The 135,436-nt window shown below is 52.4% G+C and overlaps 11 protein-coding genes across 23 annotated transcripts in view; 6 read left to right on the forward strand and 5 right to left on the reverse strand.

Moving 5' to 3' along the window:
- The window catches only part of RRAGC (Ras related GTP binding C), an 11,369-nt gene extending 4,124 nt beyond the window's left edge, over positions 1-7,245 (reverse strand). Inside the window, exons 1-5 of one of the 2 annotated variants that reach the window (XM_057403552.1) lie at positions 6,987-7,245; positions 3,050-3,253; positions 2,149-2,348; positions 1,185-1,299; positions 215-357 (exon numbers count right to left, since the gene is read on the reverse strand). In XM_057403552.1, coding sequence (XP_057259535.1) covers positions 215-357; positions 1,185-1,299; positions 2,149-2,348; positions 3,050-3,238 — 647 coding nt within the window. In that variant the 5' untranslated portion in view covers positions 3,239-3,253; positions 6,987-7,245. Of the gene's footprint in view, positions 1-214; positions 358-1,184; positions 1,300-2,148; positions 2,349-3,049; positions 3,254-5,670; positions 5,825-6,986 lie in introns of those variants that run through there. The other variant, XM_057403551.1, reaches the window with a different exon arrangement.
- Positions 7,246-7,310: 65 nt separating this feature from the next.
- Positions 7,311-13,002, reverse strand: MYCBP (MYC binding protein). Its single transcript, XM_057403559.1, has 5 exons — positions 12,875-13,002; positions 12,613-12,685; positions 11,024-11,072; positions 9,602-9,731; positions 7,311-7,404 (listed from the first exon to the last, which is right to left on the reverse strand). The coding sequence occupies exons 1-5, from the start codon at positions 12,887-12,889 to the stop codon at positions 7,360-7,362; spliced, it is 312 nt and encodes a 103-aa protein (XP_057259542.1). The 5' UTR covers positions 12,890-13,002; the 3' UTR covers positions 7,311-7,359.
- Positions 13,003-15,879: 2,877 nt separating this feature from the next.
- Positions 15,880-17,659, reverse strand: GJA9 (gap junction protein alpha 9). Its single transcript, XM_057403541.1, has one exon. It carries the CDS (start codon positions 17,513-17,515, stop codon positions 15,953-15,955), a length of 1,563 nt encoding a protein of 520 aa, XP_057259524.1. The 5' UTR covers positions 17,516-17,659; the 3' UTR covers positions 15,880-15,952.
- A 4,922-nt stretch (positions 17,660-22,581) lies between these two features.
- On the forward strand, positions 22,582-32,793 carry CEP85 (centrosomal protein 85). 2 transcript variants are annotated; one of them, XM_057403530.1, is made up of 13 exons: positions 22,582-22,653; positions 23,248-23,400; positions 25,511-26,238; positions 26,861-26,994; positions 27,829-27,946; positions 28,310-28,495; positions 28,858-29,010; positions 29,257-29,411; positions 29,880-30,000; positions 30,425-30,475; positions 30,562-30,669; positions 31,507-31,735; positions 32,025-32,793. In XM_057403530.1, the coding sequence occupies exons 1-13, from the start codon at positions 22,599-22,601 to the stop codon at positions 32,186-32,188; spliced, it is 2,355 nt and encodes a 784-aa protein (XP_057259513.1). In that variant the 5' UTR covers positions 22,582-22,598; the 3' UTR covers positions 32,189-32,793. The 2 variants fall into 2 exon arrangements, with proteins under 2 accessions (XP_057259513.1, XP_057259515.1); XM_057403532.1 differs by lacking the exons at positions 22,582-22,653; positions 23,248-23,400 and adding an exon at positions 24,925-25,157.
- A 1,510-nt stretch (positions 32,794-34,303) lies between these two features.
- On the forward strand, positions 34,304-36,189 carry SH3BGRL3 (SH3 domain binding glutamate rich protein like 3). Its single transcript, XM_057403560.1, has 3 exons — positions 34,304-34,450; positions 34,743-34,910; positions 35,276-36,189. Exons 1-3 carry the CDS (start codon positions 34,403-34,405, stop codon positions 35,339-35,341), a joined length of 282 nt encoding a protein of 93 aa, XP_057259543.1. The 5' UTR covers positions 34,304-34,402; the 3' UTR covers positions 35,342-36,189.
- A 784-nt stretch (positions 36,190-36,973) lies between these two features.
- Positions 36,974-47,241, reverse strand: UBXN11 (UBX domain protein 11). The gene is given in 14 exon segments (XM_057403562.1): positions 36,974-37,877; positions 38,678-38,824; positions 39,530-39,603; positions 39,835-39,938; positions 40,733-40,853; positions 42,157-42,234; positions 42,568-42,785; positions 44,166-44,277; positions 44,756-44,832; positions 45,996-46,050; positions 46,781-46,875; positions 47,131-47,161; positions 47,163-47,192; positions 47,194-47,241. Coding segments are annotated over 14 exon segments (1,341 nt in total). The 5' UTR covers positions 47,227-47,241; the 3' UTR covers positions 36,974-37,711.
- Positions 47,242-52,951: 5,710 nt separating this feature from the next.
- CRYBG2 (crystallin beta-gamma domain containing 2) lies at positions 52,952-60,253 on the reverse strand. The gene is made up of 19 exons (XM_057403529.1): positions 58,289-60,253; positions 57,812-57,856; positions 57,593-57,711; positions 57,165-57,315; positions 56,924-57,063; positions 56,710-56,836; positions 56,363-56,398; positions 56,156-56,283; positions 55,862-55,988; positions 55,432-55,574; positions 55,226-55,352; positions 55,105-55,137; positions 54,879-54,991; positions 54,563-54,692; positions 54,258-54,397; positions 54,038-54,161; positions 53,731-53,889; positions 53,236-53,395; positions 52,952-53,099 (listed from the first exon to the last, which is right to left on the reverse strand). The coding sequence occupies exons 1-19, from the start codon at positions 60,251-60,253 to the stop codon at positions 53,011-53,013; spliced, it is 4,056 nt and encodes a 1,351-aa protein (XP_057259512.1). The 3' UTR covers positions 52,952-53,010.
- A 9,813-nt stretch (positions 60,254-70,066) lies between these two features.
- Positions 70,067-82,271, forward strand: LIN28A (lin-28 homolog A). The gene is made up of 4 exons (XM_057403558.1): positions 70,067-70,155; positions 70,972-71,150; positions 80,465-80,649; positions 81,778-82,271. Exons 1-4 carry the CDS (start codon positions 70,125-70,127, stop codon positions 81,989-81,991), a joined length of 609 nt encoding a protein of 202 aa, XP_057259541.1. The 5' UTR covers positions 70,067-70,124; the 3' UTR covers positions 81,992-82,271.
- A 3,802-nt stretch (positions 82,272-86,073) lies between these two features.
- DHDDS (dehydrodolichyl diphosphate synthase subunit) lies at positions 86,074-98,482 on the forward strand. 8 transcript variants are annotated; one of them, XR_008971485.1, is made up of 11 exons: positions 86,075-86,145; positions 87,435-87,518; positions 88,395-88,511; positions 89,104-89,246; positions 90,591-90,707; positions 90,887-90,988; positions 91,649-91,763; positions 93,522-93,629; positions 96,508-96,749; positions 98,036-98,218; positions 98,326-98,482. XR_008971485.1 is itself a non-coding variant. In XM_057403550.1 (10 exons), exons 2-9 carry the CDS (start codon positions 87,456-87,458, stop codon positions 98,190-98,192), a joined length of 810 nt encoding a protein of 269 aa, XP_057259533.1. In that variant the 5' UTR covers positions 86,074-86,145; positions 87,435-87,455; the 3' UTR covers positions 98,193-98,218; positions 98,326-98,482. The 8 variants fall into 8 exon arrangements, 6 of the variants coding, with proteins under 6 accessions (XP_057259533.1, XP_057259532.1, XP_057259528.1 ...); XR_008971486.1 differs by having other exon boundaries at positions 98,148-98,218; XM_057403550.1 differs by lacking the exon at positions 96,508-96,749 and having other exon boundaries at positions 86,074-86,145; positions 98,148-98,218.
- Positions 98,483-100,071: 1,589 nt separating this feature from the next.
- HMGN2 (high mobility group nucleosomal binding domain 2) lies at positions 100,072-103,385 on the forward strand. Its single transcript, XM_057403561.1, has 6 exons — positions 100,072-100,200; positions 100,853-100,897; positions 101,263-101,292; positions 101,613-101,663; positions 101,985-102,080; positions 102,483-103,385. The coding sequence occupies exons 1-6, from the start codon at positions 100,186-100,188 to the stop codon at positions 102,516-102,518; spliced, it is 273 nt and encodes a 90-aa protein (XP_057259544.1). The 5' UTR covers positions 100,072-100,185; the 3' UTR covers positions 102,519-103,385.
- A 15,807-nt stretch (positions 103,386-119,192) lies between these two features.
- The window catches only part of RPS6KA1 (ribosomal protein S6 kinase A1), a 36,705-nt gene continuing 20,461 nt past the window's right edge, over positions 119,193-135,436 (forward strand). For 2 of the 4 annotated variants that reach the window (XM_057403534.1, XM_057403537.1), the window contains exons 1-2: positions 119,193-119,323; positions 125,444-125,488. In XM_057403534.1, coding sequence (XP_057259517.1) covers positions 119,261-119,323; positions 125,444-125,488 — 108 coding nt within the window. In that variant the 5' untranslated portion in view covers positions 119,193-119,260. The remainder of the gene's footprint in view (positions 119,324-125,443; positions 125,489-135,436) is intronic. The other 2 variants (XM_057403536.1, XM_057403538.1) reach the window with 2 other exon arrangements.

The following is a 135,436-nucleotide window of genomic DNA, read 5'->3' on the forward strand; positions in this document are numbered from 1 at the left end:
CTGTCTAAAACCAGGAGTAGAGGGAAACAGAGTACAAATGTTGGATCCAGCTGCCAAATTATTTGGCTTTATTCTAGTTAGTTACAGAACGAGTATGCTGAACAGAGCACTCAATAGCATCTTTCTGGAGGACAAAGCCAGCACCACTTGTGCAGTGTGCAGCCTATTCTACAACTTTTAAGGACTTTTTTTCCAAGGAGTGTTCATCACTTACCCATATATACAGGAAACATCTATCACTACATCAATCATGTCACAGCACAACTCATATGACTGCATGTCCACAGGGGAACTGTCTGTTGCGATGTAGATTTTGCTGACTACATCGAAGAGAAAAGCCTTTTCAATGCCTGAATTCTTCAGAAAGAGAAAGGATTCAAATTAATTTTTTAAAATAACTACATTATTAACATCTCAAGTAGAATTCAAACACTTTCACATTCTTAAGAGCAGGAAATGGTTTAAACATAACTGAGAAGCTTAAGACAGAATCAATAATTAGAGCATATAGTTAATAAATACAGTACCCTTGTTGCTATATCACATATCAACATCACCTTCTAGTTGACAAAAATAAAACTGAGGACTCTGATAGAATTCTTTTTAGTTTATTATTAGGTTATTACAGACAGTCCTTTACCAATACAGGAAAAAAAAAGTAGTAATGTGGAGCAACACATCTGACCCGCACAGCTCCCCTTTATCACAACTGGGTTTTATCATGTTGTCCACATGCCTGCAACAGCCTCACAGACATAACTTAAATGAAATAGGCTACTGCAAGCCTTGTCTCTAGGGTGATGTTTTATTTGATTTAAAGTATACAGCAGCAAGTTTCTATGTCACAAATTCTATATGAAACGCAAAGATTAACAGAAAAGGGGCAAAAGTCTCATAGGCCACATGAAATAAAAAGTCTCTTGTCAAGAACATCTGCATTAGACTACTAAGTGCCTTAGCAGACTAATGAGTATACTGTGCTGGCAGAAAACTTCCAGACAACAGTTCTAAACAGCCAGACTGTTCTTTGGCAGTATTTAGAGAAACCCATGCAAAGCACAAACCAGTACAATTTAACTGCAGGAAGGAGCTTCTAATACAGGTAACTGTGATAACAGAGCACATAGGGGCTCACTTTACCATTCCCCATATTTCACTCCAAGTTCTGTTAGATTAACACTTACTGATATAAAGATATTTAGTAGATTTTCCAGTGTTGGCAGTTGTGGAATAAGCTTCTGTACCACTTTACTGAAGGCTTCAAATATTGAATGGTCATAGATACTGGTCAAATAAAAGCTAAGGGAGGGAAAAGGATTAAAAAAGAACAAAGATCCAAGAGTATTTCAGAACTGTAATAGAAATGTTAAAGCTATGTTTTCTAACATTCAGGCCTGATGATTTAGCTGGGATGCCTTTATCACAGATATAACTGGCCACTGCACCAAGAACCTCATTGCTGAGCAGCTACAGTAAACATCAGATTTCCCCTGTCCCTGGGAGAACGGAGTACAGACAGAAAGATTTGAATCTGCTTCACAATAGGCTTAACCTACAGAATGCTTATCACAAGGCAAATGATTGACTAGATTTCTTCAAGTCCTGTTCTGGTCTTCCGCTTTGTTCACCAATAGGTACTGGCAGTTCTTAAAAGCCCCAAGAGAATCAAAATAGCAGTAAAACCAAAGAACAGATAGCTCCTTTTAAAAGGTGCTGGTAGAAGACACCTTAAAAGTGAGCCAAACATCAAGTAAGGGACTAGGCTTTTAAACCCAAACAAAAGTCAGTGCCAGCCAGGATCAGAGGGCAGGCAGCTTCCCCTCTCCCTCCCCTGCCCCCTCCAGGCCACATGTACAAGTTCAGCCTGTTATGCTGAATTAAAAGTATGCAAAAGGCCCTTGAATTACTGTCGAGTTGATGAATAAATCCATTGATTGGAATGTGATCCAGTAGTCTGCATTATTTCGGTCAGCCCAACAGCTGAGGCTTGGCCAATAAATTCAGCAGTGTATTTTATAACAAGAGTTTGTGTAATATTAAGAAACTAATAGGCCTTGCTCCAGCCTATCCAGTAGTACATCTAAAAGACCTTCATCTGTATGCACATCAGCAGCAGTAGAATCACACATGCCAGAACTTTTAACTCACCTAAGGTGAAGCTTTTCAAGCCCAGCATCCGTAAGGTCATCATTTGCCCTCTGATGAATATCCCTCTGAGTTTCTATTTTATGGTCATCCGATAAACCATCAACTTTATGAATAAAAACTTCAAAGTTCATTTCTGGGTTGACCTTGTAGGCTTTTGAAACTGTAATGTGGAGTCTTGTTAAAGCTTCCATGTAGTCATCCTGTAAATCAGTTTTGGCAGGAATGAATGACAAGGCTTATCTCCAATAACTATTCCATTCTGCACAAGGACAAAATATTTCAGTGCAAGAAGTTCCCTTCTGTAACTAACAGAAGTATGGGAGAGTAGAATATTTTGGAGTGTCAGAAATCCGAGTAGCTTAGGTTCTGTTATGTACATTAAGTGGCATTAGCTATACAAAGCTCAGCTACACAAACAGGCTTCAGAGCAGAAGGGCAGGTTACACTTCAACTCCAGCAAAAGGTGATCCCCAAGATGGTCCTACCAACCAGGTAATCTCCCATGGTACAATGACCTAAGTTCATTAGAAGCTACCAGATACCAAATAGTACCAGGACTTGAAATTGAGGCCAGAAGCGTGCTGCTATTAAATGAACTCCACAGCAGTCAACAGCAGAGGGAAGGGCTAAGTCAGACCATCTAGCACAGCAGGTTCTCTTTATTACTGTAGAAGGGTAAGCTCAGAGCACTCGCCCCTTTCCACTCTCTCCACCAGCGGGTATGTTCCAGTCACTTCACAGAGATAAAACCACACACCCAAAGTCAGATTCCCAATGCATCCTTTCATACATAACAGATGTCTTAAACTTAGATAAAAATACAAATTACTGGCTTCTCCATTCCTCTCTCACACAAAGCAAAAAGGAAACTCCCTTGTGATTCTCAGCGATATGCATTTACCTGGGCATCAATAACATATATTAGAGCACCAGTTCCTCTGAAGATCATCTCATAATCAAATGTGGGATCAAAAAAGTCCATCTGTCCAGGAAAATCCCATATTTGGAAATTCACAAATGAACTGTTGGAAATATCATCTTTGTAGATCTTGTTGGTACTTTCCAAGAACAGAGTTTCATTTGGAGACATTTTGTGAAACACCACCTGGTAAAAGAACACAAATAATAGTCTTGACTTTAGAATGTTAGAAGAGACCCGTGAAAGTCCTATGACTTGAATCTTACAAAGAGGTTTATTCATTCTAAAGCGTACATTTGCCTTTTGGTAAAGAACTTTCTGCATCAGCTGAGGCAATAACTTCCCCTGGACCAGAACCAAGCAACCGGAATTAAACCTTTTCACAAGTCTAAATAACACTGCCACTCAGACACACACATCCCAGTTACTGTTTCATCCTTGCAGGTCTAACACAGGACTTTCCAATTCATCTGTATCAACCAAATTCAGATCTAATGCAAAGCCACCATGTTAATGCAGCAACTGTGAGCTTTAAGACTGGAGAGGAAAGGTAATTTCTAAAGGAACCTTTGCTTTTAGTCTGGTGTCAGGCGTTACAACACAATATAATCAGCCTGATCCTAAACTACAATATAAGTGTACAAAAATAACATCTCAGTTTTAGAGACCCAAATAGCTGGGTCTAGTAACAACTGAGTTGTGTTTGCTGACCCTCTCCTTTCAAGCACCCTAAAGAAAGGATGAAAGCTTGCACTCCAGTTGATGAACACTACAGCTGCACTGGTGAAAAACATACTCACTGCTACTACTCAAAAAGCCCTGCTGTGATTTTAGCCCTTCCCTGAACAAACACAACTAGTACGTATCCCCCCAGTCTGCTGCAGGGTCAACAGCAATCCTTGTGCTCAAGCAACTCAACTTTATATTATAACAGTTGCTACAAGTGTAAGGTGTTCAAATACCAGGGCTGCAAAAAGAAAGATGTTTCCTATATAGTGCTTGGTAACTTACTTATTTTAGTGTTTTCCACCGTTACAGAAGTCACCCGTTAAAGAGCTCTAGTGCGACAATTACTGTCAAAAAACTGCAAGACAAACCACTCCACCCCCAGCATAGCTAATGGATTGCTTGGTGAGATTCAAAGTAGGACGTCAGCCTACATTTTTAAGGTCAAGGGAAAAATATTCAGTTCCTCAAGGCTAATGTTTCATAGAATCCCAGACTGGTTTGGGTTAGAAAAGAGCGTAAAGTTCATCCAGCTCCCACCCCCTGCCTCGGGCAGGGACACCTTCCACTAGATCAGCTTGCTCCAAGCCCCTGTGTCCAACCTGGCCTTGAACACTGCCAGGGATGGGGCAGCTACAGCTTCTCTGGGCACCCTGTGCCAGAGCCTCAGCACCCTCACAGGGAAGAACTTGTGTCTAATGTCTTACCTCAATCTTCCTTCTCTCTCTCTCTCTATTTTAGGGTTCATTTTTTTCAACTGTGAATAATACAGGAAGATCTCTGCTTTTGCTGCTGGTCTACAATTGGTGCTGTTCACATAACTAAAGACTCAGAAAAATACTATCAGTGCAGCCACTGCATTTGCACATACAGTGCAGGCATTAGGCCTAAATTACAGGGAATAACTGGAAAGACTGAAGAGCAACAACAGCCCAGTCTGCTCCTGAGAAAAATACTCACAGATGCGGTACTTCTTGTAAACTTTGTCTGAAGACAGAAAAGCCCACAGCAGAAGATGCAGGTCTGCAGATCAGTTTAGAACCCATCAGTCTAGTACAGTCTATGGAGTGCCAAGTTGTCTGCATGAGACTGCTAAAAGCAGTAGTGTAGCAGACCCGCTACATTGCAACGTCCAAAACAGGCTCCTCTGCATAAAACGTGCAGAAATCTGAAGGTTCCACACTTGCATTTGAAGAAAGCTTGAGGCCCCTAAGCCTGCAGCTTGAGAACTACCTCAATGCACTAGTAACCCCTTCCCTAAAAAACAGGTCACCTTAAACCTTCATAATAGGGACTGCAAATCCAAAGCGCGCACTGAGGAGCAAGGATCATGCTCAGCACTACACCTGCCTTGCGCTACATCACAAGTGAAAACAGTCAGTTTTGTTTTCTTTTTATTAAGAAACACAACTTCACACAGCTACCGACAGATCTAAGGCACTGAAACTGTTTTATTTCCTCCTCTCTCAGTGACTCTCTGCTCAGTCTACCGTACTGAAGGAAACCAGAAGCTGCCTCTGATGCGAAAGCAGAAGTCTCTTTCAAAGGACCAAAAGGCAGAACAACAGCTCAAGTCTCCTAGAGCGCTAAACACGCACCTGAACCGCACACGGCGCTTTTATTTCTGAAGTGCTAAAAGTGAAGAACTACAAAGGCTACGACCTATGCTACATAACCCTTTTCTCTAGAGCTGCCGATCGGTGTCCGTCCTGGGAAACACGCGTCTTTAAGCCGGAGCCTCCCTCCGCTCCAACTTGGCCACATTCGCCCACGTTAAAAAGCAGAAATCGCCTCAACAGCAACGCAGAAAGGAGAAAGAGCTCGGCACCGGAGAGGCAGCGCGGCAGGCGGGGCGGGGAGCCGCCGGTGCCCCTCACCTTCTGGATGGAGGACTTCCCGCTGCGCCGCAGCCCCATCAGCAGGATCCGCGGCTTGGAGTCCGCCCCGCCCGCGCCGCCGCCAGGCCCTCCCGCGCCGCCACCGGGCCCGCCGGGCCCTGGGCCTCCCTCCAGCTCCGCCTCCTCCTCCTCCTCCCCGTAGCCGAAGTCCTTGGGGAAGGAGTCCAGGCACCATCTGTACGAGCAGGCAGCTGGACTGAGGCTGCAACAAGTATTTGTTAAGTCATTCCCGTCATAAGCCAAGGTTCACACGATTCAGCTGCTTCCAGAGAGAAGGGAAAGCAGCTATGAGCAGTGTAAACGTGTACTACAGCCCTCAGAATAGTCTCTGTCACCCCATGACAGCCTCACCGCAACACCTTACCCGCCTGCTGCTGTTTTGGCAGGACTTGTCCCATGCAGTGTTTGTTTTCCTCCGGTTGTGTTACTCACAGCACACATGCAGCTGCACAAAGCATTTGACAGCATCATCCTCTCCCTCTTTCCACATGCTACAACTTATTGTATTGTCCTAACTTACAGTGAGCTTTCTTCTCTCACTTGCTGTAGAAGGTGGGGTGTTTTTTTCCTGTTTGTTCAGGGCAGGGTTTTGGGGCACTGTCTTACAGATTTCACACAGTATTCCCCCCCCCCCTTTAGCTCTCTTCTGGTCTCTAAATCAATAATAGCAGCACTAGTAAGATAAACACCAATTACAGTTGTTAGCCCTTGATTTCAGTTCCTACACTGCCTTCAGAACACGTTCTGATCCATCCCACACACCTCTAGGACAAGCTGCAAAACCCATCCTAGAAACAAAGAAGTTAAACTAACAGCCAGTAGATCTGATACACAACACAGCTACTGCACCTCTCCCTCCTTGTGATTTTTCCTGCCATCAGTTGCCTTTAAAGTACCCAGTTTTAGGAGACAAATGCAGCTCTTCAAAAGGTACATTTTGATTTTCTTTTCCACATTAGATGCATCTGAAAAGAGAACTCCCCACATTGTATTTAACATGTGCCACTAATTACACAGGACATCCATTATGAGTAATAATGTTTTATTCTGTTCAGAACTGTCCAGGTATACCTGCATCAAATCCCCAGGGTTAGAGACATGAACTGCATGGAAACACATACACCTCATGCAAATTAAAGTGCAAGCTCAGTAGGTACTGCACCTCCAACATTGTGCTATATCCACCATGTAGCACAACTCCACTCACTCCTTTTCATGCTCCTATGAGTAGTTAGTTATTCTATCAGCTTCAGCAGAAGCCCACCCTCAGTGCTGAGCATCAACTTGGAACATACCTTGGAGGTCCTGCTTTAGTTCACAGCTGGTCCATCTGTGTCATGTCATCCCCTCCAGTTAAAAGAAAACCAAAGAGAGAGATCAGCAGTTTAAGAGGACCGTTGACCACGAAGCAGAGTTTGCACAAAGCTGGCAGGCTCAGTTATCTACGCATTCATCGCAACTACCACCTTCCCTGAAGCACAGAAAGCAAGAAAGTTGGCCAGTTTGCTTAAACTCATGCGTTGCTGCAGCTGCATGCTCACAATACTGCATCATTTCTTTAAGATGATGAGGTAACAAACTAGACATCAGAGTTCACACACACAAAAAAAAGACTGCAGTTCTCAGGAAGCCCTTTATTAAGTCAAGATATTAAAGGAGGAACTACTGCTATTCACCAGGCATCTCTTCTTCAGGTGGTTCATACTGAGCCAGCTGTGGATTTAAAGAGAGGAGTTCAGTTAGCTGCAACATTTCAGAGACACTTTCTACATTCAGAAACGTAGGAATACATCTGCTCTGGAAGCATTCCATTTACTTTGGGCCTTTTAATCCATCGCTGACGTTTATACAAGTCAGGCAACAAAGTATCCCATCCCTCAGAACATCAGCCTGTCACATTGTATAGTCATGAAGTTATAACAAGGAGGTTTAAATAGCCTTTCAAATATATAGGTTTTGTTCCCTATTCCTTGTTCTAGGTCTCGTTAAGTACTTTTCATCTCAAATAGCAGTTGATGATGATCAGTGCCCTCTAAGCGTTGATTTCACTGAAACAATCACTCATAGCAGCAGAACCCAAACCAACATTCCCTGTCATCATTCCAGCTTTCACTGTGCTTTCTGGAGACTATGGCCAGGGAATAATGCACTAAAGTATGACCTTTACTTGCAAAGTTATTCCCGAGTAATAATACATGAAGGTGTTTACTTGACCTCAGTTACGCTAAAGATAAAGCTTCAAAACCAGTTCAAGCATTAGGACTGAATCTCAGCCCAGTTTCCTCAATGAAGATTCTTCCCCTCTCCTGCAAATTGTGGAGTAGGTAAAATTAAACAAAGTACATAAATTCTAATACCCCCATGTTCCTCATGGCAACTCTAACTTAGAGCAATCCCTCTGTCCCCAACAAGAACCGATAAAATAGCATTCTCATAGATTTAACCACAGATGGCCAGTACACAATCCTGACTTTTCCTATCCACAGAGGGACTAACTATTGCCTTCCTGCCCCTACCCCACCTAAATACCTGACATTCTGACTAGTAGATGCAAGGAAAAGCACAGATCTGCACAGACCACCACCACGTATTTGGACACAAAATTACCACTAAATGCACAATTAAAGGCATGTATTTTGTGCTAGAGGACTGCTAAACTGTAATGTTCTCCCCACATTCTGTCCCTGGAAAGTTCTACAGTATGTCCCAATGACAGGCAGAAGGTGGTAAGGGAAAGAAAGGGAAAACCAAACACAAATACTGGAACACATACAGTAGGAGTTGTTATTTGAAGGCTGAAGAAGGTGAAAGCACAAGTAAACCCATGATTACAGAAAGAGACTTTCCTGCAACAAGTTCTGACTATGTTAAAAGATTCCTTTAAACAACAACCCAGGTTACTCTGGTTTCATGTGACTACTTACTATGGGTTGCTTTAAAGTCAGCTACACCAAGTGAACTACTGATCTATTGCTACTCCCCCTAAAATCCTGCTCTTTGCCATATTTCCTAGTAAGAAATAACAAATGGAGCTGTAAGGACTCACAGTGGGTAACAGAAGGAGAAGAATTACAAGGAGACAGCAAGAGGGCACTCCAGATGAGATACACAAAGAAGTAATGCCCAGTATTCCCTTCTCCCATAATTAAGCTCCCTAAACACATGTTTAGGGATGTTTACACGTAACAGCTATCCTCTGCCAACAAACACATGGAAACCTGCAGCAGCACATAAGCTACTAGCTTCAGGTTCTCAAAGGTCTCCTTCAGTGTTGTTAGGTTTACCATCAGTGCCCTCTCCTAAGGGGGAGTTGTTCAGAGCCCTTTCAGCCAGACTGGAGACCCATTACACAAGGGCTCTGCCTCAGGTAACACTTGAGAGCCAGTGTACTTGCAGCCAGAGGGCCACCAGGCTGGTTTAGCTGAAAAGTGGAAATGAGTGTTCCACATGGATACATGTGCCTCCACTGGTGACATCCTGACACAAGCAAGTCTGTGCAAGGCCATACAAACCAACATGGAATATTCCTCCTTCAGTTTGCCTTTTGAAAGCCTTTATGATAGATACATTAGCTTCTTTTTTTCACCACACTTGTCTGATATTATGTAGCTCATGCTGCCACAACTTAAACACATCCACACAGGACTGAATAAAGACATGGGATTAGCCTTAATATAGACTTCCACCAAGTAATAAAATTCCTAGTTTTGCAATACTGTTCTATGTTAGAGAATATAAGAAGCATCCCATAAAAAATAATCTGTACTACAACATTTATCAGCATCCCTCAGCCTATACAATGCAACAACACTCATCAGTTACTCTAATAGAAGGAAGTTAGTAGACATATTAAAGTACTCTTCTTGTGGCGTGATGTGGAACTACTGAGGGACACCAAGTAGACTTGTACCTTGGCTTTCAGGTTTTTATTTTCTTCCAACACAGCTTCATATTTCTCTTTCATCTCTGCCACTTCCAAGCGAAGTGCCTCTATTTCTGGATTCTCAGGAGCTAAAGCTCCCAGATGATGCTTCAGAAAGCTGTTATTTAGATGTTAAGTGTTTATTCAGTTAGATAACATAACCATATTTTAATTTTAATACTTATGAAGTTAATGCTGCAATACATATGACCAAAATTGCATTAAAACACTGAAAGTTACTACAGTGGTTTTCATCCTAGGGGATGAAGGTGCAAAAATAAGGAAGTCTGTCAAGTTCATTAGTATTATTCCTTAAAGAAAAAAAAAAACAAGACAACAAGACATCAGCATATACAGGGCAAATTCTCATGTTTTACTGCACCGGCCTCTTCCTCTCTGAAATGGAGACGTTCTGAACAGTTAGGAGGAATACTAAAAACCAGAAGCAACAGCCAAAACAGGGCAGCTGCTTAAAACCAGCAGGAAACCAAAAATATTACTTTCCCACACCCCCCTTGCATTAATTAAAAAACAAAGCAGCAGCCAACTTCAGAAGCCACAGATACTGTGATTACTCAAATCTAATGCTGCAGGTCTAAGATAGTCTGTAATGGTCTTGTCCTGGGTTCCGCTGTAGCAGTCATTTTCCTCCTTCTTAGTAGCTGGTGCAATGCTGTGTTTTTGACTTTAGTCTGGGAACAACACTGATAGCACTGATGTTTTCAGTTGTTGCTCAGTAATGTTTACCCCAATCAAGGACTTTTCGGTCTCATGCTCTGCCAGGGAAGAGGGGAAGCCAGGAGGAAGCAGAGACAGGACACCTGACCCAAACTGGCCAAAGGGATATTCCATACCACAGCACATCATGCACAGTATAGAAACTGCAGGAAGTTACCCAAAAGGCCCAGATCACTGCTCAGGTCAAGCTGGGTATCAATTGGCAGGTGCTGAGCAATTGTCTTCTCTCCCCTTGTTATTTCCCCTATCATTATTATTGGTGTCAGCAGTAGTGGTTTGTGTTATACCTTAGTTACTGGACTGGTCTTATCTCAATCTGTGGGAGTTACATTCTTTCCATTCTCCTCCCCATCCCTCCGGGAACAGGGGGAGGAAGGAAGGGAGTGAGCAAGCAGCTGCATGGTTCTGAGTTACCGGCTCGGCTTAAAGCACAACAGGTCTCTAACTTAGCTTTCTAGTTGCTGACACACTGATAGACACACTTCTCTTGCATCCTGTCAGACTTCCTGTTAGCTTGGAAGAATGCAGTTACCAGCTAAAATGCAGCCAGAAAAGCCACGTTCTCCATGTAAGTCTGTAAAGGAGCCTCTCCAGCTCACCTACGGGTCAGAAGCAGTACAGCTGTTGGGTCTGAAGCCTCTATGAACAGTTAGCAGAAGAGAAAAAGGATACTCCAGTGCACTATTTGGTTTCTCTGGCTCTTCATATAAGGCTACCAACACTGCAAATAGAAAATATTCAACAATTGCAACAATTCCATTCAACTCTAAGTTTTAAAACCATGTACCAACAGTCAGAAGGCACACAAGCTGCAATGTCACATTCACATTGCCCTAAGTAACAAGATTTTCACCTATATACTTTGATGTAAACACATCTGCTGTACAGGAGGGAACAGAGCATCCCACCCAGTGACAGCAGGACAGAAGCTGTATTGATTCCCTGACCACAGTTTTTGGCTATTCTAGCCTAAAACAGCCTGGGCAATTTTTATACAGTCCACATACAACCATAGTATTGGCTTTCATCAGCAATTTTAAGTCTTTAAATGTTTTGGGACTCTCCCAGTCATAAACCATTACTTCCACTTAAGCTTTGAAACACAGGACATCATCAGCACTTCCACAGCTTCCAGCATAAAAGCAAACCTCCATTGACCACCTACAGCTACAAAACTAAATGGCTGCTGTTGACGCTTGTGACACTGGATGTTTATGGACGGAGGTCAGACACCAGCAGCAGTACCCTAACGGTTTGACTGAGACCAGCACAGCCAGCCAGCCACCAACTCCATATCTGGAAAACTCAGTCCAAGTTCTGAACTTATATATCTTTGAATCTTTTGAGTATTCCTGAATACTCAAAGTCCCACACATAAACACTCCCTCCTCCCCACGGGGGCACACATGCGGCTATAGAAAACATCTGCTTTCATCAATACTTAGATGTCTCCTCCCAGTTTCAGATGTCCAAACTGCACAGCCAAGTTGGTTTTAAGCCAAGCACTTCAGTGAAAAACAAGATTAGGATGCCCCACTGCTTGGAAGACCTCATTTTGCCATCCCACAGGCTGTGCAGTATTGTGATAAATCAAATGGTACCCACATACCAGACCGAGAGTCTTAGTGTGGCACCTATTCACTTAAGATCCTAAATCTACTACTTTCTCTTTAAACAGTGTGATTTCCAAGAACATTAATACTTTTATCCACGTACTATTGTAAGGCTCTCAAAAAGGCTTCAGAAGGATTTAAAAGACACTAAGCCATACAGAAAGCCAAAACAGGCATCAAGTTTAGCACCACCGTTTCCCCATTGTGCTATGGGGTCACTCTCACAGGTTCAGTAGCTTCAGGAGAAGCACTAAACTCCAGCCAAGAATGGATCCTTTTAAACAAAGTGGTTTTAAGAGCGTATTTGCTGTTATTTCACCTCAAGTATTTCCTTTGTCTGGAGCTCTCTGGCTGAGTAACAGCCTCCAAGCAACGTCGCTGTGCCCGAAAGCGAGCACAGAAAAGCACCTCGGCCGGACAAGAAGTCTCCAACACACCCCGTAAGAAGGAAGGGGCCGCCTTCCCGTTCCACGTGCGGTTCTTAGCAACCGACTGACCCGCGCACCATGAACCCAGGTACCCCAGCAGGGGCCTCGGCTCCCCGGGCCGGACCCGGCGAGGGGGAAGCGCGACCGGAGCGGGGGCCGCCCCCCCCCCCCCACCGCCGCCGCGGGGAAGGGAACCGGCGGGCGCGGGCCGCGGACTTACCCTTGGTGAGCGCGTCCAGCACCCCCGCCTTCTCCAGGTACCGGCGGAACTGCTCCCGCTTGGAGTCCTCGGCCTGAGGGAGGACGCCCACACGGTCAGCGCGGCGGCGCTTCCCCCCGCACCTCAGCTAACGGAGGCGGCTCCTTAGGCCCGCCCGGCTCCCCCTTCACCGCCGCGGAGGGGACGCGGAGGGCCGGTGCCTTCCCCCGCGCTGGCGGCGGGACTGGGCCACACCATCCCCGAGGGCTCGCTCCGCTCCTACCTTGTAATGCGCCATCGACCCCCTCAACGCGCCTGCGCGCCCGCGCGACTGCGCCCTGTGGTTTTACGGCGCCAGGCGCGTCCCCGCCGTTACCATAGCGACCGAACGGCCGCAACGCCTCCGGGCGGGCCGGGACCGCACCGCGCCCGTTCCCCCGCCGGCCCCGCTTCTCGGGCCGCGTTCCTGGGCCCCGTTCCGGGTCTCGCCTCAGCCGGGCAGCGCCGGTGTTGTCCCGACACAGCGCCAAGGCGGTTCATCGTCTGCCAAGCGGCAGCTCCCCAAAGCCAGCGCGGCTGAGCCCTGCGCACATCGGGTTATATATGTTTCAGAGGACAAAAAACTGCCTTTCACTGGTCAGAAGTTATCACATATATCATTAATTCTCTACCTTCCAGTGGGTAAATTGTTCTTGCTTGCCATGTAAATTAGCACGTGAAGGTGCATGGTCCTGGGTTAAGTCAGTGGTTGCCATCTCCCCCAGACACCGTGCCCCTTAACCCAATCACCACTATGGCTTGTTGACTTCCTGCTTTTCTAGGCCTTGTTTTGTCTTCGGCACCTTCTACTGCAGATGTCCTCCTTTTATCAGGCCTTTAGCTCTTCTTCCAAGGTCAGGGCAAGTCAGTATTGCTCATACAAAGTCTTGTTTCTCCAGGTGATGGTGTTCATCAAGCCAGACACCGTTATCACCGTGGCAAAGCCCATTTGTGGTGTACATCACCACGGCAGCAGTCATCCAGACCACGGGGAGATGTGATGTCTGGGCATTCACCATGTCCCTGCGCAGTGAAGTACCACCCAGGATTGCAGCTTTCAGCTTTCAGGTCAGATAACTCGGGGCTTGGGTAGTAACTGGACCTCAATGAACAATGTCCAGAGTAGAAAGTTGCTGCAGCTGCAGAGTTGCCTTCCCAAGGGGCTCCTGAAAGTCTTATGTAGCAACACTCTGCATCAAAAAGAAAGTCTTTGACCTCCGCCTGTTATAAAAATGGAAGCGGTTTTACTGGTTTATTTTTGTGAAACACTGGTATTTACTGACTGGTCAAGTCTGTTTGCTATAAACATAGAAAGAAAAAGAACCAATGGAATGATCTTGTAATGTTAGGGTCCTTTCAGACTTTTTCTGCACACTGTTCCTGCAGTGTCTGCAGGAATTATGTCACTCTTTTCTGTTGGGAAGGTGCCATGATGATGAAATAAATTGACTGACCCATGTCCACAAAAAAAGCGAATAAAAATCCTCTGATTTGTAAAACAAATTCTTTTGTATCTTGTCTTGAAGCATCGGAAATGCAAATGTCATATCCCATAGGTGAGCATCTGAATGCTACTTCTTTATTATTAGACAGCAGGAGCAGAGTGCATTAAATACAAGGCTTTTTATTACAGAGACATTAAATGCCAAACATGCACTAGCACAGTTATCACCTGAAGAAACTTACACATTGAGAAGTGCAAGAATTAAAGCCACAGTAGTAGGATTAACTCAGCTAAATCACACTACACATATATATACGCATCGTATAATACATTGCTGTGTATTGTGCAATGTTAAATTTTACAGTGTAGCAGAATTACATAGGCTCTATTTATGATTACACATAGAGCAACACTAGAGGTGAGAATAGCTGCTGGAAAAAAACAGCAAATAATTTTAGTGGTATTAATGTGTATTTCTGTGTGGACAGAGCCAAATTAATGCTGCTGCAAGCAAGACTTTCAGGTTTCCTGGCTCCTTTTTTTCCCTAATACTGTAAAGCCTTTGGCCAATCTAAACCATGGCTGGCTCATAAGCTTAATGATAACACACATTAAGAATTTAATGATGCCATAATATCATGATGCTACATCTCACATATTATCTTTCCAGTACATGTACAGTAAGTCAAAAGCCACACAGGTACACGCTGCTGCATCCCAGATGTGCCACCTCGCTAAGGACTTGCAGCCTGTCAGTGCTGAGCCACTCAAGTAAACGTATTTCATTCATAGACCTATCGATTACAAATGTAACACAGTATTTTGTTTGTCTTTCCATCCATTCCATGGAACTTGCCTGGAGCAGCAAGTGGATGAATGTCCTTTATTCGTTCTATTACCCCCATAAAAAGCTCCTTCTAAACAATTACAAGCATTCTTCAATTTAAAAGCTTGCAGAATTTAGGGGACAGACAAAAAAGGAGTAATTCTACAGTTTGATAAAGCTTTTCTATATTTTTTTGACATAGTAACTGAAAGTAGCACGGTATTGCCATTTATTCCCCATAGTAAGTCTGGTTGGTGAAATCCAAAACTTCTCATTAATAAATTCCAATAACTTGTTTGCTGATTAAAGAAAAAGATAACTTACTAGTTGTATGCAAAATCTCACAATTAAAGCTTGTAACTCACCTGGAAATTACGGTGCTTGGAAACTGTAATAGTGTATTTAATGTTAACAGAGATTCACTCTGCTTTTTCTGCCGAGGAAGTCAATGGTGATACACTGAAAAAAGTATGCTGCGGTGTCCGCGAATTAGTGATACATGTATCAAATGCTTTGTTCTTTTTGTATTTAACGCAGTTCAAACAGGAATACATTTGACATTCTGCTTTCAGGCAGTGCTCAAATGCCTGTGTGAATTCTCAGAGAGATTAAGCAGAACTATATTTACTGATAATGAATTTCTCCTGAGAGCACCAGTGCTGTCTTTAGTCTCATTTCATTTATTGGTCTTTGTAAAATACATTATTAGACTGTAAATTTTGTCTTCTAGTTTTATTCAGTTTAAATAGTATTAGCTGTGATTTTATGTCTGACTTTTCCTAATATGTGGACTACATGATGTGTGTTTCCCTTTCGAGCTGGAAGGATAATGTGTAAGTTTATATGCTGAGGTCTAAGCCACCTTTTCATTACAAAGGAAGTAAAGAGCCTGTTTAAAAGTTACTTAGCTAAGATCCAAAGTGCTTTTCTAGCTATGTGGAACAACTGTTTCAAGCTCAGTAGTTTAGCTACTCTTACACATAGGTCCTGCTTGTGTCTCAGTGGTCAGTAATTATCCAGAACTGATCAGGGCGATTGAGGGTTAACTGGTGCTATATCTGCAAATCAGTGGGTGCTCGCCTGCTGCTGGCACTGCTTGACATGGACACTCGTCTAGACAGAGAGAAAGGCTTAGGGCTGTCACAGGTTCTACTTTGTTTAGACCCTGAGCTCACCTCGCCTGTAGAGTCAGGAGTGTCTGGTCGACTACACTTCTTTACATCAGCATTGCAAGGAGCTTGGGCTTTGTCTGCACTGAAAGTGCTCTGTCTTCTGTTGCTGGTCTTTGGAAGAGAGTTTGTAGAAGCTTCTGCACTCTCAGCCACTGCTGAGCAGTTCCAAGATGAACTGATTCCATGTTGTCTTCTGAAACCGGTAACGGGAAAAGTTGTGTGGGGTTGTACTGAAGTTTGAGATGCCGTTTCAGCACAGCTTCCCAAGCACATGCTTGAAGCTAGAGCTGCATTCTGAGTAACAACAAGGAAATGTTTCTTTTCAGCTTCTTTTTGCACATCATGTGCTTCTTTCCCAAGCTCTCCAAGCAAGCCTTCATTATTATTGGTGCTGGTATTTTGAGTCTGATTGCCTAAAGCATTTGTAGCTGGCCTCTTCTTTGGAGACTTGATGTCCTGATTGCAATGAGTGTAATTGCTGCTGCTTTCTGTACGGTTGTTTTGCACAGGCTGAAACATGGGAGGAGCATTTAGAAGTGGGTAGACAGCGGCCCCAGTTTGCTTTTCCATTAAGAAGGTATAGCCACTAAGCGCAGAAGGAAGAGTTTTTTGAGGGGTGGTGGATATTCCCAAAGAAGAGTGTGGTATCACAGAGTACTTCTTAGATTTGTTTATGCAGAAATTTTCAGGGTCATCCTTGGTTTTACTCTGCCCACAAAGTCCCATTTTGATCTTTCGGAATCCCAGATGGATAATTTCAAGGATATTTAGAAGCAATGATACGGTTGCTATTGATTGCATGAATAAGATGAACACTGTCTTTTCTGTTGGTCTAGACACAAAGCAGTCAACTGTGTTTGGACAAGGATCTCTCTTACATTTATAAAGGGGATCTAGATGAAAGCCATAAAGAAGATACTGCCCAATCATAAACCCGACTTCCACTGCAGATCTTGTGAAAATATGTATCACATAAGTGCAGAGCAAAGAGCCTCTCAGGGGTGCTTTGTTCAGCTTTCTTTGGTCCAGCTGTCGGAGTTCTCTCTCCAGCCTTTTCCTATTTTCAGTCATTTCTAGTTCAGTGCTTTCAAGTTCCACCCTTACCTGAGCTTTCTTTTTTTGCCTCTCTTTCTCCAAGGCTCTTAGTCTGTATAAGGCATGTCCCATATATACCAAGGAAGGGGAAGACACAAATATAACTTGCAAGACCCAATACCTTATGAGAGATATGGGAAAGGCCTCATCATAGCACACATTCCTGCAACCAGGTTGCTCAGTATTGCATATAAATTCAGATTGTTCATCATTCCAAACATCTTCAGTTGCCACTCCAAGGACAAGCATTCGAAATATGAAGAGGATCGTTAGCCAAATCTTTCCAATAATAGTGGAATGAATGTGGACCTCCTCTAAAATGCCACCAAGGAAATTCCAGTCTCCCATGGTTATTCTGCCATCTTAACACTAAAATATATGAGAGAAAAAAGTATCAAACATTGAAGCTGGAGTTCTTTCTTAACACAGTGCATGACCCACTGCTCACTGAGAATCTGGGTGGTATTGTCTCCCATCTACAAGACAGAGAAATGCATCATCCACCTCTGTCTAATGTATCAGTAAAAGACATCCTGATAAGCTCATCACTATGAAATATTAAGCACCCTCAGTCTATATCAGGATGCCTGACTTGTTGTAGGATTTTAAGAGCATTATGCAATATGTTTGAGCCAACAGCAGCATCAGAGCAGCATGTTTCTACTTAGGACACTTCTGAAGGTACAGGAGTATTTCCCAGTCCTCCTTTTCAGATGTTCCAAGCCCCACATCACAGCTGAAGTTACAGTGATGTCCAATGACTCTCCCCAGCAAAAACTGGTTATACAAAAGTACTCAAAAACCATCTTATCCACCAGAATTCGATAATACTAAAAATAGAATAATCTGATCTTTTAATTTATTTATTCTTTTTAGGATAAAGGTGTTTGAACACCACTAAACACAGTGTTTTCTGTTGAAATGGGACTCGTTTTCACCCTGTAGAACAGGAGTGTTAAGAAATGAAGTGGAATTTGCAGTTTACAGCTGCAATGCCGATGACTATAGAGGCAACTTTATGTTAAGGCAGCCTATCAAACCTGAAAATACTCTTGCAGATTGCTGTACAAATGGGCAGCAAGTCAGACAGGTTTGAAAGATAAAGAAATGAAACAGAAATGGCAAATTAAAATGAACACATACCTTTCTTTACAAAAACCTGTAAAATTACAGACCCTCAGCATCCAGTGACGCGTTACAGCCACCGTCATCTTCCACCCATGTGAAGAAACTTCACATTATAAGCAGTTTATTTTGCTCCAAGAGCCAGTGCTGGAGCACAAGCTTTGACACACAGAGGTTATATTTGCTAGGGATGGAGGGAGGAGAAAATCAATCAGTGTTCAGTCTGCTACTGCTCCAAGCCTAATTTAACTATGACCAATGAAAGAATCTCCTTTTAAAAAGCCAGAAATGAAAAATCTAATTTCCTTCAGATTATCTTCCCTTTCACCTCTCCAGCACCCTCCACGTTTTAAGAACAATCTCCACCTCAGACAAACAGAAGAAAAGAAAACTTTCTAAGTTTTTGTGTCCCTATCTCACAGAACCCCTCGGCTTGCCTGTGCAGAGGTGGAAAAGGTAAATTCTCCCAAATAGCATCACTGTAAATCCCTGCAGATAGTCTGTTCTCCTGGAGCTGCTTAGCACCACGCTTCTCGTGTAAAAACTCAGTGTAGCGCTTTCATTCCCTACATACTCATTTCCTCTTCGTGACAGCATCTCTCTTTCTGTTCTTCAATTTTGCATCTCTTGTTTGTTCTCCTTGTGCCCTCTCACTTGTCACATTGATGACTTTAAAACACCCCATTTTCGCCATCTGTATAATTCAAGTATTTCTTTTCAGGAGTAAGTCATTATCATTCCAGTTTAATTCCAGTGTTTGGGTTAGAAGGGACCTTAAAATACCACTCAGTCCAAATCCCTGCCACAGGCAAGGGCACCTTCCACTAGACCAGGTTGCTCAGATCCCCATCCAACCTGAGTTTGAGCACTTCCAATGATGGAGCATTCACAAGTTCTCTGCCAACGTGTGTCTCACCACCCTCATTCCTTTGCTTACATAAAGGTTTAAGAGTAAACACCATCTTGAAGAAGTCCACCTGGCACTGGGGGATAGATCCCAGTTTATAAGCAGAGCTGATGCACAGACAATTCTTCCAGAGAGCTTCAAATCTACATGAATTGATTTTTCAGCCTGTTGGACTGCTCTGGTGCATCTGGGGGACCAGTGATGAGCTGGGGAACCAACTTTCAAACATTCTAAACTTTAGGAAATGCCTGCAAAAAATGTTGGGGGAAAGGGAGGGAAAGAGACTTCATTTTAGAAAAGGAAAGTTGAGAGAAAGAAATATGCTTGTTTTGTGTTCAAAGACTGCCTTGGAGCCAGCATTAGCAGTGCAGCAGTGTGCCTGGTATTAATGTGTAACTCCCCCCACTAGGACTGATATGAGTGGAGTATATCTAATACTATAGAGCTCTTTCAGATGATTCTCCTTGGTGCCCTGCCAATGTATATTCCTTATCCAAGTGTCCTGCATGGGGTAAATAAACTTCCTCTGCTGAGAACTCTACAAAGCTAATCATTATCTTCTAATTTGGGTGCTGAGGATCAGTCAATAGGTCACGTCCGATTTCATAGTTAAATGACAGCCTGGAAGTATTCGATCATTTTGATAAGCTAGCAACCTACAGCAGCCTGTTTGGCGCTTCCAGCAGGTTTCTAACTGTCTTTTCTACAGAGTACTTAAAGTAGGTTTCTAAACATGTTTCTGCTGTTCCTGAAAATTCCAAGTCTGTTGAAGTGGTCCACAGGCTCTCCCACCCCACAAAGATGCTACAGCTTTGTTTGAACATCCAAAGTGTTTGCTGAGACTGAACTATGGTGGCTGGGGAGCTGCTTGTTCTGTGAAAGGTGCTAGGACAAACACTGAATGATCTGCACATAATGTTCTGGGCTCCATTAGCTCATTTATAGTAGTATTTCAGTCAAATGACAACTTGACAAGTTGTGGGGGGGAAATGAATTCAAGCACCAATGACAGTCTTATAGCACCAGTGTTGCTCTTTACCTAAGGCCAAGCATTTTGCACATGTGGCTATACAAACCGTCATACTGACATTCAGTGTTTAGCAACAGAATATTTAGTGATACAAGGTTTGCTGCAAAACATCCCCCAGACTTCAACAACTCAATTGTATTTTCTTAGCTCGGGGTCAGACACCACCGAAATCATTCAATCATGGAAATATTCTATGAATATCAACACCTTTTCATCCCTACTCATCAATAACGTGCATTTTATGTGTACAATTGATTTTTCTGTTCTACTGTACTTGTCTGACCCACAATGGCCAGCTAGAGGCACAAACAGCAGGGATGTGTCCTACAGGCTTTCAGGGTAATGTGGACACTCGCCCATGGTTTTCTTTCGGTAGTGACATTAGGATCACAAATGCTAAACTGCAATACTGAGAAATTTGGACCGTCGTAGTACCCAATATTGCCTTCAGGACCACCAGCAGCACTGTGTTTGAAGGCAGCCCAGAGAATGCCATGGGAGAGCTGAGGCACACACTCTTCACGTTTTCTGTGCTGGCTTATCGATTCATTTTTTCTACAAAGATACAGGTGAACCAGTAAGTGCAGATTTATGAAGATGTCCTCACATTTATCTAATTTTTAAGCTTAAATAAAAGTTTGTTGGGACTTCCCTTTTCCCCACTTTGTCAGCTTCAAGCCATTCCCCTTGGCCTGTCCCTACAGGCCCTCGTCCAAAGCCCTCTCCAGGTTCCCTGTAGCCCCTTAGGCACTGGAATGCCCTCGGGAAGCGCAGCACCAGGAAACCGCGGCACCGAGGGCCCCGGGTGAAGAGCTCAGAACGGGCTGAGCACGCTGCGGTGCCCGCGTCCGCACAGCACTGCCCGGACTGGGGACGAGCTGCGCAGGCGCGGAGGCAGGGAGGGGCGGGGTTCTGTCGCTTTTCCTCTGCCCCTCCTCTCGCCTCTCGCTTCCCGCCCCCTGGCTGTAACGGTCGCGGGCCGCGCGGCGGAGGCAGGTGAGGGGCTCGGAGCCGTCCCGCTACCGGCACCGCGGCGCGGGCCTCGGCCTGGGGCACAGCGCTCCCCCCCCCTCGGTGAAACCACCCCTTCTCTCTCCCCGCCCCGCAGGGACCGGCTCCGTTCCGCTCCCCGCGCCCCTCAGGAACCGGTGCCCCTCAGGGAGGGCCTTTCCCTCTCTCCACCCATATCACTGCCGGCGGGGCGAAGCGTTTCCCCTCACAGCCTCGCTTCACATCACTGCGCGTCCCCTCCAAGCTCTCCCCTTCCACCGGGTAAAGCGCTGCTCCCCCTCTTCGTGACCCACCTCTCTCTCCCTTCCTACCCCTTCTGCAGGGCCTGCTCCTGGGGTGGGTGCTGTGTCTGCGTGTGAGGGTGTGCGGGGTGAGGTGGGAGCACTTTGTTTTCTCTATATTATGTCAAAAGCCACGCTTGTATTTCCCTGCTGGCACTGTAGTGCTGGAGTCTGGGTTTCCAACTCAGGACTGTCAGAAACATACCTAAATTGAGCATAATAAGTGATATATTTAGCTAGAAGTGTTGTATTTCTTTGCTGAGCGAAATGCTGCTGCTGCTTCATTAGCCTGTTGTGTTCCCAGTGTCTGTCCCGTGTTGTAAAATCTGTGTCTGTTTCCTAAGAATTAATGGTTTCTGCGAGCTCTTTGAATCAGTTAAGCACAAATCCGTAGGAGCTGGCAATTGAGGATTTAGTATCTGGCTGGTGGAGTGGAGAGCAGCCCTGAATGTCCACAGCCTGAGAGCTGCAAATCATAACTTGCATCATCAGAGTTAGGAAATTCACTGTCTGAAGTACTTGGATAAGCAGATCAATTAAACCAAAGCTCTAGACTGATAATGACTGCCATTTATGGAGCAGCAATGCCAGGTTGTGAATGGCTGCATTTCTGCCTGTAGTTGCTCTGTGACCTCTACAGAGGGCAGAAATGAACTGGTTTGGAGTTAAGACTTGTGAAAGGAAATTTTTGGTCTCTGTAGACATAAAGGCAGCGTGTAGGTACCATGGTGACTGATGCTCTATAAATAACCACGATGGGGATAACACATGCCCCAGTTGAAAGGAGCTGCTGAAGTGCTGCAGACCTGGAGAATGTTGCAAACAGGAACTCTGCTCATTTCTCAGGCATGAAGAAAACCTACAGTAACTGCAGGGGCTTTTTTTTAAGGCCTCTGTGCTGCGGGGATGAAGTAGAGACATTCTTGGGAGGAGATGCTCATTAAATGCGAAATACTGTGTTAATCTGAATGGAGAGTAACTGTTGTGTGTGTACCCCTTGGTTAGTGGGAACAGGGTCTGGTTTATACTGACTTAGTGATTTTGATGTATTGCTCTGTAGTTCACTGGACAGATAAGATGGCTGCTCTGGAGAAACAGCCAGACCTGAGGCTCCAGCAGAACAATCCACCGGGTAAGAATAGTCCTTTCTTTAAAGCCCTGCTGCTGTCGGATCCTGTTTCAGCTCCCCTGAGGAGACAGATGGCCTTGAGAAGAGTTCATTACCAGAAGCTTTCTATTTGAAAATGATGTCTTATTCCTGCCATGTGTGCTTGAGGAGAGAGTTGTTTGATAACAAACCTATCTCTTGATTGCTAAGTGATACATCTGGAAAAGTTATTACCAGTTAATGCAAAAATGTGCCTTTAATTCAACCAGTTTTACTGTGGGCCAATGTTGCTGCTCCTCTGTTTCATCTGAGTACCAGAGCATCAGCTGGGTGTAATATCACCAAGCTCATCAATGGGAATGTAATTTACTGCTTTTGCAGTCTGACTTCCATAACTAGATTGATTTTTTTTTTTTCAGTCTCCTGTTAATATTATTTGATTTCCATGTGTTTGCTGCCATTTCCTTTTGCAAAAGAGATTTCTTTAGCAACAGTATGGGGAGTCAAGCAAGGATGGGTTTAGGTAGAACGGGTAATTAGATATGGCTTAATTAGGTGTATTAAAAGGCTTTTCAGTCTGTTAGCTGAAACATAAATATTCCTGCTTTTTCTCTCCAGATCCCAGCACCAGTCAAAAGAGTCATTTCCTGGAGACTGACTGGAAAACACCCATGTTGTCTGTGAAGTTCCAGAGCCGTGTCAGCCGCAGTTCAAGTGTGGCCGACAGCGGGGATGGGGGCATTGGGACCTCCTGTTCAGACAGCACAGAAGGTGATGGTCAGCATGAGGTCACACAGGAGGAGAGTTTAAAGCATTAAATAGCCTGATATTACCGAACCCTAGAATGTAAAACTTGGGAGAGAGCAGAATCTGAAATGATGTTTGGGGACTATTTCAGAACCTCAGCACACAGATATGCTGACTGAAATACAAACAAATGATTAAGGGACTTGCTGTTTCTCTAAGCTGGTGTCTTCTAACTGTAGTGAGCATTTTGAACTGACTAAAAGAGCCACCCTATTGACTTGCTGGTTCATTCTGACCAAGTGGTCTATCAGCAAGCGCGATGTGTGATTTAAGAAGTAATTTATAGGTGCCTCTAGAGGCTTCAGGTCAGTGTGCCTAAGTGTCCTCAGTGTTAGCTGTGTACTGCTCACTGAAGAAGGCTGCAGCCTGTCCCTCAGCTGAGGTGTGTTCTGTGAAATTGCTTGTCCCAGCAATCCTTTCCACTTGTATCTTCATCCACAAAAGTGACATAAACCACTATTGATTCACTGACCCTTCTTTCAGCAGTGAGGCAGTTTGCTGTTTTCTTGAAAATAATATACTTTGCACATTCATGTATTTCACAAGCTGCATTGGCAGCCATAGATCTCAATAATGTGCGAGTTAAAATGAAGGTGTTTTAGAAGGTCTGACTTGTGGAAATATTGCTGGAAATGTTACTAGAGCCCATGTTTAAGTGTCCGCTTTAGTGCCTCTCTGGATAATAAAACATCCAGCTGCACATTCAAGGCAGGGGAGATAATGATGGCCCTTTCAGAAATGGCCCTTTGGAATGTTTGCTATGTGGTAGCCTTGTTTGTAAGAGCTGAGGCTGAATTTCTGCCTGTCAGGTCCATGTGTTGTTGTGACAAGCCTCAGCACACTGAAGGAACCGATTGCAGCATCTGCATGTGATGTGTTGCTCAGAGGGCTCGAGTTCCTCACAGTGATACTGGGATACAAATCCAGGGGCTGTAAAAGGAAATTGTCCTGTCCCTGCTGTTTGCTGAGGTGAATGTTCTTGTGACTGTTTGGTAGCAGGGTGTTCTGTGGAGTTCCAGGCACAGGCAATGAATGTCTGAGGGATTTCCCCCCTTCTCATTTTTTGAGGAGAGTACCTTGTGCCTTTACTGTGATATTTACCTGTAGCTTGATGGTCTTTGCAGAATCTGGTTTTGGTCCCGTTCAACTTGGAACCTTTTATTCCTTCCTGTAGCAATGCTTTGAGGCTACAAACAGGTGGAGGGTTGATGTTGCAGTCTTGAGGGTGGATTAAAGAAACATCATGAGGCGTGGGCCTTTAGCCAAACACATGAAGAAAACAAGTTTGTGTAGCTGGGAGAAACCTGGAATTACCACAGTATGCAGCATGTGGTGACCAGGAGGAGAACAGGGACTTTGCTGTTTGCCTTTCTCAGTTCTTGCTGTTGCTGTATTGAAATCTGAGAGTTGCTAAGAATAGCCCTGCACTTCCCCGTAGCCAGGTTTGGTGCCCGTCTGCCAGGACAGGCTCACGTTGGGGTGCGTGTGCCCAACTCTGTCTCATTTCCTGTGGCAATAAGGCACAGCCATTACTCTAGGAAAAGCTCTTTTGCTGCAGTGTCCTGGAGGAGTTCGAAGGTCAACTGCTGGTGACCCAGTGTTCAGCTATGTTTGAAGCTCATCATGGGCTTAGTGAAGGCTCCCGTTAGCTTTGGTCACGGTTCAGAGCCGCTGAGCTGTGGGACGGGCAGAACAGAATCGAGGTCTCAGTGCTCAGCTGAGTAAGTTCCAGCCTTTTTATTCAATTTAAAGGACTTGATTTCTAAACCTATAGAAAGATAACCTTATTGATTTAAGATTATACTGGAGTAGCTTAATAACAGGGGATTAAAAATGTCTGCTGAATTAAACTTGGATTCTTCCTGTGATATGGTGGTAGGAAAATGTCAGCAGGCTCCTGAAACTTGTAATGAGGGGGAACATTGGTGTGCCTTGGTCTTGCTGCTGCTTAGGAGGACATGTTCAGGGGGAAAAGAGTCAGGTTTTTAATTTCTTCTGGAACGCTCCTCAAAGGAATGGCTGTTCATGTTGGAATGTTTCGGGTTTGTAATCAGTGTTGTTCTTCTTTCCTCAGACTTTTGCAATTCCAGTAACGGTTCCTCATTCCAGCCCATCAAAGCCCAAGTGACCATCCCAACAGCCCACGTTATGCCTTCTACTTTGGGTGCCTCACCCTCCAAGCTGTGTCCTGCAGGAGACCAGAGCTGTTTACAGAATCCATCAAAACCTGCTATGCCAGGATCTGCTGCTTCTGAACACGCAGGGCTCATGAGGAATGGAGATTTTAATTCTGGGAAGTCTTCTCAGGTGCCACCCAGGGATCTCCTGCACCTCTACAGGACTTCAGGGGAAAATGGTCTTGAGCAACCCTGGCATCCTGTTTCGGATCACATGAGAGCAGAAGACACTTGGAAGTTTGACACCCCTGCCATCGAGCGCACCCTTAACCAGTCTCTCTTTCTGGATAATTTGTGCCCTGACCCTCTCCACAGGTTCCAGAAGTTCAGTCCGAACTCTGGGGCAGCTGAGGCAGGAAAGGACCATTATAAGGTGCTGCCAGAGAGTAAGCAAGCGGCGGGGGCTAATGGAGTCTGTGAGCCCCAGGATGGAGCGTGGCCAAGCACAAACAGACTGATGCCAACGGGACTCCCGGCCAACAATTTCTATTCAAAGCCTGTAAGTCCTCCATCTCGAGCATGGATGCAGGACAGCTGCACACTACACCCACATGAGAGGGTCTGTGAGCTCAGTGCTTGGAAACAGCAGCTGGACAAAGTGCGATTGCAAGTAGAGCAAATGCAGGTAAGGAGCTGCTTGTGTGAATGTATGAGTTTGAAACACTTCCTGTGTAGTCATGAATTGTTATTCCAGACTTATAAAGCAAGAGGGGAAAAAGTCTGCTGCTTCTCCCTGTCTTACACTGAAAGTCTGTTAATGATCTGTTTTTACAGCATATGGTGTCACAGGTATCATTTGACGTGCTGCTTATGGAGAGCAGCTCTGTATTAAGTTACAGCACTGCACAATGGATCAGATCAAGAGGGAAACATCCTGTCTGCTAGAAACTGAGGAAAAAGCATGCTAAGGTCTTCACTTCTACAATAACTGTATTCTGTATCTAGAGTTGGGAAATTCCTTTTTGGCTTAAAAAAGCTGCATAAAACTAAGATTTATTAGATGGAACCAGCTTGTTTATCCCACCAGCTGTACCCGAATGGAGACAAATTGTTTCCAGTGAGCTAAAATTATTTGTTAATCTCCAGTTGTGCTTGGGCAAAGTTACTTGTTCTTGGACATTGACAGGGACTGAAATAGCTCTGTCCTGGCATGCAGATGAGCACACAGGGCGCAAAATAGCTCTAGCAGCGTTGCAGTTACCTCTGTGGAGCACAGACCTCCTTCCTCATTTTGCCTTCTCTTTCAGTTACAAAATGGAGGTGCCTGCCACCATCCCTCCATGTATTCTCCTTCACTGCCTACTCCCGATCCAGCTCAGTGGATCAATATCCTGAACTCCAATGAAAACCTACTCAAGGAGAAAGAGCTCCTCATTGATAGGTGAGAGTTTGCTACTGATATGTGGTGTATGGGCTCCAGTGCATTGCCTTTTGGAAAGGGAGGGGTTTGAAAGTACCAAGGAAAGGTCCTGTCTCAGAGTTCCTCTTGTCCATCTGGGTCTCTTCTGTTGCAAAGAGCAGTATGATGACCTTTGAGAAGAACATATATTTTTCATGAGCTCTCCTCCCCCTCCTCTTGGAATTAGGATGATGATCCTGAAGGGATCAAATAAATCAATTTTGGTTATGATTCTCTATGCTTTATAAAGGATAAAGATTTCTGTTCACATCATGATTATCTGGAATGTCAAAACTGCTGCCTTTTTGCTTGAGGATTTCCTTGGAGCTCTTAGCTTTATTTTAAATTAGCTCTTTGTGAATTTGGGCTGTCAAGCACATTTCTCATACCTAATGCCATGGTCCATAAGCTTTTGGAAAAAGTAAGTCCTAATAAAAACTACCTTCAGCATTTGGGCTGTAAATATTGTTTCTGGTTGTTCATTTGGAGTTCTGTCACTCACACAAGCTCTACAACCAAGCCAGATCCTCCACAGCATGGAAGGCTTGTGTGTTTTATCTATAATTGTTGCTGGGAGTTGCTTTGAAGGGAGGGAGGAAAAGTTAATACCAATTCTAAGAAACTTTGAAATGGATGTCACAGTATCATAGACTCTTCCAGATCGTTTCTCTGCAGGTCAGTTCTGAGTTGCAGAGTTGTCTTTCTGGTCTGCTTGTCCCTGTATGGAGCATTAGAGTTGCGGTGGCACTGTTCATGCTGTATTGCTCTCTGCTGTGTGTTTGAGGACAGTGTATTACCAGTTGTTGCTTTTTACAGGCAAAGACAACACATCTCACAGTTGGAGCAGAAGGTCAGGGAAAGTGAACTACAGGTTCACAGTGCCCTGCTTGGCTGCCCAGCAACCTATGGAGATGTCTACATGTTGAGAATGCAGGTAAGCAGATGCAGCAGGGGGTCAGTAAGAAATTGGTATTGAATCCAATGGCCTTATCACTTCTTATTAGGTGTTCCCTGAGTAGAAGAGCTATGCAGAATAAAGTGATCCTTTGTATGGGATCCCTATTACCTGTCTTTCAAGCCCTTATTACCAATCTTTCAAGATTTCAAGCCCTGAAGTCTTATGGTTTGTTTAGAAGCTCTGCTAGTGATGCAAAGGCCTGATGGCACTGACATGCTGTTTCAGATACTGCAGTGTATAAAATGGCCTGACTGATGTTTGGGGTTTGGGGGGGGGGGGGCTGAGAACACAGCTCTGAGGCAGCACAGATGCTTAATACCAGCTTGGCTCTCTTTGCAGGAGCTGCAGCGGGAGAATACATTTCTTCGAGCACAGTTCACAGAGAAGACTGAATCCCTCAGTAAGGAGAAGATTGAATTGGAGAGAAAACTGGCTGCTGCAGAGGTGGATGCAAAGCTTATAAGGGAGTCACTGAAGGAAACTATGCAGAAACATGCAGAGGAGTTAAAAAAACAGGAAGAAAGGGTATGATCCCATTGCTCTCAAGATTGGAAGGTGGTTTTGCTTTGAGAAACTGAAAGTCCATGTAGTGCGAAGATGAAAGCTTTTTGTGGGCATGGTCATAGCAGGTATTTTCTGGTCTCCTTGTGGAGTACTTTGGATTGTAAGCAAAAGCCCTTTCTCCTGCAGTTAGAAGGATTTCAGTACCTCGTCTTTTAACCAGAGAGGAGGCCTGTCTTTAGCTAGATGAGCAGAAATACTGCTGAGTTAAGGTGATCTTGTGTTTTGGTGTTTAGTGCTGTACAAAAAGGTAAATGAGGCTTACATAGGACTGAAGAATGGATAAGAAATTATATAAACTGAACTTTTTATAACTGTCCCTGCAGGTAAAGGGAAGAGACAAACACATTAATAACCTTAAAAAGAAATGCCAGAAGGAATCTGAACAGAACAGAGAGAGACAACAGAGAATTGAGACCCTGGAACGATATTTGGCTGATCTACCAACCCTTGAGGACCACCAGAAACAGAGTCAGAAGGTAAAACTTCTGTTGAGTTGTGATGATAGCTCTTCACATACTTGCTCAGGTGACTTCTCTACAGCTGCAGTGCAGCTGCACAAGTAAAGTTGTGGTCTAATCTTTTTGGAGGAGGAATGTTCTGAGCTATAACTAAGAATTGCCACATAGGTACTAAAAATGGACATTGCAGATGTAGTTGAAGCATGCTGTGTGTGGTAAAACCCCTGGGAGGTCTCTAGAATGTTCTGATGGCCTTTGTTGCAGCTGAAGGAATCTGAACTGAAGAGTACTGCTATGCAAGAAACAGTGCTGGCACTGGAAACAGAGCTTGGAGATGTCCGGGCTGCTTTCAGGGAGCAAGAGGTGCAGCTGGAAACCCAAAAACACAAGGAGCTGGAGCTTCTTTCTACTGTGCGCAGGTAAAAGTCAGGAGGATTCTAATAGCACTGAAGTAATTGCTGCACAAGGGCTGTGATGATTCAGCACAGCCACTGTCCCTCCTGTCAGAACCTGGTTACCATGGCCGTGTGATGATTATGTGAGTGCTTGCTAAAACTGTGTTTAAATTCTGTGTGCCAGCAACGGAGGGTGGGAGCAGAACCACATGCTGAAAGAAAGGGGGCCCCTATTCTGTTACCTGGGCTTGTTTGTGTCCTCAGGTTATTGCTCTTGTCAACCATAACTCCTGGCAAAACGGACCTCTTTAGTCTGCAATTGTTGTGTCTGCAAATGTGCCAATATTATGGGTAGGGCTGTGTCCAAGGAAGGGAGAATTCTGTCATAGCCCTGGCAACACTGACACCTGAGATGAAAATCATTTGCCCCCTCATAGTGAGGGAGACACCCTAAATAAAGCTGGTTTTCCCATGGTGTTCTGCCAATTGCAGCTTGCAGGACAAGGTGCAGCAGTGTGTGAAGAATGCAGAGAGAGGAGCCTCTGCCCAGGATGGGGAGAGACAGAAGATAGAAAATGACTCTCTGAAGAAAGAATGTGACCGCCTCAGGAAGGTAACAGTGTCCCAGCTGGGAATCTCACCTTTTCCTTTCCACTGAGTCACACCGGGCACTAAAAATGAAATTGGGGACTTTTGCAGTCACTGTTGTACTGAAGCAGCAGTTCCTAGAATTCCAGGCTGAGTGGTTTTAGAAGCTGTTCTTGCTGTGATAACTGCTTTCCTGCACTTAACACTGGAGACAAGTTGCAGAATGTAGAAGAAAACCACATGAATGCAACTTGTCCAGTCTTGTATTTAGCTGATACTTCTAATGGTGCCTTTCATCGGGGAATCCACTACTAACAGAAGCAGTGATTAAAGCAGTAAATGGATGGGAAAAGGGGGGAGAGGGGAGATGCTCTCTTACTGCAGGAGAAATCCTGGTGGAATTACTGAGTTTGTGTGGCCAGTTCTGATGCTTCTGCTTTTGATTCCAGATTGTGGACAAACAGCAGAAGAAGGCAGAGCAGTTGTCCTTGCAAGTAAAGGTGAGAGGTGACTGTGGAGGGACCTAGAACTCGAGAATCTGCTGTGATGTGAGTTAGACTCACTACTTACCCATGGTCTGTTCCAGAACCTGGAAGAACAGGTGACCCAGGAAGAGGGGACAAGCCAAGCTCTGAAAGAGGAGGCGGTGAGAAGAGAGAATGCACTGCAGCAGCTCCGGGCCGCTGTGAAAGAGGTCAGCAGGAGTGCTGAGTGCCTGAGTGTACCAGCTGAATGAACAACAAATTGTCTTTTAGCTAGGCCCTTAATTTGCAGTCAGCAACATAACCTCTCCTGCTTCCTGCTAGTCAGTTGCTCCGAAAGGAGCTTTCCTCTGTTAAAAAGCAGGAGGAGAAACCCAGTTCCTGCCTTGGGTTTGAGTTTGCCAGCTGGGGGCAGCATGGCAGTGAGCAGGACTCCCACCTGGCCCACAGCCGTGGTTCAAGGGCAGGGCTGAGCCCTACTCTCAAACCTGAAGGAAGCCAAGCACAGTGGCAGCCCTTGAGGGAAGGGTTGGGGTGAGCAACTGGTGAACAACCTCCTGGCAGCTTATTTTGTTGCATCATGCCCCAGGAGGGATAGTGCAGTGTCATGGGGTGCTTCCTGTCTGAGCCAGGAAAGCTGAACGCTCACACCTTAGAATAGAATCATAGAATCAGCCAGGTTGGAAAAGACCTTTAAGATCATCAAGTCCAACCATTATCCCAGCACTGCCAAAGGCCACCACTGAACCAGGGCACTAAGTGTCTCATCTGTATGTTGGTTTTTTTTTTTTAACACTTCCAGGGATGGTGATTCCACTACTGCCCTAGGAAGCCTGTTCCAATGCCTGATCACTGTCTAGGTGAAGAATTTTCCCCTAGACCTTATGACACTGACTCTTGCTTATCTGGCAAGAGTCTGGAGGGCTTGATATAAACCAGCTTCTCCTGCCTTCAGTGCTCCCATCATCATCGAGCACTTGTGTTAAGTTGTTCTAAGTGTACTAGTTCTAACCCAGGTCACCACTAACCTGCTGTGCCCATTTGTTCAGCTCTCAGTGCAGAACCAGGATCTCATTGAGAAGAACCTGACCCTTCAGGAACGGCTCCGTCAGGCAGAGCTAACAACCCAGCCACTGCCTGCTGAGACAGCCCGCCTGGCCCAGGACCTGCACAGTGAGCTGGCCAGTTGCCTGCAGGATTTGCAGTCTGTCTACAGCATTGTCACTCAGAGGGCTCAGGGCAAGGATCCCAACCTCTCTCTGCTCCTGGGCATTCGCTGTAAGTATGTGGAGTGATGACAGAGCAAACCCCTCAGGTCCTGTGCTGTGGCAGAATTAAACTTGTGTGTAATATAGCACTTCTATAATACAGAAGAGGTTCTCATCTTTCTAGGGTTCTGAACCTTCTTTCTGTGGTTAGCCAGCTCTGAAGGTGCATGCTGTAAGAACTAAATGTTAAGTAGCACCTCTTGTGTAAACCTGCATTGTTTTTTCTGCCTCACTCGCAAATGTGTGTGATCTTTGGTCACTATTACATGTTGAGGTGACTCCCTTCTCTGACTCCACAGCTGTGCAGTACTCTGCTAAGGAGAAGGATGACTTACTGAGCCCTGATGGACTTGCAAAGAAACTGGTGGAGGTAAAACAGCTTCACAAAGAGGTGGAGGACTTAAGGACGGCAATATCTGACAGATACGCTCAGGACATGGGAGACAACTGCATCACTCAGTAAAGAATTACTCCCAAAGTAAGACAGAAAACCAGGACTTGAAACTCTCAGGAGTCTAGAGCTCCTACAACTCAAAACCTATTCAGCACTTTACCATCCCTTTGCTCGGGTACAAGATGTGTGACTTATCCAATCCATGAGAATCCAGGGGGTTTGTTTGCCAGAAGTGTTCAGCTGCTGAACTGGAATCGTTCAGGTCTTTGGTGTCAGGCTTTGCAGTAGCTTTGATCTTGTGGAATGTGTTTATGCTGTGTTTGCTGGAGCTGGTGTGGTCTCTGATGCTGGGAGATGAATTCTGAATTGCCTTCCAGGCATGTCAAATGCTGAACATGCAAATGTGACAGTTAAAATGATCACTAAAAGGAAATGTATGCCCTGATTTTCCTGATAAATTCTCTGTGAAGATCCTGTGTGACTAGGAAGACTAGAGGATTATTGGGGTGTTCAGGGACTATTTGTGGAGCAGGACCCGTTTTCCTCAGGTAAACACATCTGGAGTCTTTCAGTAGTCAAGACGAGTTGGGGAATAAAGCAACACTAAAGGAAGACTCTGAAAATGCTCCCCCTGGGCACTGATACCCCAGAAGCCTTAAGCCTTTTATCCCCCCCCCCCCCCCCCTCCCCCCCAATAGCACTCTGGATATGATTCAGGCTGCAGAGGAAGCAGATTGCTGAAGTGCCTTAATGAGAAACCTCCTGTCCCCATGCTAATGCATCTGCTGGCAAGGGGAGAAACTGCTGTTTCTCGTAGCAGCCTCTAGAACCATCCAGAGGCTCTGCACTCCGGGTGACCTGCCCAGGGCAGTTGGGATGTGCACCTCTGCTTGGCCCTCAGCTTGCTAGGGAGAAAGCCATTCTGGTCCTACCATGGCAGGATGGCACAGCTGGATCTGAAAGCTCTTCCTGCTGCCTGCAAGGCAGTGACCACTTGGGTTTTGTTGTAGCCATGCCCCTTGATGTCTGGGAACTCCCTGCTCTTCTGCTAAATAATGGGATTTCTAAATAAATCTGTATGGGATGTGATCTGCTTTATCACAACCCTCATTAACCTAGTGACAACTCCACAGCACTTGCTTGTGCCAATGCTGTGGTGCTGTGGGTGGAACTTACTTGGTTTTCAGCTTGAGTTAAGAGCAGTATAGTCAGTCAGCTGTACTGCAGGAGAGAAAATACTGCTGAAACTTCTGTTGGTTGTTTCTTGGTTCATGTTGGGGCTGCAGGCCCTAGGTTTGGGAGAAATGCATTGGTGTTCCTCTTTTTTTCTTTAAGACCAAATCTGTTTTGTTCTTAGTTCTTTGTTTGGCCACCATGGGTGATGGTGGCAGGGAGGTGGTTAGTTTGCTGTCCTGAGCTACCCCCTGCATGGTACAGGGAGAGAGCATGGTGGTGTCTGCCCTGTTCTGTCTGCATCAGGTGTATTACGTTTCAGACTGTTTCTGTTCCCAGGATGCTGCTGCCATGTACTGAGCTAAATGTGGGCCAAGACTGTTTCCTAAGGTCGTTTGTCCTAGCTGCTGGGAGCTCTCTAGGCACTGGGGTGCAGAGCAGCACCAGCTGCGAGTCGCTCTCTCCCTAGGGTGCTGTTTGGCCCGATCCCCTTTCCCCAGTGTAGGGTGCAAGATCTAATTCCCAGGTGTTGTGCGGGGACACAATTGCCCTCTGTGCAATGAGGTCGTGGCTGAAACCAGCTCAGTTGATGCTCGGAGCCTTCTGCCTGGCAGTGTCCCAGCAGCTGGGGGACCCAGGGTTGCGTGTTCCTCTCTCCTCCTCCTGCAGACTGGACCCGTGTGGCAGGTGGTGACCGTCTGCTGTACACGGCTGCTGCTCTCTGTGCAGGGGAAACTCGGGGCCTCTTCTTTATAGAGCACCCCAGAGAGGGGCAGCAGGACCGCATTCTCACCCCGTCTGCCTGTTTGCCTGCGTCTCCCCCATCGCGTCGGGCGCTGTGTATTTCTACCGGCCTTTGTCTCGCCCGCTTGTTTGTACTGAGTGTTTTGAGTATAAAATAAAGCTGCTCTGCTCCACCCGTGCGAACCAGTCCTGCTCCGGGGGCGGTGCGGCGGTGGCTCCCCGGGGCCGGGCCCCGCCGATGCCGCATGCCCGGGCCCGTCGGCCCCATTGGTCCCCGCAGTCACATGCAGGGCGGCGGCGGGGCCGCCCGTTCCCTTCCTCCCTCCCTCCGCCAGGCTGAGCGCAGGGAGCGGCCGCGATCGCAGCATGAGCACCCTCAAGGTTTACAGCACCTCGGTGACCGGCTCCCGGGAGGTGAGCGGCGGCCCGGGCTCCGCTGGGGCAGGGCTGCGCGTCCGGGGCCCCTCTTCCCTGGGGTGGGCGTCTCTGAGCCATCCCTGGAGTCCCCTCCCCTGCTCTCGCTGCACCGGATCCATCCCTCCGCGCTGGGTGTCCCCCTTCACCCCACGCAGGGCCGAGCCCCGCGGCCGGGTGCGGTCTGGATCCAGGAGCGCTTGCAGAGTGCGGCTGGCACGCTGGGGTGCGTGCCCGCCCTTCGGGCTCCTCTCCAGCTCCTCATAACCTGCCTTTCCCGCCCGGCTTCCAGATCAAATCCCAACAGAGCGAAGTAACCCGAATCCTCGATGGGAAAAACATCAAGTACGAGCTGGTGGATATCTCCCAGGACAACGCTCTGCGGGAGGAGATGAGGGCAAAGGCTGGTAACCCCAAAGCCATCCCGCCCCAGATCGTCAACGGAGACCACTACTGTGGGGTGAGGTTTGTGCTCAGCACCGTGGAGGTTGGGTGGTGGTGGGCACAGTCCAGTCCCCTCCTTTTTGCTACAGATGGTGTTAAGATGCCTTTCAGAAAGCATTTCTTGTGAGGCACAAGGACAAGGTGCTGCCAGGGTCAACGGAGCACGGTGCCTTGTGAAAAAGGGGTCCTGGGCAGGGGGACTTGGGGTGCGGGTGGGCAGCGGGGCTGTGCTGTGTGGGGCTGTCCTCATGTCACCCTGTCATTCTCCACACAACTGATGGCATCAGTGCCGTGAGCTGGTTTGCACTGTGTGCTCAGGGGATGGGGGTGAGCAGCCCCCTTGCTCTTGCCTGGTGAGTGACTTGTGACTTTTCCCTGCAGGATTATGAGCTCTTTGTGGAAGCAGTAGAGCAAAACACCCTGCAGGAGTTCCTGAAGTTGGCCTGAGCCCCGGGCTCCCCTTTCGTCCTGGACTCTACCTGCATCCCTGAGCACCCTCATCTCCAACCACCTTCACTTCCAGGTTGTCAGCGCTGTCCTGGCACCACGACCTATATCCCAGCACAGGGAAACCCATGACCAAAACTACTCATTGCAGCTGCCTGCGATTCCCTCCTGCCTAACCCTGGTATCATCTCAGAGGGATCCAAAGAAAGTCTGACGCTCGCTGCGCATGGCCTGTGAGCAAAGCTGGGCCTGGCTCACGGCAGCTTCCAGTGCCTCTGTACACAGCAAAGCCTCTGGGGCTGTGTGAAGTGCAGCCATCTGTCAGCCCTCGCCTCTGCAGGGAGAGCTTCTGCTTCAGGAGGGAAGGGCTTAGGGTTGATGTTACTTCCCACTTGTCCCAGTTGCTGTTAAATTGTAAACCCTGCTGCCTCACTTCCCTTTTTTATTTTACTTTTGTTTAATTCATCTCAACTGCACAGATTATGGCAACTAAGTCCTTTTTTTGGGGGGTTGTCTTAATTTAATGCAAAAATGCTGCACAGAACTGGGGTCTGAGCATCCACCAGAGGGGCCCAGGGCTGGGGTGAAGGCTGGAGCTGCTCAGCAGGCTGCATGGGGGGATGGATGGACCTAGAGGTGGGACCTGTGCTGCTCTGGTGCCAGGGCTCCCTGGTGAGCGTTAATGGCTCAGGGCTGCTCCAGCACAGCTGATGCTCGGTTGTCTTATCTTTCCTCTTTAAGTTGGCTTTTGTTGCAACCTGGACCAAGTGCATTTTTTTTTCCTGCCAAAAAGGAAGTTTATAACCAGTGTTGTCTTTCAAGATGCTATTAAATGTTACTGTACCTTTCATGTCGGTACTGGTGGGTTTCTTTTAAATCTGGTTTTATTTTGACTACAGGTTAAACGTCGCCCTACGTAATGATTCTGAGTCATTTCCAGCTCAGAGAAGCCGAGTCAGTTGTACTCACTGATGCAGCCTGACACAAAGATCTTAACACCTTAGTTCTCTGCTGCTAATCAGAGGCTCACAGGACTTGTCTGAATATCCTACAGCACGGTAGTGACAGGTACCTCTCTCAAGTGTTCTTTTCTACATGGTGAGAGCAGCAGCCCAGAGGAGAACAGCTTCAGTCGGGCACAAAGATGACCTGGTTGATTACATACCAGTGTGTAGAGGGGCAGTGGAAAAGGCTGCCCTGTAGGAGAGTCCTTGTATGCTCCTGTATCTGCTATAGATGAAAAAGGAAGGAAACTAACTTGGAGCTGTGGGGATTGAGTCATGGGGAACCTGTGGAGGCTGCTGCTTTGGAGGAGTGGAGCTTCCTGTACTTGAGTTGTGCAGGGTCTGGCTCTGGTTGGAGTGGTCTGGGAAGAGCCCTGTGTATCCTGCCCCCTCCCACAGGAGCTGTGCCCTTGAAATGTAATGGGACTGGAAACTGCATCTGAAATCAGTGGTTTTATGGGACTTTTGAGGGCTGGGTCTCTGCTGAGAGGGAACCAGTCAGGAGGTGCTGCCTCATGCAAGTGGGAGTGTTGTCAACTGGGAGTCAAGTGGGAGCTTGTCACAGCTGAAAAGGGAAGAATGTGCCTGGAAAAGGGCCTGCAGAGCACAGCCCCAGCCCACGGGAGAGGGAGGAAGATGCTTTATTCATGCTTCAGGGAAGCAGCAACGGGATTATGCTCTTCTCCAATGACACGGTGTCCTGTTGCAGCATCCAGCCCATGGCTGCAGCAGGGAGGGAGGGAGCCAGGCTGGCAGCTCGGTGTGGCTGTGAGCCGGGGCCCTGCCGGAGCTGGGGGCTGTCCAAGGGAAGGAGTTGTTCACGCACAGGAAACCCAGCAGCAGGATCTCCTGGCTGAGCCGAGCCTGGCTCAGACCCAGCCTTGCAACGGCTCAAAGCCTCTTGGTTCAGCTTCGCCAGGGACCATATAACTGAGCCTGTTTATCTCGTGGTGTAAGCACAGGTGAAATCGCTGGGGAGCAGCTGTGTGTGGAAAGCAAACTGACCCTGGCTGTTTGTCTGTCCTGCTGCGGTAGACAATCCCTGAGCTAAGCCACTGTCCAGGACCAGTGTAAAGCTGGTGGCCTTCCCTGGGCTGGCATCAGCCTGTGTAACCCTTCAGTAGAGATGAGGAAACTGGGCTTTGGTCTGAGCTGACTGAAATGCCCCTGCATTAGGAGCCCAGTGGTCTTGGGGAAGAGCATCCACCCACTGCCTCTGAGCACTTCTCTCTGTCCCAGGTAACAGCACAATGAAACTAAGTCTGGAAAGTCACCCCTCTGCTCTTCCCAGCCAGGGGAGGTTATAACACAGCTAAAGGTGCAAGGCAGCTCCTTCCTCTTGCAGAATTTGGGTGAGCAGCTCTTGCTAGGAGTTAAGCTGTTTGCAGCCCTCTTGCTGGTAGGGGTCTCTTCTCTGCAGCAGTAAGCAGGCGTTGGGGGTCAGGCCGCATTCCTGCAGGCTCTGTGAGTTGTCCGTGTACACCCTCTGGGGAAAGGTACTGATGATCTCATACGAGTCGGAGTCTCCACCCCTAGGAAAGAACAGCACAGCTTTTCCTACAGGCAGGATCCCCAAGGTTTTGAGGGATCCTCTGGCTGATCCAGCTGTGGTTATGAAAGGAGGAGAGACCATTTCATAAGCACAAGCTGAGCAGAAAAAAGGGCTTCCTGCCCAAAATGCAACAGCCAGGCAGAGTGGCCATTCCAAGCTGCACAGCTGCGGTAGGAAAGAGGGTTTTGCATCCCAACAGCAATGAGCTCATCCTGGGCTCAGGCTGCAGCCAGGCCTATGGCCGGCAACAGGAGTGGGAAGAGGGGAGAGCAGAGGGGTTCCCCAGCTATCTGGAATTGTCCCCAAAGAGGTGTGAGAGCCCTTAGGCAGCATTGAATCCATTGGGATATAGAGCTGGCTGAGCAAAGTGGGGTGTTTATCCAGCAGCAGATCCATCAGCCAAACTGAAGGCTGCAGCTCAGCTTCCAGGTTGCACCACCACATTGGGAATGGTGGGAATAGTTGGCTGGAAGCAGGCAAAAGCAGGGATGGACCTGGGTCAAGTGGCAACTCTGAGAGAACTGAAGAGGTTTATCTGTGCCTGTGTTAGCTTTTTGGCAAGGGTGGGTATTAAATACTTTGAGCTGAGTGTGACCCTGGCAGTGCTGCCTAGAGAGCATCTCAGGGGGTGCCGGCAGCTCCTGGGGCTGTAACCCTCAGCCCTGCTCAGCTAGGGCTGATGTCTTTGAAGCACAGCTCCAGGGCCTTCAGCAGCAGCTGGGAAACCTTCCCTAGGGCTCTATGGAGCTGGGTAAGGAGGGGAGCAAGCCCTAGGCCTACCTGGCATGGGCGAGGTGCTGGCGCAGGTCCCCGATGGTCTCTGTGAACAGCATCTTTACGATGTAAGTCTGCTCCCCGCTCTCTGATTTGATGCGGAGAGTGCAGACACCAGGGGCAGGAGCTTCAACCTCTTCAGTCACCTTCACCCTGGAGGTGAGAGAACCTCATCAATTGAGGAGCGAGTGCTGCGCTGGTGGCAGAGCCTGGGTCACCTCAACAGGGTGCTTCACGTCTGGGAATGTCCTTGAGATGACTGCGTGCGAGCAGACCAGTCACAGAGCAAACCACTGCTTTGCTTTCCCTGCCTAAAGGTGCCTTGAGAAGAGGGTTGTTGACGTTTTTCAGCTCTTTCATTTTAGATCAGGCTGTCTGGTAAGTTCCTTGCCCTACTTCTTTGGTTAAAAATAATCTGCTTGGGTTTTTTTTTCATTCTCTATTTGGGTCTTGTCTTGCCAGAAGACTGAGTGGAAAAGTGCTGTTTGTGTGACCTCCCACTTGGGCATCGTTCTCCTGGCAGCATTCTCCCGTTTAACTTGATCACAAACAGCTTCTTAGATGGTTTCAAACTCTGAGGCCTTGGTTTGCTGTTGAGAAAGCTATTTCACAGCAGGAAGTAGCAGTCTGAACAACAGAAGCTTTTTGTTGGAGCTGTAAAAGATGGCAAGTTTGCCGTGAACAATTCAGTGGTCTTCCCAAAAGATCAACCTTCACCTTTCTTTCTATTTCTAAGGTGTAAAAGGGACAACTCCATTTACTTCCTTAACTGAAACCCCTGAAAGAAACCCACAGTGTTGAGGAGGAAGTAGGAAATAACAGGAGGAAGATGAGAGCCTGACAGGGCAGGGGCCGTGCCTGTACCTCTCCAGGGCAGGCAGCCTGGGTGTCTCCACTAGGATCTCTTTGCTGCTGCGCACCCCTTCAGAGGCCTGAAAGCAAAGCAGGTGAGTGTCACTACTGCCTGCTCTGCACAGAGAGCAGCCAGAGCCAGGAGAAGGTGCCAGGGTGCCATGTGTGCTCTAGTGGAGCCTCTCTGGGAGGAGGAGGTTATGCAGAGCTCAGAGAGGCCCAAGGGAACGGGTGCTGGCGCTGTGTAGGGTGATGAGCCCATGGAATCGCTCCTGGCACCTTCTTTAAGTGTTTGGGGGATCTGCTCGTACCTGCTGTGCTGCTCTGGCTGAGTTGTGGGCACCAGTTGCCTCTTCTGTGTGTTTCAAGGGCCTGGAAAGCTCATTGAGAAGCTGCTCCAAGGAGATTTTGGGACCTGGTGAAGCAGGGAGGAGAATTGTCCATGTGTGACCTTTTTGACAAACAGTTTGCCCTCAGAACAGGCTGGGTTTGCGATGATAGAGCACAACAGCAGACAGGGAGAGCTCTGACCTCCCTTAGCCATGCTGGGGCTGGCTCAGTCTCCCTCATTGAAGCTTGTCCCACTTTGTGACCCATTAAATGTTCCACTGTCAACCTCAGCAGTGAGCAACTGTGCAGCCTGTGCAGCACACAGCTGGGATGCACAACAGGTTGAAACCTGGTTAGTCCTGCTGTGAACAGGGAAAACCGAAACTATGTCAGGTTTTAGACTTGGAAAACGTCCCATCTCATGAGGGTGTATTTGTAGGTGTCTGTTCCCTTTTCTGTGGTGGCAATGGACAGTTATGTTTTCTTTACAACTCGGATAAAGGAAACATTTAGCAGAGCTTCTGTCTGTGAGTGCCTTGAGATGAGCAAGCAAGTAGTACAGTTTTGTATAAACAGGAAGATGTTGCTGATGGGCACTGCACGTGTTTGGGTTGTTCAGTTACACATGCACAAACCCACTCTTTTCTGTCTGTACGACTTGACTGCATTTGGTGTAAGCCCTGCCAGGTATTGCTTACAGACTTCTGGAATCTAGAAGCAAAATGAGGAATCTGGGACCTGACCTTATGTCCCATATTCTCTTATGAAAGCCTGAAGAGGAATCATCCCATATTCAGTATAGTCGAAGATCAGTCTGGCCTGAAGATGTCCACCTTTACAGAATGAGCTTGTAGGAGAACCAAAGGTTTAAGAATTTACCTGGGATCTGGGTGGTTTCCTGCACCTCACGTGATTTTGAATGGCCAACCACTTGGCCATGACCAGGAAAGCTCCCTGGAGGGTGTTTCTCCTGAAATACCATGTCCCTTCTGTCAGTGACCTGTTAAATTAAGACCAGCTGCCATAAGCAGATCTTAACAGTTGGACAAGTTTGTTCTCACTGCATCAAAGAGCAATAAACCACAGCAATGGCAACCAAGAGTTGTAAACCCCAGGTGAAACCATGACAGCTGCTTCTGATCAAATGAAATGCATTTTCAGTTCCTATAGGCTCTGTTAACAAAGCACATCCTTGTGTATCCCCCAGGTTCCTGGGATGGGCCACCCAGACTGCAGGGCAATTGTTCATTCAGCTCCACAGGCACACCAGTTGTAAGAAATGTGCTTGGACCTGACCTTTTCCCACCTGCAAAGGCTCTGCAGGTGGAAGGTGCTGTGGAAGCAGCAGGCTGGGCTTGGAGAGGGATCTGGCTGTGAGAGGCTGCAGTGGGGACTGTCAGGTGGCTCTAATGAACCAAGGCAGGCAGAATGCACCCAGCAGTGGGGCAGGCTGTGTAAATACCAGCTCTGTCTGTCTGGGTTCCACTTCTGTTCCTCTTACATTGGCTGAACAAACCACAGGTGGGTGCACTCTCTGTGTGTGTGTTTACTGCAGATTACTGTAGTGTCCTGTGGCTTCCAGACGCACCAGCTATGCATGGATTATAGGGAGCCACAGCCCCAAGAGCTTTGCACAATCCTTACTCCAGCTGACTTTCTACCTACCACACCTACAGCTCACCCTGCCTGTCCTGACCTCATCCTTGCCCTGCTTTCTTCGTGGCAGAGGGGAGGTGCACCCCTCTGGTTAGACGCACGTGAAGACCTAGATTAGAGTCCTCTGAGGCTCTCTGCCTGCTTCCTGCCTGAAAAGGTGGCCTTGGCTTTTTGCCATTTCTGAGAAATCAAAAAGTGGGACCTAAAAGAACCTCAGGTGGCCAAATCCATTGAAATTGTAGCAAAAGAAACTCTCCAACATCCTCCTTGATGGATCCTTGCTCAATCTTGTTTTAAAAGCTTTCCCATGGGAACTAGTTGAGAGCTTTTCTCCTTTGTTACACAGCTCTTCACATGCACGTGCTGCTTCTCTGCTACAGAGCCTGCTTTGCTCTCAGAAGTCTTGTTCTGAGTCAAGATTCACTGAGGCAGAGCAACCATTGAGTCTTGATGCAGAAACCCTCACTCACTTCCTGTAACAGCTCTGGCAGGTGTGTTCCCAGCCACCCTTTCCTTGAGACGTGCACGCACAGAGTTAATCTTGATGTATGTAGTCTTACTGCCTCCAGAAACCTCAAACTGAACTTGCTGTGGGGAGCATCCAGCAGACTGCTGAGAAAACCTGAACAAGTTCTGCACTCCTTTACCTGCAATGGGATGCCATCAGGGTAACGCATCTGCAGCTCCGAAGGGAAATAGCCATCCATAATATCCTGTAGGCATTGCTGAAACAAAATGAGAGTTTGTGGGCATACCTCAGGCTTTGTTTATCTCATGGCTGATACATTCCTTCTGGGCTGTTCCTATTTGTGGTGTTATTGTTGTGCAGAAAAGTCTACATAAAAGACCCAGAATCTCATCTCTTAAAAACTACCCCACAAAGACATGCTAGCCTTTAAAGAGATGCAGGTTTGAAGCTGGTGATCTCTGTTAGATGCTCCTCTTTAGGACTGAGATGAGCTCACAAGTCTTATTTCTATCCGTTCCCTTTCCTGCTGCTTAGTGAACACTATAGCAGAATGGCTCTAAGTCTAATTCCCCTACAGACCCTTCCATACCTGTGTGGATGGGTCCTCATAGGGCCGAAAGGGTCCGTTGAACATGACAATCCCATTCTGATACAGTGTGAGAGGGAGGGGTTCTGGCTGCCTGAGCCGAGCTCCCCCAGGCTTGTGCTCAATGTGAGAGATGCCCTCTCCAGCCAGCAAGTTCAGATCCTTCACCTTCTCCAAGAGTAAATCAAAATCAATGTGGTGCTGGGGAACAACTGCTTCACCTGCGGCAGAGGGACCAGAGTTACAGGGGGAAGGGGACACCAGCTCAGCAGCTTTCAGCTCTGTGTGAGTTTGAGGTGTGTTTGAGCCCTGACACTGTGGGGTGTCTCTGCTCCCTCTCCATGCTTTGCCTTTCACGCTTTCACTAAGTGTGGTGCAACACTGAGCTGCTGTGGTACAACAGTGCCAGGTTTGCATGGGTGTGTGTGCAAAACCACAGGGGCAGGGCAGCAGGGAAACAGCCCTTTGCTACCAGCTAATATAACTCCAGATGCAGGCAGCTCTTTAGAGACCATGCTCAGCTCCTTGCCTGGTTGTAATTTCCAAAGTGTTTTGCTGTCCCTTGATGTGGTGCTGTAAAATACACAGTGAAGAACAGAACTGGTTGGGTTAAGTGGGATGGATAAAGGGATCAGGGCAGACTCCCTGGGGAAATGCCAGTGTAAACAGGGGCAGGTGCTTGCTGCTTGCCACCTGCAGGTTGCTCTCTCTTGCTGGTCTGCTGCTGAGGATGTTTATCTGGGTGCTGGGGGAGGGTGGAGAAGTAAGAGTGGTGATGGGACAGAAGAATGATATCAGAGGAGAGGAAATAAGAGAGGGTGAAGCCTTTGGTGGTTTGTGTTCTGCTTTTTTACAATCTGATAAAGGAGGGCTAGGGAATAGTCCTTAAAAAGCATGAGCTGAAAACAGTGAAAATCCCTACTGCTTCCCCCCTTTTCTCCCCTCCTGCATGTGAGGGAGGGAAGGATTAGTTCGCTGATATTTGCATAGCAGTTAGGAAGTAGCATTGGCTCTACAGCCCAAGTATTCTTTTTTCTCCCCCTCTTTTACCACTTCCTAAGAAGCCATTGCCAAATATGCTTGGACCCCATCCTCCACAATCAGGTCTCTATTAAACTGCTCATGTGTTGGCTGGGAGGAAAGGCAAACAATACTCTCTGATGGAGCCAGACAATATGGGTAGGTTACTACAGCTACAATATACACAAAGTGTCTCATTCCATTTTCCACCCACTTTATGTGTTATTGGAGCAATCAAGCTTCAAACATTCAGGGTATGTGACCTCTGCAGGAAGCAGCTGCTTTGAGGGTCTCCTTCCAAAGGGCTGAGCCATTGGGTTCTCTCCTCATCCCCTAAATGAGGCTTACAAAATACAGATGTATAAAACACCAATGTTCTGCCTGGCTTAGCTCCTGTTCAATGGCTCTGTGTCTCTGTCCCTGAGATGGGCTGAGGTGAAGACCTCAGCACAGGATCACAGATTCTGAAGATGCAAATTCTGGGTCTTTGCTGCTTATCTACTCTGGGGAGTATCACACCTTCTATAAGCATGCAGTGGGAGTTAGGATAACTGCTTCAGCGAGGAGTGCTGGTGCTTTACCTGGCTTCCAGAAGCTCCTTCCTGGCAGCTCTTCATCCTTGAGCAATTCTACATCTTCCAGTTCTTCAGGTCTCTCTCCAACCCAAATCAGACCATAGTCACTTAGAAACTGCTGTGAGGAAAGCACAAGGCAGTGTTGTAGACCAGAGCTTCAGAGAACTAGAAATGGGAGCCTGAGGGTGGTCAGCTGAGATCATGAGAAGCAGAAGGGGAGGTGAAAGAAGTTTGTCTTGGGGTTCTTTGGCCCTGGCAGGGGCCAGTAGTTGTAGCAGCTCTATTAGTAGTAGGCAAAAGGGAGAATGAAAGCATCTGTAGTGCCACAGTAGTCTCCCAGGGCTGTGGTAGCTGCAATGAGTATTTCTACAGCCCTAGAAATCAAAATGAAGAGGCTTGCAGGAGGCACAGATGTTTGGGTATCATTTCCTGCTGCCCTGTATCTCCCATCCAACTTGTTCTTTGTTTTCAGAGGGCTGAGGTGGTGAATTGTGGTGATCAGAGTGGCAGCTTGAAAAAGCCTGAGCAGCCTGGGACTGCAGTGATCTCAAACCAGAGGTGCAGATGGCTTAGGGCAAGTGAAGCAGGTGTCTCACCTCCATCTGCCAGACCTGGAGCTGCAGCTGAAGGCACCTAATTTCCAGTTCCTCTGTTGTGAATGAGTCAGAAGGGTCTGAAAAGGAAGTCTTGGTTTTAATATGTACAACCTTAAAGAAGAGCTATAGATAACCTGTGTCACACAGCATGGATGCCCCAGCAGTACCTGACTACCCGTTACTAAAGTCCATCAGACACAGGAGCTGAACATGAACTCTGCATGCTGGTCCCTGACAATTCAACCTGCAGCAGTTTGAAGATGCTGCCAGACTAAAGTAGTTGTGGATGGTAGTGGTGAAGCTTTCTGCTGCAGGAGGTTGACATGAGTGGTGCTGTTGGCAAGTAAACAATGAGAATTGCTCTGCTTGCTTGGTCTTAAGGGACCTATTAAGAAAATTAGCAGGTGTCCACTGAAGCTGGGTTGGGAAACCTGGGCTGAATGGCTAGGACAATGCACAATGAGGTATAAAACACATACTTGTGGTTTGACAGGCATATTTGTGTTCTCTGCTCAGGAAATTGAGAGCTTACTCCAGCTTTATGCTTACAAGGTAGGTCAGCCATTGTAGGAAACGTGTCTGGGCTCAGCTGGAGAAGCTGCTGGATTCCAAGGAACTGAATGGGGGAAAAGACCTTCAGTGACTCACTCACAGCTGGCCTCAATCTGAAGTTAGGCTGCCTCCCAGGACAAGGGAGCCTGGGCTGGAATCCTCCCTGAGATCCCAAGCAGAGTTTTGTGTTTGCTCAGCTGTGAGTAGCTCTGGTTTCCAGCCTGTTTGAACCCTGCAGTATTTACTGGTTTGTTTTGGGTGTTTTCCTGTGTGGTTGATTTATGCTCATGGAAACTTAGCAAGCCACAGAAAATAGGTCAGGAAATAGTGTTTTGCACTGCACCGGAAGAGCTGAGCAGTGGATCCTAGAATGGTTTGAGTTGGAAGGGACCTTAAAGCTCATCCAGTTCCAACCCTCTGCCATGGGCAGAAACAGCTTCCACTAGAGCAGGTTGCTCCAAGCCCCGTCCAACCTGGACTTGATGTGGGTATAAAGTGTGGATCTGCTTTGGCAGAAGGCACCACGTCTGTGTAACTGATACCACTCACTGAAGAAGCTCTTGGGCTATTAAGGTAAGGATGGCTCAGAGAGGAGGTCTCCACTGCTCTGCTGCAGTGCCAGGAGCTCTGTACTCTCACACAGGTAGGAGCAAGGGTAGTATTCTACCAAGGGTAGAATAATCTTTACCTTCTTCTTTCTGAAGGGTCTTCATCTTCTCTTCAAGCTCAGCAATCCTCCTATCCTTCAGGACCAGAGCAGATAATGATCTTATTTAGTTCCTTGGCCTTCAGGACCTCGAGGCACAGTTTGCACAATTAGTCCTGGCTAGGTGAGTCAGTGGTGCACATCCTCTCACCCCATTCAGAGAGAGGCAGAGTAAGGGTCAGAAAGGCTGTACCACCTCACAAATTAGACTCAAATGGGGTGTGGGATATAAATACACTGCTCCACGAATAGGTGAGGGAACACTGACCTATCTCCCCCTCCTTCATCTGCACAAGAGCTGTAGGGAAACACCCAGGCTCCTGCTCCCAGCTTCCTGCTCAGGCTCCTGCTCTGACCTATAGGAAGTAGCTAATCTAGAAACGAAACCAGCACCTCTGCAGCCACCTCTTTAAAACCAAACACAAAAGGGTATTTACTGGAAGCTGCAGTCATGCAGAGGGCTCTGCCCCAGGCTGGCTCTGCTGTATGAGCAGCTGTTGTCTTGGAAAGCAAAAGGAAAATGCAGGGCTGAAGTCAAAGAGCTGATCCCAGTGACAGGGTGCTCATGTCATCACTTGGGACTGTTCATTCTCCCAACCCAAGGACCAACGCAATTGCTCTGGGGCTTTGAAAAGGCTTGTTTGTGTAACAGAGCAGGCTGCCGATGAACTTGGTTCAGGCAAACTAGGTCTGAGAGGTGTACTGCTCCTGTGGCATTGCCATCAAAGCAGGGCACAAAACAGGCTCAGTAAGGGTAGTAATTTTACCTTCAGTTGGATTTCTTGTGCCTGCTCTGCTATTTTTTGTTCCAACAGAATGATTTTTTGCATCGGGGAGGAGTGGAGCTCCGTGTCAGCGTGAGCTGTGTCTGAAAGCACAAATCTGTTATTTAATCCTCTGCACCACAGGGGACCCCATGCAAGAACTCCTGTTCTGCCAGAGCAGGGAGGACAAGGGTCCCTTTGGGGGGTACTGGGTAGGAATTCCTTAGGGAGATGGCTGTATCACTGACAGTGTATGTGACGGCGGGGGAATTAGCCCTGGCCTGGGGTATTGAGCCCCCCAGACTGTCACTGAGAGACTGTGATGGCCCAGAAACCCCTGATCATTGAGGGACTTTTACCCTGTGTGTTCTTTTCCAGTGTTGTCTCCTTCGAGCACGAGGGGAGGATGCCTTGCTCTGGATTCTCTGTCCTAGGAGGCAGGCTGGCATCCTCTGAAGAGAGGCACAAGGAGCACAAAGGAAAGAAAACAGGGCAGTGTTTCAGCTGCAACTTCTTCACAAGCAGGTAAAGGAATACTGGGGTTATGCTGAGGGGAGGAGAGGGCAGGAGAAAGCAGGGTGGCCCATTCAATCCAATAGGCGCTCCCAACCTAGTGAGTGTAAGTGGGAGCTTGTTATGAGCCAGGACCCAAGGGAAGGTGCAATCTCGGCAGGTGGAAAGGGTGAACACGAAATGGGGCTTGTAGAAAGAGACTGTCACTGGTGTAGAGCATCCTGCCTGCACCAAGTGGTAATATTGAGCTCTTCTAACCAAGAGCCCAACACCCTGGGATTAACAGAAGCTTCACTGGCAGTGGAAAGGGAGATTTTGCTCTAAGATGTAGTAGGAAGGATGTGACCTAAACTAGAGCTGTAAAAATAGATGAGGCTTTAATGTGCTCTAGGTCTTGCTGAGGATGTGGAAACCTTTTGTTTCTTATCTGATTTTGGACGTGTGTAGGAGAAAAAGAGCTACAGCCATTGAAGAACATGTAGGATGGCAAGAAAAGCCTCCCCAGTGGAAGCAATGAACTTGGCCAGCCCTGTATGAGGGGATAACATGTAAAATAAAGCCCAGCTTCAGGAACTTCGGGAGGATTTGCTCAATGGGGTAACTTTTTGGAGTTCAAAAGGCGCTGTTGCCGCTGGAGAGAGCAGCTTTGCTCTGCCTCAACCAGAGACCTGACCGCCCCATACCCCTGGCACCCGCTGGGGATCGATGCCGGCCCGGAGGCAGCAGGTAAGGAACTGCTGGGAGGGGAGTTCTGTTCATGCCGGTGCCATTTCTGATCCTGTCACCGCCATGTGCAGCCCTGTGGGGCCCAGAAGGCCGGTAGGAAGGATCGCTAGCAAAAATGGTCTCAAAATGACGTGGGTGCCCAGGTGCTGGGGGGGTCCCCAAACCTCGGGGGTGCCCCCCCGCTTCTCCCGCGCCTCCGCAGCACTCACCCGCCGCCGCCATCTTGTTTACAGGCGGTTGCCACGGCGACGGAGGGCCGCTGCGATTGGCTCAGCCTTGGTCACGTGGAGGGCGAGGCAGCACGGGGACTACACATCCCAGCATGCACCGCTCTGCTCCCCCCCCCCGGCTGACAGCTCGGGGCTCCTCCGCCCCCCCCGTGCCCGGGCCTGGAGCAGGGGCAGGCCCCGGGGGATGCCCCCTCTGAGGGGGGGACCCGGAGCGCTCCGAACGCTCCCAGGGCCGGGGCCGGACCTCGCTCCCCTCCCTCAGCCCCCCCTGCACGCCCTTGGCCTCAGCCCGCAGGGACAAGCGCGGCAGGGCCTGGCCCGGGGCACCGCTCGCTGTGCACGCTCGGGTTCCAGCGCCCGCTGCTCCGGGCGCTGCTCGCTTCCCCGCCCGCTGGTTTCGCCTCGCTGGTGCTGCCCACCAGGTCCGTGCTGCTCCAGAGAGCTCAGCCTCCCCCGGGGGAGGGAGCAGGCCCGTTTGTAGCACCTGGGTGGCTGCTCCTGAGGCTCCCTTTGGTGTGTGCATGATGTGCAAAGGCAACGGAATCGGGTGAAGCTCTGCAGCAGTGGAGCCTACCCCTCTGCACTGTGATGTGCTTCAGCAACGCAGAACCCGGCAGCAGCCAGATGAGCCTGGCACATTTCACTACCTAATGTCAAACCATCTTAAAATAACCAGATCCCGTCTGTTTCCTGCTGCTGTGGGTGAGGGAGCTCCGAGACCTGCTCATGAGGAGATGGATATTGGGGGGCTGCAATGGAGCGTTTCCCTCGTTGTTATCCGGATGAGACCACCCCAGGTGTGTAATGGAGATTCAGAGCTCGGACCCAGCTCCTGCCCCAGCTGCATGGAAAGAGCTTTGTTCTTTTGGTTGAATCATTGGCCACAATTGGCAGGACCTTCCCAGTGATCCAGAAGGGGTTTAACCCATATCCACTGTTAGTCCTTCGAGGCTGCAGGGCACAGGACAGGGAGAAGCAGAGCTCGGACAGGGGGGCTCATGCTGCAGGTGGTATTTTGTTACGTGGCAAAAGGCAGGGCCAGAGGCTCGCTGCTTGTGCTGGAGTCAGTGGCTGTGTGGCTGTGGTGTGGAGCAGGAGCTGCTCTTGTGCTGGGCGATGGAGATCGATGGCTGGGGAGAACTGCGGCTGAAAGGGTTGTACTGGTGTCACTGCCTGGAAACCCCCCCTGCTGTCTTGCACCCTCTTCCTCGCAGCGCCGGCGGCAGATGTGACTTCCCCAATTCACCCTGGTTTCAAACAGCCCTTTGAAGTGGTGGGGCTGGTGCAGGGAAGGAGGTGTGACTGATGAGATGGGGCCACTACCGTGCTTAAAGCCTCCGGCTGCCATCACTGCAAGCAGAGGAGGAAGTGTCAGTGCACAGTGAGCTGCGTGCCCCGACAATGCAGCCCCTCCAGCGCGCTCTCCTGCTCCTCCTGCTCACCCTGCTTTTCCTCTGCATGGTAAGAGAAACCCCATGGTGTGGGGCACACAGAAGCTGCAGGGTCCAGCTGGCTCTGTCCCAGGGCTGTTATGGCAGTTGGGGGCTGTAGGGTTCAACCAGGGGGAGAATTTCTGCCTTCAGCTGGAATCCTGAATATTTGGGGTTGGAACTGGAGAAGTTTTAAGGTCCCTTCCAACCCAAACCATTCCATGATTCTATTTGACTTTGTCTTGCTCTTACCAGCAGCTTTGCACTGTGGTCTGTAAGGTCTAAATATTTCCGTAGATTGCTTTTTTTAAATGCCTTTTTTACTCAAGAGCATCACATATCTGTAACCTTCTCACTTCGCTCTCCACTCACCCTGCAGCCTCTCTACATGCTGGCCCCAGCCTGTGCCTGGTGTGGGGATGCTGAGGATAGCTGTGGAGATGCCGGGTGGGCACACAGCTGTGTGGTTTCCTCTCACATCTCCACACTGGGGTGTAGTTTCCTTCCCTCCATGGGGCTCAGTTCAAGTGCCAAGCTGGTGGATGTCAGCTCTCTGCTCAGTGGAGACTGTGTTGTGGGAGGGAGGGAGGTGCTGGTGCTTTCAGGGAGGATGATGGCTACTCAGAGCAGCAGGTGGGAGATGTGCTGGTAACAGGGCCAGATGTATCTGTGCTTATTTTTCACTCTCAAACCCCACGCAGCTGTGACCTGCTGCTTTACATTTACCTAATGTGCATTTGCCTTTTGAGAGTCCGGATCTGCGGCTGGGCAAACCAGCCTGGCACCCACCCTGCACAAGGGTGCCTGTGAAGGGGCAGAGCTGGGCCTTGGGGTCCCATCCCTGGCCCGATCCCAGCTCCGCAGTGACCCAAGGAGGGAAGCAGCCTGGTGGCTGGTTCACGGACGGAATGGCTGTCCCTTTTCCTGCCTGTCACTGCAGTTACCTTTAACCGCTTACACCAGGAGTCCCTAGGAAGGAGTGGTTCTGGGCAGCTGGGGCAGGAGGGATTCACGCAAACATCTTAGTTTGGAAGATGCTGATATGAACAGAAGGAAACTGCTCTGAAATCGCCATCCCGACTGTTATATTTCACACGCTGTCTGCAACATCCCCACTTGCAACACCCCAGGGGACCGAGGGTCCTTCCTCCTCCCTTTGGCTTCCAGCACGGGTGTTTCCTAGCTCTACATCCTCTGCGCAGGGCCCATGGACCGCTTCCTCGCAGCAGCTGATGACCACCTCAGCTTCTGCTTCCCTCCCCTGGCTAGAGGCAGGGCACTGATGTGAGGGGCAGCTCCCTGCGGTGGGAAAACCCGAACGCGAACAGGGATGTGTGCGTGTGGCACGGAGGAGAAGCACCCAGGGCAGCCGGGCTGGGGGCTTTAGGGGGGTTCAACCCCCTGGAGCGGTGCCTGACTCTCGTTTCCTGTTGCAGGCGCTGGGCCAGGCGGACAAGGGGCTCAGCATCACCCCGCACCCCACTCTGACCCCCGCCGCGAAGAGCCTGAGCCCTCCCTGCAGCACCGCGGCTCTGCTCCCCCTCACCTTGGCGCTGGCCGCTGCCTTCCTCCTGCGGCTGCACTGAGCGGGCAGCGCCCGGCCTCTCGCACATGAAGCCGTGACCCCGGTCCGTGCCGCGCTGCCCCGGCTGGGAGCGAGGCCCCGGGGGCGGCTCGGCACCGGAGCTCCGGGCAATAAAGCGCTTGTGTAGCGGCACCGGGCTCGCTGCGCCGCGGGGATGGGGCTGCTCGGCACCGCGGCTGGAGCGGGGGGGACCAAACGGGCCCGGTGCGGACACAGCGTCCCCTGCAGGCCGGGCGGCCCCTTGCAGCACCGCTCTCAACCCCACCGCGAGTCCTGGCCAATCCCGCGCAGGGGCTTGTGCTCCCCACCAATCAGGCGCTGCCATGAGCCCCGTATTGGCCAATCGCGGGCTGGCGGTGGGTATATAAGAGCGGGTGATGGGGTTAAGCTGTCCCTGCTAGGCTGGGTCCCTCTGGTTGTGGGGTTTGGTGTCTTGGGGTCTCTGTGAGGATTTCCCCCCTCGCTAGTCTCCCTGCCCACAGAGCCTGTGTGTATCCATGTCCATCCGCGGCTCCAGAGGCCCAGCTCAGGCCATACAGGGTGGCAGCATCTTCCCTGCCCCATTCTCTGGAGGCTTCCTCCTTCCTGCCACCATTTCTTCATGGGGTGGGGTTGTGGTGCCTGGCACCACTGCCTGCGGGCAGGGGTTTGGGCTCAGGCCCACAGTAACCGCCTGCCCGCTGGCCTGGCAGAGGAGCGTATCGGAGCCCCGCATCCCCGAGCAGCACACGCCGCTCGCCTGTCCTGCTGCCCAGACAGGTTTGTGCACAGCGTAAGGGTGGACATTTGCCATTGCTGAAAGCCAGAGCGGTCGCTGGCCGGCTGCAGACGCCTGATGCAAGGACCTTGGTGCTGTGAGTCTGCTGCAGGAGCCTCCCGGGGTGGCTGTCGCTGCCAGAACTGCTCTGTTCTGCTGCGGGGTTGACCTGCGCTCACTGCCCCGATGCAGTGACTCTCCCCGACTGGGCTCAACCTGCTCAGCAAACCAGGCCCTTGCCCGCAGCCGTTTCCTCTCCCCAGCAGCAAGGACGGGAGTGCTCCATGAGTGGATTTCTCACCCCGTGTCCCTTCTGGCTCTGAGTCACGTCCCTGGGGAGCTCCTACCTCACCCAAGTGGAAGAGACCTCACCGAGGGACCTCAGGCGTGAGTGACCCGAGCCACGATCCGGCCCTTCAGCTGATGCAGCGCTCAGCCCGGGGCAACACGAGAGCAGCACCCTGAGCCCGCAGCACGGACAGGCTGGAGCTGGTGGGGTCCAGCAGCCCCCAGTGCTCCCAGGGGCACAGCTTGGCCCCTGCTTCCCTACTCAAACCCCAGGGCCGTGGTGCTGCTGGTACCCCGTGAACACTAGAGGGCACCGGGCTCCCGTCCTTGGAGCAGGATTAGGCCCTGGGCTGGGGGGGCAGCTCCCCAGCATGAGCGCTGCCAGGCTGTGGCAAGGACAAGGACACCAAGCACCCAGGTAGTGCTGGCCCCGGAGGAGGGCTGTATCTTACACACGTACATAAATACAGTCTGGAGCTGGTGGGGAGGGGGCTCAGCCGCTCTCCAGAGGGTCGTGTCCATGGGGTCCTTCGTGAAGCCCGTATGGGGCTCTCCAGGAGGGAGCCGGGGGTTCTGCTCATGATGGAGGGGATGAGGGTGTCCCTCAATGCCAGCAGAGCAGAGGCTGGCATGTGGGGAGGGGGGGTAGGATGCCACCCGGCCCGGCACAGGGACACTGGGTGTGAGGGCCCCACATCACCTCCTCACAGCACCTCTGTGTCCCAGGTCTGCGTGGGTCTTTCCTCGGTCACATCCCAAACAATGGCATGGTCCCGGTCGTAGGATCTGCCACCTGCGGAGCAAGGGGCGGGTTTAGGAGGGCGCAGACCTGAAGGTGCTGAAGGGGTGGGTGCCCTATTTTAAGGCAAAACACCCCATTTTTGGGGCTCCCTGGGAAAGCAGCTCCTGTGCTGGTGCCGAGGTCTCACCCTTTACGTCGAGGATCATGTCTTCAAACATCTGGCTGCGGATTCGTCCCTGGGAATCGATGCTCCAGGTTTGACGTGGCATCCGGTTTTTGGACCACAGCACGGCCTTCGCGCCTTTCCCGGCTGGCCCGATGACCTGCAGGCTCATGTTGGGGGCCACCTGCAAGGAGCAGCGGTGGCTGGGTCAGTCCCATCCTTTCCATCGCTTCCACCCAGCGCAAAGCCTTGGAGCTCAGAGGGGTGTCCCTGGAAACGCAGCCGGTTCTGGGGTGGGACATGGGATGAGCAGGAAAAAGCCCTCAGTGAGAGGTGGGGATGATGGGGGTGACACAAACTCCCCAGGGAAGGCAGAGGCACCTTCGCATCTCCAGGGAAGACTTGGAGAGGAGAGAACCAACTGATCTCTGGGGACACGGCTGGGGTCAGATGCTGGAGTCCTGACACGGGCTCCCCTGGTCCCCTCCGCAGCGCTGGCTGCCACACACGAGCCCTGACCTGGTTTTTGATGAGCCCGTCCTCGTAGTACCAGATGGAGTTGCTCTCCTCGCTCAGAGTGGACACCACCACCCGCCCCGCTTTCATGTCCTCCACATCATCAGGCACCGAGAGGTAGAGCTCCAGCTCCCTGTTCCTGATGCGGAAATAGATGCGTCTCTGCCAAGAGAGAAACCCTTTTCGCTCCAGCCCCGGGTAGCGCCGCTGGGTGGAAGGAGCTCACCCCGCTCCAGCTCCAGCTCTACCTGCCCCAGGTTGTGGGGTTCACCCTGGCAGTGCCCCGTGCCCTCCGGCAGGCAGGGCTCACCTGGCGGATGGGGTACAGGGACCCCACGTGCTGCAGCCCGCTGTACGTCAGCCAGTTGGTGATTTCGGTGCAGTCCAGCAGCCACTGGCGCCCTCGGAAGTCACCGTGTTCGCACAGCACCCAGCTGCAGGGACCGGATGGGCAGAGCGGGGTCAGCCCCGGCTGGGACACTGGTACCGGGCAGCCGGAGCAGGGCAGAGCAGGGCTGGGGCTCACTCACATCCCGCCTTTGACGCGCACCGACAGCACGTGGTTGTTGAAGCCCTCTGCCTGCAGGCTCCGCACTTCGGTGTTGAGCTCGATCTCCTTCCCCTCGAAACACTCCAGCCCGTGCAGGAAGATGGAGGGCTCCGAGAAAAACTGCGGGTGGGGGGAAGAGAGCGGGAGAGGAGTGAGCGCCCATGGGTGCAGAACGGATCCAAGGCTGGAGAACCAGTACTGGAGGTACCCATGGGAGGGGAAAATGGGTCCTGATGTGTGTCTGCCCTGAAGCCAGCGGGAAGGGAAGGAAAGGCTGGGACTCACCACCGGGACCTTCTTCAAGGAGCGGATGGAGGTGGAGGAGAGGCAGCCCATGGCGCTGAGCGTGGGGTACTCGCCCTCCGACAGCACGTGCTGCTCCCCGGCAAAGGCCTTCCCGTCGAACAGGATCCAGCTGTGGGGAGGAGCGCACCCGGGCTGACGTGGCCATCGTGGTTGATGTCCGTCCCTCCTGTGGCCCAGCACCCTCATCCTGCCCACCCTCCTGCGGAGCTCCCAGAGGTGCCTGCGGGGCTGCCGGCCAGGGTGGCATCCCTGTTCCCATCCCAGATGGAAGCAGTGAGGCCCTGGGACACCCTACCTGCCTCCACGGACTCTGCAGGAGCGTGGGATGAAGGCGGCGGGCAGGGAATCCTGGTCCTCCTCGAAGGCGATGTGCTCCCCTAGGAAGTCAGGCTCAGAGAAGAGCAGGATCTGAGGAAGGAGAGCAGAGGGGCTCGGTGAAGGGGGCAAAGCATCGTCACCACCCCATAAGGGTCCGTGTCCCCTGGGAGGGCACGTCCCCCTCCCCATCTGCCACTTCCAACCTTGGAGACGAAATGGAGGTTGTGTTCCCCAACCTGGAAGCAGACAGAATGGGGCTGGTTGGGGTCTTCTCTCCAGCCTGGCCCCCACCAGCCCGGTGGCACAGGTGGGTCCCGCTCTCACCTGCAGGATGGGCTGCACCGAGGCGATGCGGCAGTCGGTGGCTCCCCAGTCCTCGCAGGTGCGGTACACCCCCTTCTCCAGGATGTACTGCTCGCCCGAGTAGTTGGTGCCCTCATAGGCCACCCACCTGCGGGGAGAACGTGGGTGCTGGCTCTGCACCCCCCGGGTACCCTCCTGGCCCCCCTCTCCCCCTGCTCCCCACTCACACCCCGCTCAGCACGTGGATGGACTGGGTGACGGTGCCGTAACCGGCCAGCTGCGTGTCGGGCAGCGCCTCGCTCAGCTCCACGCTTGGGCCCTCCTCGAAGTCCATGGCCTCGAACAGGACCAGCACCGGGTCAGAGAAGTCCTGCAGGGAGAAGGAGCCCCCCCCCGAGCGTCTCGGTCTGTCAGGGGGAAGGGGATGGGGGCCCGGCGCTCCCCACACCTGCAGTCAGGGCTCTGCCTGGCCTCAGGCACCCCAGGGAGCAGCTCTGAGCACCTGGACCCCTGTGTGGGATGAGCTGGGGGGGATCTCAGGCCATGCCTGATGCAGGCAGGGAAGGCTCCCTTTGGGGGACAAGGATGGGACGGGGGTGCTGACTCTCCGCCCACGCTGGGTCCATCCCCAAGCAACGCCACCACCCCTGCCCTCACCGTCCGTATCAGCCGTAAGGACATCAGCTCCTTGCTGTAGCCACCCCACTGCCTCCAGTCCTGGTACTGCCCTTCCTCCAGCAGGTACTGGTGGCCGCGGAAGCCCTCCTTCTCGTAGCCGACCCAGCTGTGGCACAGCAGACACAAGCAGTGAGGTCTCTGGACACCATCCACGCTGCTCCAGTGCCGCCCTCTCCCCCAGGCTCCTGTGTCCATCCCGCATCCCCAGGCAGCTTCTCCGAGCCTTTTCCCCTGGCTGAGGGTCACGTTCCCGGCCGGCCCCACACCACTCACCAGCCACCCAGGACGTGCAGGGAGCCCACAGTGGGCAGCGTGGGCCCGGGCAGGCACTTGAGGTCGTAGATATCTCTGCTGATGGTGAAGCTGCGACCCTGGAAGCCCACAGCCTCGTAGATGAGCACCTGGGGACAGGGCAGGGTGAGTGGGGTCCCACGTCCAACCCGGTCCCATGTTCCCTCTGGGTGCTGGCCCAGTGCTCACCTGCGGCTCACCGGGTCTTTCCACCACGGGGCAGCCCTGGAAGGAGAAGGACCCCCATGAGGCTGTGATGCAGGAGGGGACTGTGCAGGGACTGATTTCCTCCCTTACAGCCTGAGCTGCTTTTGGGGTTAATTTGTTCAAGAACAAGCTCTTTTGGACTTGGCTTTCTTGCTTTCTTTCACCTCTAGCCCACAGAGGCACTTCCCAGAGCCTCGCTCAGCACATTTCCACACCGAGCTCTCACTGACGTGAGTCACAAACCACCAGGAGATGCTCTTGCCTGTCATGCCCAGGGCTGGAAACGGCCCCGGCACCCCAATAACCGCGCTCCAGCAACCGGGACTCACCAGCCTGATGGGGTGCATGGAGCAGATGGACGGGTCCTTTGCTCCCCAAGCCTTTAAATTGGGATAGCCGCCTGGCTCCAGAACATAGGGATCATCATCAAAGAAAGGCTTGGAGTAAACCAGCCATCTGGGGAAGAGAGGGAAAGCATCACAGCTCCATCCAGTCCATGCTGGAGCCCAGCCAGCTCCCACCCAGCCCCATGGCCCCACTCACAGGCCCGAGTGGACGATGATGGAGGCAGCGGTGAGCGCCTGGCCCCGTGTGCGGGTGTCCTCAGCCGAGTCGGTGAACCTGAGCTGGGCACCTTCACCGTTCTCCTCCACAAAGAGGCTGATCTCGGGGGTCTGGTAATCCTGACGTGGGGCAGAGCAGCGTTACGGGCTCAGCACCCCCAGCTTGCTGGGTGCTCAAGGTGTGGGGTGAGCACAAAGCTCGGGGGGATCCCTTTGCTCACCCGCACCACCCTCTTGAAGGAGCCGATGCGGAAGGGCCGGTGGGGCTGGCCGCTCTGCCCATAGGCTGCCCAGGGGTTGTCAATCTCCACGTCCCCCTCGGCCAGCACGCACTTGCGTCCGTGGAACCGCGGCTTCTCGTACATCACCCACCTGGAGCAGGATGGAAGCAAAGGGGGAGAACCCTGCTTTTACCCATTGCAGCCATCGGGAGCCCCAGGGCACAGCATGGGTTGGGACATCCCGCCACCACCCTGACATGACTGCGATGCTGGGGTGCAGCTGCAGTAATGAGCACTGGTGCGATGGTCACTCCTGAACCCCAGGCTGGGACCTGGCTGCCGTTCCTGGCACAGGGAATGCAGGAGCGCCGGCCAAACCCTCCCTCCATGTCCTCGCCGCACGTCCTGGCCCCAGTGCTGTCCCCTACCCTCCTCGGATGACCCGGATGGAGATGGTGTGTGAGAGCTCCCAGGATGTGGCATCGGGGACGTCGCCCCAGATCTCCCGTTTCTTGCCCGCGAAGCCGGCCTCGGAGAAGAGGATGATCTGGGAGGGGGTGACACAGCAGAGAGGTGCTGCCATAGCCCACCAAACCACACCACCCGTGCCCTCCCCATCCAGCCCAGCCCCACCGCACTGCCTGTACCTTGCCAGGTCTGGGGTTGATCTTCTCCAAGCCCTCCTTGTCCTCCTGCTGTGAAGAGCCAAGGGGACGGGCGCATGAGGAGCACGGAGGGACGTCGGCTGCAGCAGCCATCTCGCCGCGACCCAGGGAGGTTGTAGCTGCAGCCTCACGTCTGGCGTCTGCCAAACCCTCCCACCGCCCCGAGCAGCCACACCTTGAGCATTCCTGCACTTGGGGATCGGCCTCCTGCCTGCCCCAGGACCCTCCTGTGACCTGTGCTGGCACCCTCCCATCCCTTGACCTGGCGCCCTTCCATCGCCCATCCTGGTACCCTCCTGTCGCACCAGGGGCTTTCACCCCTTGGCCTCCCTGATGGGACATTCAAACCATGTACTGGGAACAGGGAAAGATGCTCCAAGGTTCAGACCCCCACCACCTCCCTGCATTCCCAGGAAGGCAGGACACCTCCCCAGGCTCCGTGTTCCGAGGTCCACTCACCAAGACATCAGCGGGCCACAGAGCAATGGTGCCTTCTGGCTCCTCCATGACAGGAACTGGGGCTTCCAGCACAGCCATCTCCTGGCTGGGGCGGTCACCAAGGCCCAGCCCATTGTGGTCCCGAGGGTTGGAGGAGCCCGTGACCCCTCCATCCCTGCCAGGCGGCTCGAGTGGGGCGGCGCTGGGGGAGACGAAGCGGCTGTAGAGCACGCTGTTGTCCAGGCGCGAGTAGGGCTTGCCCTCATCGGCTGCAGCCGCCCGGTGCTCCAAGAAGTGGGAGAGCAGCGCCATGCCCTTGAGGACGTTCCCTCGGAAGAACGGGCTCCTCTCAGCCACCGGCTTGGCCTTTTCCTCTGCCCCCACCTGCCCCAGTGTCCCCAGGAGCGAGCCCCCCTCCACCCGGCCATTGCAGCCTGCACTGTCCCTGGGCACCCCATTGAGGGTCCCTCCTGGTGCCTGCTCATCAGGGCTCAGGTAGGGGTTCACAATCTCCTCCTCTGGGTTCTCCTCCTGCCGTCCCACGGGGCCCCGGGCCAGCAGCTCCCGCAGAGCCTCGGGCAGGGAGATGGTGGCTCGCGGGGCCACGCGGTCCTCCTCGATGGGAGGCAGAGCAGCACAGCGGCCCAGCGACGACGGCCGGGGCTGGCGCGGGGTCTTGGGTGCCTTGCGCATCTCTGAGGGCTCCATGTTGCGTAGCGTGTCCACAAAGATCTCCATGTCCACCTGCAGCTCGGGGTCCTCCTCGGCTCCGTTCAGGGGGGTCTCAGCTGGGGGGTCAGAAGCTGGGGGCTTGGCAGGGAGCTCTGGGCTGCTCTTGGGCTCTTGGGCTGTGCCCTGGGGGTCCTCTGTCATCTTGCCCCCATCCAACTCCAGCTCAGCCTTTGGAGATGCCTCAGATGAAGGCTCTGGGCCATCACTTGCCTCCGAGGAGGGGTTTTCAGGGGTGCCACCAGCTCCCGGAGGGCTCTCTGTCCTCGGTGGCATTGCTGAAGTGGTGCCATCCCTGTCTGCTGAGCTTCCCTCACCCGCAGCAGCCGGGCCAGCCTGGCCACCGGCGCCGGCCGAAGGACCCTGTCGGGAGCTGGTTATACTGGTTTGTGGGTCCCCAGGCCTGTCGCCATCTCTCAGGGCTGCATTCACTGGCGTGGCTTCGGCTTGCAGCGAGTGTTTCTCCCCGGGGGATCCCTCAGTCAGGAGCCCGGTGGCTTCCACAGCGCCCGGTGAGCTCCCGCTGCTGCCCGCTGCGGCCGCCGCAAAGCCATTGCTGTCCTGCTCGCGCACCTCCTGCTGCGGCTCCGTCTTTGTGGCACCGGCAGCGCTGTGCACCCCGCTTTGGGCTTCCCTTCCCTCCGCCAGCGCCGGCTCTGTCCCGGCTGCATCCCTGCCGGTCCGCAGCACCGTGACCTGCCTGGCCCTGGGCAGCGCAGGGGCGCAGCCGGGCGCGCACGGGGCACCAGGAGCTGAGCCGGGCCCCGCGGCGCTGAGCTCAGCAGCGCGGGTGGGGAGCAGGGCTCCGTGCACGTAGCTCTCCCTGTGCACGGGCACGTCCCGGGGGGCACCCCCGGCCGGGGGGATGCCGTCCCCGCCGCCGGCGCCCACCTTCCCCCGCTCGTCCTGGCGCCGCGGCTTCTGCGCTGGGGAATAGACCTGCGAGAAGATGGGTCCGTGCGCGGTGAAGTCCTGGCGGAGGCTGGCAGGGGCCGAGCGGGTCGGGGCGGCGGGGCCGGGGGGTTTCTTCTCTCCGATCTCCCGCTCCCAGGCCTGCAGCAGCAGGGACACGCGGGAGGGACTCCCCTCCCGGCCCCGCACGGTCCCCGTGCTCTCCAGCCGCCGGGACACCAGCGAGACCTTCTGGAAGCGGGACCTGCCCTCGGGCCCTGCGGCACCCACCGCCGACTGCTTCATGCTCAGCTCTGCGCTGGACACGAAGCCCCTGGCCTTGGTGTGCCGGAATGATGAATCCATGCCGGGGGGACAGCGAGGGGACTGCCCCGTAACACCCCACACTGCCGGGATCAGCCCCTGCCGCTGCCACGCTGGCGCTGGTGGAGCTGCAAGGAGAGAAGGAGACACAGGGAAAGCTGAGCAGGGACTGACCCCGGACCCTCAGCCACCCCCGAGACATCCCTCTGACCCTGCGGGACTTTATAGGGGAGGTCCCATGAGCACAGGAGGTGGTTTGGGGGCAATTCTCGGGGTGCTCATCTCATCCATCCTGGTATGTGCAGAACATAAAGGGAACCTTGAGCCCCTTCTGCCTGCCCAGGCCAGTGCTTCTGCAGCCAGCTGGGGAGCTCTGCCCCGCTGCCAAGGTGGGCTCCAGCAGAGCCTGCAGGCCGGCACAGCACGGATGAGTGTGCAGGATGCGGCCGGGCCATGCCGTGCCCCGAGCGGTGCCGTGCCCCAAGCTGCGGGATGAGTCAGGAGGGCAGCAGGGCTGCGCCGAGTCAGCAAATGCAGTAAACAAACAAGCCCAGAAAGCAACAGGGAAGCTGCTCCGTGGGGGAAAAGGACCTGGTCAGGACCGGGGCTGGGGCTGGAGTAGCCACAGGGCTCGCAGGAGGAGGTGGGGACCTGAGCAGCATCTTCTCTTGAGCCTTCCCTATTGCTGCTTGGCAAAGGTGGGATGGCTCCATCCGCTTCTCAGCCCCATTGACACTGATCACCCTCATCCAAGCTGGTACCCAGCACTCAGCTCCTGCACTCTTGCATTGGGTACTGGAGGCTGGGCATCACTGTGGTCCCTGGGATGCAGGGTGGGCATCACTGTGGTCCCTGGGATGCAGGGTGGGCATCACTGTGGTCCCTGGGATGCAGGGTGGGCATCACTGTGGTCCCTGGGATGCAGGGCGGGCATCACTGTGGCCCCTGGGATGCAGGGTGGACATCACTGTGGCCCCTGGGATGCAGGGTGGACATCACTGTGGCCCCTGGGATGCAGGGTGGGCATCACTGTGGTCCCTGGGATGCAGGGCGGGCATCACTGTGGTCCCTGGGATGCAGGGTGGACATCACTGTGGTTTCCTGTGGGCGCAGGGCAGGGGACAGGGACACCACACGCTGGTGGTGGCGGGGGGGGGGGGGGGAGATGGGGATGCCAGCGGAGGCGTCGCTGTGCCGCAGCTGCGTCCCTGCCCCAGAAGGGATTTTATTGCTGGGTTTGGGTTTGGGAAGCAGCTGACACAGCAGGAGCCGGAAGCACTCCGGCATCTCTGCATCTCCCAATTAGGAGCTGCTCTGTGTCACCACCCAGCTATTGGGGACAGCAGAGGGACGGGACTTAGGGCTCAGCCGGAGGACAAGCTGAGCGTGGGGACTGCTGATGACAGGGAAACCTCCCTGCACAGCCCCCAGGGCTGGTTTTCCTGGGGGACCCCTTGGGAGAGGGCCTCATCCTGCACCACCGGGGGCTGGGCTCCTTCTAATAGCTTCATGTCGGACTTCACCCGTCCCTAAAGGGGGTCATGGAGGCTGGGGACAGGCAGAGAGGCGCCGGTGCAGGCAGCTGCCTGCCCCTTCTGTCAGCCCTCCACATCTCGCTCTTCCCGGCCCAGCAGGTCTTTCCAGTACAGATAGGAAGAGTTTGTGTCATTTTCCAGGAGGTGATGAGACCTTGTCTGGGGCAGCCAGAGCCGCTCCAGGCTAGGACCAGCATAGGTGGGGCCACACATCTGCGTGGGCTCAGCCACAGCTGGATCCCCAGGGCCACAGCTGGATCCCCAGGGCCACAGCACTCACCAGTGGAATAACGAATGGCCAAGAGCAGGGTCAGGCTGGAAGCAGCCCCAGCGCCCCAGGATGGAGGCACATAGGGGCTCCTGTGACATGGAAGCTCCTGCCCAGGTCAGTGGTGCCAGGGCAGCGTGGTTTGCACGGGGATGTGGCCCCTCTCTGTCCTGCAGTGTGCCCGTCCCACCCGATCTGGAGCCACCAGGCACCTGGCTGCACCCTGGCCTTGCTTCAGCGCCGGTTTCTCAAGCACTCAGTGGCAGTGCCCAGCCCCGTCGTGCCCGTGGCCCCGGGGTGGCACCGGGATGGGGACGCCGGCTCCGTGCAGCACCGGGGTGCCGGGGGGAGGCGGGAGGTGCTGACTCAGCATCACGGCTGCCTCTCGCCCAGAGCCGGATTTCCAAAGATCTCCGTGTGTGTCTTTCCCATCCCATCCCTGCAGCTGGATCCGGCGGCCAGGCCCTGGCACACCAAAGCAGCCCTGGCAAAGGAGCTCACCCCGGAGCCCTGCTCTGCCCCAGCACCTACTGCATTTCCTACTGCAACAGTAGGTCAAGGACACACGGACATGAGGGCACAAGGATGAGACCTTGCAGCCTCCCGGCTGCTCCTGCTGGCCCGTCCTGCCCGCCGGGACGTGCCATGCTGGATTCAGCACTGTTGCCACACTGGAGCACACCGCCTGGCTAACTAATCCCCGCTGGCCAAACCAAGCCAACCCGCTGAGCTTGTTCACTGCCTCCCATCACCCCAAAGGGTCTCCCAGCACCCAAGGAAAAGGCACACGGTGCTCTTTAATATTCAGAAGAGACGGAGGGGCCGAGGGCAGCAGCTGCGGCTGCCTTTGAGCCGGTGACCACAGATTAAGCCGAGCCTCCGGCCACGTTGGGCTGAGCCCTATCACCGCGGGTGAGAGCGGGCCTGCCGCCTCCAGGAAAACCGGGTGCTCGCTGTGGGGCTGCGGCACCCGGGGTTCATGAGGAGGGCAGGGGAACCACCACGTCCCCTCGCTGCCTCTGCCTTCCCCCTGCTGAGCTGTGCCAGGGTGGCTCTGCTCCCTGCACGGAGGGGGACAGGGGGGACACGGGAGCCTGAGTCCTGAGGCCACCAGAGGTGCTCCTGCCCCATCTCACACCGGTGGCTCTGGGGGTGCACTTTGGTGGGGAGATCAGGGTTACAACCCCAGCAGCCCCCCACCGTTGGGGACTGGAGGTCTGAGGGGCAGAGCTGGGCTCAGCCCCCACCTCCCGGTCCTGTCCCCCCTCCCTGGCCAGTGTCAATCCCAAGGGGAGCCAGGGACCCATCCCAGCATCCACCAAACCAGGGCACGGGGGCCAGCACGGGGCAGCCCCCATGGATGGCAGCCGGGATGGGAGCACCGATGCCCTCCTGCTCCCAGCACCACCCCACCAGCACCCGCACAAGCCAGGCGCGCCTAGACAGCACCCAGTGTCCCCCCATCACCACACACACCTGCACCCCACGTACCTGCAGCCAAGGGTCCCGCCGTGGCGAGCGGGGTGCGGAGCCGAGCCGTGCCGAGCGGGGCTGGGGGTGCTGCTGCCTGCACAGCACGGCTGGGCGGACCGGCAGAGTCACCCGCGGAGCACCCAGCCCTGAGCACCCAGCCCTGGCGCACGGAGGTTTGGCATTCCTCAGGTGCTGACAGCCGGGGAGCCGGTCAGGCTGGTTCCCCAGCACCCGGCTCCTCCATTTCCTCCGACTCAGCAGCGCCGGGAGGGAGCCCGGCCGGCCTGGGTGGCTCCGGGCCTCCCGGAGTCCTGCCCGGCCACCCCTTCCCTCCAGCTCGGTGAGGGTGAGGGTAACCTCGGAGGGGATCAGTGCCCAGCTCGGTGACTGCACCTCCAGCCAGCTGGGACGCTGCATCGGCCAGGCCATGGGGCTGGCGGGGTCCCAGCACCCTGCCGTGAGCGGCTGGGGGTCCCCAGGGATGTGATTGCACCCAGTTCATCATCTATAAGGGGGTCACACGTGGAGCCCCAGCAATGTAGCCCATTCCCAGGAGGCTTCTAATGCTGCGAGATGCCCCAGGGCTCAGAGAGCTGAGGCTCTCAAAGCACTTTGCGCTGGCCTGGGGAGCAATGGGGGTCATGGTAGCCTTGGGCCACTGCAGGAGACCTGACCCCGGGGCACAGGGCCCTTTTCGGGCAGGGTTCGGGTTGACAGCAGAGCCAGCACCCGCCCTGTATCCTCACCCTGCCCTCCCGCTGCTCCCCAGCACCCATCAGTACCAGCCTCACCCCGCGGCCACCACTCCCGGCTGCTGGCCCAGCCCCGGAGCCTCCTCGGCCACCACCAGTCCGGCACAAGTGGCCACAGTTCGGTCCTTGCTGGGGTGCCTGGGGCCACCCAGCTCCGGGTGCCACCATTCACGTGCTGGAGCCGCACCAGGTCATGGTGGGAGCTGCAGAGGGTTGGAAGGACTTTGCCCTGTCCCTCCCTGCCGGAGCCGGGGGGATGTGGTTGTGAAAGCTTCCAGGAGGAGCTGAGTGGCACTGAGGAGCCGTGGGGACAGGAGTGTCCATTGAATATAATCACGGAGGGGTGGCACTTACTGGCCACAACCTTGGCATCAGGTGAGGACAGCCCAGAACCACAGCTCCGCTTCCATGGTGGTACCAGTGTAGCAGCTGAGTCCCCTTGGGAACAGCAGGAGAGAAAGAGGGTTAGGGGAGGGGTCCCCAGCAGCCCCAGCACTGAACACCCATGTGGTACCCAGCTGCCCATCCTCCTGTGCCCGGTACGGGAGCAAGATCCAGCCTCTGCATCCCTCTAGCACCGTGGGCTCCCATGAGGGGCAGCACTGTGGGGTCATGGGAGCCCCGGGGCTGTCTGCAATGTGTCAGTGTGTGCAAGCCTGTGAACATGCTGAACCAGGTGAGCCAGCCGGCCGCGGCTCTGTGGGACCGGGAGCTCCCTGCCCCGTCCCCCAGCACCGCCGAGGCTGGCTGGGGAGGGTTTAGTCAGTGCTGGGGAGAGTCCTCCCCAGGGCAAACCAGTTCCTCAGGCACTGGGGCAATTGGAGGGACATGGGGGCAAGCCCGGGCCTTGAGTCACTGTGTGTAAAGGGAGGGACGCAGGATGGGGCAGGCTGCAGGGATAGGGACAGGCTCAGCCGCAGCACCTGGGAGGGGGGGGACGGACACAGACCTAGAGGGAGCCCCACGGCACCCCGAGTCCCCCTGGGGATCTTCAGCTCACCAGCACAGGGCTGGAGCTGAGACCTGACGTGCTCACGCTGTGTGTGACCCGCACAGCCCCCGTATCCTCCTGGCCTTAATCCCTCCAGCACCCAGGGAAGCTGCGGACTTCCCAGCAGCAGCAACCAACGCTGGTCCCCAGACCATCCACGGAACCAGGATTCCCGGCAGCAGAGGGTGCTGGTGGCATCGCCATGCCCAGGGTTTGGGCCCGACCCCCGGTGAGGGGAGGAAGCTGCAGGGCACGGTGATGCTTTGGGAGGTGAGTTCAGCGGTGGGAGGGGAGGCTCTGTCCCCTCTCAGCATCCTCATCCTGCCATGCCCGGCCCCCTTCCCATCCCAGCTGCCCCAAAGCAGTTTTGTCTCCCACTGCCTGAGTTCGCTGTTGGGAGGGGCAAGGCTTGAACCGGGGTGGGAGGATTTAGGGGGTGAGGGGAAACCTGTGAGCCCTGGTCTGCTGGAGCCTGCTGCCTCGGGGGAATATCTCTTTCAGCTATCGATTTCCCTTTATCAGGGAGCTGGAATATGTATGGGGCTGAAATCCTGATCAATCCCCACTTTACAGCTGATCAATCAGCTGCTGCCCAAGGTCTTTTATCAAAGGGAGTGACTGAATGTGTGCACAACCCATCGCTCCAGGCCAGGACTGTCGATATCCGGCTTCACCTCATCCTGCCTTACCCAAAAGGCAGTGAATCCATGGGGAATCCTGGCCCCAGGCAGCATCCAGGCAGGTCACCACCCAGGCACAATCCTTGCTTTTCCCTTGATGAGTGCCAATGCTCTGGGAAGCCCCATTTCTGATGGTCTCTCTGTAGGGACCTCAGAGCCCCAAACCCAGAAGTGTGGGGTTCCACTGACACCCTGGAGCTGGAAAGCAGCCCCAGCCTCTTGGAGTGCTGGGAATGGGGTGCCCAATGAGAGCATCCTTGCAAGCACACTTGTGTCTCCAGCAGGTTAATGAACCCTCAGCCCCGTGTCCCTAGTGTTGGCAGGTACCAGAGCATCCCTCAATCCCGAAGAGCCTTGTTTGAGGCACGGGGGGTGTGCGGGGTGTAGGGAGCTGGTGAGGAGGGAGTAGCAGCACCATGGCTTCTGTTATTGATTGCTTCATAGCCAAAGGTCAGCAGTGAGCGTGCAAGGATGGGGAGGAGGGAGGTGGTGGCACTGGGATGCGAGGGGCTTACTGCCAGCACTGGGGCTGTGCCATGGGAGGCAAGTGCCAGCCTTGGGGAGCTCTGGTGTGGAGACCCTGGTGGGGGTTCCCATTGCACAGGCACCCACTGGCACCCTCCTTGTGCCTCAGTTTCCCCACCAGCAGACTGGGTGCTGGGTGCCTGGCAGTGCCCTGGGCTGTGGAGGCTGCAGGGAAGAGTCTTTGCTCATGGGAGGGAGGTGGAGGTAGGCTCAGTGGGGGCTGGAGGAGGTCTGTCTGTGTCTGTGTGCAGCCAGGTGGGTTGTGCCTGTGGGATGCACAGGGATATGGCTCAGCTTTCCCTGGCAGGGGCTTGGAGGCTGCTTTTGAGCTGGTCTGTGCTTTCTCGATGGGCATGTGGTGAGATGGGAGACGGTGGCGGAGCCACAGCCCCAATAACGCTATTGCCAAGGGCCCTTCACCTCCCCAGGGATGGGTTTTGTTTGCAGTGAGGACACCAGTCCCAATCTCTGCCAAAGCTGTGACCCATGTGCCCAGGCTTTGCACATCCTTGAGCCTCATCCTGCCAGGCTCAGGGCCCCATTCTGCCAGGCTCAGGACCTGCCTGGGGCCAGGCAGTCCGCTGGCAGCACCGTGTGGTCCCTGATGCCGGACCACGGGCAGCACCTCCGGCACTGGGCTTTGGCAGAGCATTGCCTGCCCTTGCCCCGGCCGTGCCGCGAGGGGGAAGATTTAGAGGCTGTCAGAGCCGGGGCCAGAGGTCAGCAGGGGTCAGAAAGTCCATTTCGGTGAGGTCACTGTCCACTTCTTTCAATCTAATGAAGCCATTATTTGTGCAAGCGCCCGCTCCGCCGGCTATTCCCTTGAAGGCGAGCAGGGCGCAGCGCCCGGTTCTGAAAGAACAGGAAGGAGTCCCCTTCCCTTTCGCATTTCCCATTCAACAGGCCCCCCAAAAACAAATACACCACACACGGAAATATGGTGTGGGGCTGTCGCTGCCGAGGGGCTGCGGTACAGGAGATTGGGAGGTAAAAGGACACTGCCCAGGGATGTGGCTGCATCACTTGGATGGGAATCAGCGAGGATGGGCAGGAATTGGGTGATGCGGAGAAACTTGATGAGTTTAAACAGAAAAGTGTCCCAGGGGACTGTGGGTCCCTCCTGTCCATCAGGAAGGGGCTGGGGAGGAGGGAAGCTGGTGCATGGTAATGGGTTGTGTTCTGAAGGATTTGGTTTGGAGGAAACAAGGGCTCATTCCTCACCACATTCTTCCCCTGTACCTCCATGCTTCTGCCCACTGCCCGCACCACTCAGGGTGTCCTTTCTGCCTCAGGACACTGTCCCCAGGCTATGCGGCTGCTGGCACTGGGGTGTTCCCTCCAGGAACGAAGGGATGGAGCTGTTTCCCAGGGCTGCCCTTCCTCATGGGCAGAAGCACGGGAGCAAAATGCGCAGGCAGCCGGCTGTGTCCTCCCTAAATCGCTGGCAAAAGGTGGGGAGCATGGAAGGAGATGGGCTGGAAGGAGGGACAGAGACACACGGAAGGGTCTCCTGCAAGTCTTGGGTTCCCCCTCCTCCTCCTTCCCTCTTACCCGACTTATCCCACAGACGGGAGAACGGGAACACACGGAACCCGCGGACCCAGCCCCCGGCGGCCAGGAGGGGGTGACAGATGCACGCAGCCACCGGGAGTGCTCCCGCAGCGGATCCCCACCCGGGGCGGCCGTGGGTGCCGGCAAGGAGAGGGGAGCAGGAGCAAGAGGGGAACCGTGGTTCCCCTCTCACCAGCCCCGGGTACAGAGCTCTGCAGGCTGCCCAAGCCTGGTTGTGGGTGGGAATGGGGATCCGGGTCTGTGCCCGGGAAGCACCCGGCTGGACTCTGCTGTCCTGCAGTGGCAGACGAGCGGCTGCTCGTTGGATTTGAGTCAGGACTGATGTTAATAAGAGACCAGTGGAGTTTCCTCAGCCTCCTGGTCCGTCCCCATTAAAAACACCGTAAAGATGAGGAAACACCCTATGAGCATCATGGAATTAACGCTGCTGTGGGCAGGTCACGGACACCTCCTGCTCCACCCGTGGGGACCCAGCTGAGGGAGCTGCAGAGCTCTGACGTCCTGGGGGGCAGCCCCAGCTGCCTCCTCCCGAAGGCTGCCCCATTTTCCTGCAGGGAGAAGTTCTCCCCCCGCCGCTGCTACCCCAGCCCCGCTCGGCTTTGCGGGGAAGGAGCAAAGCGGAGCCCTCGGGTGTAGGCAGCCTTGGTGGTGGGCAGGAGGAGGAGGAAGAAGAAGGGCGGGAGGAAGAGGAGGAAGGGCGGGAGGAGGAAGGCAGGCTTGCAGGACCCTGGACAGGGCCGGGGCCGTTCAGCACCATGGCCAGCGCCACCGCCGCGGAGCCTTCGCGCGGGGCTGCCCCACGCGGGATCTTACCGGTAGCACCGACCGGGCCCCGGTGGGGGAGGTCCCACGGGTGACACTGGGATCCCCGGGGTGCCCCCCCCTCCCCCTCAGCTCACTGCCCCCCCCACCCCCCCCGGATCCCCTCAGTGATACCACGGGGAGCGAGTCCTGCGTGGGGCGGCCGCTGTCAATGCAACCCCCCCCAACCATTCCCTCGGGGGGGGGGGGGGCGGCACTGCCCGCTCAGCCCCATTCTGGGGGTCACCACGTACCCCAACACAGCCCGGGAGGGGCTGCGGGCGGCGCTGTGCCCCCACGGGCCAGGCCGGCAGCGGGGCATTGTCCGCCGCCGGAAATGGAGCCCTGGTCACTCGCCCTTTGTCCCCGCCCGGCCTGGGGGGCTCCGGACCATTCCACCCCCCCCATCCGCACCGCCGGCGGGAGGGCAGGCTCTGCCACCGGGCCGGGGGGGGGGGAAAGGCCCCGGGGGTGCTTGGCTCACTCGTTGGACACGGGATGGGGCTGGGGGCGCGGGAAGCCCCCGGTGTCCCGGATAACCGCCCCCCCCCCCCCCCCCCCCCCCGTGGTGGATCAGCCTGGTCCCGGTTCCTGTCCCGGGACACGGCTTGCAGGTGGTTCCACTCGTGGGGGGGACCACGGCGGGGGGGGGGGGGGAGAACGGAGAAGCGAGGTGGATGAGCCCCCAGCCCTCGGGGTGCCACCCCCCGGGACTCACGTCTCCATTGACAGGTGGCCTCGCCCCTAAGCTGGGGGGGGGGGTCAACCCTCCACACACACTGCCCCCCCCCCCCCCTTCCAAATCCCTCCCGGAATGTGTCGCTATTACCGGGGTTGGGGGGGGTGGGGGTGTTAATTAGGATCACGTGGGGACGGGATGGTGGAGCGGGGCCCGGTGCCGCCCCCCCCCCCCCCCCCCCCCCCCCCCGGCCCCGCGGGGGGGGGGGGGGGTGGGGGGGGGGGGGGGGGAAAAGGGTGGGGGGGGGCGGGGGCTGCTATTGTCTGCGAGAATTTGGGAGCCTTTGAGAAACCCCTCCCGCTCCCTCCCCCCTATTGTTGGAGGGAAGATGGAGTCAAACCGCTCCCGGCTCCCTCCCGGCGGGGTCTGAGCCGCTTTTTTTGTTGGGTTGGGGTTTTTTTGGTTTTTTTTTTTTTCTTTCCTCCTTTTTTTTTTTTTTTTTGCTTTTTTTTGGGGGTTGTTTTTTTTTTTTTTGGGCCGATACCCTCAAAGCTGGCCGAGGAGGAGGAGGAGGAGGAGGGAGGAGGAGGAGGAGGCGGTCACAGCCACAACTCGGGATTTGCGAGCCAGTGTCGGGATGGGGTCTGTTTCCAACCAGCAGTTTGCAGGTTAAGTTATATTATTGTCTCAGCCCGCCTCGGCTCCGCGATTATTAATAACAGAGCTCGCATGGGGGGGGTGGTGTGTGCGGGACCCCCCCAGATCCAGCCCCGCCGCACCCCAGCAGCGAGGCCGGGCCCGGCGTGGCCCCGCTCCCCCGCTGCAGCTCTGGGGGGGTTTGGGGGGCAGGGATAGGGTTATTTATTTGGTTTTCACACCGCTCCCCCCCAGCCCAAGGATGAGCCCAAAGTTTGGGGCCGGTGGTGGCTGTGGGGTTATTTGGGAGCGGGGAGGGGGCGTGCAGCGGGGGGATGCTGACGGCGGGGGAGAGCCTCGCTCCAGCGTGGCTGCCTGGGGACAAGGGGATTTCGGGTGGGTGTTTTGGGGCAGTTTTTCCCCTTTTTTGGTAGGTTTGGATTTTTAGTTGTGTTTTTTCTTTTTTCTCTTTATTCTTAAATTATTTTGGTTTTTTTTTTTTGGGGGGGGGGAGTGTGATTTTTTTAATGTTTTAATTTTTTTTTTTTTTCGTTTTTAACGTTTCCACGGGGACAACGGATTTAGGGCCCCCACCGCACGCACCGCCTGGGTCATGCCTTCGTTTTGTCCCGCTCCTGGGGCGATCCCCACGCACACGTGGGGGCAGAGCCGACCGCTCTGCTCGGGTGGGTTGGGGGGGCTCTATCTTTTTCCTTGCCTTTTCCAGCCCCGGAAGCCCCAGAAGGATTGGGGGGCTCTTTCTGCTGGCCGGGTGCGGGGCGGCTGGGCCGGGGGGACCCGCGGCTCCCCCAGCCTCCTGCTCAGCGGCCCCGTGGGTCTCTCTCCAGGTGCGAAGCCGGGCGAGGAACCGGCCGGAGACTCGCCCAAGGCCGAGAACGAATCTCAGCCTCTGCACGGCTCCGGCATCTGTAAATGGTTCAATGTCCGCATGGGCTTCGGCTTCCTCTCCATGACCGCCAAGGGCGGCGCGACCCTGGACTCGCCCGTCGATGTCTTCGTGCACCAGGTACGGAGCCGGATCCACCGCTGGGTTCTGGGGAGGGAAGCGAGGGGCAGCCCCTGGGAGGATGCGGGGCCGGATGGGGACCCCACGCCGCTTCCCCCATCCCAGCTCGGCATCCCGGGGAAGCCGGGGTCCCCCGGGTGCGTTTTCCCGGAGGTCGGGCACGGCCGCTCGCCCCGGTGCAGCCCAGGGCTCCTCTCCGGGGACCGGCCCTGTAAGCTGATCCCCGAACGGTTTAATTTTCCCATCGCGGTTCCCTGAGGAGCCCCTGGAGTCGGGGAGCAGGTGCCCGCGGGATGTGCTGGAGCAGGGATGCTGCTCCCTCCACGGAAGGACCCGGGGAAGAGCTGGTTTTCCCGCGGTGCAGGGTCCTGGAGCCCTGAGCCAGGCACGGGTGCAGGACCGGGCTTTCCCGGAGTCGGGGATATCTCTGCTCGGGCCCCTTCTTTCGGTTGCGGGTCGCACAAAGGCGTGTGAGGTGTATGTGAACCCGTGGATCCTGTGTTCTAGTGGCAGTTTTGTGTCCGGATTTGATGCACAAGCACCTTGCTGACTGGGGAAGCCCAGCACGTGTCTGTAATCCTACGTTGAGGGGAGTTGTGGATTTGGGGCTGCAGCTGCTTAAACCCCTCCACACCTCGTGGGGGAATGGGTTTGGAGATGGTTTGGAGCAAGCTGCTCTAGTGGAAGGTGTCCCTGCCTGTGGCAGGGGGGTGGAAGTGGATGAGCTTTAAGGTCCCTTCTAACCCAAACTGTTTGATTCCATAGTGCTCAAATCGGGGCCAGTGCTTGCGTCTGTGTGATGAGCGTGACCCATGCCAGTCACCCTGGGAAAGCGGCTGCCACCCGGGCTGGAGAGCAGAGTGAGCTCTGGATCTGTACTGCAAGCACAAGTGGTTTTGTGGGTATGGTTGGGAGCAGCCACATGGCATTTGGGCTGCGGCAACAAGAGGTTGATGGCTCCGGGGAGCCCCGGGGCCAGCCCGGCATCAGTGGCTGCTGCTCTCCATGGGCCCAAATCCCCCCAGATTTGGGTCGAGCCTGTGGCCTGCGGATAGGATGGGGGTGCAAGACTGAGCCTGGGGCTGTGCAGGGCTCTCACAGTGCCTACTCCAAGGCAGGGCTATGGCAGTTTAGCAAGTGAAGGTGGGAGAAGCAAATCCCTTCTCATTGACTTCAGCATGGTTAAATTGCCTTGGTCGGAGCTACCACCCTGGGCAGCTGGGATTGGAGGTGAGGGCTCCAAATCAGCCAGCGAAAACCGAAACCTGGATCCTGGTGCTCTGAGAGCAAATGGGTCTTTGCATCTCAATGTAGCACAGCGGGACCTGGTGCCCGTGGGGGAAGCCTCCCGCCCTTCTCCTGGGGGTTTATTGCCCATGGACAGTCTGGTTTCCTGATTGCTCTTGCTCACATTCCTGGAGGAAAAGAGAATTGGCTTGGTTGCCTCTGCCGGGAGTATCCCACCGCCCGGGAGAGGTGCAGCCTCCTGGTGCTCCCCATGGGGTCCCGTGTGCAGGGTTTGCCGCATTCAGGAGATGCAGAGGACGCTGGGTGGAAGTGGGTATTTTGGGTAGCAGAGGGACAGTGTGTGTGTGGCTGCCAAGGGGGTTTGGACCACCAGAAGTGGGGCAGCTTTGGGCTGATGGTGTTTCCCGTTCAGGTCGGGCTTTGCCTCCTGCCCTTCTTACTGGTGGCACAAAGTCGCTGCTTGCCTGCAGCAGAACAGCCAGGGCTGGTCTCCCACCATGGAGCATCCCAGCACTGGCTCAGCCCCGGCCCCTCCTCACAGAGGGACCAAACCCACACTCCCATTCCGGGCTTGTTGCTTTTGGGTGGCTTTTTTGTGCCCCTTCTACTGATGCTTTTCCCATCCCAGCATCCAGGCGCTTCCCAAGAGCCAGTGCCCGCTCTGCTTCCCACAGAGGGAGTCAGGCCTCGGAGGGCAAAAGCCACAACCAGGGGAGACAACACAGAGGGCTTGGGGTGCTCCAAGCCAGCTATTGGGGTTTAACACCACAGAGCACCCCATAACCTCCTCCTTCCCCTCTTCATTTACATATGTGAATGATGACCCACAGGAAGTAATTGTGGGAGAAAGAAGGGAATTGGCCTCTTTAGATCTATTAAATCACTTTATTACAGGAACCAGGTCTGAATGGCCCTTCTCTGCAGGGAGCGCGTCTCCATCTCCCTCTCCCTTTATCTGATCACAAAGAGATTAAAATCTCGGCAGGACAGGAGACTAACAGGGCTCTTCGGGCTGCCTTTCCCTCACATTATGAGCTAAAAATGAGGCATTTGGGTTCAAATGCCTCCCCTGGACACTGGAGATGGATTCATTTGGGGGCAGTGAGGAGATAAGGGGGGATGAAGCACAGAGCAGGTCCTCCCGGGGGAGGCAAAGGGCTGAGGGTGGCAGAAATCAGGCTGGTGCTGGTGACAAGCCCAAAGCTGCGGTGGTTCCCTGCAGATGTGGCTCCCGGGCCCACGCTGTGGCTCTGAGCATCGCTTACAGGAGTGTTACAGGGGAAAGCGACCTGGAAAACGGGAGAGGAGAAAACCTGCCCATGCAGTGGCTCCAGGGCTCAGCGCCGCTGACCAGAGCAGGAGCGGGGAGCACAGCCCAGACCTGGCTCTGCCATCCCGGGGGGCTGTTCAGCCCCTGGGAGCTGCTTGGCTCCGTGTCTCCGGGCTTTTCTCCAAGCTGATGGGTCGAAAACCCTGATAAAGGCAACTTTACTTGTTACGTTTCTTGTTCCTTCTCATGATGCTTGCAAAGAGAGACGCGGGGCACCGCTGGTACGATGCAGGGCATCGCTGGTACCCTGCGGCTGCTGTGGCCATGGGGCTTTTGGTCACCGGCATCTCAGTGATGTGGTTCTATGTGTCCTTGTGGGGACATAAGGCCGTGCACACAGTTACACCCGCTGGGGCTGGGATGTGGCCCCCCTGTCCTGCCTGAGTGCCCAGGACAGCATGGAGGGCTTTGGTTCCCCTGAAGTCCCTTGGGGGCTGCCATCCCCAGAGCAGTGGCAGTTGGTGACAGGCTGCATCCCCATTCAGTGGGGCAGGGAATGGGATGCAGGAGGGTGATGGCTGTTGTTCAGGTTGCAACCTGCACTCAGCTGCAACCAGCACTCAACTGCACTCAACCAGCTCAGCTGCAACCTGCACTCGTGCTGACCCCCTGCATGCAGCAGGGTTTGGTGCCAACCAAGCCACCAGCATGACATAAAAGCAGAAATAAAAGCACATGTTTGGAGGCAGCTCCATCCCTGAGCAAAGGCAGGGGCACAAGGAAGGACTTCTCTATCGGGGACCATAGTCCAGCCTTCCCATGGGCTGCCCTTTCCCAGCTCCGGGGTGCAGGGCAGGATCCAGCTGGAGGGATCTTGTGTGTGCAGAGCTGGGGTGCAGCAAAGGGGGAACCCTTCAGAGCAGCTCTTTGGGTCAGTGCATTGGACCCGTGATGCTCACAGAGACCCAGGTCACGTTTAATATCTTTTTCTGCTTTCTCGTGTGCATCGCTCCTGCATTTGATCTCTGGGACCAGGGTCACCCCAAGGTGCTGGTGTGGGTGGCTGCAGGACGCAGTAGCACCAGCGTTACGTGTGTCCCTGGGGAAGAGATTCCCTGGAGAGAAACTGTTGGAGCTTTGCTTTGGAGAAAATCCAGTAGGATCAAATGTTTGGTTTGGTTTGGTTCTTTGTTGGTTTGGTTTTTGGTTTGTTTCGGCTTTTTAAGTAGCCCCTGGACTAAAATGGCATCTCCGCATCCTGATGGCGAATGGTGAAAGAGAGCAGCTTTATTCCATCCCCACACACACAAAAAAAGCCTCCTGTCTCTGTCTAAAGATTAACTGATGGCTGCAGGCACATCCCTTCCCCCAGCTCCCCCTCTCAGCCCCAGGGTGAGGGGCAGCGAGAGAAAACACCCTTAAATGGTCTCCCAGATAAAATGGCCCAAATGAATGGGATTGCTCCCGTTAAAGCCAGGGATGGAGCTGGGGCCGGCTGGGATGGAGCCGCTGGCTTGGCGAGACCCTGCCCCTGCCCCTCTCAGCTCCAGCGTTTCCTTTTCCCTATTTACTCCCAGTAAAAGTGGGATGAAGACAGAATCCGTGATGGAAGATGCGCTCCTGTTCCCGGCCGTGCCCCTGCTTTAATGTGGGAGTATGAGGTTAACGCTGATCTCGTCTGGGAAGTGTAGGAGGGTTTGGGACCTTCTGGGTGGGGAAAAGCACAACTAAGGGAGCTGAAAGTGTGAATTTCGGGCCGGTAGCAGGGTTAATGCTGTGGTGAATGCTTTCTTTTCCATAACCAGTATCTACCGTTCAATGTTGCTGGTTTATGGTGGAAAACGAGGTGCGAGTGCAGTTGCTTTGGTAGTAAAATGGTTTTATTTTGGTTTTACTTGATTTGGGGAATAAATCCATGGGGTTATTGCTCCAGATGACAGTAGGGAGACACTGGAAAGCCTTGGTAATGTTCTGCTAAATCCCCTGTGCTCGCCCTGATGGGCTCATCACAGGCATCATCTTTATCTCTGCACAAGCCCCCGGAGCTAAGGAAGGACCCTCTTTCCCGAGGAGCATCCGCCGGGTGCTTGTGCGGGGCTGAGGTGCAGGAAGGGACACGGGATGATCCCTGCTGCAAGCCTTACGTGTGTGAGCCCAAAAATAGCAGCAGCGCAGTCCCTGGCCCTTGAAATGCCGGCACCGGGAGATTTCCTGGGTGGTTTGGAGAGAGGGAAGGGCTTTGCTCCGGGATGGATCCATGAAGGGGCTGTGAAGGCAGAGGGATGTTTCCCTGCTGGCCTCATGGCCGATGGTGGCCCTGCTGGGGCATGGGGGCTTGGGTCACAGAGCTAAACCCTGCCCAAATGTGCTTTGGGGGCTGCTTGCTGTGGGGCAGTGCCCAGCTCTGCTGGAACAGGGCTGGGAGCTGGGCTGAGGCTGCTGCATCCCAGCGGGATGGCGATGGCATTGCCTGGTGGCAATAGGAGCTGTGCCCCCAGTACTGGGTGAGCCAGTGCACACCAGTGCAGGAGCCATGGACAGGGCTGCTCTGCACCCAGCCTGAGCCCTGCAGGGCTGGGGGTGGCCGAGGGCTGGGGCTGCTCCCCTGGGAGGAGTCCTTTGGGATCACGCTGGGGTGAAGATGGCTGCACCCCAACCAGGTCAGCGGATGCCTTGGTGCCATCAGCACAGGGACAGCTTGAGCAGAACAAGGGATTTTGGGGGGCAGGGATGCTGTGGTGGCTTTGGGGACAGAGGGGTGCTGAGGCCGGGGAGGGGGGCAGCACAGTGGTTGAGGAGCCCTGGGTGTAGCTGAGAGTGCTGGCTGAACCTGTGGGTGAAAGTGGGGTGCAGTGATGGGGGCACAGCAGTCCCTGTGTCCACCACTGGGACATGCCGGGGTCCACCCTTCCTCACCCCTGTGGGCCGCTTCCCCTCTGTAGGGCGGGGGAAACTGAGGCACAAGGCACTGGAGCGGGGTCGGGCTGCCCGAGGTGCTGCGCATGGCTCAGCGCTGCCGCTCGCGTTCCCGCAGCGGCTCCTAACGCAGCATCCCAACCCGGCTGGTTGTCCAGGGATGGACGTTTAAAGGGCTGGAAGGTTCCCGCGCAGCGAGAGGCGAGGTGCAGCGGCCGCTCCGCCCCAGGCCCCTCTGGACACAAAGATGGTTTGATTGAGTGGCCGGGGCTGGATGGGAATAAACGTCCCCTTGTGTCGCGCTGGGGAGGCCACGGGGACAATGGTGACCCCGGGGCTTGCCGAGCCCCTCCGGAGCCTGGTTGGTTGGGAGGGGGTGAACAGGAGCCTCGCATTTCGGGGAGCAGTGGCTGGATTTTGGGATGCTCCACGGTGTCACCCCTCTGGGAGGGGCAACGCTGGGATCTGTGATGAGTGGGAGGAAGAAGAGGGATGAAGGCACCCGTGTGCAGGTGGGGTGCAGGGGTGATGGGCAGCGCTCATCTGCTCACGTGCTGTGTCTTTGTCTGCCATAAATAACCACAGAGCTGCTGGAGAGTGGGATGGGTGGAAAAGCAGAGAGGTGCCCACTGTGATGCTTGGTGGGGGGGTCACAGAGAGCTGGGTGAAGCCGTGCCAGCTCTGCTTCTGTTCCTTGTCCCACTGGTTAACTCTGGACCCTAATGATGACAAAAACCCCCTTTGCGCTCGGCTATGCTTTAAAGCAGTTTGATGATGAGGATGGCAATGCTTTGTGATCCCAAGCCCAGAGGGTCACCCTACACCCCCCATACAAAACCATCCCCCCCCAGGACTGACCCCTCAGCTCCATCATGGGACCTAAAACCCAGCACCCAGCGGGTGAGACCCAGCTCCCCTGGGTGAGGGGCTGCAGGGGGTCAGGGGGCCGCGGCCATGCCGCCCACCCTTCCTCCCCCCACCGTGGCCTGGAACTCCTGGAATTTGGGCAGGGGGAGCGCGGCCGCCGCTGGCCCTTTGTTCTCGCTGGCCGGTGGCTCCCGGCCCTGGCCCTCCCCTGCGCTCCCCCCCCATCCCCAGCATCCCCGGCTTGCTCCAATCCCCCCCTTCCTCTCTTTATTTTTTGGGGGTGTGTGTGTGTGTGTGCGGAGGCCTGGGAAGGCTCCGGCTTTGTGTGTGGTGTGGGGCAGGGGCTCTGGGCCCCTTCCTTTCAGATGCAGGAGGTATGCAGCTAATTCAATGGGCTGCAGTTTGATTACCTATCTGATAACAGAGGAATGCCAGCAATGTGTGTGTTTTGGGAAGGGGGCAGGGGGGATGCGCAGGGACCACCAGCCACTCCGCAGCTCACATCAAAAGGCTTCGGTGGGGGGAGAGCTGGGGCGCCCCGGCCGCTGCCCCCCTTCCTTCCCTGGGGAGAGGGCGTTTCCTTTGGCCTTTTGGTGGAGGGGGCCGGGGGCCGGGGGGGCGGTTGTCATCCTCACCCGCTCCTGGAAAACAAATCGCTTCCCCGTCATGTTGCGGCAGCTTCTGTCCCAGCGCTTCCTCCTCTTCCTCACCATGGGGGTAGCGGGTGGCTCACGGGGTGTAGCAGTTTGGCTGCCCACGGGTGATGGTGCCCAAGGCACGGGCTGTGAGCCGGGGGGTTGTGGGGGGTGTCCAGCCTCTGTGTGCCAGGGTCCCCCCTAGCCATGGCTTGGCTTTGTCCTGAGGCTTGGGGCTGGGTGCCTGGGGGTTTTCATGTCCATAGTGTAAACACAGCTGGGCTGCTGGGGCTGTAAACACCCCATCAGGATCTGCGGGAGGACCTGGCTCTTGTCCTGCAGCTGCCTCCTGGGCCGTACAAGTGATGCTCACCATGGAGTGGTGCTCAGCTCCTCACCCCCAAAACGCTGCTGCTGATGGAGTGGGGCAAATCCACCATCTGTGGCAGCCCCTGTGGCCCAAACCACCTCACACAGGGTGGTGACTGACCCCAAGGCGCTGAGACTGAGCTAAGCACCTCTTGTGCTCTGCTGGTAGCTGCTTTGGACACAGTGGTCTTGCTTGGGTGATTCTCAGCATCCTCCTGGTGCCGCTCAGTAGTAGGGGAAAGCTGAGTTGGAGTTTGGGAGCAGCATTTGGCTGTTGTGCTGAGTATGGAAGGGTGTTTGCCACTGGTGGTGGGACTACCCAGCATAGCCATGGATGGGCAGAGGTTGCTGTAAGACCCTGTCATGTCTTTGTTGTCACTGGGGACCCCATAGCTTATGGTTTGGTTCTCCCTTCTGGGAGCAGAGTGGGTCAGAAAGCAAAGGTTTCAGACAACCCCATCTGGCCTGCTCTGGACCCCACTCCAGCAGGAAAGTGGACCTGGTGGATGTGGGTGACTTGTCCCAGCCCAATGGGTCTGTCCCACCCAGAGCTGGGCCCCCAAACACAGAACTGGGGGGGGGGGGGGCAAAAGCAGAAAAAGGGGTCTCAAGGTTTGTTCCTCGAGCTCTGCTGCATTCCCAGTCCCCCATGCGCCCAGGGACACAGGCACCGTGTCCTGCAAGACCCTGTGAAAACCAATCACTTCTAAACCCCAACAACTCCAATTCCTCCCTCTTTGTTTTCATGTGGGGTGTTTCCACGTGGGCCCTGGTGGGGTTGGGATGGAAGAGGGGACCCGGCCACGCACCCAGCAGCGTGTGCATGGAGGCTCTCGGTGCGGGAAGAATGGGCGGCCGCGGCCCACGTGACGGGAACTCACCAGGATGAATGGGGGAGATGCTCCATTCATAAATGCAGGGTCCCGCTGCAGCCGCGCAGGCGTTGGCGCCGGGAATCCCCAGCCTGAATCCCGAGCCCCTGGAGCTGCTCCTCCCTCTGCCAGCAAATCCCTCTTAACTCTTTGCTCGTGCTCGTTTGAGCTCCGCTAAGACCTGGAGCAAAAGCCCTGCTTGGATCGCTGCCGGGATGCAGTGGTCCTGCACTGATGCTCATGGCAGCACTTGCTGGTACAGAGGGGCAAGAGCTGTATTGGCTGCATCGTCCAGCTCAGCTCCTTATGATTTTTTTTCTGCTAAAATCATAGAATCACAGACTGGTTTGGGTTGGAAAGGACCTAAAGATCATCTATTTCCAACCCCCCTTGTCATGGGCAGGACTTATGGAAGTGGAATGGATTTTTTAGCCATTTCATAGCCTCCCTTCCCAGCCTGGGTCTTTATGAAGTCTCAGGTTAAATTGCACTGTGACCGATGTGGCAACCCTGGGAGGGACAGGAGATGCTCCCCACAGTGACAACCCAGGGCCAAACAGCTGCTTAATGAATTATTGGAGGTAATTAAATGGCTTGAAGCAAGGGGGCTGGCTGGGCTGGGACCCTGGGCCAGCAGTGCCAGCTTCCAGCCCCCTGGCCTTGGTATGGGTCTTGCCACGAGCAGGGCTGTATGTGCCTTTGCAAAGCCTTGAGATCCTTTTGTCTTTTTATAATGATGTTCTGTATCTCCCTTCGAGCAGCCCCAGGTGCCAGGAGGTGCAGGGGCAGCTCTTGCCTGTTCTTGGGAACAAGGGGCTGTTTTGGAGTGCTGAGTCAGCATTTTGCAGAGAACCCTGTTGACATTTGGGTCAGAACTGGCTCTGCTGGCCCTTGCTTGCCAAACCAGTGAGCCCCACTTAGCCAGCTGCCTCAGCTCACTAAAGGCTCTGTGTTATCAAATGGGGCTCCAGAGACTTCATGGAGATGAAGGTGCTTGGTCCCTGATATCCATCCCCCCACAAGGTATGGCCATGGGGGAGATGTCAGCTCTTGTGCCACGGGAGGTGTTTGCTTATTGTGTGCCCAGAGAACCCCTGGCTCTGTGCTGACCCCCATCCATTCCCTGTTCCCCCCCAGAGCAAGCTCCACATGGAGGGTTTCCGCAGCCTGAAGGAGGGCGAAGCTGTCGAGTTCACCTTCAAGAAGTCATCCAAAGGTTTGGAGTCCATCCGGGTGACCGGCCCGGGAGGTGTCTTCTGCATCGGCAGCGAGAGGAGACCCAAGGGCAAGAGCCTCCAGAAACGCAGATCGAAAGGAGACCGGTAAGAGGTGACTCGATCCAGGGCAGGGTCTAAGCCCTGCGGGTACCAGGAGCTGCCCAGCACCCTGCCTGCAGCATGGGGATGGGTTTGGGTCCAGTGGGGCAGGCAGTGACCCCTCCTCTGGGAAAGCAGCTTCCTTTAGTGGTTAATGAGTGGCAGATGCAGCTTGGTGGGGAAAGGGCAGCAAAGCAGCAGTGAAGGGCAGAGGTCAGGGACACCCCGGGCGGCCGCTGCCCTCGGCGGGGGGATCCGTGCTGGGCATGGGTAATTTTCTTGGAGAGAAACCCTTCCTTGTGGGAAGGAAAGGGCCGGACATCCTGGCAGCATCTCCACGGTGAGGCCGGGAGCCCCAGGGCGAGTTTGTGGCCAGCCCTTCATCCCCCCACTCCTCTCCCATCCCTTCCATCCTGGCTGCCCCAAGAGGCGTTATCCTGGCTTTCCCAGTGGATGCTGCCCAGCCAACCTGGCATTTCACACACAAGTGAGTTCTCAAATGAGTCAGAAAGGGATGGGGAAGGAAAAGGAAAGAGAAAAGGGTTGTGGCTGTCCTGGATGGATGCAGGATTTCAAATGCACACAAGGCAGCAGCTTCCTCTGCCCACACTGCTCTGTGGCACCTGAGGGGATGAGTGCTGCAAGGGTACAGCCACAAGAGAAACCACATCTGGGGTTTGTCCCAGCATTGGTGGCCAGAGTCCCTGTAACTGAGCTGTTGTCCTATTGCCTGTTCCTGTGCTGCTGCAGACTTTTGGTCCATAGCATGGAACCCTGGGTGCAGGGTCTGTATCACAGGAGCCAGAACCATGATGGAGCCAGAGAGGTGGAAGCCCCCCCAGCATCCCTGCTTTTTGTCCCCATGCTTGGTTTCAGTGCAGGGGTTTGCTGCCATCTCCTGGGTACCAGCAACACCACTGAGCCAGGCCCAAACTGGCTGAGACGGGGCTCTGCAGGGACCAAGCCCAGGGCCACCATTCACCCCCAGAGAGCCTGCCCCACATCCCTGCAGCAGCCACCCATGTGAAGCCCAGCGCTGGCTGTGGAGCCAGACGGGTCCCAAGCACGGCCAGCGGCAGCATCCCACCTCATTGTATTTCTCCTCCTGGAATCTCTCTCCTCCCCCCCCCGCAGATGCTACAACTGTGGTGGGCTGGACCACCATGCCAAAGAGTGCAAGCTCCCGCCGCAGCCCAAGAAATGCCACTTCTGCCAGAGCATCAGCCACATGGTCGCCAACTGCCCCGCGAAAGCACAGCAGTCCCCCAGCTCCCAGGGCAAACCTGCCTACTTCCGAGAGGAGGAGGACATGCACAGCTCAGCCCTCCTCCCCGAAACCCGGGAATGATGGTGGGCGGCAGGGAGAGGGGGCTTCCACCGGGATGAAAAGGCTTTGGCAAGGCAACGGGCAGCCGCGGGGGCTCGGAGGATGGACGGCAGGGTGAAAGACTGGGGAGGGAAGGCAGCAGTGCTCATGGCAGGGACCTGGTGTCCCCGCACAGACCTTTTCCCCCTGTTCCCAGCCTGGGAAAAGCTCTGCCTTTAATCAGGATGGCTTGTTCCAAACATAGGGGAAGCAGGGCCCAACACACCTCTTCCAGCTAAAAAGAACCAAACCCGTATTTCATCTAACTTTATTCTTCTCCTAAAGGAAGCCAGGCAATAGCGTCTCTGGGAGGAGGAGCAGAGAAGCGACACCTCAGGGAGGAGCTTCTGGCTCCTTGTTCTCCTGAGTTTCAAGCAGGCTCTAGCATGGCTTGGATGAGCGGCAGGGGACCCACTCCTATGCCTGCCCCATCCCGCTCTGCTGCAAGGAGGAAGGCCAAGAGGGGAAGGCTGGCTGCAGAGCACTGGGGAGATGCTGTGGGCTGGCCCCACGGGTCCCCTCATAGTTTCTCACTTGCAGATTGATCTGGGGATTTGCAGTTTCTCTGTGGTTGCCCCACTGCTGAAAGCAGCAGAGCCCAGCTTTGGGCTCAGTCTGGAAGGAAATGGGGCATCTCTGGGGTCTGGGCTAACGCTGCCTGCTGCGGGCTGCGAGCTGCAGCTTGGGGAAGATCAAGTCGAAAGAAAAACACTTATTTTCCCCCTACCTCTTCCTAAGTGCCAGCCCAGAGAGCACAAGGTGGTTTATGCAGCCAGCTCCTCCCCTCTAAGGCTTCTCCCTGCCTCTGAAATGCAGAGCTGGGGAGTAGGAGGGCTTCACAGAGCAGAAATGCTCCTCCCTAAGTGTTGGGCAGAGCCAGCTCCCAGGGATGCTGCTGGCAGCGTTTCCCTCAGAGGCTGAGGACAGAACCCTCTGCTTGCACAGATCCAGCCATGGCTTAAACTCATGCAGGGCAAAGCCACGTCTCTGCTCCTCCTGCCCAAGCCCTACTCCTGGGCTGAGCCTCCCCAGGGGCAGAGGGAAAAGGTGCCCCGGCTGTTATCTGCTGCTGTCCCCCCTCCCCACCGCCCCCCCCTAAGTCTTGCCTTTATTTATTGCCCCGGTGGGCAGCCCCCCTGGTCCATGTCAAAGCCAACACCAAGTGAAACCTGCACTAGGACGTGCGTGAATGATGTATCTTTGGGTTTGTTTGTCGTCTTTGGTGGGGTTTTTTTTTTTTATTTTTTTTTTTAATATAAATATTCTGGTTTTGTATTTTTGTATATTTTAATCTTTAAGAAAAAAAAAAAGGGAAAAAAAAAGAAAAAAAGAGAGAGAGAGAAAGGACATAATTCCTGCAAGTTATTCTCAGGTATTGAAGCAATCTCAGGGATAAAATGCTTCTGTAGCCCAGTGCTGGACAGAGAGGAAGGCTTTTTCTAACAGCACAAAACCATGACCAAGTTAGTATTGGAAGTGTAGCTCTACCTCACTGGATGTTTGCCAGGTGGACTGTCGTTGTCAAGCTTTTCAGTGGTGTTTTTTTGGTGTGTTTGGGATTTGTTTTCTTTTTAACTGTGATTTAATAAGAGTCTCTTTCCCTTCCCCATGGACTGAGGAGGAGTTTGGGTCTGTAGATCAGTGTGTGGGGATGGAGAAGCCAGGCAGTGCCATGGGAACAGCTGCTAGAGCCCATTTTGGCTCCTCAACTCCAGATTTTCCCCCAGCCTGGTGGCTTTTGAGGACTGTCCTCCATTTCTCTCTCCTGTTTATGCTCCAATGTCCCCTCCCTGCTGTCCCAATGGGAACACTCCAGTCTGCCCCATGTCCAAGTCCTCCCATTGCCTGCGGGCTGGGATGTTGCACAGGCTCCCAGCAGGCTGGTGCCGTGTGGCTGGGGGCTGGAAAGCCAGGATGGGGGTCCCAGCCTGTTCAGGGGGACATGGCAAGAGCAGGCAGTGGCCAGGGAGGTTGTTGGGATTGAGGATAACCTCAGTCTCCCCTGCCCTAACTCAGCCTCAGGCAAAAGGCTGCTGTGACCTCCTGGGACAAGGGGCCTGGTGCCAAGGTGGACCCAAGTCCAAGGGAGGTACAACTGCTTCTTCTTTCTTCTCCCTTCCTGGCTTCTCCCAAATGCTGGCTCACAATGGCTGGGGTAAACTCTGGATCCCTGGTTTTGGGGCATTAACACTCCACTTGCAGCCTGGGGGCTGGCTGGAGCCTTCCTGTGCTGGCATGTCAGGACACGGGTGCTGTTTCTGCTGGGTTTTAGGTAGCAATAGGTTTAGGTGCAGAGCAGGGCTGGAGCAGACGGGGAGCACCTACTCCATCCTCATGGATGGGGCTTGCTGAGGCTGCTGGAGCCCAGTGACCCCTCTGAGGCTTTTCTCTGCCCTGCAGCACACGGAGGATGGAGAGCAGCTCCTTGGCTGCCTGCCCTGCTCCCGTAGTTGTAATGGTGAGGTGGTGGTCTCTTCTTGGGAGGGTGTGGGGAAGGACTTTATAAGTTCTTGACTAGCAACGGGATCAGTACAAAACTACTTCAGCAAAACAGCTTTTGGCTGAACGGGGTAAATGCAATAAGAGTGCACTGGGCTGCGCGTCTAAGCCTTGCGCCTCAGCCCTGCTGCCGTGTTGTTGGGGGCTGTTGGCCTTCCCCTGGCACCTCGGTTGTGGCAGGGAAACTGCTGCCACCCCTCATTCTGTCTTCAAGAATCATGTAGGACCTTCCCCCCCCCTTGCCCCCTGTTTAATGGTTTGGTGTTTTTTCTGCTAGATGTCTATAGTGTGTGTCAAGACCTCTGTCAAACTTCCCGTTTCTCTCAGTATTCTCCTTGATTATTGTTTACAAAAGGCAAGAGGAAAAAAGAAGAAAAAGGAAAAAAAAATATATAGCCAAAGCATCCAATAGGTTATGGATGAGGGAGAGAGGATGTCCTCTGTGTACTGCCCCCACACAGAGCTGCAAGGGGCAGGAGCTCTGTAACCATCCCTGTCCTAGGCTGAAGTAAATGGCTTAGAGAATCACTCAGGTTTTCCCCCCCTGGAGCCAGCGTGGTACCGGGATCCAAGAAAACAGGGAGTTTTTTTCTGTAACGGGAAGCCCCACTGGAGAAGATGGGGTTGAGTTACATCTCCTCGCTCTTCCCATGGTGGTTCTTCCCGTGTCTTGACAATAATGAACTAAATTGCTGCATCATCACCCCCCTCCCCTGCCCACGCTCGGCTCGCAGGCGCTGGGCACTATGCATTAGGGGCCAGTGAGGCTGCACACTCAGGGTCCTGCTGGAACACGGGAGCGTTTGAATGTATGATGAGGAGAAGACGTCCCTCACGAGGGGGTGTCCCCGGGTGCGAAAGCCTCGACTCCCACGATTGTCTACGAGGAGACGGAAGAATGTAATAATCCATGTTTACTGCTAGCAACCAAAGCGTGTTTGTGTCAGACTCTTGGGGGTTTATGAAGCGGGAGGGAGGGAGGGAGGGAGCAACAGGGGTGGGCATTTCCCAAAGAGGTTTCCCAGTGGAGTCCCTGCAGCGGGATCCCCAGTTCCTGCTGCTGCAGGTTTTAACCCCTCGGTTTATTTGAATTTGTTTTTGTACCAACTATGTAAAATGTGTTGTTTTTATTTCCTTTTCTGGAATAATAATAATAATAATAATAAAGACCATGGGCAGTGGCTGCTGGTGATGTTCTGTGTTCTTGCCTTCTTCCTCCTCTGCGGTTGAGGAGCCCAGACCCAAACTGGGGCTGCCTGTGCAGAGGGAAGGGGGATACCCCAACCAGCCCCCATAACCACTACGGCCTTGCCGCACGGGCCCTATAAGCACCCCAGTCCCACCCGCAGCTTGCAGTGACCTGCCAACACCCCCATTGCCCTGGCACGCCCCAACCCTGTCCGCCCTCAGCCCCCCCAGCCCCGATCCTGCCTCAAAGCCCGCTCCCTTTCACCCCTCCATCGCCTCCCGCTCCCCTCAGCCACCTCACGGCACCACCGCGCCTGCGCGCCAGCCCCTCCCTCCCGCCCTGCGGCACGCGCGCCTGCGCACGCCTCCAGCCCTGGGCGCGGGAGGGTGACGTAGGCGGAAGGGCACGTCACCCTCTGGGGAAGGCTGAGGCGGCGCCGCCGGGAGAGGTAACGGGCGGTGGCGGGGCCGGGGGAGCTGGAGCTGGAGCTGGAGCTGGAGCTGGGCGGCCCTTTGGGGCTGTGCTCTGCTCTGCGGTGGGAGCTGTCTCCTTCCACCGGCTGTCGCCCGCCGGCCACCCTTTCCCTCCCCTCCGGGAGCCGGGGGAGGCCTGAAGGCCGCCCCGCTGCCCGCCGCCCCTGTTCACCCCGCTCCGCGCGGCCTTCCCGCCCCCCCCCCCCCCCCCCCCCCCCCCCCGCTACCTCCGCCGCTGTTCACCCCGTGCTGTGGGTAGGGATTGCGGGATGAAGGTCCTGCGCCCACGGGCTGGGCAGGAGGGGGTCCTGCCCCCCCCCCCCCGGTGCTCTGTGTCGGTGTGCAGGCACGGGGCGCCTGTGTGAAGGTTGTTCTTTAAGGTGACTGTGTGAAGGGTGGGTTGCTTCGACAGCGGTGGAAGAGGATGTGTTTTCAGACCGAGCTGGTCAAGGGGAGCGTTAAGAGCTTTAGTAACAGAGGCCGAGGTTCAGCAGTTCTTTGCCTTAATGTTTTGTGGCTGCGTCTGTGGCTAAACATCTCTTCCTGAGGGAGGAGGCCCCATGAAAACTAATGTAATCAGTGTAATTTGAATCTATTCTGGTCCCTAGATGAGAGGCTGGATCTGGACTGTTGCCCCCACAGCTCTCTGTTCAAAGCTGCTTTGCCCACATTCTGAGTGTTCCTAGCTGAGGGAGTTGAAGGTTAATGTGGAAGCTCAGCAGATTTGATAACTCAAACCAGATCTTGGTATTTGATGTGCGGATAATGTGGTAAAACCCCCAGTGTTTTTACAGCTCTGGAGCTGAAATTGCCCCTGTGAAGGAAAAGCAATATCAGTCGTGACACAAGTGCAGGGCAGTTGGTGGTGTAGAGGGTTGCATCATTTGAAGGATTTCCAGCAGCTCCCGACACAAAAGCATTGAAGGTCAGTTTGTGCTGCTGCCACCCTGTGACGTTCCTGGTGGTTGCCCAAACTGTGTGTGTGTCCCAACCCACCAGCACCGTGGCTGGAAGATGCGGAATGTGGGTTTTCTTCTTGTTACCAAAGAAAAAAGAATCCAAGGAATCCACTTTGCTGACACACACTGGAAAATTCCAGTGCTCATTTCTGAGCTCCCCCATGTTCTGCTTATCAAAGTACTTGCACAGATGATAGAAAGGGCTCCAAAGCAGCTAGTCAAAGCTTATTTTTCTAAGGTGATCATTTGTAGTTTTGGGCTCAGATTCTTCTAACCCTTTTATTTTCATCCTCCCATTGAAAAAGAAAAGGAGCTCTTGATAAAACATGTCATGGATCAGAGAGGGCGAGCTGACCATCATAGAGAGATTTTGTGCCAACATCATTAAGGTAAGGAATTAATTTGGTTACCTGTGGTAAGGGACTGGGAGGTTCCTCGGGGTGCAGAGTGGAACTGCCTTTGTGGCTGCTCTATTCTAGAAAGGGTGTGTGTTGGTGCTGGCACTGGATGTACATCCCTTAGCAGTCAAGGACAGAAGATTACTTAAGCTTAGCCTTGCAAATGAGCAATGCTGTAGGCAGTGCTTGCCAATAATGAGCTTACACTCCCAGGCTTCCATGGTGTGTGCCCTTGCTGACGAAGGCAGGGCATGGAAGGAGAAGGGAGAGAAGCAATATGGTTGGATTGTGAGTCTTAAGAAATGAAACTGAGTTTCTCTTGATTAGAATAACAACTCACCGGTTCCAGGAAGATTCTTCTGCTCAGCAGAGTCTTGAGACTGGTGACGATGTCCTTGTGAAAAGGGTCTGTGCAGACCTGATGGAAAAGAATACTCAACTGGGAGAAGGTCTTATGACTTCCTTTGTTCTCTCTGAAGTGTCTGTGAGAATGCCCTTGTGCTCTGAAATAACAAATACTTGCAATAGCAGCAGCATAACCCTGTGTGCACCCTCCCCATGGCTGCAGAGAGGTAGCTGTGGCACTGCTGCTTACGGCAGCTCTCTGTTACATGAAAGAAATGGGGAGGGCCAAGCTGCTGTTCAGTTTAGGCAGATGTCAATACTGACATGCTTTTTAGAGAGCCTAAACTGGGGTTAGCAAAGGGGTCATAAGCATTGTGCTCCTTCCACCTCCAGACTTGAATCTAGGAGATAACATTGCAGTCCTACAAACAGGCAGTGCTGCCAGGAATGGTGGCACTAAACTCTGCAGTGCAAGATGCCAGCTGGGCTGTGTGCTCTGTTGGGTTTCTCCTCATTTTCCAGGCAGGTCCAATGCCCAAGCATGTGGCCTTCATCATGGATGGCAACCGTCGTTACGCCCGCAAGTGCCACGTGGAGAGGCAGCAGGGGCACTCGCAAGGCTTCGATAAGCTGGCTCAGGTGGGAGGACATTTGCTGCCTTTGAGTTGTGTGTTGAAAGCTTGAGCCATGTTTCCTGGTGTGTTGTGTTCCTTTTCCTCACTGGAGTCAGGCCTGTGCTTGGAGCTGATGTTAGTCATCAGGGTTCCCAGCTTCACCTCCTGTCTGTCTGCTGTCTTGCAGAGTCATTCTCATCAGCTATTTTTTTCCCCTCTGTTTTGCACTCAATTAAAATATCCACCTTGCAGATCTTGAGGCTTTAATTCTGTGAAACAAGTTGAATTTCTTTGAAACGATTTTGAAAGGTATGGTTTTAAATAATTCATAGTGTTATCTGCAAGAGGTGCTTTCCCCTGGCTGGATTAGTCCCATATCTGTTATGGATTCTCATCCGTAGAATTGCTGTTTTCTCCCTGTTCTTTAAAATGAATCTGAAATTCTCATCAAGTAGGTTTTATTTGCAGCTTTCTATGATTGTTTCTTATAATCCAGTCTTAGCATAGTGGAAAATAACAGGAAGGTTATAGCAGTGGAGAAGCTGGGTCTTGCTGACCTGATTGTCTGAGTCTGCTCATCCGGCTTCTGTTTTTCACTCTGTTTTGTCTTCTTGCAGACACTGCGGTGGTGTTTAAACCTTGGCATTCGGGAGGTCACTGTTTATGCCTTTAGTATTGAGAACTTTAAACGCTCCAAGGAGGAGGTGGATGGACTAATGGATTTGGCAAGGCAGAAATTTAGCCGCCTACTGGAAGAACAGTAAGAATCTTCTCATGTCTGTATCCCACATTGTGGAACTAAAGCAGAACATGATTAGGAGTTGTTTACAGGGATGTTACTAGTTGTGAAAATGGATTAAATGAAGGAAGCCTTTTTCTCCAGCCAGAGTTTTGGGTTGAGGGACTCTGCCCACCCGGATGGGATGTACACCTCCCGAGTGGGCACAGTCCCCATGCACACTGGGTTTGTGTCTGTATCCTGTGGCTCACTGCAACAGTCCCAGGCAAGCAGCTGGGACAATGCAGCTTTCGAATAAGCACAGCACAATTAGGAATTCTTGCTTAGCACAAGATGCTCTGTGCCTTGTTTCCAGAAGTCTCAAAGCCTTGTCTTAAACTCTGTCGCAATATTCTTGGCAGATCAGAGTTCAGCTCAGTAACTTGAGCTGTGGTAACCTGAGACTTCTGCATATGGGCACACAGTGTGTTAAATCACTTGTTGGAGTTGGAGAGCTAGTTAATGTATTGTGAGTAGATGAAACTAGTAGAGGTCTGGGTGAGCAGGGAGGAGTGTTACAGTGCTGTGTTGCCCAGTAACTCGGTGGATGTGTTGGTTTCCCCATGCCTGACTCGTGCACAGAAGGGGTCCTTATCTGGTCAAGGTAAATTTGAAAGGCAGCAAAGGAGCACAGCTGGAAGGAGGGAGAGGATAGCTTGGGTGTGCTGGTAGGAGCTGGGAAGATCAGGGCTACCTGAGCACTGCAGTACTCTGTGATTCAAAGAGCCCGTTTCCCTACTTTCTACCCAATGCAGCCCTTCATCAGGGAGTTTGCAGCAGAAGACAGACAGCAGCAGGAAGCCATAAGATCCCATGGGATGTCCTGTCTGCTCAGAATACTGCTATAAGCAGGCATGGATGACTCCCTGTCTCCTCTGATGTTCACTCCACCACCCTCATTGATACATTAATCTTTCCTTGCACCAGAAAGTAGCTGTGCCACTCTGTGGGTGACCATTAGTCATCTTAATTTTTAATTAGATATAGGTACCAAGAGTCTGTGGTTGTATTGTAAGATTTCCATGTGGATTTTCATAACTTCAGGTAGGAATGCCTAATCTGTGATCATTTTCTAGTCCTTTGATTACATTTGTACCTCAGGAACTTGCATGGGGAATGATCAGTTTCCCTTCATGAACAGTTTGGGATGATCAAATCTAAGGCAGCTTTCCACACCTGAAAAACATTTGGTCATTTTGCCTTTTTCTAATTCTGAGCTGTGCCTGCTGCTTCCTGTCTTCATCTGGTTGAACAAGGCAGATCTGGCACTTGTGCAGTAGAGACTGATCTGTTTTCTGTAGTCCTCACTCTTCTTGTTGGGCGTAGGGAGAACCTGAAGAAACATGGTGTGTGCATCCGTGTCCTCGGGGACCTGCCCCTTCTGCCCTTGGATATTCAGGAGCTGATTGCCCAAGCTGTGCTGGCAACAAGGAACTACAACAAGTGAGTAACACACAGCTTGAAGTAGCTGATACATCTTCTACCTGAAGGCTGAGACTTGGCAGACATGCTGTGCCTTTTTATGTGCTTTGTCCTACAAGCACATGTAACTGATGTAGATATTCCCTCTGTCATCTGCTGGGCCTTCCTTAGGTTAGTCTTTCACATCTTTCTCTTTTCAGATGCTTTCTAAATGTTTGTTTTGCATACACATCGAGACATGAAATCAGCAATGCTGTCAGGGAGATGGCATGGGGGGTGGAACAAGGACTGCTGGAACCCAGGTAACTCTTGTCTTTCTCTGAGAGGCTTCATAGGTGAAAACTGCCTCTCTTCCCACCTACGCTTTGTTACTAACCCCTCAAAAGCCAAGTGGCTTTTAAATAGATCTCATTAAACCAGTATGACTGGAACAAATGACTTAAAGCTACGATGCAATGTTTGTTTTTTATTATGGCAGTTACCATGGTGATAGATATACAACTAAGACAGAAGAGAAATTAGGTCTGTGTCTTAAGCTAGTTTAAATATGAAGGCAGATTTTATGCCACAACAATTGGCTGCTTGGCTGGCAGTCTTAGCTATGAGGTCAAACAACAGATGAATCAAGAATACTAAACTGTTCCTCCACCCTGGAGGATATGGAGTAGTTAGTGTGCTGTCTGCTCCAGATGGAAGTCCTCATAGTCTGGTTCCATCCCAAGAGCACACGGGGGATGCTTTAGGGGCTGAAAGAACATTTGAACTAGCCTGTGGAACAGACAGCAGTATCCAACAGAAGCAGGTTGATGACAGGCTGTGTGGACAGACAGCTCCACCACCCAGTTTTAATCTGCAGTTCTGTGTTTAGAAAGAAACCAAACCCCTCGGTAATTCTGATTTAGCAGTGCCACCTCTGTTGGGTCAGGAAAGTGATCTCAGTAAGATGCCTCTGTCTCTCTCAGTGACGTGTCTGAATCATTGCTTGATAAGTGTCTGTACACCAACAACTCCCCTGACCCAGACCTCCTGATTCGAACCTCTGGAGAGGTTCGACTGAGTGATTTCCTACTTTGGCAGGTAAAGTCTTTGTTTTCTTCTTGACATATTCCATCTTTATATCAGAGTGTTCTGCTGACTTCAGGCATGAGCTGACATGTGGGCTCTTAAACTCTCTCTGCCAGGGGTTAGGTAACTTCTTGGATGGGCTAAGTGCTGGGGCATCTCTGAGGAACCTGTTTCTTGCAGTTCTGTGATTGCCTAAAATACCTTGCAGCCTGAGTCTGACACTGTATCATCCCGAAAACAATGGGAACTCACAGATTAGTCTAGCTGACAGCAGCTAAGGAAATCATGAATTGCTCATCCTTTGTGCCTCACATTTAGGTAATTCCTCATTTGTTAGTAAATTCCTGGCTTTAATTTAACCTGGCGACATGTTTCCTGGGATGAGGAAGATTTCTACATCCCTGGGAGACGTGTTTGTGACATGCCAGCTGGAGGTGTAACCCTGTAACATACACGTAAGGTACATGCTTGACTTGTCACAGCTTCAGAAGTTTGTTAGGCTTTCATACTGAAACAAGACCCCAGAAGATGTGTTCTAAGGCTGGCATAGTCAAATCAAGCATGACAAGGCTGGCAAGCTCAGACCTAGTAAGTTCAGAATGCATCTAAAGCTCATGTATTTGCAGTTACAGTATCGAAAGCTACTTCCATTTCTCTCTTCTGTGCTAGGCCTTATTCTTTGTAACCCAGATTTTGCAGGAGAACATTTGAGTTGAGCTGCTTTACTTAAGGCTAACATTTTGTTTTACATGTACACAGCCAAAACCCCACTGCCTTTAAGCAACCACATCAAATGTTCTTATTCCAAGTAATTTAATTGGCAGGTTCACAGAAGCTGTCTGGCCTGAGTTGTGGTTGCCTTCCAAGGCACCCCCTCTCCTCCCTGTGTTTTTGGAGGACCTGTACTCTTGCCCGTGTTATGGATTACAGCATGAGCAGCAAAGGAGAACGTGTGATTGTGCTCCTGCTCTGCCAGCTCACACACCAGAGCAGTAGTGCAAATTTCCCTTCACTATCAATTGTGTGTGTCCTGATGGCCCCAAACTAGGAGGAAATCATGCTTTCAGGATGATTCTCTGATGTCAAGGAAAATGTCCTTATGGTGGTGATTGTATAGAATTGACACTAAGTTTCTGTAGCATCACAATTTTAAGAGTTGTAGAGAGTCCATTAAGTGTTAGATATTGTGGTAATGGTCATAGGAACACTTTTACCTGAAACTTTGAGGACCTTGATGGCAAAAGCAGGCTTTTAATTTGGAAACTTGAATCATGCAGCATTAGAATCAATTCAGTGCACCTCGTGGGTTCATTAAGCAGTTTAAATGCTATGAGTGGGCAGTAAGGAGCAACACAGGATGTCGTTTGATTAAATGTCATGTCATGTCCTGATCCTCAGTTCATCTGTTATTCCTTTCACTCAGCTTTTGGTAGTCCAGTGTTGCTATTTTAGTTATGTTGTAAGTCTGTGATGCTTAAGCTTATAAAAAATACCTCTGTGAAGGCCACCATAGCATTACAAAGAATTCTGCTGGTATCTTTGCAGAAATGGATGACTGGTGTCCCAGCATTTAAAAACTAATTGGAAAGACTACATTGTGTAATTTCAAACTCTCCTGGCCAATATTTATTTCATTTTAAGTAGAATCTGGTAACACAGTTTAGGTAAAATCTTTGTGGGAGATCTGGCATAATTTGACCATTAGAGATGCATTGTGATGACTTTTCCCTTGCTAAATGACTAAATTATTGGTGATCTTGTTTTCTGCAGACATCCCATTCATGCCTGGTGTTTCAGTCAGTCTTGTGGCCAGAATATTCCTTTTGGAACTTGTGTGAGGCTATCCTTCGGTTCCAGATGAACTACAGTGCTTTACAGGTAAGGGAGCTGGAGAAGGGATAGAAAGCTCAGCACAACATGTTCCCTGCACAGCAACGTGCTGAAGATCAGGTGAGAGTGTGCCAGGTGGGAACAGAGGGACTGTTCATTCAGTGTGGGTAATCTTGTTTCAGTTGCAGGTAATGTTGGATGTGTGGCTTCTCCTGTACCTGTGTGGTCTGTTGTATCTTAGCGTGTGGCCAGACTCCTCTCTTTTGAGGAATACCTAAAATATCTGAAGTCACCACTGTCTCTATTACTCATTGCTCATTCCACCAGCTGGAAGCATCTGTCTCCACTCCTCAGCTGACAGGACAGAATAAGGAAGCACTCCTGATTTGCTACAGCATAAAATCAGCCAGTTCAACTCAAACCACTTCATCAGTGGTTTATGCAAAGACTGCTGAGTACACTGTGGAATGAGCAGGGAGAATCTGCATGCTCTTCCTCCACCTCTGTTGCTTTCAGGCTTGTTACAAGTAGGTTTAGAGTTTCCTTTCTGGGACCTGAAGTGAGGCTGCGTGCATTGTGAGACTGTGGGCAAGTGTCCACTTTCTGGTGGGTCCAGATGGGCCTACTTGAGTTTGTTCCTATTGCTTGCTGTCATTGTTCCTCTCCTCTTCACTCTTTTGTTGTGAGTTCTTCCTGACCTGGTGCTGATAAATCTGGCCAAGTTAGTAGTGATTTAGTAATCTGGTTATTTTTAAGCAAAACAAATTTGGGAGCTGGAGCTCTTGATGGAGAAAGGTGAGGGGCACCAGCTTGTAGCACAGAGACAGCAGTGACTGGCCGGAGGAGGAATTCAGTGCGGTGACTCTTACCTCTGCTGTATCTGGCTGCTGAGTATGTCTGTTCCTTAATTATTTGGGTCCTCTCCTTTTAAAGACAGGCATTATATTGCCCTTTTCTGCCTTCAGGGACCTTGCTCACCTCTGAGAGCTGTCAAAGATTATAGACAGCCATGGTTATGGGTGAGTTTAATCAGGTTCAGTCAGTCTGGAAACGTTCAAATTCTCCACGTCCTTAACCTCTGTAATTCCTTTTTCTGCCCTTTTCCTACCAGCAACTCATTGTATTAGTACAACTAATGACAATTCACCTTCTGCATGAAGAGAAAAGCAAAAAAGGCAGTAGTGTTTGTCGTTGACATCAGCTTGGCCTCTGTCTTGAACAGTGTTGAACAGTAAGGTCACTGTTCTGCCTTTGCTCCTAGTGCTCATTTCTGGTGGGTGACAAATGCTGTGTCTGTTCTCAGCTTGTCTCGTCTTTTCTTCGTTCTTATTTGTGGCTATGTGTGTTCACGCTATGCTATTATCAAGGTTTCTTATTGTTCAGCTTTGTTCTTTGGTCAGTTTTCTTGCTGTGAGATCCACTTTGCAGTATATAAGGCTGCCCTTTTCTCAGGGGATGCAGTCCAGTTGTGCAGAAGGGAGGATATCTGACTCGAAGGAACTGATCAGATTTAGGACCTGGGGCTCAGGGGTTGATTTGCTGAGAAACCACAGTATATAGCAGTAGCTATGTCTGCTTTGGGAGAGTGCTGCTGTGTTCAGGACACTAGAGACAGTTACAGCAGCTGCATGGAAGGTTTAACAAGGTACATAAAAAAAAGCCCCAACCACCTTGATTTGGAGGTGTTGGCAAAAACTATCTCCCTTCCAGCAACTCACAGCATCACCTTTAATGGCTGTCTTCATTTCCCACTTAGCCTGCTGCTCAAGGGAGTCTTCTAGCTGGTTGTTTGTCCCCACTTAGCCCCAGGATTAGCTGTAACTCGATTTTGGTGTGTGGTGGACCCAGGAAGAGGGTGCAGATGTTGGTTGGCAAAGCTGCCCTGTGGAAGGGGTCACGCCAAGCCTTTCCTGGTGAACAGGCAGAGGTTCACTCTGTTCAGGGGTGGAACAGGCTGATGATCTCTGCATTTCTACTCAACAGAGCTGCAGCAGTGGAGTGCTATCAATTCAGTGAGCTTTCTGTAGCTAGGGATATTTCCACTCTTGTTCCCAGCACAACAAATGCTAATTTACAGTGCCAGAGCATAGACTGAGGCATAGGGAAAGTGTGGTGAAGAGTGAGTCAGGCTCTCATTAGAATAATTCTTTCTTGCTTGTTTGAAAGGCCAGCACTCCCCAGCGAGTGTGTGTGTGTGTCAGGTTGTGTCGCAGTGACCAGTTCTAGTCTTGTTTTTCTAAAACTGGAGGCTGCAGATGCGTGTTTGCTGTTGGAGGTTGCAGGTTATGAAATGTGCAATAAGAAGAAATCCCAAAGTGATGCTCTGCAAAAATATTCCAATCCTTGAAGGGTAGGCAAGGGTAGCTACTGCCTCTACCTTTCTCCTGCCCATCCTGCTGTGTCTGGAGCCAGGGCATTATTAGATCACTAATAATGCTGAGCCCACTCATGCTTTATGCTGTAGCTGATTTAGCTCAATATCTGATCATCTGCTCAAAGAATTGCCCCCATAAGTAAGTGTTCTGAATCCTGTAACCCCTTTCAGATGCCATGTGAATAGGATCAAAGATTCTACAGTGACACTGGTGAGGATAGATTGTGTGTACGTCTGTGGTTTAAAAGTCCTCCTGTATGCTGTTCCTCTCCAGCATCTGAGGGTTTCTCCACAATCTGTGACCTTTAACTATTTTGCCTAGGAGCTGATGCTGTGAGCAGACTTGGCTCCTGGGGAGAAGGTCCAGAAGCATATCTCTATATCTCTTTATAACCAGTCAAGCAGGAGGAGGCAGATGCAGGGCCACCCTTCATTTAATCTGAAGCCTCATGGCCCAAGCAGAGGCTGTTTCTTCCATAACCTATGCTGCTTGACCACAGATGAGCTAAAAGGCCTGCTAAAGTGCTAACACTCTACTGCTTTTCACTCTAGAAGGCCAGAGACTCCTACATGGAAGAAAGGAGGCGACAGCAGATGGAAAGGGATCAGGCTTATGTGGCAAAGAAGCTGCAGCAGGAGGGGGTTGCATCCCACGGAGACTCTCGGCGCCGGTGGACACTGTTGCAGACATGCACTGCCATGAGGGAGGAGAGAATCCAGAGCTTCCTGCAGGCACTGGAGCACAAGAGAGCGGACTTCTTTGAGAGATTGTGTTCGGTGTCCGCATGACACAGGTGCTGGGTTCTTCATGGGAAGACCATTTTAATCTGTGTTAGAGGGAACAGTTGCTGCCCTGAGGAATTCACTCGCTGTGGGGACACAGGGCTGCTGCTGTAAGACTTGTCCCTGCTGGCCCTGACCAAGGGCAGGGACAGAGAGTACTGTGAACCCTTCTAGTTCTGTGAATGCTGCCGAGGAAGGTAGTGCCGTCCTGACTCGCCTCCCTGCCCCTCGTGATGGAGAATAAGCACACCCCACTGTATCTCTGCTGCTTGATACTTTACAGGTCTGGGGGTTTTGGTGACAAGAAGTTACCCGAAATGAGCCTCTGGTTGTGTTTGACTCCTCATGAATTGGCCCAAGCAAACCAATTCAGTCCTGCTAAATCAGTCCAGACTTGAATTCTTTCCATAGTGAATCTCTGTGGAGATTTCCTCTGCTGTTCAATAAAGGGAGCCTTGCTTCCTGCAGGGAGAGGGTAATTCCTGGTGTGGAAGGGAGCCCCGTGCCAAGCAGTGGCAGAGATATTCCCCACTGCCTACTTCATGAGAGCATCTTGGCTTTTCCCCACCTTACTCTGCTGGTTTAGATCTGCTCTTGTCTCCCAGAGAGCTAAAGTGAGGTGGTGTCAGCCTTGCTGTAAGGGGAAAAAAGATACTCCAAAGTCTCGCGATCCCTTCTGAGCACTGTGTGTTGGGAGAACCCAAATGCCAAAGATGCTGATGATGAAGCTGACTATCGGTGCTTAGCAAAGGTTGCCTTTGCTAAGGCAAGTTGCCTGACTGGGTTTAAACCACGACAGCAGGCAAGGAAGAATGACTGGGAATTAACTTCATGGCTCAGAATACAGTACCAAAACCAACCTCTGCCCCCAGCCAATATGGTTTTGAAGGATTATTTAACTGATTGAAGTGGGAGTGGCCAGAGCAGCTGTGGAGTGTGGTTTGTTCTCAGAGTTCCATTGGCAGGGACATGGGTTAGCTTATTTCCAAGCCTGTATCCACCTCTGATTTCTCCTGGTTTCCGTCCCCATGGTCAAAATACCAGAAAATGTCTTCATTGGTGTTTCTGACGCACATCCAGGTGCAGCACTACCAGCCAGTGCTGGATTTCAAGTGTTCCTTTTTGCCTCCAGGTGAAAACTAGGAAAACGCAGAGTCAAAAGACTTGTCCGTGCTGCAAACCCAGCACTTTGTGAAGAGGATAACTATTGTCAAATTGTGAATAAAGCCTATTTGTACCAAACTTACTTAAACCCCAAGCTGAACATCTAAAAGTACGTAGAGCTTCTTATCCTAAGGTGTGATGAAGTCGGTCTCTGGGTCTATTGTGATATTGTTTAACCTGTGACAGACTCTTCATCTAATTCCTGTTAGACTGGAGACAATTTGAAGGCTGTGTTCTCTTTACAGTCTGGTGTGAGCAATTTGCTGCTGCCCCAAGGCTTGCCTGAGTGAAGCTCCATGCACGTACCTCCTCTTGCGTAAGTAGCAAACGGTAGCTTGGCTAAAAGCATGGTGAGATGATGGGAGCTGTCGGTTGGAAACTTCCTTTGCTGTTGTTTTCCTTTTCTCTGTCTTCACCTTCCAGGAAGCTGTTTGTGGAAATAGTTTGCTCTGCATGAGATGGAGCACTCTGCAGTCTGCTTGGCCAGAGCTGTTTTCTACCCGAGGATGTATTACCTTAAAAAGGGGTTTGGTTGTGTTACGATGCTGTAGGTGACCAAAGCTGCAGCGGTGGTTTTCCACACTGTAGCACTACTGTTGCAAGGGTGGGAATTGAAGGGTCTGGTTTACAGAAAGCTTGTAGGGAAAGAGTCCCTTTTATAAAATAGCCTTTGCTGTAATAGGGGAGGAGAAAAATGCCCTTCAGACAGTGGAAAAAGGCTTGAGTTACCTGATGGTTTATCTGACCTGCATTGGTTAATCCAGTAAAATGTCAGGCCTTCCAGTTGGGGTTGGCTGTGAGTTACGCAGGCAAACCCTGACTTTCAGGGACGCATCTTTCCAGTGAACCTTGGTGGCAGTTGTGGAAATACCAACAGGGAGCTGATGGGAGACCTGGAGAGGGGCTTTGGCCAAGGGCCTGTAGGGATAGGCCAAGGGGAATGGCTTTAACCTGCCAGAGGGGAGACTGAGATGAGCTCTTAGGCAGAAGCTCTTCCCTGGGAGGGTGCTGAGGCGCTGGCACAGGGTGCCCAGAGAAGCTGTGGCTGCCCCATCCCTGGCAGTGCTCAAGGCCGGGTTGGACACAGGGGCTTGGAGCAAGCTGCCCTAGTGGAAGGGGTCCCTGCCCGTGGCAGAGGTTGGAACTGGATGAGCTTTGAGGTCTCTTCAACCCAAACCACTCTGGTTCTATGCAATAGAGCCATAGACTTTCTTCAGGGAGAATTTAACTCCCCTAATTCACATCTGTATGGTGAAGATGTGAAAAGTCAGCACAGCCTTTGGGGGCTGATAAAGCCTGGGAGGTAGCAGGGAGGGGAGAGAGGTCCTCGGGCTGGATTTCTCCATTAAGAGATGAGAAGTTTGGGCACTCTGAAGCGTGCATCTTGTATCCGGATTTGCAGCAAATGGCTGTGCCCATGTGCCAGTGCGGGACACGGCCCCTTTGGGAAGGAGCCCGGCTCTACAAGTGACCGTGAGCACAGGCCCCTGTTCGAAGTGTTTTAATGCCGTTTCCCCGCATTTCGACTCCTTCTGCCCATTGCAGCCCCGCCGCCGCCTCTCCCTCGCTCCTGCTCACCAGAACCCATCCCCATCTCCCTTTATTTCGCAGGAGAAGCGCTACGGGCCCTGCAGAGCCCGGTGGGGGCCCGGCCCGGGCCGCACAGCACCGCGGCGGTGCTGAACGAACAGCTCCGCTCCGCTCCGCTCCCCCCACCGCGCACGGTTCGCAGCTCCCCGCGGAGACAGCGGCGTGTGTGTGTGTGTGTGTGTGTGTGTGTGCGTTGTGGGGGGGTCACCCCCTTCCCCCCCCCCAGGCACCGTCCCGCCGCCCTCCCCCATTGCTTCTTTTTGCCTTTTCCTCCTTATTTTTGCCTGCCCCCCCCCCCCCTTCCTCCTCCTTCACCCTCAGCGTTTTCCCGCCCGCGGGAAGCGGGGAGGGGGCGCGCGCGTGGCTGGAACCGGTTGGGCCGCGTCCGGCTCTATATAAAACTTTATAAACAGCCGCTCCGCCATCCGCGGGGTCGGTCCGGCACCAGCGGAGCCCCCGCCGGGAGCAGCGCCGCGCCGCGCCCCGCCGCACCGCCCGCTCCTTCCCCCTTCTTCCCCGCCGCTGCCCTCACTTCCCTTCCCCCCCCCCCCCCCCTCCGCACCGAGCGCGCCCGGCTCCCCCCCTTTCCCTTCCCCACCTCTCCGCCCTTCCTCCGCCTTCTCCCTCCGCCCCCTTCACGCCGCGCTCCGCTCTCCCTCACACACACACACACAAACACGCCCGCACGGAGCCATGCCGAAGAGAAAGGTACGTGGCGCCGCCGGGCCCCTCTCCGCCGTAGGGGCCTACAGTCCCGGTGCCCCCCCCTCAACCCTTCGCCGCTAGCGCCTGTGCGGTGTGGGGGGGGCGGGACTCCTCCTTTGCCGTCCCCCCCCCGCCCGTTCGGGGCGGTAACGGGTGTGAGGCCGCAACGGGCTCGGCGGTGGGGGCGGGGCGGCGAGGACACCGTTACCGGCCGCGCCTTGGGGGGGCGGACTTAACGGGCGCGGGGGGAGGGGGGCGCGCGGAGCGGCGCCGGTCCGATCCGGTTGGTTTTGGCGGGAGGTCGGAGGGAGGGGGGGAGGGAGGGAAAGGGCGGGAAGCGGCCGCGCTGCTTTGCCGCCAAAACCGCCGCCCCGCGGGGGCAGCTGTGGGCGGGAGCGGGGCCTCCCTGCAGGGGCAGCGCCGCTTCCCCGCCCCGACGTGGGGTGGGTCGCGAAGGGGCCTCCGCCCGGCCCGGGGATCGCAGGGGCGGCCTCCAGCCCCTCCCCGGATCCCGGAGCCTGGCACCTTCCGGGGGGGGGGGGGGGGAACAACGTTTCCCTTTTGGGATGGGGAGGGTTAAAAATGGCGGCCGGTGCGGGGCTGGGGACTGAGAGTGCATCCCCCGAACTGTCCGGTGCTTCTGTTCACGTCCTAGGCTGAAGGAGAGACCAAGGGCGATAAGGCCAAAGTTAAGGATGAGGTAAGAAGTTCCAATATTCGAGGAAAGTTGGATCATGGAGTGTTTACATTGGAGAGAAGTTGAACTTCGTCGAGATAAAGAAGTGGGGAGCAAGGGGGGGAGGCTTGGGCTTGATGGAGTCTGGTTCTTCAAAGGATTAACTCTCTTTTAGACCTCTCTTTTAGCCGTGACCATGAAAAGATCTACTTTATTACTGTCAGCTATTAGCAGGGGTTCAACTGGAACAGTCTCCCTGTTCCTTGAGAACAGGGGGGCAAAAAGGGAACTAGAAGCTTATACCTGGGTTTTTACTACTTTGAAATGAAAGTTCCTGTGTAAGCTCATATTCCACCACATTAAATGCAGTCATTTTCCTTTTCAAACAGCCACAACGGAGATCAGCGAGGTTATCTGCTGTGAGTATTCTCGTGTCGAGCAGAGGTGCCCCGACATTGAGCAGGTTTAAGCTCAGTGTTAGGTACTGCATCTGTGTGCGGTATTCTGGAGAGACGCATTGTTCAGTTGAAAGAAAGTTACTGGCTTAACAAATTGCCCCATTGTGTGGTGCTGTGGGAGCAGGAGAATAATGGATAACCCAAGTAAGTGCTTCAAGTTCAAGTGTTTTGATTTGCTTTCCTATTGCTAAACTGTTGGGGTTGAGTGTTTGTTTTAAAGCCAGGTTGTGGGTGTTTCTTAAAATAACTTGACTAATCTGAGGGGTGTTTCTCACTTACAGAAGCCCGCTCCTCCCAAGCCAGAGCCTAAACCTAAAAAGGCAGCTCCAAAGGTAAGTTGTTGTGGCAGTGATTGTTGAGACATAAATGCGTTGTGAGGGTTAGATTAGTCCAGTCATAACTAGCAAAACAATAGTATATGTGGGGATGGAATTGAGCTGCATCGCCACTTCTGGAAACACTGAAAACCTTGGAATTTTACAAAATTGGCTTTAAAAACACCAAAGGGAAGACTCTTTGGAGTTGTTGTCAGTCTCTTAAACACACACAGTCGTGTGTTGTGTTCTCTTGTCATGCTAACACCCAGGGTTGGGTTTTACCATGGTAGTTCTTGGACTCTGTCAGTAACAGCGTACCTCATCTTCCATTTACAGAAGAGCGAGAAGTTGCCCAAGGGAAAGAAGGGGAAGGGTGATGCTGGCAAGGAGGGAAACAACCCTGCAGAAAATGGAGATGCCAAAACAGACCAGGTATAACAGCAGATCTGGCAGCGTGTCTCACATCAGCTGTCTCACACAGGCAGGTCTTGGCTTGCGCTAACAAATTATCACTTGATCATTTGGACCTGTTGCTTCTGACATTAACACCACATCTACAGGTGGGGGTGTTGCTTGGAGCTTAAGGAGTTAAAGTTGCCTGTTTGCCAGTTGAAGCTGCCACGTGAAAATGACTGTTCTGCCTTGCTCTGAACTGCTGTAATAAAGCAACTCCACGTTGCCTTTAGGGTACCTGGAATGTTAGATTTCACGTTGTTAAAAGAGTGGTGACAGATATGATTCCCTCTGTCCAGAGGATTGCTCTTAAGAAGAGCAGATCACCAGCTGTTGGTGTGAGTGCACGGTGTGTATTGACTGGTTCCCTTTCTCTTCCAGGCACAGAAAGCCGAAGGTGCTGGTGAAGCCAAGTAAAATGTGTGAATTTTTGATAACTGTGTACTTCTGGTGACTGTACAGTTTGAAATACTATTTTTTATCAAGTTTTATAACAATGCAGAATTTTGTTTTACTTTTTTTTAAGCTATGTTGTTAGCACACAGACCGCTTTGTTGTTGTGTTGGGGGGGGGGGGGGGGGGGGCAGTGGGGACAAATGTCACTTAGTCTATTTCTCAGAACCTAAATTTTAATAAGAAAAGTTATCCCCGTCTCCCAATTTTTTGGAAGAAGAGCTCTTCCTGAATAGAGGAGGAAGAGATCCCTTCATGCTGCACACGTGTTGAGCTCTGTGAAGTGCATCCGACTGAACATCAAAGCTCCCAAGATGCCCATTGCTCACTTCCAAACGGCAGTTTGTAGATCCCTTTATGTTCCCTTTGGTGTCCACGTTGCTTACCCAGATCCATCACTCCGAAACAATGGCAAAACAGGAATTTTGGGACTTGCCATCCAGTGTGTTGTCAGGGTGTCCGGTTCGGGGGTACAACAGCTCTGCCAGGAGCTGCGCTTCCTCTTTTATATTGTGGATCTTCAGATTAAGAAACCTGCATTTTAAGTTTTGTTTTCCTCTCAAAGTCAGGGTAGGTTTGTGAAGAGTTGTTAAACAACATGCTAAATGTGAAAGTGTCCACCCTCACTCTAAACTTTTCTCTCTACCAAGTATGAAATGAAGATTCTTCGGTTTTATAGCAACTTTTACGTTCTGGTAGTCCATGGAGGGAGGGGAATTTGACAGTTGTTGTAAAATGTTGCAGATTGTAGCCCATGTCCTGCCTAAATTACCATGATTGTTTATGAAAAGTACCTTTAATAAAGCTGGATACGGTTTGGCTTGGACTGTTCTCAATGCCTTTCTAATTCCTCGTTGCTTTTATTTCATCTCTGATGTGGTTAACATCAGAAGAATACTTGCTGTGTACGTGGTTGTACTTACGCAATGTTTTGCTAATGGCCAATAATTTTGTTTTAAGCATCTTTAATTCAGATAATTAATTTGGGCTTAAGTGAAAGGCAACATTCTCCTTACTGAAACACTAGATAGCTGCAGCATGTTTTGAGACATACTGGGAGGCCCAGAATGGAGCACGTAAGTGAATCTACCAAGATAAATGATCTTCATTAATGTCTAAAAAGGAGCACTACACAAAATGGGGAAGAACACAGCAACCTTGCAGTTGCTGCAGCCAGAAAAACGGGGGTATGCTTCCCTTGGTTGTGGAACCAGAACTAGCTTCCTACCTTTGATGATGTGTTAGATTTCTGCACTTAGGCTTGAATATTGTTGCTTCTGCTAATGAAATACAGACTTTGCTGTGGTTAGTGACTAAGGAGGAAACAAGGTTTGTTGAATAAAAGTGCACCATTTTTATTGTCACTACTTGTAGAGCAGAGCAAAACCAAAAGCTCTATGTGTCAATGTCTCCTGCAGTCACCTCTTAGATGCGTTTTTTTCCTATCTTTCCTTGGCTTTTCTGAGATTTCAGTGTCTGTTACTGAGGAAGTTGTGACCCGTTTGAACCTGTGCTGTTTTCAGAGGGAATTCAATGAAAAGGAACAGGGTGAAGTGTCACAGCCAGAAAATAAGTGTCAAGAGTTCTAGAAGTAGCCTAGAAAACAGCCAGTTTGAGCTGTACGGATGCGAACTGCTCTCCATCCCATATTATCATAGCTGGTATGTCTTGTATTCACCTTAGCAAGCGTAAGAAAAGTCACGATGAATAATTTTGTGTGTACCCCACCCAGAAGTGGCAGCTTAGAAATGGCCAACAAATAATCCCAACATCTTGCTTGAGCAACCAGTGATGGGCTGTGGCTGGCAAAAGACCACGGCTCCCCAGGAGTGGACCAGGCAATGTTGCTGTCCAGGGCCTTCAAGAGATGTAGCTTGTGAGAAGCTTGTGATGGGGCAAAAGTGTGTCCAGGAGTTGGGAGAAAGGCTGTTCAGAAGCAGAGGTGTTGCTCTGTGTTGTTCCACCTCATCCCATGGAAGAGCCACCTTGTAGGGAGCGTGGCTGGTTCTGGCACCAGAGTGAGAAGGGCTGGTGGTGGGTTTGAGCTCTGAATCTCCAGTGAGTGAATTCTTAACTACCAGAGGGAACTGAACTTGAGGCTCTGGAGTGATCTGAGATTTGGGGACAACCTGGGTGATGCTGTAGACCACATTAGATTAGATGTAGATTAGATGTTTTAAAGCAGAAAGTTTGCAGAGCTGCATGTTGTTTGGCTTCTAGAAAGAGAGTGATGAGTTGCCAGTGGATGAGGTTTGGAAGGGGTTGCCACTGGCCCCGTTGCCAGCTGGAGTGCCGTGGTGTTCCCTGCGAACATCTCTGTGGTTGGAAGGCCTTTTCATCCCCTAGTCATTAAATCAAGTGCAGCTAATGAAGTGTAATTGCAGGGTTGCTGTTTGCCGAAGAACTCTCTGCTTAACTACTACTTAATCCTTGCAGTGCCTGGAAGTCTAAACCATGCAGTGCTCTCCTGTACAGGATGTCTTCAGCAGCCCAGCAGGAAAATGAGCGTTTTACGTGGTAACTGCCACGTAAGTCTCTCTAGTTACTCCACTGTGTCTTTTACTGCTAACAGGGAACTTCCAAACCTTGCTGTGTCTTGGCTGTACTGAATCTACTGCCTTAATGTCTTTGCCACGCGTGTTACTTCACGCTGATACCATAATATGCTTTGGAAAGTACTGATCTTTTCACTTTTGCTACAAAACTGTATTTTTCCTTTATCCTGGTCTGGAATCCCTTTGTTGATCAGAAAATCCCCTCCCCTCCCTATATGTAAAAGTCACTAGAGCAGCTTTAGCCCACCTGGATGATCCATGGTGGGTATTCTGCCTGGCTCTGCTCTGCCCTGAAGTGACATTTGGATTGAGTGCTGCAAGGTCTGAAGCTCTTCCACATCCAAGGTGTTTCCTGCTGGATGTGCCCCTGCACTGGAGTTCTTGGCCTGTTGGGCTTGACTTGACATGCAGGGCTCATCTATGTCTCCTGAAGCAAATAGAGGGTAAAGGATGCTAAAGACAGTAAATCCAACTAATTAGTTCTGTAAATTAAAAGCTAAAGAGCAGACAAGGCTGTTCTGCAATCCGTGAATGTTTAGTGGTTAGAATAGCCACAAATCTGCATCTCCAGCTGCCAGAACGCCTGAAGCTAAAAATAAGCTTTTCTGTTAAATTGTAATCATTTTACATGGAAAATTGTCTCTGTGTATCTGCTGGGAATGTGATTTATGGTGCCGGGTGCATTTGAAAAGCCAGCCTGTCAGGTGGTCTTTACATTAGCATGTGTTTTGTCCTGTCTGTTCGAGCTTACAAAAACTGGAGACCATCAGTGTTTGATGGAAACAAAGCTAACCTGAAAAACTACCCAAGGACCTCCTGTTGAAGGGTACCAGTGCAATTACTTTCCAGTTTAAAAGGCAGAGAGCATCCTATTTTAAATCAAGCTGAGGATCTGAGCGTTTAGAAAAACTCCTGGGAATGCATAAAACCAGTTCCTGCTTGCAGCTGATGGTTAGGAAAGACCATGGATTGCAGTAACTTCATGTAAAAATGCAAGTATCAGATGTGCAAATAGCAGTCAGAGCTCAACTGTGTTCTGGAGCTTTTGTCAAGGATCCTCTCTAGGAATCTGTTGTAGGAGACATCCTCCTCCATTTTTTGTCCTCTGTTCTTCAATGCTTCTCCAGTGTTGCTATGATGAGGACCATCAATGACGTTCTGAAAGGGCAAGGAAGCTGGGGTCCTGGTAACGTTTAGAAAGCTCTACTGCTTCATCTTTGCTGGTTACTGTACACCTTGCAAGCTATGCCAGGCTCTTAGGCAGTGCTGGGTACAGCAGATGAGTCCTGTACTTAAATAAGACACAAAGGCTTTTTGTCTTTCTGCTAATTACCCCAGTTCTGAACACTTGCTGTCAACTGACATGATAATTTTTCTCATTCTGCTGTCTGATACCTTTCCCACCTTCATTTTATCCATCTTACAGAAAAACCCGAGTTTCACAGGAGATGTACAAAGAACTAGGAATCTGATGTGCTATGTCAGGGGAATCTGGTGCTCGGAGTTGCAGCTGCAAAGGGAAACAGCCACATCCAGGATCCAGAGTCACTACTGGCAACACAAATGAGTAGGTTCAGTCTTATCAGGCCTCAAGAGAAGTAGTCGTGTACCAGTATGGTTTAAATCCATGCAGAATGGCTGCGCTGCTAAACTGTTTCTCAGTTTATTAATTTCAGCACAAATTGCCTGAGAAATAGACCCAAACTGCTGTTAGCATTTATTTGCCTTTTAATAGGTGAGATTGCAAAGAGTGACCAACTTCATAGCAGTGCTGAAACCTTTGGCAGGCTTCCACTGAGCCTGTGGATGATTCTTGTTTTCCAAACACTTCAGACTCTTGCTGGGGTCGTAAGAACATTTAGAAGATGGAGAAGTGATAAAGGAAAGTCTCTGGACTCCCCCGAAGTAGTGATGATTAAAACCAAGTAGAAGTTAATGTGAGCTAGTTGCTTTCCAGTGGGTCACTTACCTTAATCAGAACCACCTTTCCCCTGACCGTGTTTTTGCTTTCAAGTTGAAGTGGATTGGGCTAAAAACCCCATGAGAACGAGTGAACTCGATTGTGTTGGGAAGACTCCCCAGGAATGACACACTCCTGTCCCTGCTCCTTCCTGTGCAGTGCCCTTGGATTAACAGGTCTGAGTTTCAGGATAAATTCCTCCTGCAGCAGTTTTCATCTTGCATTCCTCGAGCTCAATTATAGTTGGAAAAAGTGACAGTATGCTCGTCCTGTCACCCATAGCCCTGCCCTGGGTGGTATGGAAAGGAACAAGGAAAGAAAAGGGACTGAATTTCAGGGAGTGCACCCAGTGAATATTGAGTCACAGGATCATGTGTGGCAGAAGAATTGCCTAGCTTGATAGTACAGGGATTTCATTGTTCCTAAATCATCCCAGATATGCTAATACCATACCCAGGGACTAATAGTGCTGACTGTAATCTCTGAGAAATGGGTCCTTGTCCTGCACTTTGGAGGGGTGAAATGGAGCTGGAGTTAAACTCACAATGTACAATGTGAGCCCATCCTCATTTGCAAGGGATGGAAGGAGGTGATTCCGAGTAAAGTTTGATTGAGGCTAATGAGGAGGAGATACTAATAGAGAGCTGTAGTAAACTGCCATTAGGAAGGCTTCTGATGTGAAAGGCTGGGCCTTTTTAAAAACCTATTTTGGTTTATTTGGGCCTATTTTGACAATCTTTTTTGGGGTTTAACCATCTCCTTGCAAAGGAAATTTTTAGGGTGCCAGAAAATCCACATTGTGGCAGAAGAAACATCAAAAGAAAACATTAGGAAAACTTCCTAAATGTGAGATCTGTTACGATGCATTAAAGCCTCCAAATAAGAACATTTTATTGCTTTAAGTGCATAAAACCGGCCTGGAGAGGGTACTAAGGGAAGGTAGAAGGATGATCCTGCAGTGGCTGCAGGTGTGTAACATCCTGCTCACCTTCCAAAGCACCTGCATGTACCAGGAGCCTCTGCATTTTACTACCAGGTACTTAACCCCCCAAACTTTCTAGGTTTCCCCTTTTAAGCAGAGCTGAGAGTGGATTTCACTTTATCTTAGTCAGTTATCCCACGGAGATTACTTTGGGATTATTAACACTTTTCCCTCTGGGCAACAGCTCTCCTCTGCTCTCCAGCTTGTTGGCTGCTGTTGCTGTGCAAAGGTGAGTGTGTATGGCAATTGTGGAACAAGCCAGGAGTTACTATTAGGTTGCTATTAATCTAGTTATAGTAGATTACTATTTCAGCATTGCCCAGATGGGAGATTGTGTTTGCCTTTATTCTAATAAAGTGGTATCTTGGTGCTTATTGTTGCTGCAAATACGTGTTATCTCAATACAGGAACTCAATGTACATATATATTAGGGGTTCTGAGTCTAGCCTGAGGACTGATGGTAAACTTAGGCAATTAAATTGCTTTTTCACCTAATTTCCTTCTTCCTGGAGATAATACCCGAGGTTATTACTACGTTGTGGGTGTTTGGTGAATAGGTTTTGTTGGACTGCAGCCTGGTTTGGGATGCCCAGGTTTCCCTGCCATGCCACGATCAAATTGGCTCCCTTGCTGGCAAGCCCTGCAGGCATCGAGGCAGGAAAATTCCATTGATGCTGAATTAATTGCAGGAAACCCTCCACGGTTTCCAAAGGCAGCTGGATCTGCGGCGCGTTGGCAGGGGAAGCCTGGATTTGGCAACCTCGCGGTATCTCCTTGCCATAGCCCAGTGGACGCGGGGGTTTGTGTCGTGCCGTTTATCCCATTAACACCGCTTTGATTAGCAGCAGCCTGTTCCTTCCCTTCACCACACGGTGGTACCAGGAACACAGAATCGGTGCTCGGAAGCCAACAAATGGCAGGCAGCGTCCAACTGCAGCACAAGCTGCCTGTTAGCGAGCTTGGGAGCCTGGTTTATCGCACTCTCACGCGTGCTCTTTGCTTTTGGAAAGCGGAGAAGCGCTCCTCCAGCGACTCCCATCTCCCCGCAGTTCTGCCACCCTCGGAGGATCAGCATTCCATGAACAACAACCTCCTGAGCAGTGCGAGGCCCCTCTGGGCCTGCCTCATGTATCTGCTCAATCCCAGCGTGTGAGTGCTTTCCAGTTGTGCTATGGTTTTGCTTGAAACCCAGGCGGAGTGCTCAATTCATCATCAGTTTCCAGGCATTGCTGACAGCCCGCAGGAGCCTATGTGTGGTACAGCAAGCCTTTGAACTTGGGCTTCCCAATTTCTATTTTAAGAATCAATGGACCATTCCTTTTCTTCCTCAGGCACTCATTGCAGCTGCTGTGGCACATCCTGAAGGTTTAAGTGTAAACTATTGCTGCTGCTATCCATCTTATCTGTCCTCAACTGGGAAAGGGATACTTTATCCTAAACCCAGATTTAAATAGGCATTGTACAAGCCCGGTCACTTTTAGGCCTGTCGGTACAAACTGCTGGTATGAGACTTGATGAGTATTCAACCTGAGCTTACAGAATCAATTGTATTGTTCAGAGAAATAACACTTTATTGCAAAGCTCCCCCTGCTTTTTTGGCATGTCTCCTTGTGCTTTCGTATGCCAGTATTTTGAGTGTCTGCTTCGCTTCTAGCAGCTAAATCTAGGAAATCAAACTGTAATATTTGTGTTAATTCCCAACACTCCTTAGAAGTCCAACTAATGTGATCTTTCCGTGCCCAGTCTGCTAGCCAGCAACTTCTATACCAGCGTTGCATTCGTTAAGTGTCACAGAATGCCATCCTATGTGTATTGGGCCGAAGCAATGCCATCAGTTGCAGAAAGCTCTTTTTCCTTCACCTTTTACATTATTCCCTTAGTAACTGGGTTATCTCCTTCTAACACATGCCTTCCATATTTACCTTTAGCAAGGAGCAGTGTGTGAAGCTGGAAAGGAAGTGGCTGCTTCCCAGGGTTGACAGGATTGCTTGTGAAGCATTTGACACCCTTGTGATACTTCCTTGAAGTGGATGCAAACCAGTAAGATGAGCTCCTGGTAAACCAGACTCATCCCTTCTCTCCAGTCCTCAGTACCTGCTTGGGGTGGGGATTTATGCATTTATTGGGTGAAGAGGGCAAAACACCACCTAGAATGACAGGGAAAAGGCAGAGATTTCCAGTCATAAGTAGAAAGGCTGTAGCATGGAGGTGTGGCAAGCTTTGAAACCAAGCGTTTGGGGGACATCTGAGCGTGCACTGTATGAAAAGCATGATGTAGATTTCATTCACATGTCTCCATCACACAGCCCCTGTCACCATGCCCCACTAGTTCCTAGTTAACAACCCTGCAGTGATTATTCAGTGATTAGCTAAATGAGCAGACCAGGGCTCTTATCTGTTTGCATGGGAATGCTTTGAGAGTTTGGTTTGCTGATTAACTCAGTAAATGAACAATTTCTATCAGCAAAGCAAGAACGAGCCAGCCTTAAGCTGAGCTTATGGTTTGTATCTGGGGAGGAAAACAACGGGGGGGTAGGGATACTGATGGCCCCTTTTCTCCTGTCGTTCCTGGAGCCCCACAGCCCCCCTGAGTGAGCACACTGAAGTGTCCTGGCCCCAGCTAGGTTATACCCTATACAGTGCCTGGCTCGCACACGCGAGTAAACAGATCGTTGAAGATAAAACAGCCCAATGTCATGGCAAGGTCCTTTTCGTGTGCTTTGTGCTCAGCACTGGGTGTGTGCACTCGCTGCCTCTGTGCACCAGAGCGATGAGAAGCACAGTGATAGATTTTCTGAGCTCAAAGGTGCTGGTTCCTGCTTGGTGTGAAGGAAACGGTGTCTGAGCAGGTGAGCTCATGACACAACCACACGCAGTGAAGAGAGAGCCGTGGCTCCCATGCACCGGGGCACAGTTAACCCAGCAGCAGCTCCTATGCCTGCCTGCCTTCCGTAAGTCTCTGTGCAGTACCGGGCTTTCCTCGCAAGAGGGATTCCTCCAGCATCCACACCTCATCCACGCTCACCTTCTGCAGACTTTCTGCATTTCAGGCACAATCCCCGTCTTAAACTGGGCGACAAATAACTCACTTTTGCCTATGAGTGGTGCTAAGAACTGCAGGACCATAAGGGATAACTAACCAATAGGCCAATCGGGCTGGTTTGCCCTGTTCTTGATCTGACATCACCCTTTCACTTCACTGAACAACCAGTTTCTAAGGCCATAGTGATATTTAACCCCATCTGTTTCTGTCTGTACAGTGATGATATTTAAACCCATTCATTTCCGCCTGTGTCTTCCTCTTCTGAAACGCTTCTGTCAGCAGGCGAGCTTGTGCCAAGAGGGAGCTGGTGATCCTGTAGAAGGGACATTTGCCCATTGGTAATTGACTCCCATATTAACTTCCAAGGAGCTGGCAAACAGCTGCCAAAAACCTGTTTTCCATCTCTCCTGATCAATATTGCCTTTCAACAAGTATATGGTGTTACTGAGCCACAACGGCTAATAGCACGATGTTTCTTGTACCATTTTAAGGGCCATAGCATACCCCAGTGTCCCTATATCTGGAGTTAAATAACGTTCCATCAGATGTTATTTATTATCCAACACACTGAGCCTATTTCCACCATATCTCATGCTGGGCTGCTGCCACAGGACATTTGCCTCCAACATTATGTTAGTGGCTTCTTAGGTTGAGGGGGGGAAATGATTTCTGAGCAGACTGTAAATAGAAAAACAAGGCAGCAGGTCTGGCCAGGACTTTCTGACACCAGGTTGTGAGCAGATACCTGATTTCCCACAGGAAAAGGGTGAAAGGAGTCATTACCTAACACGCAAGCCTCATTTTTGCTGTCACAGCGGCAAACACTGAAAACAGCTTCCAGGGTTGGAACCTTTTAAAACACTCCCTGCCTCTGGCAAAACCTTTGTTGATAGAAAGCAGTGTGCAGGGAAGCTTTTATCCACTGGGTGACAAAATACCCATTGCATCAAGGGTTTCGTTTGTAAATCACTGTGACTCCGTGGCTGGAGATGCAGTGTGAGCAAAGCAGAGGTGAGTGGCACGGGAGATCCTACCAATGGTGGGGTTGTGTCCCTGGAGCACTCTGGGTGCTGGAGGCCTTCTGTGCATGGAGCAGCCTTTGGTTATTTATCTTTCTGTGCTTACTTGATGAATTCCTCTGCAAAAGTGATTTAATCCCCAGGGATAAAACTTTCCTGTCTGAGCAGCGCCGCTCTCCCCTCTTTACAGTGACAGAGGAAAGGCACGGCGTAACCAAGAGATGGCTTTTGATCACACGGGTGCCCACAAAGTTTAGCGGAAGAAAGATAAAAGTAAGCTGCTTGCTTTTGATCTGAGAAATTATCTTTTCTGAGCGCTTCTGGAGGATGACAATGAAAGGAGAGCAGCACACAAGACTGGGGCCAGAGTTTTAGCCTGCTAATGGAAAACCCTTTGGGCTGAACTTTGAATGCCTATAGAGGCACTAAAGGATAATTCGGAAAGAGGATTTTTCTAGTTAAGAATCGAGCGGTTCTTCCCTCATCAGCAGAGCTGTAAGTCCTCCAGGTAAACTCACAGAGAAGTGCACCCAGCCTCTCTAAAGAGAGCGAGAAACAGCTCAGCTGGACAGTGCTTGCGTTTCTATTATAAACCAGAAGTGCCTCTTTGGAAAGAAGACTGTCTAAAGAGCAGTTTCCAAGCCCCCTTCTTTTATTCATCATGAAGGTGAGAGGAGGAAAAGAGCAATTTAAACAGTCAAGCAGCAAAGTACCAACCTTGTGTTTCTGCACCATTTTATAGGGTGCTCCCAGACACGCAACATAGCAAAGCACCCAAGGGCCTCACTAATGCCAGAACCTGGGGGTTTTGTAATGCTGGTAAGAGACAGAGACTTTATTTCTTTGCCAGGTAATCGGGTTTCTGACATCCCTGAACCTGTTGTGCCTTTTGTTCGCTCTCCGACAAGGAAACCATTGAACACTGTGTATGTGCTACCTGACCATGCAAACCACCTGAGTCACATCTGAGCTGCTGCACTGCCTTCGTCGTAGAGTCATGGAGTGGTTTGGGTTGGAAGGGAGCTTAAAGCTCCTCCAGCTCCAACCCCTTGCCATGGGGAAGGGACCCCTTCCACTGGAGCAGCTTGCTCCAAGCCCCTGTGTCCAACCTGGCCTTGAACACTGCCAGGGATGGGGCAGCCACAGCTTCTCTGGGCACCCTGTGCCAGCGCCTCAGCACCCTCACAGGGAAGAGCTTCTGCCTAAGAGCTCATCTCAGTCTCCTCTCTGCCTTCTCTTCTCCAGGGTGAGCAAATGTTGTTAGAAGAGAAACTGGAGACCTGCTTCTTTCTCCCTAAATGATGGAGGCACCTCTTTCCCACACCTCCCTAAACACTTGTGTTTGTGTTATGTCTTCCTATGCAATACAACTGGTCACTGGGCCAAACTATTCCCAGTCAGGATCATTTCTCGTATTTTGGAGGTTTGTTTCTCTGGCTGTTTTGGGAATGTGGCTTTACAAGTCTGGATGTGTCCAACAGTCTGCTTTGAGAGAGGACTGTGTTGTTTAATACTGCCAGTCTTAAATCAGAAACAAACTTCGGGCGTTTTCCCTAAGGAAAATCGTTTCCTGGGGTCTATCTCCTCCGGGCTGCTGAAATTCACCTCCAATTTTGAAATGGTTTCTTTTTCTTTCCTTTGAATGCTGGCATCCCAAAGCGTGGAACGGGTGTTTGTGTGTGCCCTCGATCCAGCAGGACCAGACTTGCTCAGTTGCATGATGTAGGCCTGAGACAGCGCGCACTGGAATGACATTCTCCTCCCGGTGGAGCTGGGTTTCTGTTGACATGTGCTTTTGTTTTTCCTTATCCTGTCTGGAGAAACTGGGAGCCGTGCACTCCTGTGAGTAACGCGAAGCTGAGGGCACCCGTTTGTATCCACTTGAAAGCCTCATCGCTTGTTTACAAGTTCTTAAACCTAAAAGAAGCATAAAACCAACTGTACTTCAGTGCTGTTGTTTACTCAGCCTTCTCCTGGCCGGGGCACAGTGAAAACAGGCCTGGGAGTTTCGCTCCTGCTTACAGTCTCTAATAGTTTTCTCTTTCATGTTATCACTCCCTCACAGAGTGCTGCACTGAAATAAACTGCAGACATACCCGTGTGCCCGCTGCAAACACAGTTTGTCAGATAACTCGCCACCTGGGCTGCAACCTGCCTTAAAAATGATGAAGAGAAAAAGAGAAAGCCAGCAATTGCTTGTATTTTATATGGGGGGTTGTAAAAGCCTTTTCCAGGTGTACTTTGAGCCACAAAAAGAGCCGAAGGCCCTGGAACCTGCAGGGTTTTGCCTCTGTGTGTGTGCTCAGACGACAGCAAGTGCCTACAGCCAGCAGAGTCTGAGTCTGGAGCAGCTTGTCTTGAACCCAGGAGGCTGAGCAGGAGCAAAAGGCTGGGAAAAGGGCTCCTCTAAGGTGCTGGGAAATAGCCAAAGGTCAGGACAGAACCAAATGCAATTGGACACAGCAATATCAGCCTCACATTGTTCCAACACCGAAACCCAAGTCACCTCCTGCTCTCCCCTCTGATTTTAAGAAGAGATGTGCAGGTTTGAAAGAGATGATTTTCTCCTTCCGATTGGATGTCAAGGGTTGTGTCCTACATAGGAACAGGAGCAGACCACTGCTCATTCATTTGCGTCCGGGAAAGGGAAGGTAACTGATACAGGAGACTGGCAGCGATTGTAGCCATGGCAACCAGCAGATATGGCCTCCTGCCTCCCAGCTCATTCCCCATCGCCTCCCCAGGCCACATCCCACTCCGACTGGTCCCTCTCCTCAAGGGCACCTCTTGGCTGCAGCTCGGTGCTCCTGAGAGATAAGTGCAACGTTCACAGCTGTTGCCCAAAGGAAGCCAAAATCTGAACCCCTTCTGCTAGCAAAACCCTCACCTGGCTGGAGCTGTGTGTGCTTCAGCCAGGGAGGTGTTTCAGAAGCTCTGCTCCATGGAGGAACCTCATGGTTGACAGTAACACCATGTAGGAGCGGGGTGGGCTTAGCAGACTGATGGTCAGTTTGCAGAGCCAGCAGGCAGAATGCAATATAGTCTGCAAAAGAAAGGGGTTCACGTACACTAGGCCCCTTTAGAAAGACAAGTGAGTGAGCAGGGTAGCACGATGCTCACCTTTGTGGGAAGCAGCAGTGAAGGTCAAGGGCGTTTGCTCTATGAATAAGCCTTCAGACTGCACAAACCCTGTCCAAGGGAACGAGACCTGCCTGGGCTGTGCTCCCTAAGGAGCTCTTCATCCCACTGCCTGCATTCCAACCGCTGCCCGGACCTGCCTTGGAGAACGCTGGCATTTGAGGCAGCTGCAGTAGCCCATGGAGCTAAAGAAATCAGTTGGAAAAGCAGGAAGCAATTCTGCTGTTAACCACAGCCAAAGTTTCTCGTTTCCAGGGTCCTGCTTTGTATCTTCAATGCTGTGTTTGTGCCACACGAAGGAAAAATGTGTCCCTGGGATCAAAACAAGGCCATCCGTCATCTCCGTCTTCACAGGAGCAAAACGAAGCAGGGGAGGTGAGGAAGTGAGATTGGGAACTGAGAGCTGGGAATTAGAAGCCAGGACGTGGAGTTCAAGTTCTGCCCTCAACCTGTTGCAAACGTGACTCAGTTTCCCTATTGGCACCACAGGGATAACACTGAGCTACGGAACTGCTTAGTTGATCTGGCAAATACAATGAGGGTTGCTGCAAGCTCTCATTAAATGTCTGTCTCAGCATAAACACAAAGCAGATGACACGAGTCTGTAAGTTGTAGGAGGCTTTTGGGATGCAGCCCTGCGAGTTCTTGTGCCTCCGAGCTTCCTGAACTTCTGTCTGTGTGTAAAAGCAGCGTAGCATGGAGCAGGCAGTACATGAGAGATGCTCCTTGCCTTGGGTAGAAAGAAAGGAGACGGTGAGCCGTGGGTTACTCTATGGGAAGGTGGAGAACCACTTGGGAAGCTTGTGGAATACTGAGGAGAAACTGGATGTGGTAACGTGGATACATCTGCTTTGGAAGCGCTTCTCTGGGGATAAGTGGCTTAACGAATGTTGTCAGCCTCTCTGCAAAGGAGAACGTTGCCCACCAAACGCCACCTGCAGAAGTGGAAGTGCCTGTAACTGTGTTTGAGGAGGATTTGATGGGTTTAAAACCCAATTGCCAGCCAAAAGGGCCCCCGGCCCATCCGGGGTCTGCGCTTACCAGGGCAGCCTCTCCTCAGGCTGCGACTGCCTCAGGAAAACACCACTATCTGTGTTTTGATCACTGCATTTAGCCATGACAATCACCCGAATAGCAACCTCTGTTGTTGAACTCCAAGGAACCCTCTTTGCACCCTGCTTTCAGGACAGAGGCTGCTTTTTACAGCTGTTCTTTGACCAGGAAATAAACCCTCGGGGGGGACCACTACCTCATTTCCCTTATGCAAACATCCTGCCTGGACTTAGCAGCAATCCTGTGTGGCATGTTTCACCTTCTGTTAATCACCTAAGATCTGGCATTATCTGGGTGTCCTGGTTTAAGCCCAGCCGTTCACTCACCCCCCCCCCTTCTTCCCATGCTCCCAGAGGGATGGGGAGGAGAACACAAAGAATGTAAATCCCATGGGTTGAGATAAGAGCAGCCCAGTAACTAAGGTACAATACAAACCCACTACCAGGGCATGTCTACCCGTGCTGCTGAGCTCCTCTGCTATCACCTAGGCTCTTTTTTGTGGGTGTTAGTATAATTCTGAGGACACCATAGACCTACCTCAGCCAAGTGCTCTCCTCGCCTTTAATAAAAGGAGCTGCAGAGATGCAGGCAATAATCACACACAAGTCGTTTGGGGCCCTCTCCACTCTCTTTAATCTGTTGTTTTACTAAAAGAAGGGGGCAGGATGATTTGGTAGTTTCACTTAGGTGCAATGGAACCTCGATGCGTTTTAGAGGTGTTTTTTTCTTCCAGCCTAAAGAACTCATTGCCCCATAAAGCTTCAGAAGCCCGGTCTTCTGTCAAGGTCACGGTCAGCCTGCCTGTCCTGCTGTGAAATACGAAGGGCTTTCTGCACCTCAGTAGCCCTGCTGGGGTGTGGGAGCAGCGGAGGTTCCCGTCTCCCTTCCCTCTCCCTACATTGCAATGGGCCTTGTGCTGCCTTTCAACCAGTTCCTCTGCAGATTGCCCATGAGCTGTAACCTCACAAAGGAGGTTTTGCTTTTCTACTGGTCCCTGCAGCACCACCCTGTGACTCTTTAACACTTCCAAAGGAATTGATCTCGGTTTTAGCATTATTCTTCGTGCTGTTTATAACAAGTTGTGACCCAGGAGTCAGAAATTCCCCAGGAGTTAATGACCAGCGTGGCTGCGATTCCCCCCCCCAGCTGCTCAGCACCTATCCTTGCCTGGTTTGGCATTTCCCATGGGAAATGCACTTTGTGCCTGGCATTATGGCTTTACGTGTTCACTGTGGGCTCATCAAGCTCGAAGCACATCAGGATGGGATGTCCAAAGGTTGGATTCATTAAAGCATGGCAGGTCACCGAGTCTCCCTTTATTCCCCTTCCCGAAAGGAAGCAGCACTGTCCTGCACTCCCATCCCTCTGCATTCCCCCCCGCGTGCAGCAGAGCAGGAGAGGCAGATGTGTTTTGCAAACAAATGAGGAAGGTAAACGGGATACCGGTGTTGACATCATCGTGTTACTGATGCCATTGAAAGCAGGTTGCAGCAGCTGGAGGCTGGATGTAACCAGGCAGCACACCGTGTACCGGGCAGGAAGGGGACATTATGGATAGCTTTGGAATGGAATGAATAACTCTCCACAAGATCTGCTTCAGCATGCTCCAACAGTGACAGGAGTTTAATTGGCTATAACAGAACCTCACACAGACCCAGTCAGGTGGATTTGTGTCATTCAATGCCTTCATCTGGTGGCACTCAGGGACGGCAGCTACCAGGCTTGGCTCAAACACTTGCTGTCACCATGGGCATCTTCTGCACTCGATTCCTCCCCATGCACAAAAGAAGACAGCTCCGGCCTCAGTCACAAGCAGGTCCTGATGATGATTTACAGCTTAGCTTTGAGTGCTGTGGAGATTAACTGGGTTCTTTCAAAGCACTGTCCTGATTCGGCCCTCTCTGAACGGGTAAAGGGCTTGGCTGTCCAGCCCCAGCTTCCTGGGACCAAACCCCCAGCTCTGTGTGCTTTCACTTAGGCTCATTAAGTACTTCCAGCCACACCTTGATGAAGTCAACCCTTAACCATGCACTCTCAGAGCAGATAGGTTTCATTTATTTATTTGACCAATTTTCTAGTGAAACCTGAACACGCGGTGCTTTGGGGTTTGGTTAAATGTGAGTGGAAGAAAACTCCTCCTGTTTGAGAAACCCGGCAGGTGATGAAGGGGATTGGCTTTAACCTGCTAGAACGGGGGTTGAGATGAGCTCTTAGGCCAGGTTGGAAGGGCTTGGAGCAACCTGCTCTAGTGGAAGGTGTGCAGGGGTTGAACACACGCATCAAGAACACTTGTGCAGAAGCCACCTTTCCTCTGAGGCTCTCCCAAACACCAGAGAGAGGTGGGGATGTTTTCTAGGCATGTTTTTAGGGCAGACAAGGGGGGAGTCGCTGCAGGCAGAGATGAGCCGTGACTCATCGCACATCTCAAACTTGGAATCCGGATTTCCCAGAGCAGTTTCCTGCTTTAAGCAGCAAAGCTGAATGGTGTCACCGAGTTTCTCCTCACCGCCTTTTCGTCTCGGGGATGCTGTGCAGCACTGCGATGCTCCTGGGGGGGGGGGGGGATGGATGGGAACACCTTCCCAAGGCCCAGGAGAGCGGGACCCTGGGTGTAGTTGTCAGCAGGGGCTCTCGGTGATTGGAGGGCTCCCTGCTAGCGGCTGCTCCTCTCGCCTTGCGAGGAGCCAGCGGGGTGCGATCCGTTCGCATCCAGAGCCCATCAGGGCAGGGTGAAGGGTGCGGAGGTCCCCGCAGCACCCCTACCCCGGTGCGTGCCTGCCGAGGGGGGGTCCCGGGGCCGAGCCCCGGCCCGCCCCGCGGCTCAGCGGGCGGAGCCGCTCCGCCCCTCCCGTCCCCTCCTTTCCCCTCCCGCCGCTCCCGGCCCGGCCCGGCCCGGGCAGCCGGTGCCCAGCGCGGGCGGCTCGGAGCGCAGCCCCGCGGGCAGCCCGGCGGCACCATGCCGCTCGCACAGCTCGCCGAGCCCTGGCCCGACATGGAGGTGGTGCATCTGGACACGGAGGTGAGCGGGCACCGGCCCTGACCGACCGCGGGGGCTCCGCCGAACAAAGGAGCGCCCCGTCCGGTCCCCCCATTCCCTTCCCGGCGCGGTACCCGCGGGTGGAAGCGGATGGGCGGCTCGGTGGGGCGGGGGGGATGCAGGCGGCCGGGGCTGTGCGGGGCCGGGCTTGCTCCGGCCGGCGTGGGGCTGGGGCGGGCGCGCTGCCCGGCCCCGCTGTGCCATAGCTCGGGGAGCGCAAGCAGCGTGCTCCTGCATCTCCAAGCAGCCGGAGAGGGAAGCGCTCCCCGCTGAAGGCCCAAGGAATGGATGTCTCCGGTTTGGGGTCTTTCTTTCTCCCTCAGGGTTCCTCGGGATCCGCTTTCCCAGCCCCAGCTGCTCCCTCAGGCCTGCGTTTCAAACTCCGGTCACTGTCCTGTGTCACTTCGCTGGATGTGCGCCCTTCCTTCTTGCTTTGCTCTTTTCCTTCCTTCCCCCCCGCCCCCCGGCAGCCAGATGTGCAGGACAGCGCACTGCATCTGTCCACATCTGCAGGCGTGCATCACAGCCATTTCAGAATGAAGGGACAGCTCGTAGCAGTTTGCAGCCATCGCAGAGCAGCCGCTGAGGCACTGTGCTCTGGCACTCTGTAGTTAAACATCACCTCATCCAGCCGGGAACTAGCAGCAATCCTGGAGAAACCGGGACGGGGGGGGGCACATCCTGGTGCTTTCCCATCTTTTGTCTGGATTCGGTGCTGTCACGCTCCTTTATCTTGCCTGGGGATGTCTTGATCAGTCAGATTTGCTCGTTCCCATTTAAATTTGCCTCTTGAGAGATCTGTGCTTTGACTGGAAGCAGCATTTCACCACTGCTGCTGTGACAGTTTCTCCTAGAGCCCCCCATGTGCGTGGGGTGCTGTGGGCTCAGAGCATCTGCTCTGAAGCATTGCTCGAGTCGTGAGGGTGGGTTTGTGCTGGAAGGTGGGAGAGAAGCTGAGGTCCTGTGGTGATAACTGCCTTGCCTGGAAGCACTTGGTGCGCCTCAAGCCGGGCTGCCGGCTGGTGCTGGGGGACAGGGCTTTGCTTTGTGGTTTCTGAGTGGGAAGATAGCCTGAAAAGCCAAAAAATGCAACTCGAGTCATAACGGGAGCAAAGCGATGCCAGCGCCCAGGGCGGTGAATGCCGCGGGTGAGATTTCAGTTACTCCTTAATCCCAGGTCTCCCAGGTGCCAGGCAGGCGCTGCGTCAGCATCACGGGATCTCTCCCAAGCGGAAGAGGCCCAGGAGGGTTCTGGTGCATTCACAGCCCGAGTCAGCTGCGAAGATCGTGGCTGGTTTCCCCATTGCATTGGTAACTTGTGCGTTGGTTGTAAACGGAAGGTCTGGGGGCCTGCCTCTGGCTTCTGAGCTGCCCCCATCTCACCTTGGCCATGGCTCTAGGGCAGGGTCAGGAGCTGCTCATAGGTGGTGGTTCCGCAGATGGGACACTGGCGGTTTACCGGTCCTAAGGTGTGGAAGTGCAGGTGCCTGATTCCAGTGAGGAAAACTAACAGAGATGTTCTTCACCTCTAACCCTGGCTGCCATCGCCTGGGCCAGGGGTTAGGGGATGCCTGAGGTCCAGCAGAATATCTGCAAACAGCAGAGAGGGACTAAGGCCTGGGGGGAGTTTTGCGCCTTGAGGCCCAAGGTAGGGGCCTAAGGATGAAGTTTTCCCCACTCCTGGGCAAGGTGGCACCTCTGAGAAACCCGGGAGACGTTTCGGGAACGTTGGTTACGTAAATTGCCCTGGGATCGCTGCCATCCAGGTTAGAAACCGGCTCCCTCCAACCTTTGCTTTCTGAGTCACAGAGCAGAGGTGCTGTCACCATGCTGGTGGATGGAGGCATCAGCCCTATTGTTATGGGATTTGGTGTTTTTTCCACTGCATTCCAGCAGTGTTGGCTGTTTGCTGCTGGAGATGGGTCATGACTGGTGCCCCTTGTCCCAGCCCACCAGAGCTTAGCCTGGAGCTGGGCTGGGGAAGCAGACGGGAGAGGGTGGCAGTGGGAGCCTGAATGGATCCCTTGCAGGAGACAAGTCCCTCAGTGCTGGGGACTGAGCTAACATCGTGATACTGCTCCTTGTTCTTCTCCTCCTGTTCTCTCTGCTGCTCGTGTTACTCAGAATATTGCTTATGTAGTAGAAAAACCTGGCTGGGGCAGAGTACAGGTGATGGAGGCTGGAGCTGAATGATTCCATCACCATAGCGATGGATGCTGTCATCGGGACCTTGCTTTACTTTGAAACTCTTGTCTTATTACACAAGCATCCAGCAACACAACTGACGTGGGATTACGCCAAACCCAACCACTTCAAGCTAATTATTTTTGCCAGTGTAAGTGTCTCATCCTTTATTGAGCAGGAGCTGTTCGTGAATAACTTATCTGTTTCAAGCATCTTAGCTGAACAATGCAGAAAACAATGATCAAAAGATAGGGGAGGAAGCTGAGAAACTGTTGTCTCTGATACGCCTCGTGCGTAGACTCCTTGGTCTGTTTGGGCTACGTGAGTTCTTTTGGAGGTCCCTGACAGGCAGCAAGATCCACAAATTCCACTTAATAATACTAATAAAATGCCTTGTTCTTGTGTCAAACTACCTGATGCTCTGGGGTGAAGGGTTTCTTCCCTGTTCCTTCCTGCTTGAATGCTTCGTGGTTCATCAAAGTTGGGGGAAAGAGCATCCCTGAGTACCTGGTACCCTCGTTGTGTTGTATATGGGCATCTCCGAAGTGACTAGTCAAAACCTAGAGGTCTAGAAATAGCAGCAGGCTGCTCTTCTAAGCAGAGCTGTCGCTAATCCAGGATGACTTGTGCTGGTGGTGCTAACTATAGAGCACAGCCCTCGATGGCAGCAGGAGTGGGCACCACCTCACACGGTCCTGCCGGGGTGCCACTCGTCCCTGTTTCACATCAGAGCAGCACTCGCCTGTCCTGTAAACTGCTCCCTGTGCTGCGGATTATGCGGAATTAAAGGGATTTAAAATGCAAGATGTCCTAAGATAAACATCTCCCAAGTTCAGCCACGCTGGCAGTTGCGTAACCAAGTGCACTTGTTTTCCAGGGTACTTCCCTGCCTGCTATTGAGACAATTTATTAGAGCAGCACATGTGCACAAGGGCTTTTGCATTCCCTCTCGGGCAGTTCTAGCTGTGCCCCCCTGCCAGGCTGCTGCTCCATGTGCCCATCAGATTAGCTCTGCAATCCCCGTTTCCACTCGCCCTGGAGCAGGACCGGCTGCAGGGACAGGCTGCTGGCCCCCAGGAAGGTTTGTGTCGCTGCCTTCTTGGTAGCCCAAGCCCTGCTCTACCACCATCTGCATCAGCTCCCTATTGCCCTGGGCAGGAGGGAAGGGGCTGTGCCTCCCTCTTGCAGCAGGCATTGCTTGATTGCTGCCTATGGGAGAGCTTCAGGGTTGCTCTCAGAGTTCAGGAGGCTCCTTTCCAACCCGAGAACAATGTGCTGTAAGAGGGCATCTGGCACAGAGGCAAACACACGTGTGCTCGCTAGCGTGCTGCGTGTGGTATGCAGGGGGAGTGCAGAAAGCAAGCATTTTAAAGAGGCAAACGGCAACCCAAGAAACCCACAAGCTCTTTCAGCTCTACTCACAACACGGTGAACGGCTGGAGTTCATCTCGGGAGGTGATGAGTGTGTAACTGTGAGTGTGTTTCCATCCTGGACACTTACAAATGGCTCTTGAATTCCATATGAGGGAATAAGGACTGGTTTTGCTCTGGGGTAGAAGGAAGCTCTTGGCTCTGAATACTGTGATTCTCTCCTTATACATCTGCCTTATGTCAGCCTGAGAAAGTGACTGTTTCATCCAGAGCTCCATCCCTCTAAGAGCATGGACTTAAATGCCCAAGAAACCTCCTTGGCATGGACGCTGTTCTCTTTCTTTCCACATCCCTTCCATCCCCAGGTAGGATGGATTTCTGTCAACAGCAGCCTGTAGGGCAAGTGTTCCTCAGGGTAGGGAGCTGATGAAATGCAGCACTCAAAAGGTCTGGAGGAGGCACCCCATGTCTCCTACCTTACCCTTGAAGCTGAAGGGTCGGACAGACGCTTGCTAATCTTCACAGAGGAATAAAAGAGCTGCGCCATGCATCAGCTCACCCCTCTCCAGACACGTGCCTTGTGGATCTGCTCTCCAGACCACGAGCCAGGCACTGCTTCCCTCTGTCCAACACTGAAATTCTACTTCTTAAGCTGTTTTGGACACAAGCAGCCCTCCCGGAGCGATGGTTTGGATTAGCAGCGAGTGATGGATTGGTGATCAGTAGCAGCCGAGCCAGTAAACACGAGCGTGCTTCCAAGTGTGGTTATCTTGAGCGCAGCGTTTGCCCCCTCTTTGTGCAGGCTCTGCATAAACACGGAGCCTTACTTCACTTCTCTGCTATTCTTTGTCCTAACGGCCCCAAGAGCTCTGGGTAAACACGAGGGCAACGTTCCTCTGGAAGGACTTGGCTTGTGTGGTGGTGCCGTTGCTTTCTTCAGCCACTGAAGCTGAGCTGAAGTTGGCACTGAGGTGAGTTATGGAGCTCAGGGTGGACCCATAGGAAGGTGGATTTTGCAGGCCCAGCAGTAGAGGCTGTTGCATCAGAAGACAAGCAAGAGGCAGGTTGTCTTCTCCCCATCAGGTGTGGTGGTACTCTGCGTTGTGGTAGCCCTGGCAGGTGGCTGAGGTGGGAGTGGAGAGACCTGAATATGAAGATACATGGAGGCTCTGGACTATTGTCTGTGGATTTGAAGTAGCTGAGAGCTAAACTTGTGCTTCAATTTCATTCGTTAGCATTGCACCTTTTCTGGTTGGGAGCAGGCAGCCAAGCAGGGATGGCTTCCTATGGGAAGGAGAGGAGGGTGAACCTGGAAGCACCCAGGGAATGCTGCAGAAAGCGAGTGCAGCGTTAGAAGGAGGATTCCTCAGCAGCCCCAAAGCTCTCTCTAGGCCAACAATTGCAAGGTTTATCTGGTATTAGCAGGGGGAGGAAGGTAGTGTTAAGGCAGAGGTCTGGTTGATGTCCCCTTGCTTCTCCAGGGAAGGAGCTGGCTTGGTTTCTGTTAAGACTCCTGAAAGGCCTCAAACCCAGTCATTGAAAGAATCTGAGAGGCTGGCATACGATTGCGTTGCAGCTCTTCTCCTGGACTATAACTTCTGAAGAGGGGTGAATAAATCTGCTTTGTTCTTTCAAAGGAAGAGAGGAATTCCATGAGTTTTGGAGCCTGAGACTGTCGCACAAACAGATGTCAAAGCAAAATCTTCTTGCCCTTGTTTTTCTCCAGAGTCTGCAGAAAACCTTTTGTACGTGCTTACCCTGCTCTGAGTATCTGTCTCATTAAATCCCACCCATTTCTGCTCCTGCTGGCTCCTCCAGGCACGGGGCTGTGCTCCACCTGATGTGTCTGCATGTCTTCAGTGCTCGGTGTGAGCGGCTGATGCTGCTCTGAGCGGTCCAGGTCACCTGTGGTGACTTTGTGCACAGCTCCAGCAGCAGGAGCTGGGGTTTCAGGCCAGAGGTGGCCTGGAGCCAAGCAGGAGGTGCAGCTTTCCTGCTGACAGGGTACTAAAGGTACTAAGGAACTGCTAAACGTTCCTGCTATCGCCAGCGTCATGGCACAGTGGCTGTTAACTGCACTCCAGCACTGCTTTCCCATCCTCGCCTCATCTCCCCTTCTTGCTTCTTCCAGGAATCCCAGGGAATCAGTGGAGGGGGTAGTCCCAGCATGGCTGCAGGAGGGATGGGATGGCACGAGGGATGGGCTATGTCTGCAGAGCAGTTTCTGCAGCATGTACTGCTTAAGATGGGATTCCTACATCTACTCCCCAGGGGTCCACAGCTGAGGAGTGCAGGGATGCTCGTCGCCCCACGGGTGATGGTTGCTGTATAAGCAGCCCTGATTTCATTCTGGGGGAAATTAGGGCTTCCTTGGCACATCTCCTGTGTCTATGAGGAGTTTCCAAATTGTCCCATGTCTGAAAGTGGCGTCCTCCCATTCCTTGTCCTGCGTGAAGGGCTCTCAGAGCCAGCAGCCTCTGTAAGGGGGGGTGTAAGGAGCAGTCCTATGCCTGGCACGTGCTAATGGCAAGTTCTCTTCTTTTGCAGAATGGGCAGGCTGCTCCTGAAGAAGGTGGGAATGTTCCATCCAAGGTAAAAGCGCTCTGGGGTTGTGTTTTCAAGTCATCCCTGGGAGCTGCGTTAATTACAGCTATTTTTAAATCCTCTGAACTGCTGCTTTGTAGCCTGGATGAGTGCATGTGGGAGAGGAAGGGACTGGAGAAGGGGAAGAGAAAAGATAAAGCCTCTTCCTTTCTCTCCCTTTCATCGTCCGAGTACCTGGGAAGTTTCACAAAGGGCTCCCTCAGTCCAGCACACAGGCGATGGACTGGAGGCTGCAGCAGAGGGTTGGAAGTGAGAATCCCTGGGGTGTTTCCGTGTGGTCTTTACACCTTTCTCTGCCAAATGGGATGAGAAATACAAGAGTATTGGGTGGCTTTGGCACAGCTGCCCTTGCTGAGCGCCTGCTGTCTGTTTATTCTCTTGCTTTGGTGGGGCTGGGAGAAGCTCTGCTTCCGTCAAGTTGCCCTCTGCATCCCCGTTAACATCAGCTGGGAATGGCAGAGGGAACTGAGCTGCTCTCTTCCGTATTTGGGGCAAGGGTCTTCATCTGCTTGGCCTTCTTCAGACACCTAAAGCTCTTCCTGCTCCATGCAGGAAGATCTGAAGGGCTTTAATTGCTCTGATGTGAGCCCTCTCTGAGTATGAGGCAGAGGCATAGTGTTACTGGTGTGGGTATTTCCTAATTGTGCCCACTCACACTGTGCAGGGCAGAAGGGCCACTGCAGTACCTCGACATCAGAAGCCTTTCAGGACCTCTTTTTCTGCTATGTGCATGCTGTAACCATCAAGAAGGACACAACGTGCTTGGTTCGGCTGGGGAGACCACGCATGGGTTGTGCCTTCCCCTCAGGGAATGCCCTGTACCACTCTGAATCACCCTCGATGCTAAAGGCCATGGGGCTGATTGTGTTGGTTTTCCAGTTATATTTTTAGGAATATTGAAACCTAGAAACCAATTGTCCGCATTTGAGACAGGTTTTATCAGAGACTTCTGTTGGAATTGCCAGCATTGCCACTGCACCTCACCTGCCTGTCCCGCCTTCGTGTCCCAGTTGCTGGACTGGCACTTTTCCAGTGGCTGGCAGAGAATCTCTGACATGGGTTCTATGAACTGAGGTCAATGAGACTGTGCACGTGCCTCCCATGAGGTTGGTGGGTTTATGGCTCTTCACTGTGCCTGCATCTCTGGCACAGGGAAATAAATGCATCTGTTCTGGTTGGATTCCAGCTGGGTTTCTGAGACTTGAGGCTTTGGCTCTTCCATCCTCAAACACTTGGCTAAGCTGCCCCCCATAAAGCCACTGAAGGATGTTGCTTTAAAAGGACTTGCAGAGGTTTTCTTCTTTGAAAGACACCGCTGGGAAATCCCTGTCTGATCCCACCCGGAGATGCAGCCCCACGGAAAGATCATGCTATAGAGGCCAAAAAGCACTTGGGGTTCTTTTGGCTGCTCTGTGTCTGTCCCTCTGTGGTGCATGGATGTGAAGCCCCCGGTGCAGCTGCGGGGAGCTGGAGCAGAGCAGCAGGAAGCTGTCCAGCATCCTGCAGCGTGCAGGTGTCCGGCTCTGCCGTTCTCCAAGGCCCGGTGGCCAAACTGCCTGCGAGCACTGCCTGACAATCCCATTTTCGGTAACGTCTGAACACAGGGATCCCTCTGCACGCTCCTGAAATAACCTCCGTTGTGTTTCCAAGTTTGTACAAGGTACGTTTGCTGCCAGCACGGCCAAATGAAATCCTTCCTATAAACACATACCTTCAACGGGAGGGCTGCTTTGAACCAGCTGTGATGCTGCAGATGGGGGAAGCAAGTGGAGCTGTGTCTTTCTCTGGTCACTTGGTGGGTAGATGCCAGCAGCAGCTCCTGGCACTGGCTCTGCCTGCAAGGACTAAGGAAGGACAAGAAAGAGTCAGTAAACATCTGAGCTTGGCTCTTCTCAAGTTGAAGGTTGCTCAGGATCCCTCCCATCCCTTCTGTGTGGGGAGAGCTGGAAGGGGAAGAGGCACCTTTATCCTCGGTCTGTACTTGCTATCCCTTTGCAGCTAATTCCGTGATCCCTTCTAATAATAGCCTGAAGCAACGGCAGTGGCGATTACTCAACACCCACACGGAAGTGCTGTTCCTGTCCCTCTGAGGAGGATGCTGCCACAAATACAATCGTTATTTGCCTGGGCAGTAACCAAAGGCACTTTGCAAAGGAGGAAATCCGAGAGTTCCTCAAAAGAGTTGGGAACTTCGCAGCTGATAGCGTTCGACTGCTGCAGTCTGATGCCTCCATCGTCATCCCACCTGCTCTCATTGCACATGAGGGTCTTTGGGCATGACATGGGCGCTGCAGAGGCAGGAGGGGATGTTTTGGGCCAGGCTGGCTGTGATCTGGTACTTTCTGGCTGCTTTTGTCGCTCCAGCTGAGCTTCGTGCCCATTACAGCGGGGGCATTTCACAACCTCTTGTGGATTCCCACCTTTCAAGAGCAATTGTGGAGCACAAGTCCCTGCAAGCATCGTACCTCGGCGTGTTTATCTGAGTATCCTGGAAATGCCTGCAAGATCCTACAGGTTGGGATGCATCCCTTTGCACGGTCTGCAGTCAGGGCCACCCCAAGAGCATTCCAGCTCTGTGGCCATAAGGAATTCCAGACAAATCCCTCTTCTGTCAGCAAGCACAGCCCTAGATTGCTCATGCCCGAATCCTTGCTCATCTGGATGTTCTCAGTGTGTCCCTACTGTAAAAGCTTTCAATCTGTCAGGCAATCCTGGCCCCATCCCTAAAAGCAGACAGCTATTGCAGTGCTGCCCTGAGCAGGACCTTTGGCAAAGATTGGTACAAGGATGGGTTTTGGGGGTTCTTATCTCTTTGGTGGTGGTGCTTTACCTGTTAAAATTTGATGTTGGCTTTAGGAGAGCAGCAGCAGAGGTGGTGCGAGGTTTCAGTGCAACATCCATGGGCTGCTGAACAGAAGAGCTGCTCTTTCAACGTTTGCACTGGTGGTAGAGGAGCAGGACCGCTGCCCCGGCATCCTCTGCGGAGCAGAGAGCTCAAGGTCTGCTTTCTGCCTGCTCCGTTTCCTTTGGCATAGCCTGGGCTGCCACTGAGAGAAGCATCTCTGAGACAGCCTTGGCTGAACCTCAGCTGCATCTCTGCGCAGGTCAGGAACAAAGCAGGAGGTCTCTTGCTGTGCTCTCCAAAGCTGCTCTGCCCCAGGGGCCAATCAGCAGTGCTGTGCATCGGTCCCTAGGTACTGAACCTTGTTCTCCTCCATGTTCTTTAGGTTTTAATTGTCAGGTAGGCTGAAGATTGGGCATTGTTCAGCAACAGAGGGCTTGAAGTCAGTGGAAAGAACGGAACCTCTCATAATTGGGGTTTTAGAGCCTGCTCTGCAGCCAGCTTGGCTGAGGAGTGAGCTGGTGCTCCCTGAAGGTGCCAAGTGTGAGGAATTCTGCATACAAGCACAACACCCAATTAGTGAAATCACTTCATAATGAAGAGCAGAGGAGGGGATTTGCAGTGCTGAGTGTGCCCACTCTCTCTCTGGAGGTAGCTGAGGCTGCGAGTGCTGATCAGCTTGTTCTTGGGTGAGAATAGTGTGCAATGGGGAGGTGAATAAGTAACCTCTTCCAGCTCTGCCTTGCACCATAAAAGAGACCTTTGAGACCGGAGCAAGGCTTTGCTCTGCTGCACGTACCAGGTGTGAGCTGCCCCACCTGCTGAAGGCAGGAAACCATAGTGGGAATGCAGTAAAGGGGAAGATGCGGCTCCTTCCCAGCTCTGCTGATTTATCCTTGTGTCCTGACCAGGTAACGCTTGCAGAAAGGCCTCCCCCCCTGCAGTATCTTCACCAAGGGAAGGTATAGGCAGGAACCCTGGACATGGATATTTCTGGCTAGAGAAGTACTGTTAACATCAGTGTGTGTTGGTCTGGGTGAAACACCCCTCTGTAACGCCCTAGTGATGACAAAGCACAGCTGCAGTCACAGCTCTGGACTGTAATTCTTTGGGATGAGTTGGAGGAAACAGGGCTGTAGCCACGTACCTGTGACAGCTCCGTGCCTGTCCTCTGAGTGGTTCAACAGCAGTTGGCTGCTGTTAGAAATAAGGCTGATTCTTGGCTTTGCTGCACTCCTCCTGTGAGGAGCCCAGCTCTTCACTGCCACTGCAAACTGGATGTACCTGGAGCAGCTTTCCTGCAGGCTGGACTTCACTGCTGGGGAGGAATCAGGCTCTCAGCCCTAGTCAGGAACCCGGAATTCTTCAGGATGTAAGAGACAAGGCTCCATCGTGGCGTAGTGCATTAGGGCTTGCTCATAGCTCTGCTGTCCAGCAGCGCATCCCTCTCCTTCACACAGACCTTGTGCTGCAGAGCATCCATTGACGGTTGCCCTGTCTTCTCTGGAGCTGCATCACCAAGCATGCGACCCCAGCGGAGGGCAAGACACAAGACACGTCCAGTGCTGTGATCCTCATCAGTGCTGGCCACCCCCAGTCACAGCCTCTTAACACGAGGGGGTTTAAACCAAACAAGTGAAGTTCTGTGCTTTGAACCGTGTTTGTGCAGCTGCTGCTCCCTTCTCCAGGAACTGGAAAGCTGGAGAATGTGGGAAGAAGCAGGTACCATCCTCTGCCCACTGCCCTTCTTCAGTGGCTTCCAGCCAAGAGTGCTCCGGCCAGTCTGGCCCTGGATAACCTGGGATAACCTGGTGGGAGCAGAACATCTCAAGCATGGTCTGGTGCTGCCTGGAAATTCACCTTCCCCTCTGCACTGCAGGGTCTGGGCTGCAGCTCTTGCCACTCTTAGTGCTCCGCTTTGCCAGCCTGGCAGCTCTGAAGCCCTTGGTTTGAGCTGGCTGCTCCGTGGTGTCAGCTGGAGCAATGGAGTGGGTCTGGTTTTGAAGGGAAGCCTGACAGCTCCCTGGCTCCTTCCTGCCGGAGCCCGTGCTCCTCACCCTTGGCAAGGCCAGGCTGTGGTTAACAGCGAGCTGCTGAGCTCTTCAAACAATAACAGATAAATGCCTGTTTGAGGAGCAGGGGCTCTGAGGAGCTGCAGGCTCTGATGAATAATGGAAGAGGGGTCAGTTTACAGGACTACACGTGAGGAATGCAGCCCTCTGCAGAGCTGCTGCTCCAGCAGCCCTCACCCATCAAAACGCTCCGGTTTCTTCCATTTCTGTCTCCCTTGTGGCTGCATAGAAATTGCCTCGAGCTCTGTCTCCAGAAAGCCTCTGCTATTGAAGAGCAGAAAAAATAAACCTTTTACTGTGTGCTGCACTGGAGGAAACCCGAGTCATCCCTCTCCCCATCATCCCTCTCCCCATCAGAGCTAAAGGAGTCCCTGAGCCCGCAGGAAAGCAAGGGATCCTCCTGCCAGCCTTGGCCAGGCTTTCCTGGCTGCCTGTGCTGGGGAGGCAGAGGGCATGGGATTGCTGGGGTGAAGTTCTTTGTGGACCCCAGAGGAACCAAGGCTTCTCCCTGACTGAAAGGTGGATGGAGACTGGCTGCTGGGGCTGCGCTGGAGGCAGCTCCCTCTGTGCCCAGGACAGCAGCAGAGCGCTGGGCCAAAGAGGACCCCAAAGAGCTCAACCTTGGCTTTTGAAGGGGTCAGAGTGGGTTTCAGTGTCTGGAGCTGTGCATCCCCTTGGCTGGGTTCACTGGGGGGGGTTCCTGGCTCTGGGCCTGGCTGAGATGCTGAGCTCGACTCTCCCTGCACGTGCAGACAGCCTCAGCTCCCGCAGCTTTACAAGTCTCAGCCTTAGCTGGAAGCCAAAGCCCGGTTTTAACAGGAGCAATAAATTCCTTCCAGAGCTTCCACTGGGCTGGGGTCTGTCCCAGGACAGTCCCAGCTATTAAATGCTCCTGCCCTTAGGAACAGCCACTGGCTGCGTGCCTGAGGCTGCCCCCGCAGCAGGGAGCAGAGGCATTGCCTCCCAGGGGCTGATCTCATTGCAACGTGCTCCGAGGCAGAAAGGGTTTCCCAACTGCAGCGTGAAATCCAGCTCCTTCCCTTGCCAGTCCTGGAGCGCACAGCTGGGAAACGTCACCCCTTTGGTTATGGAAAACGAGGGAATTTATCCCTCGTTTGTACTTGAAACCTCAGGCTTGGCACCGCTGCTGGTGTGGCTCCGGGAATAGCCGGCGGGCTGAGAGCACAGTCTTGCTGTGCTCCTGGAAGCACTCCGAGCTGTGGGCATTGATTTCCTTGCCAGCAGAGGTGTATTTAAGTGGACGGCTCGAGCTGGGGTGGGTATGGATCGGGAACGTGCTGTGTCTGCTTACAGAGAAGGGAGGCGATGGCTCTGCACCGTCACCAGGGCGGGCGGCAGCGGTGGCCGTCGGGGTCACTCCTTTTGTGTAGCAGCACTGGGGTCTTCAGGACAGAGCAGGGGGGAAAGAGCTCCTTACAACAGCATTTATCGTATCTTAGGGGGACAGGACAAAACGTGGCATTCCCAGCGCTCAGGGGGATCGTGATTCCCATACGGTGATGTTTGGGAAGGGGCTGGATGGTGATCTTCCCTTTACAGTCCCATCCCTGCCACACAGGGGATGTGCCCATGGCAGAACTGAGCTGCAGAGGGGCTTATTCCAAGCATTAATGAAGGCACTCATCCTGTGCACTGGCACTGGGGCACTGGTAGCACACAGCTCATCCTGTGCACTGGCACTGGGGCGCTGGTAGCACACAGCTCATCCTGTGCACTGGCACTGGGGCACTGGTAGCACATAGCTCAGGGTGTGGGTTGGAGGTGGGGGTTTTTCCCTCTTAACACTGCTACAGTTCAGAACCACCATAAAAATGGGATGATCGCTTTTATTTCCGTGGATCTTGCCCTTGTGTCCATCCCAGAGGATTGGGAGAGCTGGGTTCTCCCAGCGTGCACGTACCAGAGCCTGATAGGCACCAAGCAAAGGCTTTTCCAAAGTCCTGAGACCACTTTTCGTGTGTCTTGCAACCAGAACAGCAGCAGCAGCATGGGTGCTGTGGGAGGAGTATGGAATTCCTGCGTTCCTGCAATAGGGAACAGTTTCCACATCCCACGATAACTCCAGGGGCCACAGCAAGTTCTTGTTGGGAGACCAGCGCTGTATTTTGTGATTCAGTTAAGAGCTTTTCTCTTCTGTACTGGAAGGAGCAAAACTGCATCGTGCCCAGAGGAAGGACGGTGCTTTAATGCTGGGCCCTAAGAGTAATCTTTCCTTAGGAAGGAGGAGCCTGGGATGGGGTTCTCCCAGTTTTACCACCATCCAAGCATGAGTTGAGCATGAACCTTTCCTCCTTGCTGGAAAATGTGTGTGGGGCTGGCTGTAATGTGCGTGTGGAGAACTATACAAGCTGCATAACTCATTAGTTCCTTATCTCCTGGTAGTTAAAGGAGTTTTCCTCTCTGGCATCTCATTTCACTGGATGCAAAGTCCTCCACGGCAGGCTGCAGTGGCACCTGAGAGCTATTGGAAAGTCCCCGTGGGGTTTGGGAGCATCTTTTGCCTGTGCTTGTATTTTGAGCCCAGACTGCTCATCGTCAGCTGATCCTGGCCAGCTGTGGCCTGAAAAGGGAGGAGAGATTCAATTGAATGGGATTGTTTAAAAAGAAACCTTCAGGATCTGGTGCCAGATTGTCCCCGGAGAGAGTCAGGAGCAGGGAAGAGACCAGGGGGTGCCTGAGCCCCTCAGCTCTCTCCATCCCAAAAGGGACCCGAGCCCTCTGGCATAAAGCAGGTATTTGGGTGCTCCTGGGGAAATGAGTCAGTTACCGAGCAGCTCAAGAAGGGTGTTGGGAAGCAGGACTTGGTTTGCTGTGAGAGCTGTGCTGTGTGAGCCCCCCTTCTGCCTTCTTCAGCCTCAGGCTTTGCTTTGGGAAACATTTTATCCCTTCATCCCTCCATCCCCCTGCTCTAGAGCTGCTGAATCTTCCCCCTGAGGTGTTTGTGAAACAGGGGCCGGTTATGAACCGGGTCCTTTTGGCTCTCACCCTCCGGTTTCAGAACAGAAACAGCGCTTTGGATATTAAAGGTGCTCCGAGTGCCACCTGCTGGAGTGTGCTCGGGGTGGGGGGAGCCAGGGCCGGGCAGGGTGCCCTGGGCTCGTCCCCTTTGGGGTGACCCAGCCCATCCCATGGCGGCACGCACCATCACCCCCGCGTGCCGGGAAGTCCTCTGCTCTGTTGCTGGAATCCCAGTGTTTGTGGCCTCCAGGATTTTGCAGTGTTTCCTCCCTGTGCCCTCCTCTGCAGGAGATGATGTGTGTCACCCTCTGAGATGCGCATTTGCTGCTGAGAAAAGGGGCCCAGGAACAGCAGAGAAGGGTGGAACTGCTCCATGTGAGCACCAAACAGGGTAAAACTGCACCGTCCTGGGCTGAGTCTTCCCTTTTTAGGGATTTGCTTGTAACCCCCGTTGCGGGGAGCCGAGATCACTGCTCGGGCTGGAAGCAAAGTCATTCCCAAGGGTCACCACGTTAATGTGACATGGAGCAGGAAGATGGCAGGGGGCCTCTGGGGTGCTCCGAGTCGAAGGCTTTTGTTTTAAGCCATATGGGGGAGGCTCCTGGTGTTTTCGTGCCAGGACGGAGCTGCTCATCCGCTTCTCTTGCCCTGCATGGAGGTAGCGATGAACAGGGTCTGTAGGCACCAGCGTCCCAGCGCCCTCCCTGTGCAGAGCTCTCACTGCGACCGGGGTTCCTGCTCCCTCCCTCCCTCCCTCAGTTTGGGTTTGCTTTGGTCTTCAGGACCCCACTAAAGGAGTCCTTGGAGCCGGTGCGGGGTGAAACGCGCCTCTTCCCCCCCGCAGCGCTGCTCCCTCGCACTAATCCCTTCCTGCGAGCTGCCAGCAGCAAAGCTCCTGCCAGGAATCCGCCCCCATCCTTATCCCCTTCTTGGGAAGTTCCAGTTGCTGGAATCTCCTTCTCTGTGGTTGTAGAAGTGACTTTATCCAAGACTTCCATCTTCAAAGCCACCCCGCGGAGGGCCCTGGCTGCCTCCCCAGGCTTTTGTCTGTCAAACAGCAGATGCCCCTATTCAGCTCCCTTTGGTTTAAAAGACTAACGGAGCCGCCTCTTTCTCTGCGCATCCTCTTGGGTTGCTCTGAGGATCTCCCTCTTCTTTTAAGCTTTGTCTCTGACCCCACACATTTGTGCTGTTTTGGTTTTCCTCCTGCAAAAGCTGTTGCTGATTCTCTGGTGTCTCGTCGGGGCACAGGCTCACCTCCTCCCTCTATCTGCTTGTAGGGGCACAGGCTCGCCTCTTCCCTCTATCTGCCACTTGATATTATACACACACACACACACACACCCGGACTGAATTCTTCTCTAGCTTTTCCAGCTCCGAGTGTGGTTGGAAGTGGCTCAAGTGAGAGGTCTCGTGTGTTTCCTCCTCGACCTTTTGCAGATGCAGGCATGCAGGTACTAAGCAAAAGTAACCCTGTCTGAGAGGATGCCATAAACAGGGGGTGAGCCCTTCGCTTTGAGCAGGCAGCTCTGCAGTGATGCTGAATCAGTGCCCTTTGGGATGATGCTGGGCTTGGAAAACCAGAGCCCGCAAGGTTTCATACCCAGAAGGGAGGGCAGCAGTGGGGCAACAGGAGCTGCGTGGGCTGGAACCTGTTGGGACATGTGCAGGAGAACAGGACAGAGTCTTCTTTGGGGCAAAGAGGTTTGTAAACCTGCCTAAGGTTTCAAATGATTACTGTTTTCTTTAACTGTGTGCGCTATGGGTGAGCACGAGAGATGACTTTGCTGTTCCATCCTTGAATGCTACCTTGAGACTGTGATGTCCACTGCATGAGAGAGACTGAATTCTCCCAGGTGCTTGGGGTTTTAACTTCAGTGATTGAATGGAATTGGTGCAATGCCACAGAATGTTCTGCTTGCCTGGGCTGCTGTGTTCAACTTCTCCTCTAAGCTGGAGCGAGGGCAGGCCAGGAAACAGCTCCTTTCCTGCACACAGAGGAGCAGCACTGCTTATTCTGACCCAGCTCTTGCTCCCTGCTCC

The sequence above is a fragment of the Pezoporus wallicus genome, unplaced genomic scaffold (assembly GCF_028554395.1).
Source record: "Pezoporus wallicus isolate ANWC-B61680 ecotype Strahan unplaced genomic scaffold, APGP_CSIRO_Pwel_v1 contig_8232, whole genome shotgun sequence".
NCBI lineage: Eukaryota > Metazoa > Chordata > Aves > Psittaciformes > Psittacidae > Pezoporus > Pezoporus wallicus.

Excerpts from the sequence above, each read along its gene's own strand:
- MYCBP (XM_057403559.1), bottom strand. Across the intron at positions 11,073-12,612 it reads GCTGGACGCGCTCACCAAGG|TGTTGGTAGCCTTATATGAA; the intron begins GTAAGTCCGCGG and ends TTCTATTTGCAG. Across the intron at positions 7,405-9,601 it reads ATAAAAACCTGAAAGCCAAG|CTGGCTCAGTATGAACCACC; the intron begins GTACAAGTCTAC and ends TTAAATCCACAG.
- GJA9 (XM_057403541.1), bottom strand. The coding sequence starts at position 17,515 with ATGGGAGACTGGAATTTCCTTGGTGGCATTTTAGAGGAGGTCCACATT.
- CEP85 (XM_057403530.1), top strand. The coding sequence starts at position 22,599 with ATGGCTGCTCTGGAGAAACAGCCAGACCTGAGGCTCCAGCAGAACAAT. Across the intron at positions 26,239-26,860 it reads TGCAAGTAGAGCAAATGCAG|TTACAAAATGGAGGTGCCTG; the intron begins GTAAGGAGCTGC and ends CTTCTCTTTCAG. Across the intron at positions 31,736-32,024 it reads TCTGCTCCTGGGCATTCGCT|CTGTGCAGTACTCTGCTAAG; the intron begins GTAAGTATGTGG and ends CTGACTCCACAG.
- SH3BGRL3 (XM_057403560.1), top strand. The coding sequence starts at position 34,403 with ATGAGCACCCTCAAGGTTTACAGCACCTCGGTGACCGGCTCCCGGGAG. Across the intron at positions 34,451-34,742 it reads CGGTGACCGGCTCCCGGGAG|ATCAAATCCCAACAGAGCGA; the intron begins GTGAGCGGCGGC and ends CCCGGCTTCCAG. Across the intron at positions 34,911-35,275 it reads ACGGAGACCACTACTGTGGG|GATTATGAGCTCTTTGTGGA; the intron begins GTGAGGTTTGTG and ends TTTTCCCTGCAG.
- CRYBG2 (XM_057403529.1), bottom strand. The coding sequence starts at position 60,253 with ATGGATTCATCATTCCGGCACACCAAGGCCAGGGGCTTCGTGTCCAGC. Across the intron at positions 57,857-58,288 it reads TGTGGCCCGCTGATGTCTTG|GAGGACAAGGAGGGCTTGGA; the intron begins GTGAGTGGACCT and ends TCTTCACAGCAG. Across the intron at positions 54,992-55,104 it reads ACCTCCATTTCGTCTCCAAG|ATCCTGCTCTTCTCTGAGCC; the intron begins GTTGGAAGTGGC and ends CTCCTTCCTCAG.
- LIN28A (XM_057403558.1), top strand. The coding sequence starts at position 70,125 with ATGGGGTCTGTTTCCAACCAGCAGTTTGCAG. Across the intron at positions 70,156-70,971 it reads TTCCAACCAGCAGTTTGCAG|GTGCGAAGCCGGGCGAGGAA; the intron begins GTTAAGTTATAT and ends GTCTCTCTCCAG. Across the intron at positions 80,650-81,777 it reads CGCAGATCGAAAGGAGACCG|ATGCTACAACTGTGGTGGGC; the intron begins GTAAGAGGTGAC and ends CCCCCCCCGCAG.
- DHDDS (XM_057403545.1), top strand. The coding sequence starts at position 87,456 with ATGTCATGGATCAGAGAGGGCGAGCTGACCATCATAGAGAGATTTTGT. Across the intron at positions 88,512-89,103 it reads GCTTCGATAAGCTGGCTCAG|ACACTGCGGTGGTGTTTAAA; the intron begins GTGGGAGGACAT and ends GTCTTCTTGCAG. Across the intron at positions 90,708-90,886 it reads GCAACAAGGAACTACAACAA|ATGCTTTCTAAATGTTTGTT; the intron begins GTGAGTAACACA and ends TTCTCTTTTCAG.
- HMGN2 (XM_057403561.1), top strand. Across the intron at positions 100,898-101,262 it reads AGGCCAAAGTTAAGGATGAG|CCACAACGGAGATCAGCGAG; the intron begins GTAAGAAGTTCC and ends CTTTTCAAACAG. Across the intron at positions 102,081-102,482 it reads GAGATGCCAAAACAGACCAG|GCACAGAAAGCCGAAGGTGC; the intron begins GTATAACAGCAG and ends TTTCTCTTCCAG.